This window comes from Cydia amplana, chromosome 25 (genome assembly GCF_948474715.1).
Source record: "Cydia amplana chromosome 25, ilCydAmpl1.1, whole genome shotgun sequence".
Lineage (NCBI taxonomy): Eukaryota > Metazoa > Arthropoda > Insecta > Lepidoptera > Tortricidae > Cydia > Cydia amplana.
Genome location: NC_086093.1, coordinates 2,013,087 through 2,157,265, shown reverse-complemented (window position 1 = coordinate 2,157,265; position 144,179 = coordinate 2,013,087). Strand labels below are relative to the sequence as shown.

Here is a 144,179-nt window from a genome sequence, read left to right as displayed (position 1 = left end):
CACGATGTTTTCCTTCACCGAAAAGCGACTGGTAAATATCAAATGATATTTCGTACATTAAGTTCCGAAAAACTCATTGGTACGAGCCGGGGTTCGATCGAACCCGCGACCTCCGGATTGCAAGTCGCACGCTCTTACCGCTAGGCCACCAGCGCTTCAGCGTTCAATATCTACTACAAAAAAAATAATGAAGTCTTTAGTCTTAATATTTTTCATACAAATTAAATATTATATGTGTAATGTACTGTCATTATTGTGATTGACGTTGCTGTCACGCTTTAAACATATCAAAATTAGTAATAAATACATTGGTTACTTTTGTAATTAAAGTTTTATTTTATTCTATTTGTACCTAATTGTAATTTTTGTCATTTTAATGTGTACATATGTTTTTTTTTTGTAATTTGCGTCTTAAAATAAACATAAAGGTGCATTAAAAATCAAAACACTAGTTATTTTAAAAAGTCGTTGAACAAATGTTGGTCAGTTTAAAAATTAACTATCATAGGAACCATCTTTCAACGAGAGAGGTAAAGTTATGAAAATATCACACATTCACGTTAGACATTCAGACGTACTCCTATGAGTACCGTAAAACGGGGTGAGTAGGTTTCGCGGGGAGAGGTGGGTTATGAATGGGGAGAGAAGGTTTGAGAGGGGGGGTGAGAAGGAATTTTAAGGCAACTGCTACAAAAATAATGTATTCCAATTTAATATGGAGCTATAGTAATACGCATAATAAAAAAAAATCGATCCAACAATCTTTCAAAATCACCTTTGTATGAAAACCCCTCTCACCTCAAATACGAGGCACTACGGGGTGAGGTGGGTTTTCCTCTTTATCGTCAAAGTTATGAAATGGAACTACCCAAAATTAAATAAAAACTAAAATACAAACCTCCGGAACACTTATATACACCATTCAGTTTTCATATGTAAAAATAAAATGTTATCGAGGTTTGAATTTCAGTTTTGACCCTACTCACCCCATTTTACGGTAACCACTGTGGAATTGAAACTCGTACACAATATTTCTCAGATTGGAAAATATCCTATTTTTCGCCTTTAAACTAAGTGAGGCAGCTGTCTCATCGGCTGTGTAACTTTGTTATAACAAGAAACGTGACTGCATTACCCATGGCCATATTAGAGAGGACAGCAAAACATCATGATGTTGTTGTACATGTACAGTCGTCATCAGATATATCGGAGCGGCCAAGGTGCTCACAAATATCTGAACACGCCTCTATTGTCAGGGCGTTAGAGTGCGTGTTCAGATATTGTGAACACCTTGGCCGCTCCGATATATCTGATGACGACTGTACCTACAGTGTTTTACCAAAGTGTAGATTTTTCGACCAATATAGTTCTACCTATCAACCTGTGTTGTTGTTTAGAAATACTATAGGGGAGACTAAGGAGGGTTGTGACAATTGGGTACTTTCCTCTACTTGAAATAAATTATTTCAAACTGTGCACGAAATAAAACACCAGATAATTATTAGAAAAACATAGATAGCAGTTATTTTTAAACAAAATCTCTATTTCAAAAATTGGATTGAAATATAAAAAGTAGGTGAGTTGACTGTGTGACGTCACTACATATGTTTTCATATAAATTCCATATTAGCAAATCGTTTTGACAGTTCTAAAAAAGAAGCTGATTTGACTAGTAGGAAAGTAGCCAATTTTTATTTTAACCGACATATCTCAGCAACAAAGCGTACGAGTACCATCGCTTGCAGGGCTCCAGACCGGACCGGGGCCGGGCCCGAGCTCCCACCGCTCCGTTTTCGATGGAAAGCACCACGTGATCACAGATCAGCCGTCATAGAAAATGACATGGACGCCTCGGCCCGGGCCCGGTCCGGTCTAGCGTGCGTCATCCTTAAGCTAGCAAAACCTCCCGGGGAAAAGTTATATTTTTTACCAATCTTTAGAAACGAGTTTGCGAAAGCATTTTTGCTTGATACAGCCTTTTTATTGGGTGTAATAAAGAAAACGAAGAGAAATGGATGAGATAACCTGACGTGTTATATTGTTGGATATACAGGGTGGAATAGTAGTTTGTGTTACAAGGGATCAAAATGATATATTTCCGTCAAGTGCGTGCGTACATTGAATCCTAAATGAAGCGACGGATTCTACAAGTAGAATCCTGAGCGTAATGAGGGATTCAAGTGTTAACGCCCTAGACGAAATAATTTTGATACCGTGTGACACATACTGCTTTTCACATCAACTATGAGGAAAATAAAAAAATCTTAGTGTTGACACAATCTGATGCTTAAAAGATTATTTAAGCTAAAAAAATAATGTGCAAAAAAATGTAAAAATAGTGTGCTAGAACAGAAAAGTGTTACTTTGATCCCTCCTAGCAGGGAAGAAAAAGCTCTTTTCCGAATAGGAGGTGTGAAAAACTTATAGACCGCTCCGGAGATATTGATATATAACTCGAGTGAAAGGATCAGGTTTTCAATAATAATAATTTTAGTTCTGTCTGTCTGTCTTTCTGTTATATTTTCACGCGTAAGTCGTGAACCGTTATGTATAAAATTACGTATGAAAATACTTTGTTATTAACAAAACTTCCGTTAGACTAGGGTTTGTAATCCGGATCCGGAATGTATGAAATTACCCGGATCCGGATCCGGATCCGGATCCGCGGATCTTCCCATACATTTCGGATCCGTCGTGCAAACCCTACGTTAGACACAATTTTGAGAGAGGAAAATGGGCACTACGATTGTAAGGAAAAGCGGTCCTCCGCTACCCTCTTCGATACCATCTGGCAATAAGCTAAATATTGTGGGATCGTTTCTTGTTATTTTCTTCCATAATTAAAGGTAAATTTGGTTTTACTTAGAATTTTTTCATAACACCCTAATCAGATAGCTCACCTGTATATTTTTATTTATGGCGGTGAAAAACGTTTTTAAAATGTGTAGCAAAGAAAATCCCAAGCCATTCTTACTTATAATTTATTTCAGTTTCACTGACGTTAGTATGATTTAAGTGGTACATTTACTTTTATTTATCATATACATCAACACCTACCTACCTTAAAACGATTTTAAAATTTAAAGAAACTTTCGAATTTTGGAGCAAGATAACCACATTTTATGGTAAATGAGACTTGGAGGATATAACCATACGGAGTAGCCATTCCCCTCTGTCGAAGCTCTATGACCAAATGGTCATACACATTTTATGGACTGACGTTTATCTGACATGACTACTTTTACGTTAGGTATACATTTGACGTGCCCCTCCCCCGCAAAAAAACGGCAAACTGTTTTGTACAGAACATTACAGACAAGGCGTCTCCATTTGGTTATAACCAAGTAATGAGATCCCATTTTCTGACAAAATACATTTCTTAACGCATTCACTGCCAGCAACCCGCCAGGCGGGTGCACTATCCGTAGTCGCTTTTCGCTACATACGGTTTTTCCCGTGTTATCGGCTACGCTCGTAGCGCGGTACAAGCGCTGGCACTGAATGTGTTAATCTATAACGCCACGTGTTCACAACATGGTTACTAAAACTAATCTAATGTCACACCGGTTGAATATGACATGATCCAATCCGAGTTCCGCGGACTTAGGCCCAAGGGACGTGGTGTGACTCCTCCACACATTAGTGTTGGTACGAACTTGAGTCTTTTAAGTCTTTTGAAGACTCAGCTCGTCTTTACGAGACTCGGCGCTTAAAAAACTTCTGAGTCTTTTAAGTCCTGGAGTATCGACTCGACTCAGTTTTTCAAACTCATTTCTTTTTAACTTCTTAGAAATCCGAGTCCTTAGTCGAGTCTTTTTTCAGAGCAACTCAAAAAGACTCGTGCCTCTAAAGACTCCATCGTCTCCATCAACAATTTTAAAGGTTTTTCTTAAACAGTAAATAAATTAGGCATTATTGTATGATTTGTGTAGCTAATCCACGAATTTTACATAAACACAATGCATTTCGAAATTGTAAAAAAAAAAAAGAGTTTTCTCAAAAGAATTCAAGTTTCTACAAAAGACTCTGATCTCTAACAAGTTAAAAACAACTCGAGTTTAAACTTAATTATAAGAGTCTGAAAAACTGGGTCGAGTCTTTAAGCAGAGGACTCAAAAGACTCGAATCTTAAGTCTTAACCAACACAACTTAGTTGGTTATTCTAGATATATGTGGGCTTTTCTAGAACAAAATCTAAGTATAGTTAGTTCGTTTTTTTAGCATTTGAAAAAGGATAAACAATCTTGACGTGTCTTCTTATTGAAAAAATAGTAATATTAATATTACTCAAAAACCAAAATAATGTAAATTGATTAATGCTACATCATTGTTACATACTTGCTGTCACTTATTTTTCTAAAGTGTTTTCTAATAAAGACACATCATAATCGTGTAGTCTTTACAATACCACAGAATAAATAATAGTACTAAGTACAGAAGACTCACTCTCTAACAAAACGCGTCTGTTACGATCAGCTCAGATATGGCCGCAAGGTGGCGACAGCGCCACGCGCGGCTTATGGCTTTCCCCAAAATTGGGGCGGAACGGATGTACTTTTAGCTACCTGTAGCAAAGCGACGAAATCGCGGAGTGAGCCACGCCTGACAATACTAAAAAAATCGGACAAGTGCGAGTCGGCGAGCTATCACGGTTCATGCATGGTGACAGATAGACGGATAGACAGACGGACTGACAGACGGACAGACGGTGTTCATGAGATACAGCCTGGTGACAGACAGACAGACGGAAGAGGAGTCTTGTAATGGGGTCTAGTAATAGGGTCCCGTTTTTACCCTTTGGGTACGAAACTCTAAAAAGTACGTGTGCAAATAAATAAATAATTATTATAGGACATTCTTACACAGATTGACTAAGTCCCACAGTAAGCTCAAGAAGGCTTGTGTTGTGGGTACTCAAGACAACGATATATATAATATACAAATACATAGAAAACACCCTTCAAGACTCAGGAACAAATATCTGTTTTAATCACACAAATAAATGCCCTTACTTACCGTGCCCTTACCGGGATTCGAACCCAGGACCGAGGCTTAACAGGCAGGGTCACTACCCACTAGGCCAGACCAGTCGTCAACGTGCAAGTCAAAGTGCAAGAATGTTACGAGTTGATATAAAAATAGTACAAACTCGCAAACAATATCAAAGGACTAACGTCCACTTGCATAATGCTCACGGGGCACAAAGTGCCATAACTACTTCGAGAACTTATAAACTTAGCTAATCAATCAATATACGCGTTACCTTAGGTACGTCAACAGTAAGTACCTAAGGGTAACCATTGAGGTATATATTATCTCTATGAGGGTAACATTCCATTTCTGACCGCAGCTGCACTACGTACTGAACGCGTCGCTGTTACTGTCAATTTCCATAGTAAAATGAACAGTAGTGCAGCTGTCGTTTGAAATGGACTGTCACCTTAAGATAACCACTTTATATCGGTAAACTAGCGACCCGCCCCGGCTTCGCACTGGTTAACAAATTATACATAAACCTTGCCCTTGAATCACTCTATCTATTAAAAAAAGCGGCCAAGTGCGAGTCGGACTCGCCCATGAAGGGTTCCGTATTTAGGCGATTTATGACGTATTAAAAAAAAACTACTTGCTAGATCTCGTTCAAACCAATTTTCGGTGGAAGTTTACATGGTAATGTACATCATATATTTTTTTTAGTTTTATCATTCTCTTATTTTAGAAGTTAGGGGGGGGGGACACACATTTTACCACTTTGGAAGTGTCTCTCGCGCAAACTATTCAGTTTAGAAAAAAATGATATTAGAAACCTCAATATCATTTTTGAAGACCTATCCATAGATACCCCACACGTATGGGTTTGATGAAAAAAAATTTTTTGAGTTTCAGTTCGAAGTATGGGGAACCCCAAAAATTTATTGTTTTTTTTCTATTTTTGTGTGAAAATCTTAATGCGGTTCACAGAATACATCTACTTACCAAGTTTCAACAGTATAGTTCTTATAGTTTCGGAGAAAAGTGGCTGTGACATACGGACGGACAGACAGACGGACAGACAGACGGACAGACAGACGGACAGACAGACATGACGAATCTATAAGGGTTCCGTTTTTTGCCATTTGGCTACGGAACCCTAAAAACCGCATCAAAATCCGTTGCGTACCTAGTTTTAAAGATCTAAGCATAGCAAAGTCCGATTGAATAATGCTCTCGGGGCACAAAGTGTCGTAACTACTTCGAGAACTTATAAAATTTAATTAGCTAATCAATCAATATATTGACCACTCGTGTCGGTTCCTTTTAGCCATTGAGGTATATACAAGAGACGACATCTCGAACAAAATGTTTCCGCACCTCAGAGAAGTGCAGGCACTTCTTTGCTTTTAGTACGTCACCGACCACTGACGAGATGCCACACATGTACAGAAAATTAAAAAAAATAACAATTATAAAATGCCTTCGTGCGTGTTAAAAAGTTGCAACAATAGCACAAGAAAATATAATAAAAGGGATGGAATAACATTTCACCGGTAAGCAATGGAATGACTGTTGATTTACTATTATTTAGTTTTCAAAGTAAATGTTTGGTCGTAGAAAAAGTATTGTATGCAACGTTGTTTAACTGAGTCAAAAATTAAAAAAAAAACAAAAAAAAAACAAAATAAAATAACTTAATATAATATCTTTTTTAAAAAAAGGGAACCGCCTTCAAAAAACCAACCCACTGAAAAGTACAAAATAATTTTTATATTACACCCCTTTACGTGTCCAGTCCCTATCCCGTCGTAAAGCAAATTTTTGCCAAAAAGTAATTAATACCTAATAATAAGAAAATTAATAATCATCCGGGCAATTACTTAGTTTTTGAAGTCGGTGCCAAACCAAAATTATTGAGAACCGATATGTTAGACAACGAAGAACGCTGCACTTACTTGCATTATAAAGACATACTTAGTTTACTCATTAATTTAGTTCTTGTAGGTTAGTACGTAGTCGTACTCGTATTTTTTTTCTGATTGGTAGTAAAGACTGTTTTTGTTGGTTTGGCACCGCCTTCAAAAACTAAGTAATTACCCGGATGATTATTAATTTTCTTATTATTAGGTATTAATTACTTTTTGGCAAAAATTTGCTTTACGACGGGATAGGGACTGGACACGTAAAGGGGTGTAATATAAAAATTATTTTGTACTTTTCAGTGGGTTGGTTTTTTGAAGGCGGTTCCCTTTTTTTAAAAAAGATATTATATTAAATTATTTTATTTTGTTTTTTTTTTTGTTTTTTTTTTAATTTTTTATTTATTTTATTTTATTTTTTACTTTTTAGTGATAGGTAGGTACTTCATTTATTTTAGGTTTTGGGCTAAAATACTGGTTTGTTAGGCTCTCCATTTAGTTTTGGGCTAATAACTACCTACTAATGGTGGTGATGGCCTAACTCGATGATAATCGCGACACAACATAATATGACGTTTTGGTGCTAAACGATTTGTATGTATATTGCTCCCACTTCCACTCCCATTCCCAGTCCCAGTCCGAGCCCGACTCCCACTCCCACTATTTTATCTAAATCGGTTTCAGCAACATAAATTTGTTGGTAGGTATACCGATAGCATGGCCACCTACCGGGTCCAATTGGTTTTTCAAACCATCCATGTACTGTACACTAAAACCTTCTCCAGAATGTAACAAACACTTTTCTGAAAACCGCATCAAAATCGGTTCAGCCAAACGCGAGATAATCACGAACAAACATACACACATACATACGTACATATATACAAGGTCAAACTGAGAAGTATTTTTTTTAAAGGCAGTTAGAAAAAAGTTCATCGACCCACCTAGTGGAACTCTGCAACATAGGCACACGACGACAAGTCGGTTAACCAAAACAAAGTGTGCCTATGTTGCACCAAACCTGAATTCCACTGGGTACAGCAAGGGTTCAGCATCAGCTCTATCTTGGGTACTGCTCTCCCAAATGCTCATCAAGATGTGACGGATGACCAAAATAGCGTGGGCCTATGTTGCACGAAACCTGAGTTCCACTAGGTACAGCCAGGGTTCAGCATCAGCTCTATCTTGGGTACTGCTCTCCCAAGTGCTCATCGAGATGTGACGGATGACCAAAATAGCGTGGGCCTATGTTGCACCAAACCTGAGTTCCACTAAGTACAGCCAGGGTTCAGCATCAGCTCTATCTTGGGTACTGCTCTCCCAACTGCTCATCAAGATGTGACGGATGACCAAAATAGCGTGGCCCTATGTTGCACCAAACCTGAGTTCCACTAGGTACAGCCAGGGTTCAGCATCAGCTCTATCTTGGGTACTGCTCTCCCAAGTGCTCATCAAGATGTGACGGATAACCAAAATAGCGTAGGCCTATGTTGCACCAAACCTGAGTTCCACTAGGTACAGCCAGGGTCCAGCATCAGCTATATCTTGGGTACTGCTCTCCCAAGTGCTCATCAAGATGTGACGGATGACCAAAATAACGTGGGCCTATGTTGCACCAAACCTGAGTTCCACTAGGTACATCCCGAGTTCCACTAGGTACATCCAGGGTTCAGCATCAGCTCTATCTTGGGTACTGCTCTCCCAATTGCTCATCAAGGCATGTCGGATGACCAAAACAGCGTGAGCCTATGTTGCACCAAACCTGAGTTCCACTAGGTACAGCCAGGGTTCAGCATCAGCTCTATCTTGGGTACTGCTCTCCCAATTGCTCATCATGGCATGTCGGATGACCAAAACAGCGTGAGCCTATGTTGCACCAAACCTGAGTTCCACTAGGTACAGCCAGGGTTCAGCATCAGCTCAGATCTATGTATACTAAAACCTTCTCCAGAATGTAAGAAACACTTTTCTGAAAACCGCATCAAAATCGGTTCAGCCAAACGCGAGATAATCGCGAACAAATATACATACATACATACATACATACATACATACATACATACATACATACATACATACATACATACATACATACATACATACGGGTCAAACTGAGAACCTCCTTTTTTTTTTTGAAGGCGGTTAAAAAATACTCGTGGCGTCTTTATTAACAATTTTCGGCTTCGCATGCATGCATGCACTTCTCTGAGGTGCGGAAACATTTTGTTCGAAATGTCGTCTCTTGTATATAGGTACCTCAATGGTTTTAGCGGCTTAAATTATTCAGGTATTATATTGTAAGATTAATAAAACTTATTGTGTTATAAAGCGTTTATGTAAACAATATTAGTAAGATAAACCTACTAGTGTTCGACATGCTAATGCCCAATAGATGACACCCTGCTGTCACCTCTATTGACAATGACTTAAGTTTCAAGATGACATGTACTGGTACCGCGTCGAGCACCAGGGGCTTTATTCGACAAGCGACGTTTGACGTATCGTGTTCAACTCCCGTTGAATCTGAACAATCCTGTGTCAAAATTTGACATTAGCAATCCACAGTTAGGTGACAACCAAACCAAACCATTATAAACTTTAAAGTAGTAATAAAACAAAGTTGATATTTGTTGAATTATTGGTTCTACCAAATGATGATTATCCGCACTTGATGAACATGCGATTAATTCAACTGTTGAATTGAAGTGGACGCGAAATCTGACAGTTGTACATGTCGAATAGGGGCCCTACGTTTACCTTATACTTTTCCCTCATAAATGCTATGATATAATTTATTTCGACGTAAACAATTGTATATGGAGGAGACAGTAAGAGTTACATTAAAATATATATATTTTGAGGGATCTTCAGTACAATTTTACACAGTACACACAGTAAACATGTGTCACGTTATATAAAATATATTTTATTTTTATTTTTTTCTTTTATTAATGATAAACTAACATACATTTTATAAATTACATAAAACTCGCCAAACTGTGTAGTTTGAGTTCAAATGTTACTCGCTTAAGAGTCCGCAGCAAACTCGATTCTCCATATAAACGTAGTAAGTCTCATTATAGATAAGATAAGATAAGATAAAAGATAGTTTATTCAAGTAGGCATATTACAATGCGCTTATGAACGTCAAATACCTAAAGCTACACCGGCTCCAACCCTACACCTCTGCCCCGATAAGAACGACTAGCTTTTAAAACGACTGGCTAGATTGCTCTGAAATTTTGTACTTACAATACGATAAGGTATATCTATGCCTGTAATTAGTTTATGTACCTTCTGATACCATAAAGAAAATACAGCGAATTTAAGATTTTTTATAGAAAACTCGTTTTAGCTCTATTTTGTGTGTTCTATAATCTGGAGCTATGTCAATTAATAACTAGCCTAGATATACCTTATGTCATTGTATGTGCAAAGTTTCATTACAATCCAACACGTAGTTTTAAAATGAGAACGAATTTCTTGTTTGTATGGGGAGGATTCAGTTCCCTGCCAGCGACCCGCTAGGCGGGTTCTCTGTTCGTAGGCGCTTTTCTCTAGATACGGGTTTTCCCGTGTCACCGGCTACGCTACGCGTAACTCGCGCTGGTAACATTGTAACTGTAAACAACGGTAAAAAATTGAATTTTCAATTCCCTTTTATGCGCGGCAATCGTATTTTTAATGATGGATAAACTTTTTCTTGTCATTTTCTATAATTGTCACTCCAATTACAGCACTTATGTTTTTTATACTAAGTTATGCCTTAATGCCCATTCCATTTACGCCTCAACTTTTCTACAACTAACAGTTTTCTTGATTAACCCTAAAATGTTGATCATAAAAGTCCTACCTTTATATCCAGTAATAATAATGCCTTCAACACAAAACACACACTTTACAAATTTACAGGGACGACCATCACGGTCCGCGGCCGCCGATCGACTGACTGAATACACTGAGACGCGCTCATATATACGCCCGTATACATACGCCCTTAGGGCGGGTGTTATAATAGAAATATTTTTTTAACTGTGTCAATTTTACGTCCCGATGATTTTTTTTGGACCGGTGACTTTTAAACGGTTGAAAGGGTATTTAATAGTAGTTTATGCAACAGTGATATAATAAGGGTTCTTAAAATTCAAGGGTCGAAGTTACAAAACGAGACGTAGTCGAGTTTTGTAAAAAAAGACCCGAGAATTTTAAGAACCAATTATGAGCTGTTGCATACATTACTTTTTCTATGACAGCTGCAGCAAAAAAAAAAAGTTATTATTAAAAAAAAAGAGTTATTATTAAAAAAAAAGAGTTATTACTTAAAAAAAATTGAGTTATTATTTAAAAAAAAAAGAGTTATTATTGTAAATGAAAACATACCTCTTTCAATCAAGATGATCGGAACTTGTATCTTTAAAAAAAATAAAGCAGTTGTATTATACTCATAAGATGACTGCTAGCAGTCATCTTATGAGCCTATAGACAAAGCATTCAAATGACATTGCTTTAGATATCACTGTCAGTCATTTAATTGACACATTTAAGTGCTGGAGTAGAAAAAAGTGTATTGTACATATGTTTATGCATAACCTAGATAAATTATTTTGTCTAACAGCGGTTATGAGATCATATTTACGGAATAACACTGCAAAAAGAAAATCAGACATGTTTTTCTATTTTCAATAATTTTCATTTTAATAAAAACTCATGTAATGGATTCATTTTGACTTCACCGAATGCGTTCTCGTCAGTTCTCGTACTGCGGCCGATTTAATTTTTTTTGTCCTTTTTTTTGTCAGATTTCGATTTAATATTGATACTGATTCAACATTATTCGCATTGTATAATATAAAATCAAAATAATATTTTTAGTTCAAATGTATGTACATGCATTCGAAGTCAAAGATATGTCTACACTTTTGCACCTTACTCCTTTGTAATAAGGCGAAAAATGCAACCACATTTTTGACGTCGACTGTACCGTGTTTATGTATTGATCTAAATACAGATGATAATAATATTTACCCCAAGAAAGATACTTAAGGCCGTATTGAGCAAAAATCAATATTAATAAAATATCAAATGATCTAAATTTAATACTTACATCATTAGTACTAATGATGAGTTTAGAAATATTATTTTATATTTACCAGTTGCTTTTTGATAAAGGAAAACATCGTGAATCTTGCATTCATCTTCCAAGGTATTGAATTAATTTTAACTTACATTTTGACATCAAAGTATGTCATTTTATCATTGGAAAAAAAATGTTTACATAATTAAATACACAGAGGTACAAAAATAGTAAACAAAATTAATGAGTAGCTTAAATCTAAAATAGGCCCTGGAGGCATTGTACCAAGGATGCTGTGCGAGATACGTACGTTGTGCGAGGTAGCCGCCAGCTCTTCGGTCACCAGTTACGTCAACCAGACGCTTCGCGATTTCTGCAAAAAAACTTGTACGTGCTGGGACCCCATGTACCTAGAGTTTCGACTCCAAATGGTACAAAATCGTACTTAGACATTTATCAACTCATGTTCAAAAATAAGATACCGTAAAATCAGGTATATATATGTATTTATTTTGGTGCTTAGGTATACTTGCTCTTTTCATATTATATACTCAACATAATTTGATAAATACTTATACATATTTTACTGGAACTTGAATTTTGACAGTAGTTGTAAGTTGTGGACTAAAATTAGGTACAGTCAGCAGCAGAAGTTGCTAAGCGGGCCAGGTCAGGCGTGTCTCACTCCGCGATTTCGTCGCTTTGCTACAGGTATCTAAAAGTACATCCGTTCCGCTCCAATTTTGGGGAAAGCCATAAACCGCGCGTGGCGCTGTCGCCACCTAGCGGCCATATCTGTGCTGATCGTAACAGACGCGTTTTCTTAGAGAGTGAGTCTTCTGTACTTAGTACTATTATTTATTCTGTGGCGGGCGATGTATTCAAAATGATCTTGACGCGACTTCATTGTTAAGATAATAAAAGCGTGTCAAGGAAATTTTGAACACCTCGCCCGCTTAGCAACTTCTGCTGCTAACTGTACCTGTTTTTACGGTACAACCTATGCTTGTTTGCTACCAGCGTTGCTACACGCGCTACGCCATGCCCCGTAGAAGCGTAGGTAAATAGAAGTTACAAAGTTACGTATTTTGTTACAGATAAAAAATAAGTAGCTAATTTTTATTACATAAATATTTAAATAAATATTATAGGACATTATTACACAAGTCCGGTGTTGTGGGGGCTTAGACAACAATTACTAAGGTCTCTAATGGCTCGGCCGCGACATTGAGCGACTTGCGACGTCGGCAGCGATAACCATGGATTGGAGCAGGACACAACGATCGGACCTTTCGTTCCCACCTATGGTTGTCGCTGCCGCCATCGCCAGTCGCGTAATGTCATGGCCGAGCCGTAAGGTCCGCTAGGTCACGCGGTTGCGCGGAGCAGGTGAGTGGGTTCACGAAAAATAGTATGAGTGTAAGGCCTGAGTGGACGCTCGAGTCGGGCGTGCAGCGGGGCGGGGCGTGCGGCGTGCATGTTAAACAAATGCAAGCGTATAGGAGCGGCCTTAGTGCACGCTGCTCACATCACGCGTGAGCCCGACGCCGCGCTGCACGCCCCGCCGAACGCTCTCCTTCGAGCGTCCACTCAGGCTTTACACTAACTGGCGCAGTCGGGTAGGACGGATTTTACCTACAATAGGCTAGATGACAAACTTTCATTTATGGTATCAATCAATCAGGTTTGTTTTTAGGATCAAATGTCCATATGGGACCCATTGCATTAAAGCAATACAAAAGTCAGAAATGATAGTCAAAGTCCGACAGTCGTACTTTACTCGCGAAACGCCCCTACACATCGCTATGTGAACGTGACGTCAAGGTCACTGAGAGCACATCTTGAAGTATAAACAAAACAAGAAAAATGCATTTTTGTCGGTGAAATATTGCGTTTATGTAGGTATATAGTTGATATACAATATTTTTTTGGATAATATGTAAGGATTGGAATGGTATCCTTACTTATTCCGTTTTTGAAAGTAAAAAAATAAACTAAAATTTTGAAACTTTGTGTTGTATTTTTGTATTATTTCCATATATTCTTTTTTAAATCCACAATATTTTATATTAAAGGAAAAAATCGAAAAAGTTACGCTTCCGGCAGGAACCCTCAGGAACCCTCATCCTCCACAATCCGTGTCCACAATATTGTGATAAATTGCTCATTTGTTATTTATTTTACTAGATTTTGTTATTAACATGTGTCATCATCCCTATGGCACCTGCGTGCGTGCCCCCACGCGACGCAGGCGCTAGGGTTTCCAGATGGTCGGGATTTGGCGGGATTCTCCCGATTTTTAGCATGTGTTCCCGATTCCCGACAAAGTGGAAAAGTCCCGAAAAACAGCTTCACGTTCTAAAACAATAATTTCAAGTTCCGAACTGTCGTCGAACGAGCGAGCGACCCGCGTCGAGCACGTCAGCGATTTGAATGATTGTTTTTTTTTCGAGTTAAGTCCCAAAATCCCGAAAAGTTCATACTTTTTCCCGATAATAGCGCCTTTCGATCTGGCAACCCTAGCGGGCGCCCTAACTAGCGGTAATAGGGTCGTTAATATCTCCACAGCAATTAATACCGTTTTTACACCTTTTTCCGTCCGTTAACGAAGGAAGCCGGCATTAACTTCCTATTACGACGCTTTTAGTCAGTAGGGAGCAAAGGGAATGATAATTAACTTCCGATAAGTGTACCTACTGTTGGTGGGCTCAGTAATAGGGGATATTACTGCAATATTCTGCCGCCAGAGTGCAGCACTTGCACCCATCGTAAACCATAGAGTAGCTTAATATATACTGTGCCTTAAACTGTTTTTTGTCAATTTTTCACAGACAATAAAATATGACATTGACACATTATTAAGGCGGTTTGTTTACAAAGGGCCTACCGGGAATCGCGAAAATCGTAACTCGGCTGTATTTCTCAAAGTATAATCGTAATTTTTCGAAGTATAATCTTAACTTTGCTCATGTTTTGATCTTATGTAAGAAATATCAAGCCTTCCCACCCCCTTGTAGGAAAAAATAAGACATGGTTGACTCCCCGTCCCCCTAAATCGTCTTTAATAAACGAATGGCGCCTAAGTAGTCTAAACACAGACAATCCAACCTCTAGACTAGGGCTTGCAATTCGAATATTCGAATATTCGAATTTGTCGAATATTCGACCTGTTTTGATATTCGAATATTCGGCCGCTCAGGTTTCGAATATTCGAATATTTTTTATTACTATTTAAAAATCTATGTCATCCGCTGTAGTTACAGTTTCTGTGTGTTTTACGGGTATTTACAGTGAATGAGGAACGGTAGGTACCCAAATACGAAGGAAATAATATTTTTACTGTATTCCTCTCGATAGACTTCGTGAATACAGTGAAACCTAACTCAATTTAAAAGAAAACGAAATAAAAAAGTATGTTATTTTTACGGTGCGTAAGTTTTAAGTTAAAGGGTCATTCTGTTTATTCAGTACAAGCGTACGTTAAGCGAATTTTTGAAGTCTAAACCTTGCCACTTATCGCAATTCTCAAATTTAATCATACCAAACCTGCCCAACTTGGTAATCTAACCATGCACCTTTAGCTGACGAATAATCCACCCAGTACTCAACTAACTTTTTCCCTTAAATATTCCAATATTATATAATTAGCCGACCATTAGGAATAATAACTTGCCAAAACAAATAAAGTCAATAAAGATTCAAAATACAATGAAATTAAAGGCCTTTTTACAGGCCTCTGAGTGATTACAAGTTAATTTAAATCGGAAAATAATTACCTACTAAAAAAAATATCTTACATACCTAGGTGTTTGGATGGTTAAAGTTATATTATTACACGCAACGACGCATTTATAATAAGTTTTATCTAGAAATATTAAATACGTCTAATTTTGGCGTTTTACTTGTTTTTATAAATGTGGGCATCTTATAAATAGTAGGATGATAAAATCTAGTCAATTAAGTGGATTTCTGCCAAATATCCTTAGTTTTAGTAATATGTGAAAAAAGCTTTTAAATAAAACGATAATAAACCGATTTCTCGTTCCTTTTCTTATTTTTTATAATATTCGAATATTCGAATACGTCGTCAGAAAAAGTCGAATATTCGAATATCTGAAAGTTTCGAATATTTGCAAGCCCTACTCTAGACATAGCATAGTCGCGCTACCCCCTCTGCCACACATACGGTAGCGTTACTCCATCTTCGAGTCAATCCCGTGCCGTGATTAGTCCGTGTCTTGGAACGGACCAATCACGGCACGGGATTCGCTTACCTCGTCCCCCCGCACCCCCGTATTTTTGGCAGCATCGGTTTCATGAAAGAATTGGCCTAAGCTCAGTCTAGAGGTTGGATAGTCAGCGAGTCTAAAATTGCAAGCGCGACATATTTCCAACAATTCTTCCTAGCTCCTAAACTTACACTGTTCTGAAGTTGAAACGTCGATTTCTGGAAATATAGTTTGTCAAAGGACAGTCTCATTTCAAACATAGACTGAGAGCTTGGAGGATATAATCAAACGGAGACGCCATGTCTGTAATTTTCTGTACAAAACAGTCTGCCGATTTTTGCGGGGGAGGGGAAAGTCAAATGTATGCATAACGTAAAAATAGCCATGTCAGATAAACGTCAGTCCATACATTGTGTATGACCGTTGGCCGCCTATTTTCGACAGAGGGGAAAGCATGTTAATGGCTACTCCGTTTAGTTGTATCCTCCAAGACTGAGAGAATCATACTATATTTGTCTTACACTAGTACTAGCACAAGAAAAGGATGAGTATAGTTTTTTTGTTCTTATTTACTGACAAATTTGGTTTAAGCTTAGAATAAATTTAAAAGTGGAAATTACTGTCTTGGGTGAGACTTGAACTCACGGCCTCTGGATCGATACTCCAGACCTTCTAGGTCTTGGTGGCTCAGATGGCAGAGCGCTGGAGTATCGATCCAGAGGCCGTGAGTTCAAGTCTCACCCAAGACAGTAATTTTTTCCACTTTTAAATTTATTCTAAGCTTAAACCAAATTTGTCAGTGGTGTCAGAGGCCGTGAGTTCAAGTCTCACCCAAGACAGTAATTTTTTAAATTTATTCTTTATAAGCTTAATAGCATCGATTCGATCGCAGACGTTTGTGCTTATTAAAAATTAAAAAGTTGGTTTAGTAAGGAATTACGGAAAATCTCAAAAGTTTCTGAATTGCCTTCACGTTGGTCTCAAACTGTCGTTTCTTGTCTTTTATGTATGACTAGCCCCTGCCCGTGACTGCATTTGCGTTGTTAAACCCAATATCGCTCTGTAATCTTATACCTTTAAAAGAGGAATTCTTGTATAATTATATATTTCGAAGATCTCGGAAACGGCTCTAACGATTTCGATGAAATTGGCTATATGGGGGTTTTCGGGGACGGTAAATCGATCTAGCTAGGTCTTATCTCTGCAAAAATCACGCATTTTGAGTTTTTATATGAATGAATGAATGAATGATGCTTTTATTCGAAACACCCATACTTACACAACAACATTAAAATAGGCTTAAATCTAGGTAAATTAGAAGTAAATTTAATAGTGCTGCGAGTAGTTCCAGAAAAGGATATCAGCACATGAGTAGTATTACGACGCTGATTTTCGGTACCCATTGACACTTAAAACAAACACAAAACAACACAGTCCATAATAACAAAACCGAAGCAGAATATTTGGTTTCCCAAAAATATATATTATTTAAAAATTGATTTTGCGTTTTAATATCACGAATTTTATGGAGATGACATCTGTCACCTTACCCAAGCTGTTGTAAAAATACTTTAATGAGCACAGCGATCAATATTAAACATAAAATTAACATATTGAATGTGGGTACATTTAACGATATTTTAGACTTTGTCTAATAGTAGTTTATGCAACAGTGATATAATAAGGGTTCTTAAAATTCAAGGGTCGAAGTTACAAAACGAGACGTAGTCGAGTTTTGTAAAAAAAGACCCGAGAATTTTAAGAACCAATTATGAGCTGTTGCATACATTACTTTTTCTATGACAGCTGCAGCAAAAAAAAAAAAAAAGAGTTATTATTAAAAAAAAAGAGTTATTATTTAAAAAAAATTGAGTTATTATTTAAAAAAAAAAGAGTTATTATTGTAAATGAAAACATACCTCTTTCAATCAAGATGATCGGAACTTGTATCTTTAAAAAAAATAAAGCAGTTGTATTATACTCATAAGATGACTGCTAGCAGTCATCTTATGAGCCTATAGACAAAGCATTCAAATGACATTGCTTTAGATATCACTGTCAGTCATTTAATTGACACATTTAAGTGCTGGAGTAGAAAAAATAGTTAAAGATTTATATAAATTAGTTAATTTAGGAATTAAGCGACGGTACATTTTTGTTTTTGGTTTGTAACAATGGGGGTGACAATACATCAAATATGAAAAAACCCTTTTATTAAATAAATATTTAATAAAAACGATCAGTATCAAAACCGTATCGCATTTTAAAATCAGAATGTTGCTGCTGTTGCTTGCTAACCCGTGCGTCATAATCCCATCAAGCAGGATCAAAAGGACGTGCCCACTTTCCACGTGTTTACCCTACGCCGTCTATCGGCACGTTTACCCCACGCTCTGCTTTACCCTATGTGAGCTCGGGTATATGCGCCTACACAATGAGTTTAGATTTGCTTTGAGATGTAATTTAATGAAAGGGTTAATTTTCACTACACTTTATTAAACAACTAGCGACACGCCCCAGCTTTGCACGGGTTAACAAATTATACATAAACCTTCCTCTTGAATCACTATATCCAATTAAAAAATCGCATCAAAATCCGTTGCGTAGTTTTAAAGAGCTAAGCATACATAGGGACAGACAGACAGCGGGAAGCGACTTTGTTTTATACTATGTAGGGAAGTCCCCCGCTGCGTCTGTGTATGTGTATGTTTGTTCGCGATAAACTCAAAAACTACTGAACGGATCTTAATGCGGTTTTCACTTATCAATAGAGTGATTCTTGAGGAAGGTTTAGGTTTATAATTTGTTAAGGTTTTGTGTAACCCGTGCGAAGCCGGGGTGCGTCGCTAGTTTTATAATAATTCTCTCATTAATGCTCACCATAAATTTAGCTAATCTTAATAGGGACATGTTAATGGCATTTAAGTTTATATGCCAATTTATATCATTTTGAATATTTTTAACAAGCTTTTATGAGGTCGACCTGTATTTAACTATGTAATGGAATCTTGCAAGTTAAATTTGATCCACTTCCCGGTTTCCGATTGAGCTGAAATTTTTCATACACATGTAAGTCGGGTGACAATGCAATATTATGGTACCATCGAGCTGACCTGATAGACAGGTGGAAATCGGCCTGTTTAGAGAAAAGTCGTCGACATCTCTTCTAAATACCTAAAACTGGTATGGATGTGTTCCTCGTGATCTCTAGAATACGAAATGACCGGTTTTAGTTTATGGAGTGGGGGACGGGTCGAAAAAAAGGGGGGCAAAGATGGCGGCCGACCATTATTGATATTTGTTCACATCTTGAGTCCTATGGGACCGATCGGTTCGTGTGAGGTGTCGTTTGAAAGAGTATTAAACGTGCTATTATTGTTTCATAATAACCGTAGTCATAACTGTAGTCGTTTACAAAATATTTTAAAATATTTGATTTTATACCGTGCATGGATGGCATAAGTACTGATTAAATATGCGCCTAACTCAATAAATTACAACAATACCGCAATTATTTTATTACAAAATATACGAGACATTTCATTAGCTTACCAAAAACATAAGTTTTATTGGCGTATGATATTATATAACCAATTAATAACGAATTTTGTTCAGCATGGGTCACTACGCACCGTCACGTAAATGGCGGGCGACCGACGTAAACTTTTCATTATTTCTCGGGTTCTATTTTATTGATCAATTGCTGATAGGTACCATTTGAAAGGTTATTAAACGTACAATAAATGGTTTCTAATAGCCGTAGTCATAACTTTAGTAATTTACAAAATATTTTAAAATATTTGATTTTTTTACCGTGCATGGATGGCATAAGTACTGATAAAATATGCGTCTAACTCAATAAATTATAACTTTACTCCAATAATATTCTTACAAAATGTACGTGAAATTTCATTAGCTTTCCAAAAATATAAGTTTTATTGGTGTATGATATTATATAACCAAGTAATTACGAATTTTGTTCAACATGGGTCACTAAGCGCCGTCACGTAAATGGCAGGAGATCGGTGTCAACTTTTCATTATTTCTCGGGTTTTATTTTATTGATCAGTTCGTGATAGATACCATTTGAAAGAATATTAAACGTACTATAATTGGTTTTCAATAACTGTAGTCATAACTTTAGTCATTTTCAAAATAATTGAAAACATGATTTTTTACCGTGCATGCACATAAGTACTGCTAAAACATGGTTCTAACTTAATAAATTATAACTTTATCGCAATTAATGTATTTACAAAATATACGAGACATTTCATTATCTTTCCAAAAACATAAGATTTATTGGTGTAAGATATTATATAACCAAGTAATAATGAATTTTGTTCAGCATGGGTCACTGCGCACCGTCATATAAATCCCAACAAACAATTAGGCGACACTTAGCACCTATTTTCTTACCTAAAGACAGCCTGGCTCTAGAATAGCTACATCTATAGTCTTAGTTTACAGTTTACAGGCTCTGGTGAGATAAAAGTGTTTAAAAGGTTCATCTAAAGATTTAAGATCTACAGTAGCTGTTTTGGGCGCTATGCATGTTAAGCTGCTAGTATTATAGCTTATAGCTCAAAGTGAATTGAACAACCTTAACATCTATATGAGTAATAATCTGCAATTTGCACTTAAGGTTCTAAACGCGTGATAAAGCCTTCTACTTATAGCTTTTTATATCGCAATCGCTACTTAACTCTCTTGTATGATTTACAGTCGAACAGAGAAGTTATGAGTCGCTATTATAGATCTAAGATCATGTAGTTACAGACGAGCGTTATTTAAATACCGTAGTACATCTTATAACTGTCAATAGAGTCATACTTACAAGCTAAAACTACAATGCCAAACGCCAATGAATCAATAGGTAAGCAAAAACTATAAATTAGACCGTAAAATAAAATAGTAAATAAATATAATATAGATAGTTTACTCAATATTGACCTTATCTTACTATTAATATACTTAAAACCGGACTTCACGGATAGTTATTATGTGGACATACTCTGCTACTCAAATAGTAGTCACTTATTTTGCATCCTGGAGCGTGCGGCGACAAATATCTCTTTAACGCCACAAGCCTCAGATCTCACTAAAAAGGTGATTTTAAATTATTAACTACGGAGTGGGTTTGAAAACGTTTTACGTGTAGACGCGTGAGTCAAATAACAACACAGTATTAAGTACTTCATATGCAGTGGTTTTGCAATCATGAAAGCTACGAACTTAACGATGTTATGAACCTAGAACTGGGCTTTTGTCAAAAGAGTCAAACTATACTTAAGTTTCCTGTGATAAAAAAACAAAACAAACAAACCATCATTTATATCGATATTTTATCATTTTGGATACCTACATTATAAAATTTACTGTCAAACAATAATAGAATGCTGCTGGTCTACCAGGCGCTCGCCGCGCCGTGTGTTTGCTTGCTTGGCGAAATTGGTCCTGGCATACCTACATATATGTTTATAGTTGTACGGTAACTAAACAATATTTTTGGAAAGTTAATAAATAGTTTGCTCATTTTACTCTAAAAATTTCACGCTATATTTACTACATTATCTCTTTCTCAAATTATTTCAGTCACTAAGCAAACCTCTAAGGTAAAAATTAAACATTTTCTTTAATATTTTTAAAATGGTTATTTTGGGCCTCAGATTTCAAACAATCGAGTATTCACAGAAAATTTAATATGCTTGCAAATGGTATCCACCATGTATCAGAAAAATAGAACCTGAAATATAATGAAAACTCAACGATGGCCGGGCTCCATTTACGTGACGGTGCACAGTACCCATGCTGAACAAAATTCATGATTACTTAGTTATACAACATTATAAAGCAATAAAACTTATATTTTTGGATAGCTCATAAAATTTCCCGTATATTTTGAAAATATTTATTGCGGTAATGTTATAATCTATTGAGTTAGAAGCATGTTTAACCAGTACTTATGTCCATGCACGGTAAAAATCATATATTTTCAATTATTTTGTAAATGACTACAGTTATGACTACGGTTATTAGAAACCAATTATTGTACATTTAACATTCTTTCTAATGGTATCCATCACCAATTGATCAGTAAAATAGAACCCGAGAAACAATGAACAGTTGTGGTCGGTCGCCCGCCATTTACGTGACGGTGCGTAGTGACCCATGCTGAACAAAATTCATCATTACATGGTTATATAATACCATACACCAATAAACCTTATGTTTTTAGAAAGCTAATGAAATTTCTCGTATATTTTGTAATAACATTAATTGCGGTAAAGTTATAATTTATTGAGTTAGATGCATGTTTTGTCAGTACTTATGCCATCCATGCACGGTAAAAAATCATATATTTTAAAATATTTTCTAAACGACTACAGTTATGACTACAGTTATTATGAAGCAATAATAGCACGTTTAATACTCTTTCAAACGACACCTGAAACGAACCGATCGGTCCCATAGGACTCAAGATGTGAACAAATATCAATGCTGGTCGGCCGCCCACATTCCCCCCCTTTTTATCGACACGTCCCCCTCTCCATAAACTAAAACCGGTCAATTCGTATTCTAGAGACCACGAGGAACACATCCATACCAGTTTTAGGTATTTAGAAGAGATGTCTACGAAAATCGTGAAGGAGACGACTTGTGTTTAATTTAACGCCAGACGATGGAGACAGGAGGTGGCCATAGGAACACTGCGATGAAACAACGCAACCTAATTGTGTTAGGGTTTTTTAGAATTGTCTCGATGAGTATTAGTTGTCTGTCGTAAGAAAAGTACAGTCAGTGATAAAAACTTGTACCAAAAATGAAATTTTTGCCAAAAACTTATTCATAAAATAATACGACAGAAAACTTATATTATATGTAACAAAAAAAGAGACGGCAAATAAAATCCATCTAATTACCTATACGGAGCCTGCTAACAAATTATTACGACATCACATCTGGACATACAGTCAGCAGCAATAGTTGCTAAGCGGGTGAGGTGTTCAAAATGATCTTGACGCGACTTTATTGTTAAGAGAATAAGAGCCCGTTAAGGTAATTTTGAACAGTTTCAGTTTATTTATTTATAAAATAATCATTTTACACGTTACAATAAAAATAGCAACTTCTGCTGCTGACTGTACGAAAGCATTTTTGACCAACTGCCGTATTCGAACTTCAAGATATTCACAAGAGACGACACGTACTAGATCCATTCTAGATACGTTATAGTTTAGATTTCAACTAGTTCTCTTTTGCAGCGCAATTCGGGCAACCAATGTCACTTTTACGTTAGATAGAGCCTGGCCCTGGTCTCCTATTTTATGCTGTACGCGGCGTCTGGTGTCAGCGTCAACGTTTTTGAACAAAAAAGACGCTGACGTCGACGTCTAAAACAGACCACAACAGTACATCTCTATAGTACCTAAGCATCGTGACGCAGACGCTGTAAGCGGCCGATGGCGTTTATAGGAGACCAGGGCCTTAGATATCTATTAGATGTGAATTGGATCTCTAAGCCATATCTTGTGGAAATCGTTTAAGAGTATCTCCAGAATCGCGCAAATGTCAAATTTGACAGGTTAGGTTTTAAACATATCGTTATCGTATCTTGGCGATGTCTAAAAGATATCTAACAGATGTCTATTTCAAAATCCGAATCGGGCCCCAAGCCACCAAGCCGAAACGGAGACCTGCGCTAACGCTCGGTCAATTAAAGGATGACTCACGCTAGACCGGGCCGGGCCCGTGCCGAAGCTCCGACATCGACATGTCATTTTCTATTACGGCTGATCGGTGATCACGTGGTGCTTTCCATAGAAAACGAAGCGCCGGAAGTCCGGCCCGGCCCCGGACCGGTCTAGCGTGAGTCATCCTTAACACATTCATTGCCACCCAGCCAAACAAGACATCCGCGCCAGGCCACAAAAAAATCGTCATATAAAGCTGTAGTACCACGATCCCGAGATCCCGACTATCGGGTCGTCCGGCCTGGGAACGAAATCATAAAATACCCGATAGTCGAGTTTTCGGCACTGAATGTGTATGTATTTAGTTCTTATTTTAATGTGTACGCTAAGGGCAGTGTATACAACAGAGGTTCTTTAAGCGTTCTTGTTACTGAGACAGTTGTAATGACACTCGTCTTTGACCTAAAAAGGGAGAGTGCGTTTGTATGGGCGAGTCGACTTGCTGGCTTATAGGATAAATCGTCTATTACTGGCCACCTTCAAATAACTGGACACCTTATACTAAAATAGCTAGAATAAGAATTATATTTATTAATGCACACGATTCAAAATTTTAGACCCAGTATTTTTGGAGATAAAGGGAATGGTCGGACAGAAAACAGACAGACGCACGCGTGTTCCTATAAGGGTTTCGTTTTTTACCTTTTGAGGTACAGAACTCTAAAAAAATAGTAAAACCCAACCCAAGGTCACCCCGACCTTGATCGGTGTATCGGAATCTACCAAGGTGACATTAGTCGGAAGGAGGTTTAGGTTTGTAACGCATGTAGTTTTATAGGAACCAAATGCGGAACCAGATGTTTTAAATTTAGTTTATCGGAACCGGAAACGGATCGGAACCGGAACTGAATCGGAGGCTGAGTGAGATGTGGATAAGATGTTACGGGTAGGTCTATTAAAATAAAAATTTGGGGCGAGGAGAGAATGAGAGGTATAAACTTGTTTGTTTTTGATGCCGCGCTAAGCTTTGACATCCGATTCAAAAATAACGGAATCGGAATCGAAGCGGATGTGGAATAACAATCGGAAGTTCCGACTTAACGGAACCGGAGCTCAACATCCCTGGTCGGAAGCCACGTTGCCGACCGCGTTGTAGACGCCAACTGCGCGTGGCAAAAGTGCGTAACTTAATAAATTATATTTTCACGTCGAAGGGAGGCTGGGGTGGCGTGGAGCGTATGCTGATCGAGGGTTTAATCAACGAGGTTATCTGACAAAGTGACTGTTCTCAAATATCAGGAAATATAAGGCAGAAAATCCCAAAGATAAATAAGTAAGGTACCTATATATATAATACCTATGTACTTACCTAGAAAAATATTTTGAGGCAAATCTTACACATAGTAATTTTTGTTTACTTTTATAAATGTTTTTAGCAGTAAATAAATTTTATTGAGATATTTGCGAATACATAGGTTAGAAGTAAATGTACATTTAAAAATGTATAATGTTCAGAAGTGATACTAAATTTTAAGAGTAATTTAATAATCACTTCTGAACCTGAATAATCGGGCAGATCGAAAAATTTACTCTGGAATGGTGTATAACGGATACACAAATAATACCTCAATAATACATCATAATTATTGAGCAATTATAGAAAAAAGTGTAGGTACCTACATTTACTCTTTTCGAAAAACTATCAACTTTTGTGTTATTTCCACTCAGAATCATGAGGACTATCGATTTGAAAAGGATTTTTTTTTTACCTAAAACTCCCTTATAGCCTACCTAACCTAACCTAACCTCTAGTCGCCCAATCCTTGCCAATTGTGACTTGTCAAAAAAAATACTCAAAATGCAATGGAACGAAAGTCCTTTTTATAGGCTTCTGGAGGTTAAAACACTAAATTTTCCACACCTTTAACATCCAGAACAATCGATAGCAAGATTTTTTAGACCGTTAAATCATCATCAAAGCGGCCATCTCCTGAGGTCCAGCGCATGACCGCACGGCCGGCTCCTTTGATCGCTGGTTCAGACGGGTGCCTTTTTGACACAAAGGGGTATTTTTAACTTGTAGGTTAACGGCGCATTGTTCAGGCTTTGAGGCGGAATGGCTAGTGAGGGTGTTAGATGGTCTAGTTAGCCGTGTTGGGGCCGTGTCTGCTGAGCTGCAGAAATGCGCATAGGAGTTTACATTTATTTTCAAAACATAATAACACTTAAAATAAAAACAGCTCCTTAGGTTAGGTCCCCATGGCCCCAGGGTTTCCACCCCAAACGCCGCAAATATGTAGCTACTACCTAGTGTCGCATATTTGCGACGTTTGAGGCTTTCGGCTGAAGATGCGGCCAATTCGACATGTCATTTTCTATGACAGCTGATCGATGATCTCGTAGTCCATAGAAAAGGAAGCGCCGGAAGCTCCGGCCCGGCCCCAGCCCGGTCTAGCGTGAGTCATCCTTTATTTGGCACAGGTACCTTACCTAATACAATATTTTCTTTTAAAATGCACGCACTTTGCCGGTATTTTATTATGCAATGTATGCTTAACCCAGATAATACTTGCATTGTAATATTTTTATTAGGACACGCTCCTCATAAAATGTAGGGTAATGTAAAAAAGTAATATTACCTAAGGAGAGCTAGCTACAAAAGAAGGTACCTATACGGTTTCCTCTAATTAACACCTTGATCCGGGTGTCTGGCAGCTGTTTTTAAGGGTCTGGTTTGGCTTCCACCAATAAACAGCTCCCTGGGAGATTTAGTAATAAGGACAGTACTTATACATATTAAACTAACTAGAGGCAGGCGTGGCTTACTCCGCGATTTCGTCGCTTTGCTACAGGTAGCTTAAAGTACATCCGTTCGGCCCCAATTTTGGGGTAAGCCATAAGCCGCGCGTGGCGCTGTCGCCATCTAGCGGCCATATCTGTGCTGATCGTAACAGACGCGTTTTGTTAGAGAGTGAGTCTTCTGTACTTAGTACTTACTGTACTATTATTTATTCTGTGCTAGAGGTCTCAGTGCACTCAAAATTTAATAAGGTATGTATATGTTATTTGGATAATTAGGAATACTTCACCTTTTTGGATAATTCCACTCTCTCAGAATAAATACCGTACAGAAAAGACACTTCCTACAAAACCGAAGTTTGAAAGCGATTCAGGGACGAATCATGCTGGCCATTTCTAATGTATAGCACTATCCTTTTCGGCCATTTAGGGTTGTCAAAATTCAAGTCATTATCTTATCTAAGGGCGTGCACGCAAGGGGACGTCAAGTTGTGTCAACCCTAAACTCGGCCCTACTCATTGCTAACCCTAATCAGCTGAGTCGAACGGAACCGAGAATGCCCGAAAGAAGGAGTGTCACCCCACTGGTAATATGGTAACAGTAGTAGTATTTCAACTCAATCGAAAATAATGTGAAATTGGTTAAATTTAGCTTCCAAGATTTAACTTTAACTAACAGGGTAAGTTAAATAAAAACTCGTAATAATAAAAAGATAGACCGTGTTTTAATACTTTTATTAATATTATATACAATATACCTACTTAATTAGTGCAAATTATTATGATTTACCGCGAGTGACATAGGAAAATCAGATTAATTGAAAAAAAATCGAATATCGCTACGAGCACTAAAGTCTCGCGATATTTGTTGCGTAATTTATGTGAGTGTATTATTGCGCGACTATGTATGTGTTTAAACCTGTGTTAACGTGTATTGTATTGCCACCACCAGTGCGACACTCAGTGCGAGAATCACAGTCTCTCTTTACTTATAGTGTATTTTTATGTTTATGTGTTGTGCCTCGCTGGAGATACAGCTAGCGGAGAACGCGAGCTTTAGCACCAGAACTACGGTCTCATCTCACTGTACTTGTTGTTTAATTTATGTGTTTTGTGTTAACACTCAGTAAAGGCTCAGCTAGTAAACAACGCGAGACTCGGCATGAGAACTGAGGTCTCGTGTAGTGTAACTTATATATAGGACGATATTAACACTTCGTATAGTAGCGCTGTCATCCGCACACCCCACAACTGGGAGAAAGCGCGAGACTGCACGAGAACTACAGTCTCGATAATTTAGTAGTATATTTTATGTGGTTAAGCGTTGTTTTAACACTCGGTGTAATACCGCTGCCCACCACACACTCCGCAGCTGGTGGAGAGTGCGAGACTCGGCACGAGAACTACGGTCTCGCTGTACTTGTAGTGAAGCTGGACTCCGCTGAGGCGGGAGAATATCTTCACTGTGTCGCCGAGACGCGTTACCCTAAAATCAATAACATGAAAAATGATTAAATAAAATTATTACGTATTATTAATTATTACGTAATAAAGACATTAAGCTCAATAAGACAAGAGAAAAGTATAAGTACTGTATATGTATAAGGTAAACGTACTGGTGCTCGACACGGTCCCAGTACATGTCATCTTGAAACTTAAGTCATTGTCAATAGAGGTAACAGCAGGGTGTCATCTATTGGGCAATAGCATGTCGAGCACTAGTACGTTTACCTTAACGTTGAATGTGTAATAAATACTGGTCAAGCGTGAACTATTTTTTATTTATTTATTTAAACTTTATTGCACAAAATATATACAACAATGTACAAATGGCGGACTTAATGCCAAATGGCATTCTCTACCAGTCAACCATAGGGCCAAACAGAGATACAAGCAGATACGTCTGGGAGCGATACTAGAACTTTTTACATTAAAAGAAAAATTTAAATATTTACCGCTTAAATTATAAAAAAACTTATAGCCTCACTTGAAGTCATAAAAAGGTTCCTGTGGAGGGTACCGGCAGTCGGCCGCGCACGCCGTGTCATCGTTGATGGTGACATTAATGTCACCGCCGCTGCTCGTGACGGTGACATAGTTCCCGCCCGTGTACAGACGGTAGCTGTCTATGGTGTTACGGCGTTGGTGGAAGATGGCGTATCTGAAAATAATATTGTTTTTATACCACATAGGTGGCAAACAAGCATACGGGCCGCCTGATGGTAAGCAGTCACCGTAGCCTATGGACGCCTGCAACTCCAGAGGTGTTACATGCGTGTTGCCGACCTTTTTAAAAACCTGTACACTCCTTTTTTGAAGAACCCCATACTGTAGACCCTCGGGAAAACCTCGGAAGGGAGCTCATTCCACAGCCGGAGCGTCCGCGGGAGGAAATTCCTCTTAAACCGCACAGTACGCGACCATTTAGGTTCTAGGGTGTGTGGATGAACACCCTGCCGATGGCGAGCGGTGCGGTGATAGAAAGCGGCCGTTGGCATCATGTCAAACAATTCTTCAGAGCACAGCCCATTGTACAAGCGGTAGAACACACATAAGGAGGCAAGGTCTCTCCTCAGACTTAAAGGTTCAATACCGCTTGTGAGTTTGGGATCATCGACGATTCGTACAGCGCGTTTGGATTGAATATTGATAGCATGATAGAGATCTAAATTAACTTAGGGAGTAATCAAAATTAAACTTTCGTGAGACATGATTTAAACTGTTTAGACTATAACGGCTTCACGGAGTGCACGTGCACGTATTGCAGCTGCCGCGAGCACGAGCGCCTGAGGAAGGACCCCCGAAGGGGAAACAAGTCGCCAATAGCGACTAGAAATTCAAGTGAGTGTCAACTTAGGGAGTGTTTTAAACGTTATATTTTCATAGGGATTTGACATTAATGAAGGTGCAGAATTAGCTTGGTTAGTAACAATAACTTAACCTTTTAACCGCCAGCAATTTTTGATCGAACGTGCTCGTGTCGCCACCGACAGTAATTGTACCACGCAGAGTAAGGTTGGCATAGTTACGGGAGTTATAAATGTGCTGTAAAAACCAAATCAGTTCTTTGTCTTATTAATCTGCAGACTGTGGCGAAATCTTAGTCTTATATATCAGACTCTGGCGGTTAAAGGGTTAATAAACAAAAGTCGATTCGACTTTCGTCCTATTTCTAGGGTACCTGGGGGCGCTAGTGCAGTCAGCGAGTACCAGGATCTCATAGCAGGCTGCTGACGGCAACGGGTCTTTTTCACCCGTCAATGTGCCGACGATTGACTCTTCCAGCTGACATTCACCTAAGAAATAACTATTTCCACTATACCTGGGAGCGCTGGTGCAATCAGCGAGTACCAGGATCTCATAGCAGGCTGCTGACATTCACCTAATTAATAACTATTTCCACTATACCTGGGAGCGCTAGTGCAGTCAGCTAGTACCAGGATCTCATAGCAGGCTGCTGATGGCAACGGGTCTTTTTCACCCGTCAATGTTCCTACGATGGACTCTTCCAGTCGACATTCACCTGAAAATTAAATAAGTAGGTATCTTAATACCACACCGTTGACCAGGGGCCCGTTTCATAAAAGCTTGTAACTTGTAATACAAGCGGATGGCACTTTTTAACAGCTGTTGTTAGAAAGGGACTTCCACTTGTATTACAAGTTACAAGCTTTTGAGAAACGGGCCCCAGATCAGATGTTCGATGTAAAGGATAAAATACATTATCGCTTTTGAGGTGCAACCGAAACTTTTTGTCCCGACAAGATCAGTCACAATTTCTTTAGTAAACAACCTTTTAGTTGATCAAGAATCCTTTTTTTGTTTTCCTTTTCTTCCTTTTTACTATGTAGTGATATGTGACGTTATCTACGAAAAGGGTCCTTATTGTCGATGACGCCTACGCCATTATTAACGATGCTCCTATATAAATACAATGCCGCGCGACGCTGTGCGGCGTAAGCGCCATCAACAATAGGTCCCTTTTCATAGATAATGCCCTATATGGACTTACGGTATATTCCCAGATTCTTCATAATCTGCATATTGGTCCAGCTGTCTAGGAGCCAGGCGAAGTTATGTGAGGGGAACTGCATCTCACCCCCATTGTTCAATGTCACAAATGCAAGGCCGTTTTTCTCCTGCAAAAGCACACATAAGATAAGTGGGGTTGAAAAAGGTATGGTGTAACTTTTGCAGAAAAAGGGCATTTACTTTTTTGACGTGATAACGTCTTATATATCGATGAACACCGCTAGCATGCACGAAAAAGTGTCACGTTGTGGACAGATCTCCATGGTAACGTTGTGGACAGATCTCCATGGTAACCTATACAATTATGCCATTTTTCATCAATGTTTTCTTATCACTGATTTAAACTTTCACGATTTTTACACATTATTAAATTATACAACGGGACTTAATCGCGTATCTAAGTTTTAAGATTTACCTCCGACGTTTCGAGGACGGCGTTGTCCCCGTGGTCTCGGAGAAGACTGGCTTAAGTTGACATCAGCATCGTCTAACCGCGCGAGTTTTTCGAACTACCCGCACTTGGTCTTGTTTATCCGCTTGAACGTTTTGCGCACTAGGGATGTCACTCTGTCGACACACAACACTAACGATATTCGATTTATCGACTGTCGATATTCGTTTACGCTTACATTTACTAATGACCAAAATTGATTGCGTTTACAAAATTGATTGCAGTTGTGGTAGTTCCTATATCGGAGAAACAAAGCGCACAATAGCAGAAAGAGTTAAGGAACATATTGCAGCTGTCAAAAATCGTCAGGTGAACAAGTCTGCCGTGGCTGAGCATTTACTGGAGTCAGGACCAAACCACTGGATTGAGCTGCATAACCCTAAAATCCTGTCCACGGATCGTCATTTCTACAGCAGGAAAGTACGGGAAGCCATTGAAATCAAAAAACATAGAAATTTCAATCGGGATGAGGGTTTCAAGATCTCATCCACATGGAATCCAGTCATTAGTAAATGTAAGCGTAAACGAATATCGACAGTCGATAAATCGAATATCGTTAGTGTTGTGTGTCGACAGAGTGACATCCCTAGTGCGCAAAACGTTCAAGCGGATAAACAAGACCAAGTGCGGGTAGTTCGAAAAACTCGCGCGGTTAGACGATGCTGATGTCAACTTAAGCCAGTCTTCTCCGAGACCACGGGGACAACGCCGTCCTCGAAACGTCGGAGGTAAATCTTAAAACTTAGATACGCGATTAAGTCCCGTTGTATAATTTAATAATGTTCTCTTATAATATGACGTTATCACGCAAAATTATCGTCCGTAAACCGACTTTACAGACAACCAAATTTTTTTTCAAAAATTATCTACTTTTGGGTTAAGTTACACTAAGAATCACTATAATGAAAGGCGCTTGTGGCGTAGCGGTAAGAGCGTGCGACTTTCTATCCGGAGGTCGCGGGTTCAAACCCCGGCTCGTACCAATGAGATCTTCGGAACTTGTGTACGAAATATCATTTGATCACCAGTCGCTTTTGGTGAAGGGAAGGAAAACATCGTGAGGAAACCGGACGAATCCCAATAAGGCCTAGTTTAACCTTTGGGCTGAAAGGTCAGATAGCAGTCTCTTTCGTAAAAACTAGTGTGTACGCCAATTATCGGGATTAGTTTTCAAGAGGACCCCAGGCTCTCATGAGACGTGAGACGTGGCAAAAAAAAACCGGGACAACGCGAGGAAGACGGATGGAGTCACTTTTGTGACGGTTCATAGAAAATGTATGTGAAGCGAAATCATGAAATATTCGACCACCGAATTAAATCGGCCCTATAATAAATAAAATAAGGGCTATATCCCGGTAAGGGTATTTATATGTGTGATGAGCACAGATATTTGTTCCTGAGTCTTGGGTGTATTCTATTTATTTATGTATTTGTACCTATATTATATATGTATATCGTTTTCTGAGTACCCACAACACAAGCCTTCTTGAGCTTACTGTGAGACTTAGTCAATCTGTGTAAGTATGTCCTACCATATTTATTTATTTTATTTATTTAAATAAAACATACCGTAATGACAGCTGTCAGGTTCAATGGCTGCTGATGGAGACTGCCCAGTAGCTGCCCCGTTTCTGTGCTCAGATCTGGCGCACTGAGTTTAGGCAACTGTAGGTAATAATAATACATTATGATAAAATTGCATACCGTTCTATAAGGCAGGATTAGCCTATAGCCCAGAATTTAGTTAATCGCTTTCAACCAATAGCCCTTTTGAAGTGAAAACTTCTTTAGCGGCGCTGTGAACTTTTTGAGGTGGGGAAAAAATGTTAAACTCGCGACAGATCACGTGACCCGATCGAAAAACTTACAATGTCATTGAGTTATTCTTTATTGATTTAAATGCCATCTAGTGAGTTTCCATCTAACTGGTATTAATATAACTCGAGTACTAACAGTGATGTGCTTAGGGGTTTCAAGTAGTGCGACTAAATAACGCTAGATGGCGTTAACCTCAATTATACATAGTGCTGCAGACATTTTGCAATAGTGATTGAGTTTTCACTTCTGCCAGCACTCCCGGAGTGCAATCCGTTGTTTTTTTACCAATGCACACGTGTCTCATGCGACGTTTTTTATCACACTTGCGTTGCGAGTAAAAAACAAAAACTACATATTTATAAAATTTTAATTATTAAAACTGCATTTTAACAACTGGCGCTCTTTTAACTAAAAAACAACGGGTTGCACTCCGGGAGTGCTGGCAGAAGTGAAAACTCAATCACTATTGCAAAATGTCTGCAGCACTATGTATAATTGAGGTTAACGCCATCTAGCGTTATTTAGTCGCACTACTTGAAACCCCTAAGCACATCACTGTTAGTACTCGAGTTATATTAATACCAGTTAGATGGAAACTCACTAGATGGCATTTAAATCAATATAGAAAAACTCAATGACATTGTAAGTTTTTCGATCAGGTCACGTGTCCGTCTTACGGTCACGTGACCTGTCGCGAGTTTAACATGTTTTCCCCACCTCAAAAACTGCACAGCGCCGCTAAAGAAGTTTTCACTTCAAAAGTGAAATTATTTACAGTAAATGGAATAATTTTGAAATCTCACTTATCATCAAACAACCTACCTTATCTCCAGTCAACATGACCTTCAAGTATCTCTCCAGCGCCCCACCATCAACCGGCTTCCCAACATAGTCCATCCTCAGATGCCCACCAGCACTGGCCGGGCAGGTCAAGGCCATGTCGTGGTTGAAGGTCACCAGCATGTGACCTTCGTAGGCTGCTGGGGTTGATGACAGGTCCTGGTCTGGAGTGACGTGGGAGATATCGTGGAGGTGGACGCAGACCTGGAAGGAAAGTTATTTCTAACCTCATTTTGCTACTGAAAGTTTGGCTTGGGAATTCATAATTTTTTTTTAAGTTACGGGCAGTAGCTAGCTGTGAAATAAACCCTTTAGGAAATTAGGTTTTTGAGAATCGGTCCAGCTACCTTCGAAGAAGCACATAAAAACCACAAAAAGAACCACGTTAATTGGTAACCTCCTTTTCAAATTCGGCAGAAGTGGTTCACTCCGCGATTTCGACGCGTCGCTACAAGTAGGTACAGTCACCACACGGGATTGTTACGCCATTTAGGATCCTAGCTAAATTGGTTGTTCCATACTTACGCTATGGAATGTCCAATTTAGGTAGAACCCTAAATGTAAGGCCTGAGTGGACGCTCGAGTTGGGCGTGCAGCGGGGCGGGGCGTGCGGCGTGCATGTTAAACAAATGCAAGCGTATAGGAGCGGCCTTAGTGCACGCTGCTCAAATCCCTTGGGAGCCCGACGCCACGCTGCACGCCCCGGCGAACGCTCCGCTTCGAGCGTCCACTCAGGCCTTAAGATCGGTTTTCCTAGGATAGCGGTGCCGTCATATAGCGGCCGTCTCCATACTAAATAATACGGCTAAATATGGATGTCGTAGTATTTGTATGGAGACGACCGCTATATGACGGCACCGCTTTCGGAGGAAACCAAAGCTTTCCACTAAATAGCGTAACAATCGCGGAGCGTGATGGTACATGCGGCCAACGGCAATTTTGGTGTCTAATAGCCATAGCGCACCACTACGGAACGGACGCCTGTTTCCGCTTGCGCCACCTAGCGGTCATATCCGTCGTAATAGACGTGATTCGTTAGAGAGTGAACCTTCTGTACCTAATACTTTTATTTATTCTGTGAAGTCTTAGAAACTTTGAATTTCTTTGCGTTCTGACTGAGCTCACCTTCCAGTTTTTCTCACTGTCAGTCGTATGTAGTCGGCGTGCAGCTACCAAGAAATCCACGGTCAGGTTGCTACCAACGCTCTCCAGCTGAGTGTAGCCTGCTACTTCCAGATACACCTCACCATCGGGCTTGTCTTCTCTATAAACAATATCATCATTCATTTGGTGCATTGTAATAATAGGGTATTTGACATTTTTTTATGAATGCTATCAGTCGAACAGGTTTGTATTGAGGATCAAATATCTGTATGGGACCCATAGTCTTAAAGGACTTAAAGCAATACAAAAGTCACAAATGATGGTCAATCAAAGTCTGGCACTCGCACTTTACTGACGAAACGCTGCATAGAAAATGGCAAGACATCGTGACGTCACCATGTAACGTTAGAAGCCGCTTTAATGTAGGTATGGAAAACAAGGAAATTGCGATTTTGTCGGTGAAATATTACGTTTATTATTTATTTGTACATATATGGTTGCCATACAATATTTTTTTAAATAAAATATAAGGAATCGAATGGTATCATTATTTTTTTCCTATTTCGAAGTTAAAAATTTTTTTTTAAACTATAAGGCCTTGTATTTTTTTATTATTCCCGTATATTTTTTCAATTTTTAATGTTTTGTGATAAATTTCTCATTTTCTATCTATTTAACTAGGTTTAGTTATAAAATTCAACATATTGTGTCAAATATCCTATTTTTATGGAATGCATCCTTAGGATTAGGTTATCAAACGGATTTTTTTTAACTAGTGCTAGCTTACTTGAACTCCAAAGCGTGCTGCACTTTGACCTTGACGCGGTCATTGAAGTCTACTTCCAGCTGTTGCAGCTCCAGCCCCAGCTCCAGCACCGAGCCTCCAGGTCTTAGGGGCCGAGGGGGGAGGAGCGCGCCGCAGGAGCCGGAGGGGGGGGTGGTGATGAGGACCAGGCCGTTTAGGAGGATTAGGGAGGGCTGGATTGTAGCTAGGAAACTGAAACAATACACAGTTGTATAATAGTTATTTGTACAACAAGAGATCAAAGTTTGATATTTCTTCGAGTGCTTATTTTGAGTCCCGTGCAAGCGAAAGATTCTATAATAGATTCACGAGCGTAGCGAGTGAATCTAATTTAGAATCTTGAGCGTAGTAAAAAGCGTATTTTTCAACTCTTAATTAGCATTAGCACTGTTTCCTGATGTGAATTAATACCTACTGTACCCATGTAAATTTCATTCGATAGCGTAACGTGTCGTGACGTACGCGTTTGCGTTGTCGCATTTTGTATGGGATTTTGAGTTGACAAAACGTCCTGTTGAAAATCCCAAACAAAATGAGACACGCTATCGAATAAAATTTACATTAGAGGCTCAGAACCATAATGTCAATGTGTTCTATGGAACAGCAGTATGTTTTACGATATCGGGGTTGGACGGTTACCCATTGTATTTAAAAGTTGACCAGTATGACCTTTCACCCTTCAGAGTATGATTACATCGAATTAAAGTAAAACCATTTAGGTACTAATAGTTCAAAACGAATTGGGATATCTTCATTTAGACAACTAATATCTGGGTGACCGAGCTTCGCTCGGGGCTCGGAAAACATATAAAAACTCGAATATGCGCGTTTTCCCAGAGATAAGACCTAGCTAGATCGATTTTTCGCCCCCGAAAACCCCCATATACCAAATTTCATCGAAATCGTTAGAACCGTTTCCGAGATCGCCGAAATATATATATATATATATATATATATATAAATAAACAAGAATTGCTCGTTTAAAGGTATTAGATTATTTAAATCACGCAGTTCTATGCCAAAATCAAAACTCCATACTTAAATAATTATATAAATCCGAAAGTGTGTCTGTCTTTCTGTCTGAAACCGATTTTAGAACTTTGGCATAGAGATAGTTTAAGTCCTGGGGAAGGACATAGGATAGTTTATCATTTCGGAAATTATCCCTAGTTGCGTAAAATAAATATAACTTACTCAAAACTGTTCGCTTTAGTTGCAAATAACTTTTCCATAACCTCCGCTCCCGTCGTCGGTCGCTCGCAATCGAAGAACACACCCGTTTCGTCCACCTTCGTCAAAAATAATAGAATAGAATAGAATAGAATAGAGTAGAGTAGGGTAGGGTAGGGTAGGGTACGGTAGGGTAGCGTAGAGTAGAATATAAATTTATTCAAATTAAATTAAACATTAAGTAGGTATTACATGAGACATACAGAACCGACTTATTATTAAACGTCACTGAAGATGTCTCCACTCAGTTTAATGTCAAGAACCATATTAAATTCAATTCAATACCTTCTTATTTGTTTTACAAGGGGGCAAAGTTGTTGTTTAACCTCTCGTGATAATATTGACACCAAGCAAGTGAAAAATTTTTAAAAATAGAATCTTGAGCGTTGCGAGGGTTTCAAGGCACAAGGGTTTAACAAATTTCGCCACCGAGTAAAACAAAATTTTTCACCACACCAAGACAAGGAAAATACTAACTGTAAAATAGGTACTTATAAAAAATCAAAGCAAAGTCGATTCAAAATTAATGTTAATAAATATTTATCATTAAAAATCAATTCTAATTCGCACGTGTATCGTACAACGTTTTACAGTAGGTATAGACATATGGCCCTTTAAAATTTCGACATAGACACGGAAAGTGCTAATTTACGAACTAGTGCGGGAAAGTAGCACCATATGTCCTGTAAAATTATTTCTTCAAGGAGGCCTAGCACTTTCTAATAGTCGTACAAGGGTCATTCTCAAAAAAAATGTCTGCGGCCTAGGACATTCTTACACAGATTGACTAAGTCCCACAGTAAGCTCAAGAAGGCTTGTGTTGTGGGTACTCAGACAACGATATATATAATATTCAAATACATAAATATATAGAAAACACCCAAGACTCAGGAACAGATATCTAAATATAGAAATATATTATCTTGTTAACCTTTTGTTCATTATTCCGTTCCGTGACAGTATACGCGTCTCTTCCATTCTTGGACGTCATGATGACTTGCAGTCTTGAGTGCATCGCCACGCCGCCATACTGCCCGCCGGGGTTTGGCCATTTTAATCTAAATGAATAAATATTGTAAAGAAATCTTATAAAAATTGGCTTAGGTTAGGACCAAACTAACTCTGCATGGCATTTGCATGTGACAAAGTATGGATATGTCATGATTAATGTCAAATTTCTTTTACAATGACACGTTAGCTTAGACGTACGCAAGTGAGATAATGACAGAGAGAGACAGACTTACTGGAATGACTTGTTGATGGGTTAGTTTGTGACGTCACAGCAGATATAGATAAGAGGTTTGAAGATAGAGCGAGACCCACACAGAGACAAACTTACTGGAATGACTTGTTGACGGGCGAGATGGTGACGTCACAGCGTATAGGGAGATGGGCCACTAGGGATCTCTGCAATAACGCTTCATGCTCTGAAGTCAGAGCTAGAGGAACGTACAGAGACAGACTTACTGGAATGACTTGTCGACGGACGAGATGGTGACGTCACAGCGTATAGGGAAATGGGCCACTAAGGATCTCTGCAGTAACGCTTCGTGCTCTAATGATAGAGCGAGAGGGACACACAGAGAGACAGACTTACTGGAATGACTTGTTGACGGGCGAGATGGTGACGTCACAGCGTATAGGGAGATGGGCCACTAGGGATCTCTGCAGTAACGCTTCATGCTCTGATGATAGAAGTGGCCCGTGTGTTCTAATGGCGCTTACTGCTGTTGCTTGGTATCTAGAAAAATAATAGTTTTAAGGGTAATTCTCTGAGAATATGTCTGCCGTTGCGTCTAATTGCCACGACTTTTTTCATACATTTTGTATGGGTCGCGGCAATTAGAACGACGGCATATTTTTTGAGAATCACCCTTAATACAAGCCAATATAAATAATGCAAACACGGAATGAAATTTTAATTACCAGCCATACTCTACGTAGTGACTTTATAGGTCATATACTGGTCAACTTTTATTAGGTACAGTCAGCAGCAGAAGTTGCTAAGCGAGCGAGGTGTTCAAATTGATCTTGATGCGACTTTATTGTTAAGAGAATAAGAGCGCGTCAAGGTAATTTTGAACACCTCGCCCGCTTAGCAACTTCTGCTGCTGACTGTATATACACGTAATATATAATAGAAATACTATATGACATTCTTACACAGATTATATAAGTCCCACAGTAAGCTCAAGAAGGCTTGTGTTGTGGGTACTCAGACAACGATATATATAATATGCAAATACATAACTACATAGAAAATACCCAAGACTCAGGAACAAATATCTGTGCTCATCACACAAATAAATGGCCCTTACCGGGATTCGAACCCAGGACCGCGGCTTCACAGGCACGGTCACTACCCACTAGGCCAGACCAGTCGTTACATATGGTTACATAGATATAGATAGATAGAATACTCTTTACCACACCTCAGTAAAAAGATGAAAAAGAAAAGAACAATTGATTAAATGTAGAGGCAGACAACAGGCGGTCTTATCGCTAAAGAGCTATCTCTTCTAGACAACCTTTGGGTAGACATAGTTTCGTACCTTATGTGTAAATCGTTCCTCCACGTCAGATCTTGAGAAGAAGGAGCAGTTAAGTTGCCTCTAATTGAAGTGAACGATATTATTGTTGATTGCAGACGAATGGGAGTACCTGAAAAATACATTAGTGTAAGGCCTGAGTAGACGCTCGAAGCGGAGCGTTCGGCGGGGCGTGCAGCGTGGCGTCGGGCTCACGAGTAATGTGAGCAGCGTGCACTAAGGCCGCTGCTATGCGTTTGCATTTGTTTAACATGCACGCCGCACGCCCCGCCCCGCTGCACGCCCAACTCGAGCGTCCACTCAGGCCTTACACTTAGGGAATATTATGCGAATCTATGTAGGGGGCGCCACTCCCACAATCAGTCACAATTCTAAGGGTCCACCGCAAACGAGAGTCGAAATTTTGTTATCTAACCTCTCTAACACTCTTGCATATTCGAGCGATAAAGAGTCAGATAGCTGAGTTTCGCTTTCGCGTTTCCCGGTATAGGCCCTTTGTAAACAAACCGCCTTGATGTATCAATGTCATATTTGATTGTCTATGAAAACTTGTCAAAAAACAGTTTAAGGCACAGTATGTATAAGTTACTCTGGCTTATGAAAGGCGCTAGTGCTGCACCCTGGCGGCAAAACATTGCAGTAATACTCACTATTGTGTATTGGGAGACTTCCGAGGATAAGGATACGTGGAAGAATAAGAGGGAGGCCTTTGCCCAGCAGTGAGACAATATGAGCTCATAATAATAATAATGTGTTAGTCTGTGCGGAAAGAGAAGAGGCGCGGAATGTATGGGGCCCAATAAGAATAAGAATAAGAATAAGAATAAGAAACCATTTATTGCAACACAAAAAGCATACAGGTTACAAAACATAAAGGGATTGAAAAAATAAGAATAATTGTGCGGCAAAATGAACGGGCTCAGCATACGCTGCGTCAGTCATTTCATTACAAATTGCCTGCGCAGCGCTGATTTTCAGTCCGTCCCCTTCACTGAACCACATTGACATTTATGCGGGTTAAAAATTTTCTAAACAAAAAACAACTACAAAAATAACATCTCTAGTTAAAGTAGGTAATAATAGTTTAAGTCTTGTTATTGGATAAGTCTTATCTCAATTTTACAGTTTGCAATTAATCAGAAATACTTTTTTAACAGTTAGAAAAACAAAACAAACAAATTCATCACAATACATTCCACGACTCTTCTCTTTCCGCACAGACTCTACTTGGGAATATTTAAAAATAATTTTTGGGCAAAAAAATATTATTTTTACAAGCTTTTATTACTGACTGTACTTTTCTTTCCACAGGCAACTAATACACATCTATAAAATTCTAAAAACCCCAAAAACAGTTAAGGTTGCGTTGTTTTATCACCTCCTGTCTCCATCATCAGATCAGCTCGATGGTACCATAATATTGCATTGTCACCAGACTTACATAATATGTACGAATGTCACATTTACATAATATTGTATTAATACTGTCACCTAATGACGAAATGAATAAAATTGAAAATAAAATCTTAACCAATCTCATACTTAATTAGATAAACCATTAGGTATGCAGAATTTCATCGGATGATTAATGAAACACAATATTTTACCGTAATGAAGCCCGTTAAATTTTGTATCTCAAATTTTAATTGTACAGTCGTCAGCAGAAGATGCTAAGCGGGTGATGTGTTCTGAATTATCTTGACACGCTCTTATTCTCTTAATAATAAAGTCGCGTCAAGATCATTTTGAACACCTCGCCCGCTTAGCAACTTCTGCTGCTGACTGTATTACGTACATGATGAGATTCAGAATAACCAGCTATAAGGTTTTGCTATGTACTTATTTCGTATTTGAAATTCTTAATTCAATAAAATATTAATAATGTTCTATATATATACTGTACGTTTTCATAACTCAGGTATTTTTTTTTACCATTGACGTCCATTTGAAAGGGATAGTAAACTATCTGCTGGTTTAAATGGCTTTTGAGACGGAGATACTTAGTACGTACCTACCATACTTAGATTGATTGATTTATTGATCATTTATTTGTCAATAGTGGGTTCACAAAGAGGTCTTAAAACTATTTACAATATAAGTACATAGGATCTCCACATTGTGCCTACAAACTGGCATACAAATTTAATTAAACTAAAAAGAAGATACGTAGATACTTTTATTAATTAATTAATGATATTGATGATGGAGCTAATGATGATGTAGACGATGTTGTTGATGATTATAATTTTAATGATACTAGTGATTATGATAATGATGACAACGAACCTAATTCTGTAGGTATACTGACGTCCATTTGAAAGGGGTAGTAGACAATCTGCTGGTTTATATGGCTCTTGTATCGAATAAACTTATTATTATATATCTTACTAACTTAGTAAACGAAGATACTTTGATTTTAATTAATTAATTATATTTATAATGACGCTAATGATGAGGCAGATAGTGGAGATAATGACGATATTGTTGCTGATTATAATGTTAATGATGATAGTGATTATGATAATGATGACAACGAACCTAGTTCTGTAGGTATACTGACGTCCATTTGGAAGGGATAGTAGACTATCTGCTGGTTTATGTGGCTGCCGAAGCGAAGAAAGTCTTCTATTGATTTTGTTACTGAAACAAAACGTTAAAAATCGTTAATCACGATGGTTTTGTTTTTATTGTGTTTCCCCTGGTTGCCCTGAAAACCAGCGCCATGGCTAAGTATCTTAGTGTAAGGCCTGAGTGGACGCTCGAGTTGGGCGTGCAGCGGGGCGGGGCGTGCGGCGTGCATGTTAAACAAATGCAAGCGTATAGGAGCGGCCTTAGTGCACGCTGCTCAAATTACTTGTGAGCCCGACGCCACGCTGCACGCCCCGCCGAACGCTCCGCTCCGAGCGTCCACTCAGGCCTTACACTTAGACATCGGCATATGCTATATGGCATCCATGTTGATGTTAGATTATATTAGAATAAGATGTATTAAAGGTTAAGTTTTATGTATTACACCAAATAAAGTATTTCTATTTCTATTTTTTCAACATTAGAAAAAAGGTAAACAATCTTGACGTGTCTCTTTGTTGAAAAATACTTTTGAAAAATAAGTCACGGCAGATATGTAACAATTATAAATGCTATAAGATTATTTACATTTTTTTGCTGATTTTTAAAAAGCTCTTTTCAATTAAAAGACACGTCAAAATCGCGTAGCCTTTTTATAATGCTAAAAAAATGAACTATGTAAGTATAGCAATATGAAGATAAAAACCGTTTTGATACAACAAGTTTTTTAAAAGCACGTATGATGTTTTGTTCATGATATACGAAATACATAGAAAGTATTTTGCAAACTGGTGGTAGCCACACTTCTCTTACTTAGTTAGAGTGTGACAGACTTACTTTCCTCTCCGTTCCAGGAATCGAACCGTGATTGGTTGACATGCGACGCGTAGACCGTCTTGTCGTGAATCTTGATTACTATATCAATGTGGACCTGGTAAATAAATAAGTTTTTGGCAAAAATTTCATTTTGGTACAAGCTTTTATAGCTGACTGTACTTTTCTTTCCACAGACAACAAATACTCATCGAGACAATTATAAAAACCCCAAACACAAATAGGTTGCGTTAGATAGAGTTGCATAAAAAGACTGTAGTTTTAATATTAAACTTATTTTGTACTAGTTACTTAAGTACTTAATTAAATAATTAGAAAAAACATTGTCGACGTATATTTGGGCCAGCCTGTTGTATATCTCCTGGCATGGCGCAGTCGGTAGGATCCTGTCCACCTCCTGGGGCCCGTTTCTCAAAAGTATGTAACTTGTAATACAGGCGGATGTCACTTTTTAACAGCTTTTGTTAGAAATGGACTTCCACTTGTATTACAACTTTACAAGTTACAATACAAGCTTTTGAGAAACGGGCCCCTGCTCTGATAGTCTGTAGGTACCTACCTCCTCTGGTAGCGTTGAGAGCACTTTAAATGACCTCAGAACCTCCACCAGCTTTTCAATCTTCAGTTCCTTTTCGTTGATTGTGTGGATTTTTTTGAACATGTTCGTTGTTACGCCTTCTGCTATTACGTATACCTGTCCAGAATGCAGAAGATTTTTATTATATGCGAGCGACCCGCCCCGGCTTTGCACGGGTTAACAAATTATACATAAACCTTCCTCTTGAATCACTCTATCTATTAAAAAACCGCATCAAAATCCGTTGCGTAGTTTTAAAGACCTAAGCATACGTAGGGACAGACAGACCGCGGGAAGCGACTTTGTTGTATACTATGTAGTGACAATGCTTTTATCATTGATTGTACTTTTTTTTCAACAGGGAACTAATACTCATCGAGACAATTCTAACAAACCCAAACATAACTTGGTTGCTTTGTTTTATCACAGAGTTCCTATGGCCACCTCCTGTATCCATCATCAGATCAGCTGGATGGTACCATAATATTATATTGTCACCCAACTTACACGGAAATATTTTTGCTACCACGTGACACACTGCTTTTCAAATCACCTATGAGGAAAATATTGTTTCAATATATTATTTAACCCAAGAAAAAAATATAGTAAAAAATTGCGTCCTTGAACAGAAAAGTGTAACTTTGATCTCTCCCAGCAGGGAAGAAAAGTGACACTTTGATCCTAGCGGGAAAGAAAATAGTTATTTGTACAACAAGAGATCAAAGTTTGATATTTCTTCGAGTGCTTATTTTGAGTCCCGTGCAAGCGAAAGATTCTATAATCTAATTTAGAATCTTGAGCGTAGTAAGGGACTCAAAAGCGCACGAGATGAAAATAAATTTGATCTCGTGTAGTACACATAATTTTTCACCCGAGCAGTGAGAACATACCTATTAGACAACTTGAAAAATGCAATCCTTCTTTCTTCATCACTTAATACCTGCACTCATGTTTTCTTAAGATATACAAACAATTAAGTTTAATTACCGCAATCGAACACAAAAACAAAACGTAATAATAAATTTCAGTAAAATAATATGGATATAACGAACATCAACTGACACCTCAATCGACAACTTTTTTTTGTAAAAAAAAGCTTTGTAAGATACAGTCCGAATTGCGGATACGTACTACATATTTGTCAACTATGGTAGAAATTCTTAAAAGTAAAATAATTAATTTTGCGTGATGATCTGTGTATTTTTTGAGTTCATTATTTTAATTGTACAATAAAATACATAAAATATAGTATTTTATCAGTTTTTATCAAATCTTAAACTTTATACTTATTAATTAATTATTAAGAATTCATACTCGTACGTGGTTTGGAACGATGCGGTCTGAAGTTTTTCGGGGGTCTATTATAAACCGTGAATATACCGTTGAATGTCGTTTTAACTTTTTTTTGTCTGTTCCTTTTTGCTAACAGCGTGAAAGGGACAGATATAATAGGACCCAAGTATTTCGAACTTGTATTAGACCCCGCATGTTGAAATGACATTTGACTATAAAGGTCACTTGAATGTCATTTTGTCTCACTCAGTGAGCAAAATCGCATTTTGCTCACTGTTTTTAAGAATCAAAGTGCCCTTGTTCGAGCTGCTGAGGTGAAAACGCCCTTTTCCGAATAAGTGTGTGATGTGAAAAAGATTGTAATATATTTACTACCGTATTTATGTGTGTATGACATGACACATTGCCAATACTAGGTAATACTTACCGCTATATGATGCGGGCGCCGTCCGCCGGTTGACAGTTTGACAGCCGCGAATGCTGGCAGCGCGCTGGTTGGCTCACCGACGCTCATGAACTGTACAAAATAACACATTCAATTAGAAATATCTGGGTGACCGAGCTTCGCTCGGAAAACATAAAAAAAACTCGAAAATGCGCGTTTTCCCAGAGATACGACCTAGCTAGATCGATTTATTGCCCCCAAAAACCCCCATATACCAAATTTCATCGAAATCGTTAGAGCCGTTTCCGAGATCCCCGAAATATATATATATATATATATATATATATATATATATATTTAAAAATAAACAAGAATTGCTCGTTTAAAGGTATTAGATAAATAAAAATAAATGGTATTTTTCTACCCCAGCACTTTTATTTGTCAATGCTGCCAGTAATATCTAAGAATATTCATTTCCAAATCTCAAAGAAGGAGGTTATCAATTCGGTTGTATGTTTTTTTTATTTTATTTTTTTATGTTTGTTACTCCATATCTCCGTCATTACTGGACCGATTTTGAATATTCTTTTTTTGATTGTATGTATATGCATACAGATTGGTCCCGTTTTTGTCAAAACCCAGTTCTGATGATGGGATCCATGAGGAATCGAGGGAACTCCTCAAATCTTAAAGGCATACATATAGTGATTTTTGTGTTTTTATCAACAAATCAAGCATATACATTCAGAAATGTGACATTTGATGAAGTGGAACTGCTGATGATGATCAGAACAGAACTCTTCAACGACGCATAGTTCACGTTTGGCGATTTGTCCTCTTCGTTATGTTTGTTAAGCAAGTTAAGTTTTTAAGTCACATTTTTGTCAAGCTCGAGTTCTGATGATGGGATCCATGAGGAATCGAGGGAACTCCTCAAATCTTAAAGGTGTGCGTATAGAGATTTTTGTATTTTCATCAGAAAATCAAGCATTTTTATTAAAAACTGTCGCATTTGATGAAGTAGAACTGCTGATGATATCAGAACAGAACTCTTCAACGACCCATAGTTCACGTTTGGCGATTTGTCCTCTTCGTTATGTTTGTTAAGCAAGTTTAGTTTATAAGCCACATTTCTGTCAAGCTCGAGTTCTGATGATGAGATCCATAAGGAATCGAGGGAACTCCTCAAATCTTAAAGGCATACATATAGTGATTGTTGTGTTTTAATCAACAAATCAAGCATATACATTTAAAAAGTAACATTTGAGCAAGTGTAACTGCTGATGATGACCAGAACGAAACTCTTTAACGACGCATAGCTCGCGTTTGGCGATTTTTTCTTTTCGTTATGTTTGTTAAGCAAGTTAGGTTTTTAAGCCATATTTATGTCAAGCTCAAGTTCTGAATATGGGATCCATGAGAAATCGAGGGAACTCCTCAAATCTTAAAGGCACACGTATAGAATTTTCTGTATTTTCATCATAAAATAAAGCATTAACATTAAAAACTGTCGCATTTGATGAACTGGAACTGCTGATGATGATCAGAACAGAACTCTTCAACGACGCATAGTACATGTTTGGTGATTTCGAATTTCGACTTTGACTTGGACTGGGACCCGGACTCGGATCCAGATCCGGACTCGTACCCGGATCCGGTTCGGACCCTGTCCCGGACCTGGACTCGGACTCGGACCTGGACTAGACCCGGACTCGGACCCGGACTCGGACACAGACCCGGACCTTGACCCGGAAAACCACTATGATACCTAAACTAAATAAACCACTATGATTACCTACCATAAAATGTAGGTATAAAGTATGATGAGGCCAAACCCCTCCCGCTCAAACCCCCGTACACCGCACCGCATGCGCCGTTAAGTGGGTTAGGTTAGGTTTGAACTGCTATCCCCCCGCAGGTTGCTCACCTTGTCGTGGTGGAGGGGCTTAGTAAGGGCCCGGCCACATGTGCGCGTTGCGGCGCCGCCGCCGCCGCGCGGCGCGGCACCGCAGAAATCTGCGGCGCCGCAAACCGCTCTGCGGCGACGCCCGCCGCAACGCAAAATTTTGCGGTGCCGCGCCGCGGCGCCGCAAAGCGGTGCGCGTCGCCGCGCGCGGTGCCGCGCGCGGTGCCGCAGAGCGGTGCGCGGCGCCGCGCGCGGTGCCGCAAAGCGGTGCGCGTCGCCGCGCGCGGTGCCGCCGAGCGGCGTGCGATGCCGCACTGCATAGTAAAGAATAAAATTCGACTACCAGTGTTTGATCAGACATGGATCCCTTCACACATGTTCTGCTCTTGCTGTTGTTAAGAAGGCGCAGAAATAGAAAACAATCGAAAAGAAAATTTTGGGTGAACCCATATCTTCGTATAATGAATGAAGATGGAAAAACGCGAAATAAAATGCCATTCCCTTCCCTTCATAGTCCTAAAACTCCATAACTCGAAATATTTAACCTCACCAGACGAAGTAAAACGGCGAACGACGATTCCCTTCACGACTATAACTCGAAAAAGATAATAAAGCTGTACTTTCTCAGTTTCTACAATTACCTCTCTCTAACACTAATATTTCGTGCGTGTTTTATTACCTCTGTAACTCGAAACCTCTTTAAGACGAATAAAACCCCACAAGAACTTTCCTAAGTCGGTGCCCTCTATAAGACAAATCCTCCTCGTTAACACGAATTTTTTGGCATTTCCCATGAGATTCGTGCTCTGGAGGTTCCACTACATACATAACTGTAATCGTTACTGAAAATCACCACTTATAATTCTAAAATTAATGCCACCACCATTTTACAAAATGATAAAGTTTTCTTAGCGCGTAAGTAGCGCTATATTTTAATAATTTTACAAATGTGTAATCATAATTTCAACAATCGCTTATATAAATATAGCTATACTGATTTCATGCTAATTCACCAACTTTCATATATGCTTAATAGGTATATAATCTCAGAAAAAAAACAAGTTTTCATATCGGTACAGTCGAGTTCACAAACATCTTTACAAGTCAACATTCCAAAAATAATAATATATATAGGGATATATCTACAAAAATCAACAATCGCTTATATAAATATGGCTATAATGATTAGGTACTTGCTAAATCACCGACTTTCATACAGGCTTAATATATCTTAGAAAAATCAACAGTTTCCATATAGTTACAGTCGAGCTCAAAAACATATTTACAAATCAACATTCCATAAATAATTTACACACCTCTAATGGCTCTAATACAATGACAATCAGGTCACGTTGATTTGTAAAGCTGTTTGTGAACGCAACTGTACATACGAGTACATATAAATAAAAGTCTCAATAAAAATAATATACCTAATCTATGTATTATACTACAGAAAATTACCTTTTTTGTATAAACAACAAAGTCTTAATAAAATCAAATTTTAGTAAAAGTACGTACTTACTCTAATTTACCTATATGTGCTTCCTATTTTTTTTTTAAGAAAAATCAAATTCATATTCATTGTTTGATTGACTGTCGCTTTCGTTGGAGACTGGTTCTACAGGTGTTTGTAAATAATTAGCACCTGATGAAGGGACTGTTGGTGGATGATTATTAAATGTTTGTTGGGGTCTTTGGTAACCGGATTCGTATGCTGACGAGTTGGGTCTTGGGTTACCATCTTGGTAAGATGAGCGGACTTGGTAAGACCTTTGGTAACTATTTTGAAATGAGCTATGGTAACTATTTGGTGACGGTTGGTGGAGATCAGTGAGTACTTGTAAGACGCGACTTTGAAATATTAAAGTTTGATGATTGTCTAATTTGTTTAGCGACGGTAAAATAGCTTTGAAAAACGACAGATGTCTATTTTCTGCCTCTTTTAAGGCCTGAAGTATGTCTGACTCAAATTGGTCGGTTGCTTTTCTTTTCCGAGAACAAGGCTGGTACCGAGATCTTGCAGTTTCATCTTTCTGGCCATCTTCGTCACTTTCTTGGTCCTCAACTATGCTCGAGTCCGTTACGTTTGCAGCATTTTTTTTTAAAAACATGAGTTTCTTGTAGAAATGGTACTCTTTGACTTTTGTTGCACCAGCGCCCGATTTATTTAAACTTTCAAGCCTTTTTGCGTATTTTGTGAAATTGTCTTTCATATTCTTCCATTTTTTTAACACCTCTTTTCCTGAAAAATAAAAACCATTTAAAACATTTTAAATTGTCAATAAACAAAACATCTCTAATTCAGATTATTAGTGACTGTTTGCAAATTTTCGACCTTTGCATTAAATTACACATGTACTATAATAATAGGAAACTTTATTAGTAAATATCACAGTCTAACTGGAAATTGTTGCATACGATATTCATTATCTTAGTTTCTTTTTACATATTTATTTATTTATTTGTTTCCTAGTTATGACATTTAAACTTTTTTTACACATTAGGTATCTAATAAAACATAATCAATAACAAATTTACAACAAAATGTATATAATTTGTACTGGACGGTTGTTGTCACTTTGTATGGCTGCGTAACTATATTGGGTCAACCAAATCTTGTCAGTAGAAAAAGGCGAAAATGTAGGTGCGAAGGGATATCGTCCCATAGAAATTTTTAATTTCGCGCCTTTTTTTACTGACAAGATTTGGTTGACCATCTATATTAACTTGCATATACGAGCCCCGGTGCATATGTTTTCGTCTAGTCAGACCATTTTTTGAGGTTCTCGCGTTTGTACAAAAATAATGTTTTAGTTTCAAAATCACTAATATTTAATTATTATACTAATGTAGTTTAATTTTATATGGTAATATTCTACAATAACTAAATCCAAATACAAGAAATACCGTTTCTACTCTAATGAAAAAAATAACGAATTTTATTTATTTGACGGGTACCTAGTAATATAACAGATGTGATAAGGGCTATTACTAGGGAAAGCAACACGGCTCTGCCAATGTACTGACAATTTTGTTTCGAGCCCATGCATGCAGCAGTGCTGTAGGAGAGGACAATATGATTTGGACAACGTTTTTGAAAATTAAATTTTTTCAGCAATAAAAGTCTCCTGCAATTTTATTATACGATCAAAATAAACTAGATTAAACATTACTATTATGGTTCCCATTGCTGGGTCATTTTATTTTCATGTGTAAAATGTATTAGAATAAACCAAATTGTTGTGTGGAACTAGACGAACTAATTTGCATCGGGGGTCGTATAACTACATAATACAATATATAACTAATACAACACATAAGCGCTGGTGGCCTAGCGGTAAGAGCGTGCGACTTGCAATCCGGAGGTCGCGGGTTCGAACCCCGGCTCGTACCAATGAGTTTTTCGGAACTTATGTACGAAATATCATTTGATATTTACCAGTCGCTTTTCGGTGAAGGAAAACATCGTGAGGAAACCGGACTAATCCCAATACGGGCCTAGTTTATCCTCTGGGTTGGAAGGTCAGATGGCAGTAGCTTTCGTAAAAACTAGTGCCCACGTCAATTACTGGAATTAGTTGCAAAGCGGACCCCAGGCTCCCATGAGCCGTGGCAAAATGCCGGGACAACGCGAGGAAGATGATGACAACATATAACTAATACATGCATATATGTAACCTATGAAACATTTATTTTCAGGTTTTTGGCGACTGGGAGCACATTCAGAGATATGGAATTTACAGATTATCGTGGAAGAAGTACAATCGGAAAAATAGTTAGAGAAGTCTGTCAAGCTATATGGGAAACCCTTCTAGGTGAAAGTATACCTAGAATAACAAAGAATCTACTAGAACAAATCGCGGATGAGTTTTTTAAAAATACTAACTTCCCCAATTGCATTGGGGCCCTGGATGGTAAACACATTCGAATTTGTAGTCCCGATCACAGTGGCTCTCTTTTTTTCAACTATAAAGGTTACAACTCTATAGTGTTGCTGGCACTTGTTGATTCCAATTATAGATTTGTATATGTGGACATAGGAGCTTACGGCAAGGAATGTGATTCCACAGTTTTTCACAATACGAAACTGAATGAATTATTACAACAAGGCCAGCTTCCCGTACCAGCAGCAAAGCCGTTACCCGGTTCTCAGACGTCAATTCCCCATGTATTTGTAGCAGACGAAGGCTTACCTTTAACGAATAACATAATGCGTCCATATCCAGGAAAACACTTGACTATACAACAAAGAGTTTTTAATTATCGCTTGAGTCGCGCAAGAAGATACGTTGAATGTACTTTCGGTATTCTAGCAAATAAGTGGCGCATTTTTCATCGACCACTGAATGTCCAATATAACTTTGCAACAGATATTATAAAGGCATGTTGTGTTATTCACAATTTTGTTATTAGTAGAGATGGAATTAAACAACCTGAAGAACTACTGATTGACGACGGTTTTTCAGATTTACATCATTCAACAAATTATATGTCCTCGACAAACCCAGTTAACATAAGAAATGAATTCTGTAAATACTTTTCTAGTGATGTGGGAGCCCTTAGTTGGCAATTAAGTAAAATATAATTTAATATTAGTATATTTAGGTTTTATTTCCATTCGCCTGTACAAAACTATGTATTAGCTTAGTATACTTGTATTGTATTATCCACTTAACACTTAAACATATTTGGAAGATGAGTTTCCATGCTACATATATGACTAATATGACAACAACTATATAAGAAACAGGTAGTAATAATGTTTTAAATAGTTTATTAATATTTCTTATCCATATGCCTATAAATAAATGAGATGAAAAGATTCAGGCAAAAAATGCCACGTTGTACCACTGTCAGTTTTCAAAGACTATTTCACATTACATCTTGATGGCAGGGCTATAACCGCGAACATTGAAGTTCGTAAATTTCAAATACCTATCTCATCTCTGTCACTCTAATAACGCCTCAATTGGCGTAAAAAATAAAGATTCCCTAAATTAGCGAACTTCGGTGTTTGCGGTAGGCCCTCTGTAGTATTAACAACCGGCAATAAGTTATTTTTTGCTTGAAAACGGGACATTGGTAAATTAATTAGGTAAGTAGGTATAATATTAATCAGTAACAAACTTCTCACATTTTACTAATTTTATGTATCTATAGGTAAAAACAAGACAATCGATGTAGGTAATCTATGTAGTTAGTTGGCTAACTCTGGAACGCGCAAGTGGCCCTTAACGAAATGAATAAATAGTATGCGAAATAAATAAACATCCTTACCGATTTTTGTTTTTTCTTTATTAGTTTGCTCGTCAAACGTCGGAAAAATGCTTCGGCAGACCTCCTTCCATGCACTATTTTTCTTATCTTTGTCTTTATACTCTTCTATGGTTTTATCCCAGAGAACTGGACGTTCCTCTACGAGAGATATCAACAAATCATTATCAATATTATCAGCCATCTTCCCCAAAAGCAGCGTAGGCACTGACAAAAAAACATCGCATTGGCAACCGATGTTAGCAAAAGTTTGCGCGACGTTGCCTGCCAGTGCATTCACGGGACGCGGCACCGTACCGTGCGTCGGCCGCCCGGCACAACGCCGTGTTCCTGCACGACGTGGCAACCAGCATCTCCACGGCGCACATGGGACATAACATAAGATCTAAAGGGAGTAGGTATATTATATTTGCTGTATTTATTTACGCCTTATAGGTAGGTACTATTTTTAGATTAAGTATATACTTTATATGCCACTTTTAGCTTGCTCAACGGCCTTGAAATTTTGAAAACTTCATACGAACCTAAATTTACAAATGTGTTTTGCAGTTTTGCCTAATCTGATGTTTTTATATGATCAAACTATGCAATTAATAAAATATTATTTTAAGATTAAATTAAATAAATCCAAGATTTATTTGAACCCGATATTTAATTTTATACCTGTGCCACACCATGAAACTCTTCGAGCACGTGTTCGACTCAAGGCTCCGGCAAGAGTGCACGGTCTCGGAATGTCAGTAAGGGTTTCGTCCTGGATGTGGCACTATATAGATATGGGATCTAATCTTTGCCCTAAGAATGCTAGTCGAGGCCTACAGAGAAAAGAAAAAGACCTTGCATATGGCTTTTCTGGATCTGCAGAAGGCTTTCGACTGCGTACCGCGCCAGGTAATCTGGTGAGCTTTGAAGGAGAAGAATGTGCCATAAACCTATATTGACTTTATCAGAGACATGTGCTTACCACAACTCGGAATCCATAGTAAGGACCGCCGTTCTTCTTTTGTGAAGAATAAGAACCATTTTCTCAAATCACAGATGAGCATTATTCAAATAAATAATAATTCACGATTTATTCGCGAATAATTTATCCGCGTATAAATCATTAGAGCGCTTCTCAAATTATTAATGATTTATTCGTTATTTCATTTGAATAAATCAACGAAATACATTTAAGTTGTTTGGCTTATTCTATGCTAATAACAAAACTAATGTTTATGTTTAATATGACTTGTATTTACTGTGTATTTTTTCTAACACGTTAAATATTGTTAAGAGTTAAAGGATAAGCAGGTATTATAATAAACAAAATTAGCGGGAACAACGAATTACTTACGCACACCGTTAGGAGGAACGAAGTTAGCTAGAACGTTACTACATTCTAGCCTGGCCTAGAAAGAGATAGCTATATATAAAAGAGTAAGAAAAGAAAGCAGAAAGCAAACGGGGACTGGAACCTCAGGTGTATGAGCTTTCTCTGCCAAAAATGTGGGAGGTCGTGCCGCTCACACATTGGCCTCCACAGTCTGGTGACCTTAGAAAGAGATCTTAGAAAAGCGCTGTAGTAGTGCTGTAGTAGCGTTGATCAAGTAAGTTAATAAGTGACTATTAACCATTTGATTACTACTGTAGGTCCATATCCCAACAAAAACATAAATGTGAAATGAGAGCCAAGTTCAATATTAAGAATATGTGTCGTTGTTATTGATCTAGATAGAATGCCAAGATCTGTGCTGTGTAGAAAATCCTGAAATTATAACGGATTTGACTTGGCTAGTTTTTACCAACAAACCAAATTTTAGAAAAGTAACATAGATAAATATAATAGCCTATACGTAAAATCTAGCCAAGACAAATCCTTTATAATTTCAGGATATTCTACACAGCACAGAACTTGGCACCTATCTAGATCTCAATTCTTTTGTCGGCGAGTCAACAACGACACATTTATTTTTAATATTGAACTTGGCTGTTATTTCATTTTTATGTTATTGTTGGGATATCATTACTTCTTGTTCAGAAATTACTATAATATTCATCATGAAACCAGTTTGCCTAAGCTGAAAAGGAGACCCCGGCTAATGCGCGGTCAATTACCAAAAGTTTCAGTTTCCAGATTTTTTTTTTGAACATACATATACCCATCTTCCACTCCCTGTTCTTTTAGCGTAGTCCAGATACTTGCATGTGATACGGAATCGAAGGCTTTTTTATAGTCTATGTATGCGACATATAGAGCTCTCCTTCTCTCTTGATATTTTTCAATCATAATCTTTATATACACCTAATAGTCTACCTTGATGCCAAATATCAAGTTTCTAAGTGATCTAGAAGTGGGTTAGGTTTTTGGTCTATAAGTCTTAATTAATCTAATAATAGGCTAGATGACTAAATTTTTTATGGTATCAATCGATCGGGTTTGTTTTTAGGATCAAATGTCTATATGGGACCCATTGCATTAAAGTAACACAAAAGTCAGAAATTATAGTCAAAGGCCGACAGTCGCATTTCACTCGCGTAACGCCCTATACAAAACGGCCAAGGGCCGTGACGTCATCGCCCATCTTGTAGTATGGACAAAACAAGAAAATTTCGTTTTTGTCGGTGAAATATTGCGTTTATGTATATATGTAGTTGCTATACAATATTTTTTTGGATGAAATGTAAGGAATCGAGTGGTACCCTTACTTTTATCGTTTTTGGAACTAAAAAAAAACTTAAATTTTGAAACTTTCAGGTCCTGTATTTTTGTAATTTTTCAATATTTTATTTCAATATCCACATTATTGTGATAAATTGCTTGTTTGCTATATATTTTACTAGATTTTGTTATAAAATTCAACATGTGTCATCATCCCTATTATCAATATATTGTAGCCAATAAGCCTGATTGTGATAATAGATCGATCGCAACGTCGGGCCGTGCTCGTTGACATCACCATCCCCCATGATGAGAATCTCGTGAAGGCCGAGAATTACAAGTGCAGTAAGTACCTAGACTTGGCTCACGAGATAACCGCCATGTGGGATGTTGATTCGACGATCATTGTCCCGATAGTCGTTTCAGTGAACGGTCTAATAGCGAAGAGTCTCGACCAACATCTTAAGATACTCTCGCTAGGTGGTTGGATCAAGGGTCAAATGCAGAAGGCGGTGATCTTGGACACGGCGCGAATAGGCCGCCGGTTCCTCTCTCTGCAGCCCTGACCACTAATTTTAGAAAAACCAAGCAATATCCGTGAACCGTGAAGTTCGGTTTTAAGTGTAGTAGTAGTAAGATTAAGTAAATATTGACAAAAACTATGCGTTTTAACTAAGTATGTACGTTCAGTTCTAATTTAAGTACAGTGTTTGATTTGCTTGTTAATTCATCGGTCACCATAACATGGCACACATTTTGTTAAAATATATCTTATTATTTCCGAGTAAAATGGATGTGACATAAGGACAGACGGACGGACGTAGGTACCTAACGAAACTAAAAGGGTGTCGTGTTTGCCACTATGGCTACGAAACTCTAAAAATAGTACCTACCTATAAGGCGTAAATAAATACAGCAAATATAATATACCTACGCCCTTTAGATCTTATGTTATGTCCCATGTGCGCCGTGGAGATGCTGGTTGCCACGTCGTGCAGGAACACGGCGTTGTGCCGGGCGGCCGACGCACGGTACGGTGCCGCGTCCCGTGAATGCACTGGCAGGCAACGTCGCGCAAACTTTTGCTAACACCGGTTGCCAATACGATGTTTTTTTGTCAGTGCCTACGCTGCTTTTGGGGAAGATGGCTGATAATATTGATAATGATTTGTTGATATCTCTCGTAGAGGAACGTCCAGTTCTCTGGGATAAAACCATAGAAGAGTATAAAGACAAAGATAAGAAAAATAGTGCATGGAAGGAGGTCTGCCGAAGCATTTTTCCGACGTTTGACGAGCAAACTAATAAAGAAAAAACAAAAATCGGTAAGGATGTTTATTTATTTCGCATACTATTTATTCATTTCGTTAAGGGCCACTTGCGCGTTCCAGAGTTAGCCAACTAACTACATAGATTACCTACATCGATTGTCTTGTTTTTACCTATAGATACATAAAATTAGTAAAATGTGAGAAGTTTGTTACTGATTAATATTATACCTACTTACCTAATTAATTTACCAATGTCCCGTTTTCAAGCAAAAAATAACTTATTGCCGGTTGTTAATACTACAGAGGGCCTACCGCAAACACCGAAGTTCGCTAATTTAGGGAATCTTTATTTTTTACGCCAATTGAGGCGTTATTAGAGTGACAGAGATGAGATAGGTATTTGAAATTTACGAACTTCAATGTTCGCGGTTATAGCCCTGCCATCAAGATGTAATGTGAAATAGTCTTTGAAAACTGACAGTGGTACAACGTGGCATTTTTTGCCTGAATCTTTTCATCTCATTTATTTATAGGCATATGGATAAGAAATATTAATAAACTATTTAAAACATTATTACTACCTGTTTCTTATATAGTTGTTGTCATATTAGTCATATATGTAGCATGGAAACTCATCTTCCAAATATGTTTAAGTGTTAAGTGGATAATACAATACAAGTATACTAAGCTAATACATAGTTTTGTACAGGCGAATGGAAATAAAACCTAAATATACTAATATTAAATTATATTTTACTTAATTGCCAACTAAGGGCTCCCACATCACTAGAAAAGTATTTACAGAATTCATTTCTTATGTTAACTGGGTTTGTCGAGGACATATAATTTGTTGAATGATGTAAATCTGAAAAACCGTCGTCAATCAGTAGTTCTTCAGGTTGTTTAATTCCATCTCTACTAATAACAAAATTGTGAATAACACAACATGCCTTTATAATATCTGTTGCAAAGTTATATTGGACATTCAGTGGTCGATGAAAAATGCGCCACTTATTTGCTAGAATACCGAAAGTACATTCAACGTATCTTCTTGCGCGACTCAAGCGATAATTAAAAACTCTTTGTTGTATAGTCAAGTGTTTTCCTGGATATGGACGCATTATGTTATTCGTTAAAGGTAAGCCTTCGTCTGCTACAAATACATGGGGAATTGACGTCTGAGAACCGGGTAACGGCTTTGCTGCTGGTACGGGAAGCTGGCCTTGTTGTAATAATTCATTCAGTTTCGTATTGTGAAAAACTGTGGAATCACATTCCTTGCCGTAAGCTCCTATGTCCACATATACAAATCTATAATTGGAATCAACAAGTGCCAGCAACACTATAGAGTTGTAACCTTTATAGTTGAAAAAAAGAGAGCCACTGTGATCGGGACTACAAATTCGAATGTGTTTACCATCCAGGGCCCCAATGCAATTGGGGAAGTTAGTATTTTTAAAAAACTCATCCGCGATTTGTTCTAGTAGATTCTTTGTTATTCTAGGTATACTTTCACCTAGAAGGGTTTCCCATATAGCTTGACAGACTTCTCTAACTATTTTTCCGATTGTACTTCTTCCACGATAATCTGTAAATTCCATATCTCTGAATGTGCTCCCAGTCGCCAAAAACCTGAAAATAAATGTTTCATAGGTTACATATATGCATGTATTAGTTATATGTTGTCATCATCTTCCTCGCGTTGTCCCGGCATTTTGCCACGGCTCATGGGAGCCTGGGGTCCGCTTTGCAACTAATTCCAGTAATTGACGTGGGCACTAGTTTTTACGAAAGCTACTGCCATCTGACCTTCCAACCCAGAGGATAAACTAGGCCCGTATTGGGATTAGTCCGGTTTCCTCACGATGTTTTCCTTCACCGAAAAGCGACTGGTAAATATCAAATGATATTTCGTACATAAGTTCCGAAAAACTCATTGGTACGAGCCGGGGTTCGAACCCGCGACCTCCGGATTGCAAGTCGCACGCTCTTACCGCTAGGCCACCAGCGCTTATGTGTTGTATTAGTTATATATTGTATTATGTAGTTATACGACCCCCGATGCAAATTAGTTCGTCTAGTTCCACACAACAATTTGGTTTATTCTAATACATTTTACACATGAAAATAAAATGACCCAGCAATGGGAACCATTATAGTAATGTTTAATCTAGTTTATTTTGATCGTATAATAAAATTGCAGGAGACTTTTATTGCTGAAAAAATTTAATTTTCAAAAACGTTGTCCAAATCATATTGTCCTCTCCTACAGCACTGCTGCATGCATGGGCTCGAAACAAAATTGTCAGTACATTGGCAGAGCCGTGTTGCTTTCCCTAGTAATAGCCCTTATCACATCTGTTATATTACTAGGTACCCGTCAAATAAATAAAATTCGTTATTTTTTTCATTAGAGTAGAAACGGTATTTCTTGTATTTGGATTTAGTTATTGTAGAATATTACCATATAAAATTAAACTATATTAGTATAATAATTAAATATTAGTGATTTTGAAACTAAAACATTATTTTTGTACAAACGCGAGAACCTCAAAAAATGGTCTGACTAGACGAAAACATATGCACCGGGGCTCGTATATGCAAGTTAATATAGATGGTCAACCAAATCTTGTCAGTAAAAAAAGGCGCGAAATTAAAAATTTCTATGGGACGATATCCCTTCGCACCTACATTTTCGCCTTTTTCTACTGACAAGATTTGGTTGACCCAATATAGTTACGCAGCCATACAAAGTGACAACAACCGTCCAGTACAAATTATATACATTTTGTTGTAAATTTGTTATTGATTATGTTTTATTAGATACCTAATGTGTAAAAAAAGTTTAAATGTCATAACTAGGAAACAAATAAATAAATAAATATGTAAAAAGAAACTAAGATAATGAATATCGTATGCAACAATTTTCCAGTTAGACTGTGATATTTACTAATAAAGTTTCCTATTATTATAGTACATGTGTAATTTAATGCAAAGGTCGAAAATTTGCAAACAGTCACTAATAATCTGAATTAGAGATGTTTTGTTTATTGACAATTTAAAATGTTTGAAAATGGTTTTTATTTTTCAGGAAACGAGGTGTTAAAAAAATGGAAGAATATGAAAGACAATTTCACAAAATACGCAAAAAGGCTTGAAAGTTTAAATAAATCGGGCGCTGGTGCAACAAAAGTCAAAGAGTACCATTTCTACAAGAAACTCATGTTTTAAAAAAAAAATGCTGCAAACGTAACGGACTCGAGCATAGTTGAGGACCAAGAAAGTGACGAAGATGGCCAGAAAGATGAAACTGCAAGATCTCGGTACCAGCCTTGTTCTCGGAAAAGAAAAGCAACCGACCAATTTGAGTCAGACATACTTCAGGCCTTAAAAGAGGCAGAAAATAGACATCTGTCGTTTTTCAAAGCTATTTTACCGTCGCTAAACAAATTAGACGATCATCAAACTTTAATATTTCAAAGTCGCGTCTTACAAGTACTCACTGATCTCCACCAACCGTCACCAAATAGTTACCATAGCTCATTTCAAAATAGTTACCAAATGTCTTACCAAGTCCGCTCATCTTACCAAGATGGTAACCCAAGACCCAACTCGTCAGCATACGAATCCGGTTACCAAAGACCCCAACAAACATTTAATAATCATCCACCAACAGTCCCTTCATCAGGTGCTAATTATTTACAAACACCTGTAGAACCAGTCTCCAACGAAAGCGACAGTCAATCAAACAATGAATATGAATTTGATTTTTCTTAAAAAAAAAATAGGAAGCCCATATAGGTAAATTAGAGTAAGTACGTACTTTTACTAAAATTTGATTTTATTAAGACTTTGTTGTTTATACAAAAAAGGTAATTTTCTGTAGTATAATACATAGATTAGGTATATTATTTTTATTGAGACTTTTATTTATATGTACTCGTATGTACAGTTGCGTTCACAAACAGCTTTACAAATCAACGTGACCTGATTGTCATTGTATTAGAGCCATTAGAGGTGTGTAAATTATTTATGGAATGTTGATTTGTAAATATGTTTTTGAGCTCGACTGTAACTATATGGAAACTGTTGATTTTTCTAAGATATATTAAGCCTGTATGAAAGTCGGTGATTTAGCAAGTACCTAATCATTATAGCCATATTTATATAAGCGATTGTTGATTTTTGTAGATATATCCCTATATATATTATTATTTTTGGAATGTTGACTTGTAAAGATGTTTGTGAACTCGACTGTACCGATATGAAAACTTGTTTTTTTCTGAGATTATATACCTATTAAGCATATATGAAAGTTGGTGAATTAGCAAGAAATCAGTATAGCTATATTTATATAAGCGATTGTTGAAATTGTGATTACACATTTGTATAATTATTAAAATATAGCGCTACTTACGCGCTAAGAAAACTTTATCATTTTGTAAAATGGTGGTGGCATTAATTTTAGAATTATAAGTGGTGATTTTCAGTAACGATTACAGTTATGTATGTAGTGGAACCTCCAGAGCACGAATCTCATGGGAAATGCCAAAAAATTCGTGTTAACGAGGAGGATTTGTCTTATAGAGGGCACCGACTTAGGAAAGTTCTTGTGGGGTTTTATTCGTCTTAAAGAGGTTTCGAGTTACAGAGGTAATAAAACACGCACGAAATATTAGTGTTAGAGAGAGGTAATTGTAGAAACTGAGAAAGTACAGTTTTATTATCTTTTTCGAGTTATAGTCGTGAAGGGAATCGTCGTTCGCCGTTTTACTTCGTCTGGTGAGGTTAAATATTTCGAGTTATGGAGTTTTAGGACTATGAAGGGAAGGGAATGGCATTTTATTTCGCGTTAACGAGGAATTCGCCTTATCGAGGTTCCACTGTATTTTCATGGAAGTTTTTGATTTTCATAAAACATTTATGTAAAAAATAGTATTTTGAATAAGAAATTATAGTCATGTTAGTATATAAAAAATGACGATTTAAAAATAAAAGTTGTTGATTTTTGATTTAGTTAGCTACAATTATAAACATATTTTATATAGGTACCTCCTAATAACGGCAATCTTATAATAAGGTATAATATAAGTTATTAACATCAATGTTAACCATAGTAGTAGTATATATAATGTTGATTTTGTAAAAGACTTATATAGTTATATACCTACATGTTTTTTTTTATTTACCTATTGAAAATTTCCTAATAATTATGGTCTAAAGAATTAAAATAATTTATATACAAAAATAGTTATCATTTCTTACCTTATTGTTAATCCCAACATCTCCAGAGGCCCAACGGGTCTTCTAAATATGTGTTTCTTCTTTATTCGAGGTGATATTTTGCATAAAAGTTCTTCAACACACGGCACAGACATTCGAAAATAGTTAATAAATTTATTTTCAGTCATCTTCAACGCCTCGTATTTTCTTTTGAAATGATTTCCATCTTCATTCATTATACGAAGATATGGGTTCACCCAAAATTTTCTTTTCGATTGTTTTCTATTTCTGCGCCTTCTTAACAACAGCAAGAGCAGAACATGTGTGAAGGGATCCATGTCTGATCAAACACTGGTAGTCGAATTTTATTCTTTACTATGCAGTGCGGCATCGCACGCCGCTCGGCGGCACCGCGCGCGGCGACGCGCACCGCTTTGCGGCACCGCGCGCGGCGCCGCGCACCGCTCTGCGGCACCGCGCGCGGCACCGCGCGCGGCGACGCGCACCGCTTTGCGGCGCCGCGGCGCGGCACCGCAAAATTTTGCGTTGCGGCGGGCGTCGCCGCAGAGCGGTTTGCGGCGCCGCAGATTTCTGCGGTGCCGCGCCGCGCGGCGGCGGCGACGCCGCAACGCGCACATGTGGCCGGGCCCTTACCGTGGCTTGGTCACCCACGGTGAAGCGAAGAAGCAACCAGGGCCGGCCTGTTTGAGGTGCGGGTTGGCCCGAGGAGGACGCTCCAAGTGGGCTTGTTAAGCCCGCTTGTGACGCGTTGGAGGTGGATCGTCGAAGAAGAGGAGTGTCGGTATTGCGGTGAGCCGTTCTCCCTATCTTCGGCGGCCGAGGTGGGATCGCAGGGGAAGAGGTGATGGTATAACGATACGCCACTCTCCCTATCCCCTGCGAACTTGGCGGGGCCGTTCCGCTGTAGCGGCGTTGGTGGGGCTGCAGAGGAAGAGGAGTGTCGGTGTTACGATGTGCCGTTCTCCCTATCCTCTGCAGCCGAGTTGTGGTTTTGCGGCAGAACCATAGACCTGATCTGTCGCCGGGCGCCGGGGAATTTTCTGGCGTCCGTGGCTTCCTTGTGGCGGGCTCGGGGGGGTCCGCTACAGTGCAGAACGGAGGCCGAGGAGGAAGGCGCGTCGAACCATCTGGCGCGCCTAACGTGAAGGGCCTTCGGGCATTCGCGAAGGAGCCGCTCGTAGGCGGCTGCCGCCGGTGGGGTCGCGGATGCGTACGCAAGCGTTCCCGTAACCCCAGCAATAGGGCGGCGAGGTGGCATATGGGGGGTTTTTAGTGGGTATACCGTGGGCCTCATTAGCCTAGACGGGAGTCCCACATAACCACTCGGGTTACCCCTCGCACCCGTGTGGTATGCGGAATGCATTTTCCCCCCTAAAAGAAAAAAAAAAAAAAAAAAAGGTTTGAACTGCTATCCTCACAGAACCGAACAAAAGTGGGTTAGGTTAGGTTAGAACTGCGAGCCTTACAGAAACGAAATGCTTCCTTTTCTACATAGCGCACCATCTACAATAATCTTTCACCGGGCCGCATAGAAGTCGGTTTTTTTTTCTTAAAAATTATTTTAAATGCTAACCTCTATAGGTACTATGTACTCTATAATAAAATAAACCAAATTGATTTAAATAATCTAGTAGCAGGTATTTCGCTACCCCTACGAGATCGCTGTTTAGCGATAAGACCGCCTGTTGTTTGCCTCTTCTTAATTTTCTGTATTAAGTACCTATATTTGTATTGTTTTGTGTATTGAGATGTGCGATAACATCTTGAGGCCTTTAACATATGCATTTGGTGTGCGATAAAGAGTAATTGTATTGTATTGTAATGTAATGTAATGTAATGTAATGTAATGTAATGTATTGTATTGTATTGTGCTGTGTAATGTATTGTGTTGTGTTGTGTTGTGTTGTGTTGTGTTGTATTGTATTGTGTTGTATTGTCATTTTAGGTAGGTACCTGTAAAGCGGCAGCCACCTCATCGTTAGTGCTGACTATGTAGTTGTTGGTCGCCCAGTACGTGGAGTCCGGGTTCGAAACCTTACTAGCCACGAACGGCACATAGTATGACCTTGAAAAAAAAATTAATTTTTACTTTCCCATAAATGGTAAGTTCTATGATATACGGCCCAATTCAAAAAATGCTTATAAGATGTCACAGCGATATGACAGTGTCAGTGTGTATGTACTGTCAGTGTCAAAAGTGTAGTTTTTGGTTGAAGAAATTACTCTTTTGAAGTTTTGACACTCTTGAAGCTAGTAAATGCCCCTCTACCTTATATCCAAATCTGGCGTATTCAGATTATGATATGAAATTTATTATTTTGATCTGATATCGGAATTTTTAGGGTCCCGTAGCCGAAATGGCAAAAACAGATGGCTTAGGGTGGCTTAGGTATCGTCATGTACGTCTATCCGTATGTCTCAGCCATTTTATATATAAATTTGGCATATATGAATGCAATTTTAATTATATATTTGTATAAAAAAATGGTGTCACTGAATTTTTTTGTCCTAAATAAAATATATTAATTAAATACTTACGCCGCCTTATATTCGTTGTACAGCTTACATTTCTCCAGACTCTTCACTGTCGTATACCAGAAACGCTTCAACTGGTTGTTATTAGAATTCTTAATGTAGTTGTGTATGTATAAGAAATCGCTTGCGCGTATGTCGGAGCGGAGCAGCGCGTGTAACGCCGCGATTCGCAGTTGTATGTGTTCTGTGTCGTCCATTATTATTGGTAGAGACGATTGTAGTACCTGAAATATTATTACAATTGGTAAGTAGCATCATAGAGAAAATAATACATAGAGTGCTCACTCCATACATCAGTTTTGGTACCAAAAAGATTATTATTTTAGTTACATTGCGGACCATTAAGGTAACATCAATTCAGCCGACCGATCAAATAACGCAATGTAATGAAACTCGCATGCGAGTTCTCGCACCGTCTAGATGAACGCTACATCAATCATCAATATTTAACCTCGTGCCGCCCACCATACAAAATTATAGCCAAGGAAGTTAGAATCTTGTTGTATTTTCAATTAGGTTGAATTTCATTTGTTCGAAAAGTTTACGAGACAAGTGAAATGCTAATACCTACTTTGTTTTTAATTAAGGTTGACATTCCATCGAAACTGAGTGTACATCCTAATGTACATTGGGCGGCACGATGTTAAGAAATTATGCTGTTGTCGGTGGAGTAATCGCCACTCTTCTCTGCGTCAGCCTTTTAACTCCCTCGCACGACAAGACAGAAACTATCTTTTATTTGGCAGAGATATGTGATCCTGGGCCTTCCTCTGCGTCTTTTACCCTTAACCTTTTGGACGCCAATGACCGATATATCCGCACCGTAGGTTCAACGCCAAAGAACACACAATCGGTCACAGACCACAGAGCAACATCGACCTACGTGCATATACATAAAGTTCAACTTCAGTTTTGACACTTCAATGATGTGGCGTCTGAGTGACAGCTTTTGTGTTTGACACGGCGTGAAAATTGCCCTCCAGGATGTTTAAAAATAATCTGTCCCTTACTTACCGAGAATACTTACCGAATAATCATTCACATTGCGACCATATCCATACGCCGGTGGCGGTCGTGAGCTGCCGTCAGCTAACGCCGCCCATAACCGTTCGTGTCTATTGCTCTTCTTGGCCATATACACAGTTCTAGTGTACGAATCGGCCGAATAGCCGAGGTTGCAGAGGCCTTGCAGCCACACCATGCGGTCGATGTATTGTGGGCAGTCTGAGGATAATATAAGATATTTATTTATTTTTATTTTATTTATTTCTCTTCTTAGGTTAGGGTTTTTTACAATACGCATTTAAAATTAAAATATAAAAACACTTACAAAACAATATAGAAATATATAAACACATTATAAAAACCTAACCTAGGGTGCCGCCGGCAGCGGGGCAAGGCCAGCTGCCGGTAGTCAGGGCCGCAGAGAGAGGAACCGGCGGACTATCCGCGCCGTGTCCAAGATCATTTATTGTTATTTATATTATTATTGCGCTAGTGGCCTAGCCGATAAGAGCGTCCGACTCTCAATCCGAAGTTGCGGGTTCAAACCCCGGCTCGTACCAATGAGTTTTTCGGAACTTATGTACGAAATATCATTTGATATACCCTTGATATACCAGTCGTTTTCCGATGAAGGAAAACGTCTTGAGGAAACCGGACTGATCACAATAAGGCCAATGGAATTAGAAAAGGTTTCAAATAATTTTCCAAACTGGTAGAGAGAAAGAGAGAGAAAAACAGAAAGATATGAAAGAGAGAGAGAGAAAGCGCTTCATGCACAAAAGTGCAGCGAGTTTTATTAAAACATAGAGAGAAAGAGAAAGATAAAGAGAGAGAGAGAAAGAGAGATAACTCACCGCTATACATCCTGAAGTACTTCACCACAATATTGTCAAACAGATCTTGTTTCTGTTCTTCGAGCGCTCTCCTAGTTTTGTGCGCAAGCGTGGCGAAACTCAAGATGGCGGCGTGTCGGATCTCCCTGGAGAAGTCCAGGCCGAGCTTAGTGAACACCTCCAGGTCCTCGAGGAGACTGGTGGAGTAGTTGGCCACGTTGAAGGGGAGCTTTCGGATGAGGGAGAGGATTGTGGCGTCTTCGATTTTCTCCTGCAAATAAAAGATAAACATATAGACATAGACCTATGGTCTATACAAAGACACAGATGCAGACGCAGACGCAGACGCAGACGCAGACGCAGACGCAGACGCAGACGCAGACGCAGACGCAGACGCAGACGCAGACGCAGACGCAGGCGCAGGCGCAGGCGCAGGCGCAGGCGCAGGCGCAGGCACAGGCACAGGCACAGACACAGACACAGACACAGGCACAGACAAAGGCACAGACAAAGGCACAGACACAGACACCCAGACACAGACACAGGCACAGGCACAGACACAGACACAGACACAGACACCGACACAGACACAGACAAAAACAAATACAAATACAAGTATGGTGTTGAGCCTCGTATTAGACCCACCATACAAAGTTTTCCAATTTTAAATTTCAACCTTGTTGTTGTGTTGATTACGGTGACTTTCGCTTATTTTCGAAAATAACGAAACAAAGGAAATGCTACTTTATTTAGTTTCCGAAAGGTTCGAATTAGATTGAAACAGAGTGTACATTGTAATGCACATTGGGCCTTACGAGGTTAAAAATATAAAAATAATACCTTCTGCTCCGTGACGAGATATTTGACAAGCAGCGCACACGCATGCGTCCGCACTTGCGGCAGAACTTCCAGGAAGATGTTCCTCGACGTTTCGACGTCGTAGCTGGTCCCTAGCACCATGTCGTCGAAGAGCTTGCTCAGCGACGCGTATTCCAGTTGCGTCATGGTACTGGAAATAAGATTTATGTCAAAATATTTCATTTTTAGGGTTCCGTACCTCAAAAGGAACCCTTATAGCAAAAACATAATATGTAACTCCGTATAAGATGAATTTCAACCTCTTTTTAACCCTGTTACGGGATGAATTTTACAAAACGCTGAAATTACTTTTCCTGTCTTTTAATAATATCCCCAAATACAAAGATTCAAGTCCCGCGCTCGAAAAAATGTTTGATATCCATACAAACTTTAAATCCTTTTTTCACCACCTTAGGGGATGAATTTTCAAAAACGCTAAAATTAGTTTTCTTGTATTTAAATTTAATATCTATTTGCAAAGTTTCAAGTTCCTAGCTTAAAATGAAATTTGCACCCCAAGACGAACTTTCATCCCCTTTTTAACCCCCATTAGGGGTTGAATTTCCAAAAACGTCGCAATTACTTTATTTTGTAATCGGCTATTATGCCTTTCTAAGAAGTTTCAAAGCATTTGTAATGGATTCAATCTTTCAACCCCTTTTTAACCCTGTTAGGGGATGAATTTTCAAAAACGCTGAAATTACTTTTCTTGTCTTATAATAATATCCCCATATACAAAGTTTCAAGTCCCACACTCACAAAAATATTTGATCTCCATACAAACTTTCAACCCCTTTTTCACCACGTTGGGGGATGAATTTTCAAAAACGCTGAAATTAGTTTTCTTGTTTTTTAATATAATACATTTTTACAAAGTTTCAAATTCCTAGCTTAAAATAAAACTTGTACCCTATACAACCTTTCATCCCCTTTTTAACCCCCTTAGGGGTTGAATTTTTCAAAATCGCTTCTTATCTCTTGTACACTTTATAAATGCAACCTAGTGTGCAAATTTCAACTTTCTATCTTTTGTAGTTTCGGCTCTGCGTTGATGAATCAGTCAGTCAGTCAGTCAGTCAGTCAGTCAGTCAGGACACTTGCATTTATATATAATTATATTTATATATATATTTATACATTTTTTTGATAGTTTTATAAATTTTCATTTTGAGTTTTAATCGTGTGTCGATAGATGGCAGTAAATTTACTGTGACTACAAAATTTACTATGACAGGACCCCTCTATACTATCTATTCTCTTTGCTTATAGGATCACTTTGTTGTCCATCCGTCCGTCCGTCCGTCTGTCTGTCAAGACCCTTAATCTCGGGAACGCGTGGAGGTATCGAGTTGAAATGAATACTTGGGTATTAATACAGTCCCTTGAAACTGTGAAAAAATCAAAGTTCTAAGTTAACGTAAAAAAAAGATACGGCTGTTTATGCCGCAAAAAATAGTAGATTGTACAACAAGGGCATAAAGTGACCCATTTCTACGCGAGGCAATTTTTTGGTCTGAGCGAAGCGAAGACCAAAATAGTAGACGAGGGTAAAAATTGACATTTATGCCCTTGTTGTACACTCTGCTTTTCACTTCGATTGCGAGGAAAGTGTACATACAAAAATATCCAATATTTTAGGTTATTTTCCCGTATTTATTCAAGACTAAAGAAAATTTTATTCGGGCCGGTCGGGGGCGCGAGGCACGCCGGGCGGGAGCGCGCCGGTGGGGCGCGGGCGCGCCGGCAAGGCTGGCAGTTTGTATGGCAGATTTTGGACTTTATTGCTAGGGTCAATAAGGGTCGCAATAGATGATTTTACTTTATGCTCTAGAACATAATAAGCAACTTTATGTCGTCTACGCACGACATAAAGGTGCACTTTTTGAGCATGAGAAGTGAAAATAATATATTTTGTCACTCTTAGGGGAATCAAAATTCATAGGGTACTTTCCGTTGACATAAAACTATGAGTAATATCGTCTTACACACGTTTTACACTACAAGTAGGTACAGGGAAACTATGAATTGGTAAAAATAAGTATTAAAAAAAACTTTACTTTTTTAAAAATAAATAAATAAATTATACAGTAATGTGCCATATCGGTACCACACAAAGCAATATGATATTCACTGTATTTTACTACAACGTATTAGGTCTGTAACACGTTGTAAGAAAAACCTGAGTACATTTTTAGGGTTCCGTACCCACAGGGTAAAAAACGGGACCCTATTATTTATAAGGAGTCTTAGGACTCCTCTGTCCGTCTATCAGTCTGCCTGTCACCAGGCTGTATCTCATGAACCGTGATAGCTAGACCAGCGGTCGGCAACAGGCGGCCCGCGGGCCGCATGCGGCCCGCGAGCCTCCCTGGCTATTTTGTATGTAATATTGACAAACGACAATGTCTGCTAAAGTCACAAATATTACCGAAGTGCGGCCCGCGTCAAATTCGTTAACTACTATGTGGCCCTTGGCTGCTAAAAGGTTGCCGACCGCTGAGCTAGACGGTTGAAATTTTCACAGATGATGTAGTTACTTATTTCTGTTGACGCTATAACAACAATTACAAAAAAGTACGGAACCCTCGGTGGGCGAGTCCGACTCACACTTGACCTATAAAAATAGGTCCACTTCCTCAAGTGTTAAGGAAGCTATACAGTTTTCTATACCGTTACACGAAACCTATTCTTCGGGTTAATCAATAAACTAAAGGTATTTCCAATTTAGGGCGAGACGTTCCAAGAATTCTTTCACGAAAATCAGTGTTTGCTCGAGTAACAACTATTTATAACATACCGTAAAATGGGGTGAGTAGGGTTCGCGGGGAGAGTTGGGTTATGAATGGGGAGAGAAGGGATGAAAGGGGGTGAGAGTCGGTCTTTGGCGTTGAACCTACGGTGCGGATATATCGGTCATTGGCGTCCAAAAGGTTAAGTATTATTACTTTGGTACTTACTTTAGCAAATCTATAAAGTCGAGGCTGTGTATCCGAGTGGCATTCCTCACTATGTTGTTTGCGTCTATGCCTTTCCTCGCAATCTTCAAGAGTATCTGCAAATAAAACAAAAAGCATGATATTTGCATGAACTATGGACATTACGTTCGATTTGCATCGACCGGACCGGGCCGGGACCTATACGGTGGTCTGCCAAATTCTACAACCCTACGATGGTCGCGTTTGGCCGTCATTTTCTAACAGGAATGAGAGCATGAAGCATGACATCATAAAAATATAGACTATAAAAGTGCAACCATTATGTTCTTACTTTAATTGATTGTCCTCTATAAAAAAAAAACTTATTATTTAGGCGATGGTAGTCCATCTAGGCTAAGTTAATCTGCACAGTTTTGGCAAGCACGGTATGCTAGTGTCACTGGAAACGTTAAATCCTTGTTCCTCTCAGGAGATAATTTGTATAGTTTGCAAATTGTCGTGAAGCCTCGTGAACGTCAGCTGCCGCTCCGTTGATGGGCGTGAGAAACTTAGGGTTCAGGCGGAGTAGGTATGTCACTTTCTTAGGATTAGGAGGTCACTTTCGAGTTAAGTCACGTTCTGAGGACGTCACATTCTGAGTTTGTCACTTTCTGAGGTCGTCACATTCCGAGTGCGTCGCTTTCTGAGAACGCCACATTCTGAGGACGTCTCTTTCGGAGTTCGTCACTTTCGTGACGTCCTCAGAATGTGACCTGACTCGCAAGTGACATACTTACTCCGCCTAAACCAAACTTAGTCATAAATGTAATTTCTTCCGAATTGAAAGGACCAAAGATGATTACCTGATAAGCTTTGTGCCTTAAATCATGCTGAGTCAAGTTATTGATACCGGCAGAAGGGTCACTGAACCCTTGCGACACGTACTGGATGGTCGTGCGCGTCACGTTCAGTTTGTCTATCTGTTGCCTCTTCTGTTTTGACACGAAGTTCAGAGACAATCTGTAAGAAACATAGACTTTAACAAAAAAAAACAAATGGATAGCTTGAGTAGTTCTCGAGATATTTAGCGATGTGACAGACGGACAGAGCCGCACCATAAGGGTCCTTTTGTACCTTTTTGGTACCTACGGAACCCTAGAAACGAGTTCACAAAGCAGATCGAAATGTTTTTTTTTAGTAAGTATGTTGAAACGCCGGTCCAATATAATCGCTCTTAACTAACTGAGCTACCAAAGCTTACCAGAAGCCTGCGAATTTTTCCATTCCTTACTTTTGCTTACACGCCCTAGACAGGCGGATAGCGACATCTATCGCATGAGTGTTATTTATTTATTTGAACTTTATTTTACAAACATACACAACTATGTCCAATGGCGGACTTAGTGCCAAAAGGCATTCTCTACCAGTCAACCATAGGGCCAAACAGAAACACTTAAAGATGGCGCCGGGAAAAACTAACAATCCAGTTTAGAAAATTGACTGAAACAAATGAAAACTGAAAATGAAAGTGTTCTATTCGCTTACCTCTCATTATAAGTTCGTCTAAAATAAGCGGTTTTGACTTATTAATAATGTTAGTAGTTGTAATTGCTATAACTGTTCCAAATTTTAGCTATCTACGTCAAACGGTCTCTGTGAAAAACACATTTAACTGATTTTCAAAACCGGAGTGATCCCGTAAGTGTTCCGTGACCAAAGTTTTGTGCGGAACGCAAAAAATTGAAAAGATTGAATTTTCTTAAGCTAAACGTACTAGTGCTAGACATGCTAATGCCCAATAGATGACACCCTGCTGTCACCTCTATTGACAATGACTTATGTTTCAAGATGACATGTACTGGTACCGCGTCGAGCACCAGTACGTTTACCTTACTTACTCAGTAGCGACTGACAGAATGTGTTCCTGCACTTTATACTCGGAAGTGCCTTTCATTTCCAAGCTCTCTAGACCAGCTTCGGTGAACTGGTACACTCTTTCTGCCGTAGCGATGGCGTCTGGCTGAAATTACAAAGTGTATGTACATGAGCGGTATTCTGATACAGTACACCACATCACAATGCAATATACCTCACAAACCTTACACACTTTACACAGTTTACAATCCATGTACAGAAACATATATGTACTTACAAAGACTCTCAAGGAGTTTCTTATGATATAATTTTGTATTTTGAAGTGAAAACTTCTTTAGCGGCGCTGTGCAGTTTTTGCGATGGGGTTCGCGGCGGTTCACCTGGAAGATCGGCTACGTCAGCCATCTTCGGGCGCACGAGCGCCGAGCAAACTAGGGGAGTCAAAGTGGTCGCCATGGCCAAATCGGCCGGAAGGATCATCATCATACTTGATAAGTACGTACCACGCCGACTAGGTCATCATATTCAGGGTTGCCAACAACGTTGACGGAACTCCATGAGCGCTCAGCTGAGGCGCCGAGCAGCTGCGAGTTGGTGTATTTGCGGATGGTGCGTCCCTGATTGATGTATACCGCTATGCAGGTTTCGTAGAGGCAGGGCTGAAAAAAAAAACAAGTGTTCAAATTCTTTTTCACCTTATCAGCTCGTGAAGATCTTATTCTTCAAGAACTGATGCGTAATTAACCTGCAAAGCTTTTTTAACAGTTGTGCCTTGAAACCCTCGCAACGCCCAAGACTCCATTTTTCAAACCACTTGCTACTACTACAAATAACTTAGTACTACCTATCTGATATTTTCTAAAATACAATTTAAAAATGTGTTAATTTTGGTTTTCTTATAAAGACCATCACTTATGTGCATGTCAAATAGAAGCCTGCCCTTCAACACGAGTAATATTCCAAACTTTTGTCCGTCGACCCTATTCTTACGGAACCCTTTATCGCGTTTTAATTAATGGGAGAGAAACCCTAATCAATTTTCAAAGAACACAACCAAAGCTTTCATTTACTTACAGTTGCCAAACGACTTAAGTCAAGCAATGTTTATAAATTTATATACTTACTTTATAAATTTTATAATAGTATATTGTGCAACGTGGGGGGTAAGTGAAATATTGCACGAGCGTCTATATATTCATGACAGCCGCAGGTTGGACTGAATTAAAGACTCGAGTAACAAATATTCTTACCCCCGGAATTACACACAATGTTTTTCATCACAACTTTATTTACGACGAAACATTTTCATAGTCACTTAGTTCATGTAGAGGATGACTAACGCTAGACCAGGGGGCCGATTTTTGAATTTCGACCACTCGATTTCGTGTATTTCGTTAATTAATATCTCCACTACTAGGCATTTAAATTCTACTAATAGAATTGAAATCGAGTGGTCAATACCAATAGATTCCAAATTTCGATCGCTCGTATTTCAAAAATTAGCATTTCGTCGTTTTCCACCGATTTTCGAGTGACGAAATCGAGCGATCGAAATTCAAAAATCGGCCCCCAGGTCGGGGCCGGGCCAGAGCTTCCGGCGCTTCGTTTTCTATGGAAAGCACCACGTGGTCTGATCAGCCGTCATAGAAAATGACATGTCGGACGCCCTGGCCCGGTCTAGCGTGATTCATCCTTAATTTGACCTGTCCGTCCTATCCCCTATTGTGTAGATTTCAAATATATTTCTCAACTGAACCTATTGTACTACATAATACATAAAATACGTTGTTATTTCTTCTTAAACTTTTTGCAGTTGACCGAATTCATATAGTTCAATGGAGCATACACAGACTTGGAAGATTCATTAATCTAGATCACTTTTGCTTGACTTAATCCTATATAAAATAGTTATGTAACAAAGAAAAAACTGATTTATTTTCATCAAATCCTAGTGCTATTGTCTAAAACCGGGCTCAGCACGAGTTCAACGAGGCAGTACCTATCTCACGCGCGAGATAAACTACAAGTCCCTTCCTAATAAATCTGTCAAATTTTGCAATTATGGTATTAAGAAAAGTTAATATAAATATAAATAAACAGATATTCATTTACCGACACAAAAAAACAACGAATTGCAATTAGGTACAATAAAAAAAATCAGGTAGAATTTACAAATATTTGTGCAGTAAAATGAATGAGACTCAGCGTCGCTGATTTTGAGTCCGCAACCAAAAAGAAACATAAAGCTAATTCTTAACTAAGTTATTAAATGTAACCTAACTAACTTACTAACTAACCAGACGAATAGTTCGCTGCCAACGCGGTAGATATTTCCTAGAATTAGACCAAGAGCGTCGAATGGATTTAAAAGTATTTAAAAAAAATACTGACACGGATATCATTGGTGTAGTGGACAGTAGGTACCATAGACTAGGAATCCTCTAGACTGAGTATAAAGCAATTATTTCATGAAACCGATGCTGCCAAAAATACGGGGGTGCGGGGGGACGAGGTGAGTGAATCCCGTGCCGTGATTGGTCCGTTCAAAGACACGGACCAATCACGGCACGGGATTGACTCGAAGATGGACTAAATCTACCGTATGAGTGGCAGAGGGGGTAGCGTTACTATGCTCAGTCTAGAGGATGTCTTGTCTGTGGTAGGTACTCACCTCTTTATATGAGTCGTTGGTGAGTTGAAAATTGAGTGCGAGCGCCCTTTTCATATTATGAGACCAAACAGGCTCCGAACTGACGTAAATGCCGCTGATGATTCCATTGTTCTGAAAAGATACGGATCAAGTTTTAGGTAAACAATTAGATTTAGCAAATAATATTTTAATTACATTGTTTCCGATGGAAAAAAAAGGCATTTTAACCACACCAACTGGTAAAGGCTCACTTGATTGTTCAAAAACTGATAGCAAAGTTGAATTTTATTCACATGTGAGGCAAAGCAATCAAATGCAAATTTTGAGTTGTTTTCTTATGTTAGAATTTACTGGTAGAATTTACTTTTAAATTTAGATTTTGAATGATAAATATTTAATAACATTCATTAGGATTTAATTTGGTTTGATTTTGTTTGATATCTTACAGTTAATTTTTTCTTCGGGTTGGTGCGGTGAAAAATTTTGTGTTTCACTCGGGGGCAAATTTTGTTTAACCCTCGTGCTTTAAAAGCCTCGCAAGGCTCAAGATTCCCTTTTTTAATTTTGGAATCTTTCGCTTGCTCAGATATCAATATAGCACGAGCGGTTAAACATCAACTTTGGCCCCTTGTAAAACAAATAAATATTTCTGACGGGTTACCGACTTACGAGTATGTAGATGCGAAAAGAAGTCTACACAAGGCTTTTAAATGGAATAGGAAAGAAATAGGTTTAATAAGTTTATGAGTGTTAAAAACGTACATAGTCTTATTTTTACCCGTGTCTTATATTTACCCCACCTGCCTCCGTAGACAACATGCCAATCGCTAACGCTCCGTAGCGAACGAAACGCAACTGTCACTGTCACACTAATATTTTTTGCCAATATGGAATGTTAGAGAGACACAAAGCGATGGCGAAGCGATAGCGATTGTCACCTTGGCTAGGCCCGACGTGTTTTTGTAACTTACCAGGTAATCGACTTCCCAGGGTTGTCCAAGCTGCCTCGCGGCCTCTGCCGACTGGTATGAGGAGTAACCCTGATTCTTACTATACACCGATGTCTGAAAAGAAAAATAATAAAATGCACACTTCCTTTCAAACTGGGTTTTAATCCCTGCTCGCACCAATTCTTTTATTTTATTAAAGAAATAAATTTATATTCACAAGTCGTTCTTTTCTTAAAAAAAAAACGTACTTAAACTCGGGTTACTTTGACCCAATGTAGGGTAACTTTGGCCCACATGAAAACCTCATTTAAAAGGGTCTAATAAAAACATAAAAACAACCTCATGAGTCATGGCATATTTCCATAATTATAATGCAATAATATAACCGGGACCGAGTCAATCTTAATGGCCAAAGTTACCCTCTAGGACTAAAGTTGCCCAACTTTACGGTATAGTAAGAAAACTGGACTTGCCTCGAGAAAGCCTATTAGATTCCCAGTTGCCTTCGTGAAAACCGATTAACTTGCCATAACCTAACCTTGGGATCCCTTAGAATGCATCCTTGAAAGCACTAAAGTGTGAAAACTTTGAATTTGAATAAATAAATATTATAGGACATTCTTACACAGATTGACTAAGTCCCACAATAAGCTCAAGAAAGCTTGTGTTGTGGGTACTCCGACAACGATATATATAATATACAATACTTATATATATTATAGTATTTTTTTTACTGTAAGCTAAGAATATAGTAGAGTTACCCCTTACTTCATGTCATAAATAAAAAGTATTTGTTTAAAAATGAACTTTAATAGTTGCCATATAGGGCTGCGCATGCGGTAAAGGGTAAGTAGATACCTAAGTTTAAGTTACCTGTCAACTACCTAGCTTGCATAAACATAAAGGAGCCTCGTCTGCCAACAAACACTGTGTGGTTTGGCAGAAGAATATATGTATATAGTTGTGAGCAAGATTTCTGAATAAATGTTTTATTTATTATTTATTATTATTTAAATGCATAGAAAACACACAAGACTCAAGAACAAATATCTGTGCTCATCACACAAATAAATGCCTTTACCGGGATTCGAACCCAGGACAGCGGCTTCGCAGGCAGGGCACCCACTAGGCCAGACCAGTCGTCAAAATGACAAAATGATTTGAAATAATTACCTTCAGCCCTTCCAGCTTATATCTGACCCTGGTGTAATTATCATACACGGTGACCAGTAGCCGCGCCTCCAGGGTCCAGGAGGAGCACTCCTGAGGACTGAGGGGTCCGGAAGACACGTTGGTCTTCAGCTCGTATTGGTACTCGTGGTCTTCTGCGGGAAAAAGCTGGTGGAGAGACGCCGTGGCTGAAGATATAGCTGGGAAATTTAAAAATAAATAAATACTAGCGACCCACCCGGCTTCGCACGGATTACCCTTACAAATTATACACCTAAACCACTCTATTGATAGGCGAAAACGCATAAAAGTTTGTTCAATTGTTTTTGAGTTTATCGTGAACATACAAACACATACGCGGCGGGGGACATTTATAAATAAATAAAAAAATACCAGTTAGAGGAAACTCACTAGATGGCATTTAAATCAATAACGAAAAACTCAATGACATTGAAGTAACAGTTTTTCGATCAGGGGGGCCGATTTTTGAAATTCGACCGCTAATCCAGTGAAATTGTAGAATTTTGTAACGTGGCTCTTCTGCGTCAAATCCGGTAGTTCTGATTTTTTGCAGAATTATTTATGATGTTGGCCCAATTAATAATCCAGGTTTGTGACCTCGAGCGCCGAACGCAACTTTGTCAAAAAACGAAAAAACCGCGAAAATTTTGACGCAAACGCAAAATGTATAAAATTACTGGATTACGCTGGATTTCGTGTATTTCGTTCAGTAATATCTCCACTACTAGGCATGTAAATTCTACTAATATAATTGAAAACGAGTGGTCGATAATACCACTAAATTCCCAATTTCTATCGCTCGTATTTCAAAAATCAGGATTTCGCCGTTTTCCACCCATTTTCGAGTGACGAAATCGAGCGATCGAAATTCAAAAATCGGCCCCCAGGTCTCGTGTCCGTCTTACGTCTTACATGGTCTTACGGTCACGTGACACCTGTTACGAGTTAAACATTTTTTCCCATCACAAAAAATCACATTGTACATTACTACTTAATAGAAAATAGGTTTCACTAAGAATTTTGAACACATCATTATTATCTACATTGTTTATCTTAAATTGCAGTGTAAATTTTTAGCGTTAATAAATATTATTCAAGCACTTTGTATAACTTACCCAAAAATAATACTAAACTCCTTAAAATTAGATTCAGCATTTTCATCGGCCTGAAAATAAAAACACCTATTAAATATGTAGGTACCTATAAAAAAATATTAGAGGACATCTTACACAGATCAACATAGCACCAAACTAAGCAAAGCCTGTACTAATATAAGTGCTAGAGGCGACGGTATACATACTTAAAATATAGATAAATACATACTTATATACATAGAAAACACCCATGACTCAGGAACAAATATTTGTGCTCATCATACAAATAAATGCCTTTACTGGGATTCGAACCCAGGACCATCGGCTTCATAAGCAGGGTACCCACTAGACTAGACCGGGCGTCTAAAAAACAAAAATAAATAAATATGTAAAAACGTTCACTTGGATTTGATTTGCAAGATTTAATGTACAAACATAATTACATACAATATAGGTAGGTACATTGCAAGTTAATGAAAAGCTTGTAAAAAGACCAAAACCGGTTAAAGCATGACTCACGTTAGACCGGGCCGTGTCCGGGCCGGAGCTTCCGGAGCTTCATTTTCTATGGAAAATATCACGTGATCACCTGTCATCTGTCATAGAAAAGTAAGCGCCGGAAGCTCCGGCCCCGACACAGCCCGGTCTAACGTGAAACGTGAGTCATCCTTAATCCGCAAAAACGTAAGGTGAGTTCGACTAAGATCGGACACTGGGTAAGATCGTATGATTCAAATTTCTGCCTGTTGCGGGGCTTTTTTTTAATGCTGGCAAGGTGATGCAATGCCCGGGACAAAACAGCGCATTGCATCACCTTGCCAGCATTAAAAAAAAGCCCCGCAACAGGCAGAAATTTGAATCATACGATCTTACCCGGTGTCCGATCTTAGTCGAACTCACCTTATGATATAAGTATCACAACAGTACGGTTACCATCAGTTTGTCACTGACATAAACGCCGTCGAGAACGTAATTTACTTTCTATACATCCCGTTTGCACTAATATGCGAGTGCGAGCGAGATGTATAGAAAGTAAATTACGTTCTCGACGGCGTTTATGTCAGTGACAAAGTGATGGTAACCGTACAGGACAAAACATGAACAACATATGCACAATTCATCGCACACACCATTTCAAATCAACTCAAATCACTTTTTTCAACCTATTAAAGTATATTACGAGTACGTACTCACTTTCACTTTCTATGAGCGGTTATTAAACAATAATAATATTATTAACCATTAATACTTTGAGACACAACGCACAGGCGACTGCGATGATGCTCGGGCTCGGCTGCGGACAAGTGATGTAACTCCAACTTTTTATTTTTTGAAAAATACATATATAGGTACTAGTCACATATCACATAATACAAATGGATTAAAATTTTAATTAGATGGAAATTTTATAGAAATGTGACCAAAAAACAACAAAATAAAATTCAGACAATATTTTATATATTTCTGTAGGTACCAGTATTACAATCATAGTTTTATAACAATTAAGTTTCTGTTTGGTATAACATAGATATGGATTATTATCGGTATTACTTCAAAGTGCAAAGGCGTCTCAAGTTTTTTTTTGTTGCTCATTAATGTTGTTTTTAAACTTAGGGGAATTAGATTTTTGTAGAATGACCCGAATCCTAAAAACTATCGTAAGCATTCATTCGTTTTTACCCAAACCAACCCAAAAGAGAAACTAGGCCTTTATTTTAAATCTGTGTATTTTATATCCCAAATTTAATTCTGATTTAAAGTGTAATTCTGTGGAACTTGCTACCTATGTAACAAAAGTCACTAGTAAATTGATATTCAGAGACGATTTTAATATAGCGGTTTGTTTACATAGTTAGCAAGTTCCATAGAATGACACTTAAACTGTGTTGAATCATGAGTTAAACCGTAAACTTAGCTTAATTTATGATTTTTTAGGGTTCCGTACCCAAAGAGTAAAAACGGGACCCTATTACTAAGACTCCGCTGTCCGTTCGTCCGTCGTCCGTCCGTCTGTCACCAGGCTGTATCTCACGAACCGTGATAGCTAGACAGTTGAAATTTTCACAGATGATGTAGGTATTTCTGTTCCCGCTATAACAACAAATACTAAAAACAGAATAAAATAAAGATTTAAGTGGGGCTCCCATACAACAAACATGATTTTTGACCGAAGTTAAGCAACGTCGGGCGGCGTCAGTACTTCGATGGGTGACCGTTTTTTTGCTTGTTTTGCTCTATTTTTTCAATTTTTTGTTGATGGTGCGGAACCCTCCGTGCGCGAGTCCGACTCGCACTTGGCCGGTTTTTTATTAAAAAAATCAGAACCCCTAGTGTATTTCACGTACGCATTTGCGTTAAGTCTCATTGGTCTCATTCATTTTGCGTGGGATTTTGAGTTTCCAAAACGTCCCGCTTGGCGCGCTGTTCAAAAACGCCCGTCACGCTATCGAATGAAAATGACTAGGTTTATGATTTTTTAAATAAAAAAATCACATAAACGTAAATATGCTAGTTACAACACTTCGCCCGTTCCGTTATCGGAGCGCGTCGATAACATTTGACCTACGAACCGAACAATTAGACTGATTAAGCCAACAGACCCTAAGGTATCTTCGTGAGCGTTGCAACTACACTGACATCTGAGGGCCTACCGCGAACTACATTCGACGTGTTACCTCCCTGTCACACTTACGTACGAATTTACAAGTGCGACAGAGAGGCAACACGTCGAACGTGGTTCGCGGTAGGCCCTCAGAATGATATCTGAAATGACGTCATTTAGCTGTGCGTCTCGCTCGCGCCAATGCATGTACGAACAAGTGCGAGCGAAATGCACGATAACAGAATCATTTAGATATCAATCTGATGATGTAAGTTTGAATTGGCCTGTGTTAAGAAATGGAAATCGCAGGTTTTCTTACCTACTACTTTTTTTAGAGTTATAGGTAATTTTTGTTTGGGTTTAATGTTTGTTTGGGTCTTGTCATCAAAAGTAACGGAGCAGATTATGCGTCAAAAATATGACCATTCTCTAATAGCTTAACATAAAGATATAGTACCCCCCAGTAGTGTAGTAGTAGTAGGTAGTACCTACTTAGGGCATACTGAAAATTCCTGGACTGGCCACTTAGAAAAAATAAGTCGTCTCATATATCAGAATCCAGAAACTTTCAGTATGGCCCACGATATACATACTTAAAATATAGATAGTAGTGTGTCACCCGTTGACCACGAACGCTGTAAAGGGTTCGAAACGTCGGGATGTAGTATAAATTCCATATACGCGATATAATCTGTTTTAATCGTTTTATTTCATGAGTACCTATCGCGGTAACCGAAGACAATATTATAAGGATATAGTACCTACAAAAAAAATAAACGCTTCCGGGCCCGGGCACGCAGTTCCATACCTTAGTGAGAGTGAGAGAAGAACATGCATACTTACTAGACCTTAGGGGACTTGCTGTTTAGTAGTTTTCGAGTTTATCGCGAACATACATACACACAAACAGACAAACGCGGCGGGGGACTTTGTTTTATAAGGTGTAATGATTTATTTGTTTATATTTAGTGATAAGGCCGCTACTTCATAGAGGCATCTATAGTACTTAACTAATGTACGTTACACAGATAACAGCATCATTAGTGGGCAAGTAAATTTATAGAAAACATGACAATATACCCGCATACAAAGTAACTGATTGCAAAACTTAAGCTGTGTGTTATAAAAGAATGAAAATGTAGAATTTTGCTGTCAGTTTACATACCCAAAATGTGCTATCGAGAGTTGCTTGGTGTTTTATATATTTTGGTTTTTATACAAAATGGTGAGTAAAATAAGTAAGGATATGGTTGACTGGTAGAGAATGCCTAATGGCACTAAAGGTGGCCATAAAGATTAAATAAATAAATAAGTATGTTTTATTTTTCTAAGCGCCCTTGAAGTTGTGAACATACTGGGTAATTTTATCTTTCTTGGCATTAATTTTTTTTTTAATTCCATTCAAAGATCTAACGATAGTAAATGTTACCATACTGAATTGGCCTATCTATCAGCGTAGCACACAAAAAAAATCAAGCATCTACCGCAATAATTCACGTCACCATAAATAAAAATCTCATCGTACTCGGCGATAGGTGAAAAATTAAAAAAAATCATAACTCCGAAAATACGAAAAATCGCGGAACATACATGGGGGTGATTCAGATAGCCCTCTAGGTCCTCTACCTCCCAGCTTCAGTATATCACAACTTCTTGCGACACCCTGTATATCGTTGTCTGAGTACCCACAACACAAGCCTTCTTGAGCTTACTGTGGGACTTAGTCAATCTGTGTAAGAATGTCCTATAATATTTATTTATTTATTTATTTATAACACTAACAAACCACAGATTTCTTGCACTAGTTCAGCAACCTATCTTATAGTTGACATACATATCCCGAAAATCATCAACAACTGTTCTAGTTTAATACCTGGACCCAAAAAGTCCGTAAGGTCATGTCTAAAGCCAACACCCGAAGGGCCAAAACGCGGTATTCGGAAAACAAGATCCGTTCTAGAGAAGAGAACGATACGATATGTACTAGATACCTGGAAATTTAGATTTCAACTAGATATCTTTTGCAGCTCAATTCGGGCAACCAATGTCACTATTACGTTAAATTATTGTATTTAGATCGATTCAAAATCGTTTTGAGATCTAAAAATACATAACGAGACGTTTTAGACATTGTGGAAATGGTTCAAGAGTATCTCCAGAATCGCGGTAATGTCAAATTTTCAGGCTAAATCGTATCTTGGTGATGTCTAATTTATTTATTTATTTATTTAGTTTTGTTAAGGAGAACCAACAGCTACAAACTTTCAATAGATAATAAGATTAAAAACAGGAAGCCAATTACAGGAACTAGGTAGTTACAAAGTATTAAATTTTAAACGAATGCTAGCACCTAATAGATATCTAACTGCCCTGCTTATCGCGGGTGAAGGAATTGCATGAAAACCCTCATACAAAGTACTGCGTTTGCGATAAGCAGGGCACAGAATAGATGTCTAGTTCAAAATCCTAATCGGGCCCAAAGTCACCCCCCTCCCCATATTGTCACCCGCACTTCCTTTGATTGAAACCCCCAATTTCCGGTGTCCTTGTCATCTCGAGTAGGTACTTAAGTTTCGGGACGACCGAACGTGTCACGATTAAATGATTGAGATTATTATTATATTGAAAGATTAGGGGGTTTCTCGAACGGTATTATTAGTCTTATTATCAATATTATCATGGCAAAGAGTATTTGAAATAGAGGCGGAGTGTCAAAGTAAATTATGTAGCCACAGTAAATTTACTGCCATCTAATTCCCTTTAGCCTAGTTGGGGCTTACCGGACACATCTTGTGCCTGTACCTGTACAGGGCGGACACGCCATACATCAAAAATGATTTGCGTTTATATGTGTGCACGGCACGTCTGTAGACGCGTCATTGTGTATCTGACGGACTTCTGGCATGCTCTCAGTAGAGCGACTTACGCACACATTCATGTCGCGGCCTGTCGCGGGCGAGGTAATCCGAGTCGGGGCGGGGCGGTGCGGTGCGTGTCCGTTCTGTATGATAATACTATTACTTATTCTCAGCCTGTACTGTACTCTTAATTCCTTCTTTTATTAATTTGTATGTAAAAGTATGTAATCTGCAGTCATTAATTACCTGTTTTCAGTCGCGCCTGACGCAGGAGTCTCGAGACAAAAAAGGTAAGCAGCGTATTTATCATCGTGACAATACGGTATTTCTTGACGAAAAAATATTAAACTTTTACTTTAGGCCTACTGGAGGCGCCAGATACCAGATATCAAGCTTCCTGTGTCACTTCACTTTATCACTTACCTATCGCTAATTTAATAGTCAACTTTTGAACGACCATAGAGAAAAAATACATAGAGTGCTCACTCCATACATCAGTTTTAGTACCAAAAAGACTATTAGCATCTAGCATCGAGTAGCGGAACTATCAGTACTGCTACTTAACAATAGATGTAGCACCGACCGGAAAGTCTTATGCTGTTGAGACAAGACTTTCCGGTCGGTGCTACATCTATTGTCAAGTAGCAGTACTGATAGTTCCGCTACTCGATGCTAGATGTAGACACTGAAATTAATACTCTGAACTAATGTATGAAGTGAGCACTCTTGTCTTACTATATTTCTCTATGGAACGACGTAAGTGACCACTCATTCATAGAGATAGTCATTTGTTTCTTAGTTTTTAGGGTTCCGTAGCCAAATGGCAAAAAACGGAACCCTTATAGATTCGTCATGTCTGTCTGTCTGTCCGTCTGTCTGTCCGTCCGTATGTCACAGCCACTTTTCTCCGAAACTATAAGAACTATACTGTTGAAACTTGGTAAGTAGATGTATTCTGTGAACCGCATTAAGATTTTCACACAAAAATAGAAAAAAAACAATAAATTTTTGGGGTTCCCCATACTTCGAACTGAAACTCAAAAATTTTTTTTTTATCAAACCCATACGTGTGGGGTATCTATGGATAGGTCTTCAAAAATGATATTGAGGTTTCTAATATCATTTTTTTCTAAACTGAATAGTTTGCGCGAGAGACACTTCCAAAGTGGTAAAATGTGTGTCCCCCCCCCCCCCCCCTAACTTCTAAAATAAGAGAATGATAAAACTAAAAAAAATATATGATGTACATTACCATGTAAACTTCCACCGAAAATTGGTTTGAACGAGATCTAGCAAGTAGTTTTTTTTTAATACGTCATAAATCGCCTAAATACGGAACCCTTCATGGGCGAGTCCGACTCGCACTTGGCCGCTTTTTTCATAGATCTATGAAAAAGCGACTATTCACCTTTATCGGGTGGAGCCTATAACGAGAGCTATACTGTAAGCTGTACAGTCACCTGCAATAATATGTTACACAACGAAGGCTGCAAAATTATCTGACACGATCGTATTTGTAGAGCCAGAAGAGCGTGTCACATATTTTTGCGGCCTTCGAAGAGTAACATATTATTGCAGGTGACTGTACTCCTAGAACTGGCCAACATTTGTTCAGTGACATTTAAAAATAAAATGTTGTTTGATTTTTAGCACACTTATTATGACTTTTATTATTAAAATGTGAAAGAGACTAGAATATACCGCGCTAAGAGATCGTATTCAGTTGTCAAAAAAAGAAATAAAATTCACAATATTTTACTCCAGATGTATAGTGATCCAGAAACAATCAGGAACTCACGGTGACAGCGCAGAGGGAGACGGAGACAGTGACTACCGCCAACCGCAGCCGAAGGCACCCATGCCTGACCGGTTGAGGAAACAGGACAAAACATATGATGCTGAAGTAAGTACATTGTGTATTGAGATTGAGAAACAGGAACGCATGGAGACAGCAAAGTTAGACAGAGACACAGAAGGCACCCGTATGACTGACCGGTTGAGGAAACAGGACAAAACATATGATGCTGAAGTAAGTACATTGTATATTGAGGAACAGGAACGAATGGAGACAGAGCAAAGTTAGACAGAGACACAGAAGGCACCCATGACTGACCGGTTGAGGAAACAGGACAAAACATATGATGCTGAAGTAAGTACATTGTATATTGAGGAACAGGAACGAATGGAGACAGAGCAAAGTTAGACAGAGACACAGAAGGCACCCATGACTGACCGGTTGAGGAAACAGGACAAAACATATGATGCTGAAGTAAGTATATTGTGTATTGAGAAACAGGAACGCATGGAGACAGCAAAGTTAGACAGAGACACAGAAGGCACCCGTATGACTGACCGGTTGAGGAAACAGGACAAAACATATGATGCTGAAGTAAGTACATTGTATATTGAGGAACAGGAACGCATGGAGACAGAGCAAAGTTAGACAGAGACACAGAAGGCACCCATGACTGACCGGTTGTGGAAACAGGACAAAACATATGATGCTGAAGTAAGTACTTACATTGTGTATTGAGAAACAGAAACGCATGGATACAGAGCAAAGTTAGACAGAGACACAGAAGGCACCCGTATGACTGACCGGTTGAGGAAACAGGACAAAACATATGATTCTGAAGTAAGTACATTGTGTATTGAGAAACAGGAACGAATGGAGACAGAGCAAAGTTAGACAGAGACACAGAAGGCACCCGTATGACTGACCGGTTGAGGAAACAGGACAAAACATATGATGCTGAAGTAAGTACATTGTATATTGAGAAACAGGAACGCATGGAGACAGAGCAAAGTTAGACAGAGACACAGAAGGCACCCGTATGACTGACCGGTTGAGGAAACAGGACAAAACATATGATGCTGAAGTAAGTACATTGTGTATTGAGAAACAGGAACGCATGGAGACGAGCAAAGTTAGACAGAGACACAGAAGGTACCCATGACTGACCGGTTGAGGAAACAGGACAAAAAATATAAGGCTGAAGTAAGCACATTGTGTATTGAGAAACAGGAACGAATGGAGACAGAGCAAAGTTAGACAGAGACGGCGACTACCGCCTAGAATACATTTTAAAATAGAAAAATTACTGTCTTGGGCATAGATAAATATAGTAAGACAAGAGTGCTCACTCCATACATCAGTTTTGGTACCAAAAAGACTATTAATTTCAGTGTCTACATCTAGCGTCGAGTAGCGGAACTATCAGTACTGCTACATCTGTTTTTTCTCTATGGTCTTGGGTGAGACTTGAACTCACGGTCTCTGGATGGCAGAGCGCTGGAGTATCTATCCGGAGGCCGTGAGTTCAAGTCTCACCCAAGAAGACAGTAATTTTTCCACTTTTAAACTAATAAATATAATTAATTTACCCGTTTTCTGCTCAATTGAAAACTTAACGTTCCGGAAATTCCCACATTAAAATATCATGTTTTAGAGACAAAGGGGGGGGGGGGGGGGTCGGACAGACAGACAGACAGACGCACGCACTACGTGTGTATGGAGAAGCGCCCATTATCCTCTGAAAGGGTGCTTAATGAGTTGACCTACTTAAGGGACAGTAGGGTGGGAAGTTTTTAGGGTCCTAATGTTGCGTAAAGGTCTCGTTATTGCCACGCGTAACAATTAAAAATAAGAGGATATACTTACATATTATAGGGTGTTTTGTAAAGCTTACTGTGCTAAACTACCGCGCTATTCGGAAAACAAGATCCGTTCTAGAGAAGAGAACGACACGATATGTACTAGATACGGTAGTTTAGATTTCAACTAGATATCTTTTGCAGCTCAATTCGGGCAACCAATGTCACTTTTACGTTAAATGTTTTGAGATCTCAAAATACATAACGAGACGTTTTAGACATTGTGGAAATCGTTCAAGAGTAGGTATCTCCGGAATCGCGGAATTGACAAATTTGACAGGCTAGCGGCCCGATTCCGATTTTGAACTAGAACTATTAGACATCACCAAGATATGTCAGTGTCAAACAAGTGTCAAAAGTGACGTGTTTGTTTGAAGAAACGTCACTATTGACACTTGTTTGACACTGACATATCCAATCCATATCGTTTCAATATCTAGTATTTGACGTACTATCTTAAAGTTCGAATATGGCTGTAGATCTTAAAAATATTGTTTTCGTATCTTTGTGATGTCTAATAGATATCTAATAGATGTCTAGTTCAAAATCCGAATCGGACCCCTAGTAGTTGAAGCTAAAAAACGTTTTGCACACACCCTGTATAATTATTATATTATATTTTTTGCTGTGACTTATTTATCAAAAGTGCTTACCTTTTTTCTAATGCAAAAAAATTAAGTACCTACCTATAGTATCGGATCTTCGACCATTGGCAATTATTTCTCTTAAATAATAAATGAGAAAATAATACAAAATCAATACTAATTTGTATTATTATAATCGTCAAATATGATAAATATATTTTTTTTACTTGCAGGAGATATCGCCAGAGTTCCAGAGGTTAAGAAAACGCTTTGACAGACTTAAATTGAAAAAACCAAACAAGTTTTTTAAAATCATGTAAAATCCAACGCGGTAACGCAGCGAGCGTGATGGGCACCTTTGCGCCGAGGGCAGCCTGGGACGGGTTTCGGGTAGGTAGTTGTTTTATGCATATTTAGTTTATATTTATATTTAAGTTTAGATAATATATAGAGCTATAGAAAATATGTTCATCTTACCCCCCGACTTTACCTATTACAAAATATAACTACCTAAATATGGGTCATATATATTTCAAAGATATTAGAGAATTATGTAGATACGCCGGCGTTTCAGGATCTGCCTAGGAATATCACCCATTGAGGTTTGCACGATTTGACTGGTGGTCGCGCTAGGCAGATCATGAAATGCCGGCGTTTCATGATATGCCTTAGGCATATCACACCCTCCTTTTTTGATATGCCTAAACGTCGCCAGGCAAATCGTCAAACGTGGATGTTTGAACGATATGGCTGGTAGTCGGTAGTCAGATCATGAAATGGCGGCGTTTTATGATATGCCTAGAAATATCTCGATTTGCCCGAGTTTACGATTTGCCGCCGACATAGATACTTTTAACGCGTAGTCTGAGGTCCTACAGCGAACACCGAAGTCCGCAAATCGCGGGCATCTTTCTCTGTCACTTTAATTACGCTTCAATTGGAGTAAAAGAGAAAAATGCCCGCAATTTGCGAACTTCAGTGTTCGCGGTACGGCTTCTAATCTTTTACTTTTGATGCTATTTGTAGGTAAATAATGTAAAATAAAACTGTAACCTAAGTAAATAAAATACATGAGCATATTAACACGTCGTTTTATTATAAAATCTCACAATTATACACTTACACTAAACAAACAACGAATAATAAATAAATTGGTATAAAATTTACACTCAATTTTGAACAGAACATTTTTTTTTAAGATTATAATAAAAACGTATACGTCCATTTGACACTATTTAACGTTAAGTTTGGCATAGTTTTTGGCAAAATTTTAACTTTACGACTTATTAAACAAAAACAATCAGTCGGAAAAGTATTCATCATAAGAATAATATATTTAATATTTTAACATTTTTTGACACAAACGTAAATGAGCAGATTGAGTACCTAATATTGATAAAAAATATTATCATAAGTTTACGTACATGAATTATCTAGCTCCTCTTTTAAAGAGTAAGTAAAAACATGAAAAGTAAAAACACTAATAAGTATGTATTTAAAGAATTTTTATAATATTTTTGCACGTACGAAATAAATTTCAAACTTCGGTTTGAAATTTATTTCGTAGGCTTCGGCTTGTTTTTCATAAATACAGATGTAGTGCATAATTGTTACCATCGTATTTTCACGGAAACGTAACTGGGCGTTTTCTAAAATAAATATTGAAAACCTGATTCTCACAAATCCTGGTGTTTTTGGGTTCTTTCAACTCAGAATCACTAGCATATTCAATTCTGATGATAAAATACAAGACAATTTTTTTTTTCATACTAAAACGTGACGTAATGGAATGGACATTTTGGGACATCTTTTTTTAATGGCGGGATGGAGAATGCTGTCGATTCTGAGTAGAATGAGCCCAAGAACGTCCAGATTTGAAAGAATCAGGTTTTCAATATTTATTTTAGAAAACGCCCAAGTACGAACGTGTGTTGCTATTTCAGTTAGTCTCGGTACTAAAAGTATTGAGATTGACTGAAGTACCATGAGAAATACGAACGCTTCCGAGGAATTACGATGGAAAACAATTATGCACCACATCTGTATTGCATTTAAAGTGCGAAATATTTAACAAACTTCAACGCTCCTCAAAAATATAACACAATCACACTTTTACCATAGAGAAATATAAGTAAGACAAGAGTGCTCACTTCATACATCAGTTAAACTATTAATTTCAGTGTCTACATCTAGCATCGAATAGCGGAACTATCAGTACTGCTACTTGACAATTGATGTAGCACCGACCGGAAAGTCTTATCTCAACTCAACAGCATAAGACTTTCCGGTCGGTGCTGCATCTATTGTCAAGTAGCAGTACTGATAAATCCGCTACTCGATGCTAGATGCTAATAGTCTTTTTGGTACTAAAACTGATGTATGGAGTGAGCAATCTATATGTATTTTTTTCTCTATGCTTTTACGAAATTACAATAATACATTATATTAGTCCCGTTGTATCTTGGCACCCGATTCATATTTCATTCATGTTCTCATCGCAAAAATTAATTATTCTCTTTTTAACTATTAATTATCAAAGTCTTCTTCTTCTTCCTCGCGTTGTCCCGGCATTTTGGCCACGGCTCATGGGAGCCTGGGGTCCGCTTGGCAACTAATCCCAGGAATTGGCGTGGCACTAGTTTTTACGAAAGCGACTGCCATCTGACCTTCCAACCCAAAGGAGAAACTAGGCCTTATTGGGATTAGTCCGGTTTCCTCACGATGTTTTCCTTCACCGAAAAGCGACTGGTAAATATCCAATGATATTTCGTACATAAGTTCCGAAAAACTCATTGGTACGAGCCGGGGTTTGAACCCGCGACCTCGGGATTGCAAGTCGCACGCTCTTACCGCTAGGCCACCAGCGCTTTTTTAATTTTCAAAGTAATTACATAAATATGCGAAGAATTTCCATGAGTTTACATTTAATTCGTTATATAAAACATGATAAATACCTACATATTAAAATCTAGCGTTTTTAACACATAAAAAAATACACGGTAAGTTCTGCTTATAATGAATATTTTGAAAGGTGGCGTCTCATTTTCTCGGTTGTCGTTAAAGTCGATTTTTAGTTTAATCTTTTTGATATTATGGTCTTATTGACTGGCAATATGTATATACTCTGTTTGTTGTAAATTTTCTTGAAAACGACTAGGTATAATACCTATACCGTAATGTTTATGTTTCTTTTATTGCTTATCTAAGTAACTATACCGAGATATCTAGGTCTAAATTGTTTCTTGATAGGCACCGTGCGCGTTGGAGGGTCTGCCATCTTGTGGCTTGAATCGAAAACATAAACATTACATTGCCAAATCAAGTGCTGCCACTGCTGCCATCTACCATTCTCGTACGCTTTCTTGTGCTTAGTAGATTCTGCCATCTAGTGGGCTACATTGGAAGCATTAAACTTCACATTTACGCCTCGCGGCAAAAATCTTACGCCTCCTGTGCTTCCCCCTATAGATCAAGTACGCTCATTATTATTCAATGTAGTTGTAGAGTTAGAAACGTCTGCAGAGATCTTGATAGCCCACGCAGTGCAAGGGTTATTTTAAACGTCAAACTTCTGTAAAATTATTTATTTATTTTATTTTATTTAAACTTTATTGCACAAAATATATACAACAATGTACAAATGGCGGACTTAATGCCAAATGGCATTATCTACCAGTCAACCATAGGGCCAAACAGAGATACCTTCAATTGGTGCAGAGAGAGAAAATATATATTGAGTGAGTTAAAAAAAGTAAACTATACTTATAAATTACATAAATAAATTAAAAATATATATAAACTACCACATATTTATAAAATACATACTATAAATAGAATAATGATGGATATTATTCGAACTCTTGCTTTAGCAAATGCTTATACGTAACATCCGCTTGAAAGAAAACTTACTAGTAGCTTGTCTAATATTTAGAGAGAGTGAATTCCAAAGACGGCTAGCCTGGACGGCGAAAGAATGAGTCATGAAACCAGTACAATATCAAATTATGACGTATAAATAACACGTGCACTGCGTGGGCTATCAAAATCGCTGCAGACTTTTCTTGGTCTAACTCTACTTAGCCCAAATTATTTCTTGATATCAGTCACTGTAAGTAGTTGTAGTTTCCCTCCATCTTATAATTTGAGATCTGTCCCAGGTATCCATTATAAGCAAACTGGTCACACCACTTATATACTCTAAACACCATATACTTACAGTATACATCAAACACGTACATACAATACATAGATATTTACATAAGAACACATTTTGTTTGTATATTTCTTTTACTTAACAAATAAGTAAATCAAAACTCGACTACAGATGTAGCGTATAATTGTTGTCCATCGTATTTTCTCGGAAACGTTAGTATTTGTCATGCTGCTTCAGTCAACCTCAGTACTTTTTGTACCGAGACTGACTGAAATAGCAAGACACGTTCGTACGTTTCCGTGAAAATACGATGGAAAACAATTATGCACTACATCTGTAGTCACTAAAGAGTGTCTTCTAGGTACCATTTTGTACCTGATTTTTGTCTATTTTCGATTTTATTATTATATGCAGAGATCGGATATTTAACCAAAATGTCAAACTTAAATAGGAATGTTAATATATTATTAGGTAGGTATGATAAATCTATATATATCTATAAGTCAAAGAATTTAATTTCAGTAGGTACCATTTCGTACTCCCGGTCCGATTAGAACTTTAAGATACGTCAGTTAATAGATCTAAAAACGATATGGATTAGATATGTCAGATTCAAATGTGACGTTTCTTCAAACAAAAACGTTGCTATTGACACTGACACATCTAATCCATATCGTCTCTAGATCTACTAATTGACGTATCTTAAAGTTCGAATCGGGCAGCTTGTGTGTACTTACAGTTACAATAATGAAAGTCACTGTGACAAGGTACGAAATGAACTTTAACAAATAAATAATATATATTTTTTGCATTTCAAAAAGTCTAATCATAAGAACATACAACTAAATTATTTTGACACATTATTTTTTTTTGTTTTGCTCCAATCCCATTAGAAAGAGTGTACCTATACACATTTTATTATTAATGTAAATCACACGAATTTACTATACGTTAGAATTATTAAAAATATAGGCAGTACGAGTTTTTATAGCTTCGCGTGTATTGCAAAGTATACCTTAAGTCTCTCGTTTTACGATGCATAATAGATTACCATGTAAAATGAGTAATGAGAATAGAATGAAGTGGAACGGAACGGAACGGAATGGAACGGAACGGAATAGAATAAGAGTTGAAGTAACTAATCATAACTGCTTCGGGAGTTATAACAATCCATAACTCCCGCGGAATCAATATAGGCCTCTGTCCTTCAGTACACCCACCAGAAATAAGATCTTTTACGAGAAAAAGTATGATGAAATAGTTTTTGACCCACAAGTTTCTTAATAAAATTATATAATTATGAGTATACATACTATATTAGGTATAGTAAGTAACTACGCGATAATTTGGACGTGTTTCTTCTGTCCCTCTCTAGGCTCCTTCAAAACATACGATGTCGTTCTTCTGAGGGATCCCACTGCGTCTGAAAAGAATGGATCATTTTAATAACAAAACTTCCATGAGAGTTGGACGAATAAAATAAGTGACAGGCCAATTCGAACGTGCACCAGATATCAAACCGATATTAAGGCTCTGTCACAATGACGGAAGCGTACCGGAGCGGTTGCGGAGCGGCGCGGTAGCAAAGCCGTGGTGTCACATTGAGCGCGGTCGGCGGATTGAAAGCGTTTTGATCGCGGACCCGCGTTGCAACCGCGTTGTAAGGCTACGTGTAAGGCCTCAGTGGACGCTCGAAGCGGAGCGTTTGGCGGGGCGTGCAGCGTGGCGTCGAGCTCCCAAGGGATTTAAGCAGCGTGCACTAAGGCCGCTACTGTACGTTTGCATTTGTTTGACATGCACGCCGCACGCCCCGCCCCGCTGCACGCCCAACATGAGCGTCCACTCAGGCTTTACACGACTGGTAGGCGGGCGCAGACAGCACAACCGCTCCGCCTTCGATCCGCGCCAATGTGACCGGTGAGTGAGAAGGTGGAAGCACGCCGCGACCGCTCCGTGTCGGTTCCGCATTCGGTCGGCGTATACCGGGTACCGCGCCAGGCGTGTCTCACTCCGCGATTTCGTCGCTTTGCTACAGGTAGCTAAAAGTACATCCGTTCGGCCCCAATTTTGGGGAAAGCCATAAGCCGCGCGTGGCGCTGTCGCCACCTAGCGGCCATATCTGTGCTGATCGTAACAGACGCGTTTTGTTAGAAAGAGAGTGAGTCTTCTGTACTTAGTACTATTATTTATTCTGTGACCGCGCTTCGGCAATGTGACGTAGCTCGTAACGTGCTGTGCATTCCCAGTTGCGCGCTACCGCGTGCATTCCGCGTCGGTTCCGCTACCGCGTCAATGTGACGGAGCCTATAGGGGACGCGGGTATGGAGGCGGGTCCGCCGGAGTGTCGCTACCAGCGAAGCTGCCACTGTGAGAGAGGGACGGCTAGTGTTAGAGGGGGACTCACTGTGTGTGCGCGGGCGGCGCGCGGGGGACGCGGGCGCGGAGGCGGGCCCGCGGGCATGTCGCTACGACCAGCGGAGCTCCTTCAGTTCCACCACGCTGTTGGATAAGTCTTGGGCCTGAACAGAAATACGGTCTAAGGTCATAAAACGAAATAAATGTCAAATGACTCCATGAGTCCCATGACACTGGCGGCGTTACCTCTCTGTATCGCAAGGGAAATACGTTGAGAGAGGTACGCGCCAGCCCTGGGGTCCCCTGTGGTGTCAACTGTCAAATGTCATATAAGGTAAGGTGGGGTAAGACTATCACGGGGACAAGAGAAACACTTGCATGGAATCCTCATATTGTTTGTCTTGTCCCGAGCAAAATAAACTATGTTCGTCTGACCCCACCTTACCTTTCGATGGAAAAAGTGACCAAAGCATCCAGTGCCTAGGGCTGAAATCGAACCAGCATCCTCTGTAATCGTGCAGTTGTCTAAGCCCCTTGGCCACCCGGGTCACGGTGGCATATATGGGTCGAATTTCCCAATATAGGTACTATATGAAATTTCTCGGGAGCTTCGGCACCATACCTTCTTTTACCATGGACTTTTACCACAGTAACATATGACATTTATTTCGGGTTATAATTTATATAGGTAGTAGTGTTTCTACTTAAAATAACACAAATAAAAATATTTTCATGAAAAATAATTCACATGAGTCGCGGCGAACATCGCGGAGGGTACTGCAATATAGGCAAGTGGGTCGTGGCGTGGGGCAACATCGCACAATTCTGTCTACAAACTGCCTCAGGTTTAGAGTCTCTATCCGCAGTTACCTCATATCTAGAGTGCTGGAGGCATATGGGTCGCGGGGGAACTTCGCGGAGGGTAGTATAGGCAGGTGGGTCTCTGAGTAACACCAAACTGTTCCGTACTTATACAGAATGCCTAGGGTTTTGAGTTTCTATCCGCAGTTACCTCGTATCTAGAGGGTGCTGGAGGCACGTGGATCGCGGGGGAACATCGCGGAGTGTATTATAGGCAGATGGGTCGTGGCGTGGGCCAACATCGCACAATTCTGTCTACAAACTGCCTCAGGCTTAGAATCTCCATCTGCAGTTACTTCGTATCTAGAAGGTGCTGGGGGCACGTGGGTCGCGGGAGAACACCGTGGAGGGTGTTAGAGGCAGGCAGGTCTAGGGTTACACCGAACTGCGTACTTATACAGAATGCCTAGGGTTTAGAGTCTCCATCCGCAGTTACCTCGTATCTAGAGGGTGCTGGGGGCACATGGGTCGCGGGGGACATCGTGGAGGGTGCTAGAGACAGGTGGGTCGCGGGGCAACATTGTACGGTCTGTATAGAGACTGCTCAGGGTTTAGAGCCTCCATCCGCAGTTACCTCGTATCTAGAGGGTGCTGGAGGCACGTGGATCGCGGGGGAACATCGCGGAGTGTATTATAGGCAGATGGGTCGTGGCGTGGGCCAACATCGCACAATTCTGTCTACAAACTGCCTCAGGTTTAGAGTCTCTATCCGCAGTTACCTCATATCTAGAGAGTGCTGGAGGCAACATCGCGGAGGGTAGTATAGGCAGGTGGGTCTCTGAGTAACACCAAACTGTTCCGTACTTATACAGAATGCCTAGGGTTTTGAGTCTCTCATCATCTTCCTCGCGTTGTCCCGGCATTTTGCCACGGCTCATAGGAGCCTGGGGTCCGCTTGGCAACTAATCCCAGTAATTGGCGTGGGCACTAGTTTTTACGAAAGCGACTGCCATCTGACCTTCCAACCCAGAGGGTAAACTAGGCCCGTATTGGATTAGTCCGGTTTCCTCACGATGTTTTCCTTCACCGAAAAGCGACTGGTAAATATCAAATGATATTTCGTACATAAGTTCCGAAAAACTCATTGGTACGAGCCGGGGTTCGAACCCGCGACCTCCGGATTGCAAGTCGCACGCTCTTACCGCTAGGCCACCAGCGCTTCTTAGGGTTTTGAGTCTCTATCCGCAGTTACCTCATATCTAGAGGGTGCTGGGGGCACATGTGTCGCGGGGGAACATCGCGAGCAGCCCGGTCGTAGAACTGTTCTACTTGAAGAGCCACCGCGCATCGCTGTCCTCAACTCCTGAAATTATAAAACAAAGATTTCTTTTCTCCGAAAGATCTCCCCGAGACATGTTTGTTAAGAGCCAATAGAATCATTTCATTTACCTCGCTCAGCGCAGCTCTAGTGGACAATTTTCTATTAGTTCTTAAGAAACATATCCGTAACTACCCATCTCGCACATCTTTAGTGGAAACGCAGCCTGAAGTTATGAAATCGCGAAGATAGTAGGGGACATTACGCTAAACTCTGTGTTAGCACTATCACATCACATAAACCATAGAGTAACTTATAAATACAAACTATGCCTTAAACAGTTATTTTGAGAAGCTTTCACTATGACATTGAAGCATCAAGGCAGTTTGTTTACAGAGGCCTACCGCGAAACACGAAAATAGAAATTTCGTCATCTGCCTCTGTATCACTCTTGCGCGCGATAGAGCAGATGACGAAATTTCGATATTCGCGTTTCGCGATAGGCCTCTGTAAACAAACTGCCTTGATGCTTCAATGTCATAGTGAAAGCTTCTCAAAATAACTGTTTAAGGCATAGTTTGTATTTATAAGTTACTCTATGGTTTATGTGATGTGATAGTGCTACTCTCTGGCGGCAGATCATTGCAGTTATACTCCCTATTAGAGCAAAAAAAAGGTCCCTATGAATTGAGAGTTTTCTCCTTTCGAAATATATTAAAAATAGAAAGCAGTAGGTACTGTTGTCACGTGACATATGTCGTACCTGTCCCATTTCGCTGCACAGCGACTGTCTCCCCTGTGACGCGTTTTTCTTGGTGTGCCAACAGAATTCCAAGATGGCCACCACTATGGCTAGAGCCAGTCCACACAGCAGCGTCACGAACACACCACCTAAAGAGAAAGTCAAAAAAATGAATAGAGAGACATTTATTCGTGACAGTCACAAACATGTACAGACATGTACAGACAATAAAGGCAGAGAACCAGGACATTAAGTGCGCATCAAGAAAGGGAACTCAGCATATTGCTAGCTATGAAGCTAGCACTAGTCTTCCGTAGTACCTATGAAGATCACGAAATGGTAAGTCTGGGTTTACCAACTCTACAAGAAAAAGAAAACATACAGCTGAGAATAATGCAGCTCAAAGAGTCCACAACTTACCAATATTCTGCACTCCTAGTGGATTCGCCTTGCTGTCTTTTCCATCTCTGTTGCATACGTCACCAGTGTTCTTCCACCACTTGTCGTACAGTATCTGTATGACCCCCTTTTCTTGAAGTTCTAAAATGGCCAGCGAGATGCGATCCCGCCACGGGCTGCCTTTCCACGTTGCGATTCCGTAGCCCTGAAATTGTTACGATAAGATAGGGAATGCAATCAGATGGCCTACCACGAACCACGTTCGACGTGTTGCCTCTCTGTCGCACTTGTAAATTCGTACGTAAGTATGACAGAGAGGCAACACGTCGAATGTGGTTCACGAATCAAGATCTCGCGCGAAAAATCTGAGATTGGGTGTTTCAAGATCTCGACTTCTCGACCGTCAGACTTTTGAGATCGAGATTTGACAAAGTAATTAATAACGAGTTATTTTGATCAAAAGTTTTAGTAGAATTTACTCTATTGAAACGTTTAAAAATTACAAACCGAAATAAATGTCATATACGAAGGAAATAAGTTTTTGGCAAAAATTTAATTTTTGGTACAAGCTTTTATCGCTGACTGTACTTTTCTTACGACAGACAACTAATACTCATCGAGACAATTCTAAAAACCCCTAACACAATTAGGTTGCGTTGTTTCATCACAAAGTTCCTATGGCCACCTCCTGTCTCCATCATCAGATCAGTTCGACAGTACCATATTATTGTATTATCATCAGAACTACATACAGCTGCCAATTTTCATGACGCTACGATCCTTGGAAGATGGTTAAATTAGTTACCTTAGATTCCATTACATAGTTACATACAGCCACAGGTCGACCTCATAAAAGCTTGTTAAAAATGGCCTCCAGTGTCCAAAGCTGAAATAGTTTAAAAGTTACATATATAAAAACTGCAATTTTTAAATGATACTTACTTTAGAATCCAATAGCCCTCCAATCTGCGTAAGATTACAGTCTCTCTGCACTCTGTGGTCCAGCATCGTGGACTCCATGAGGAACGCGTAGTTCCCCTGAAGGACCCTCCTCACACCCTCCTCGTATGAGGAGACGAGCGCAGGAGGGGATGTGGTGGACATGTGTTGCCACATCTTTTGGTAGATGTCGATGTTGGAATCCTGAAAATACACACACACACATCACACCACACACATGGCGTTTGCGCTCCAGCGAGATCAGTGGAGCGGCTCAACCTGAGCTCGGTGTAGTGAGGAAATCGAACTAATGGGAGGCATCATACCTTTCTTGCTACACTGGAATACTTATCCTACAAAGTCCAGCGAGATCAGCAGGCCTATTATGGATGAATTTATCCACGTGACAAAACATCCATCACTTTTTAACAGAGCGCGAATGAAAGTGACAGATACCGTATAATCACGCGGTCATGTAGACAAGAACATGATATCCGTACTGGGTGTGGTGAGCTTTGTCGCTGGTTTGCTACACCTAGCCAAGTAGACTCCAGCAAGAAATTTAGCTAGGCCTGACTGTCAGAGTGAAAACTTACCCTGAAGAACGTCATAGTGGAACCTCCATTGAGCGTGCCATACTGCACACTGTTCTGAGCCGCCAGATCAGCGGCACTCTGTATCGGCAGAACTGTCCTCTCCACCGTTAGGAAGGCTGCCAGATTAGCGGTATACGAAGACAGGATGATCAGAGTGAAGAACCACCAGATACCGCCAACTATTCGGGTGGAGGTAGCCTGTAAGCACAGAATAACAATTTTAGAAATGAGAAAAAATGAAAAATAAAATGTGATATTTTAACAGACCATGGGACACCAGGGTCCTGTTTCTCAAAAGCTTGTAACTTGTAATACAAGTGGAAGTCCCTTTCTAACAAGAGCTGTCAAGAAGTGACATCCGCTTGTATTACAAGTTACAAGTTTTTGAGAAACACCACAGGGGGTTAAAACTATTCTATGTCCTTCCCCGGGACTTGAACTATCTCTATACCAAATATGAAGTTTCATTTATGATAATTTTAAAACGTATGATACTAAAGGTAAACTTAATGCCAAGCATTCTTTCTGTCAACCTTAACGCAAAGAAAAGAAAAGAAACGACGAGAAAGCAGAGTAACGAAAAGAAAAGAAGGTACCTTTGGGTTCAAGCCAGAGCCTTGTCTCAGGAACGTTCCCGTGATGAACCACAGAGAATTGCAGACGCTGAACTGGTTCGTGAGCAGTTTCGTCTCGTGTCCGCAGACATGCGTGCTTGACGACCTGTAATACCGTGCCAATACCATAATAAGTGGTTTACTTGTGTTGTTGTGTGTGTCTTCATTGTCCAAACTGTAAGTCAAAATTATCGGTAGAAACAGCAACAACTATTTTTATTTTTTACCCAAACAGTAACCCAACCACCCAAGACAGTAATTTTTCCACTTTTAAATTTATTCCAAGCTTAATTTAATAGCAACTACTATTTTTTATTATGAGCCCATATTGGCTCACTGGTGGCAAAGACTCTCCTATTCTTCCACGCTAACTCCTGAAGTCTCCATCATCAGTCTCTGTCATTGTATCAAGCCCGTCCTGCCATCTCTAACGAGTCTGCAATGACACCGTACAGTTTGTGGGACCCAACGGGTCGCTGTTTTGGTCCACAGGGCATTCGGAAAAAAAGGGAAAGTTGTTTCCCATAAAGTTTTAAGTCATAATGTATTTTGTCATATTATCATTAGTCCTAAAACTGAAACCGTTATCTTTTAAGGATTTTCGTAATGTTATCCTATAGACAGGTTAGGTTAGGTTAGGTTTGTTTTATGGCAATCCTGAAAAGTGACGCGTTTCTGTACCAAATAATTATGACTAACGAGAATGCGGCAAACAATACATTATGACCTGAAACTTTTTGGGAAACAATAGAGACCCGGCAAAAAAGCGATCTCTTCCAGACAACCTTCAGGTATCGGAAATTAATACATAACACACCCTCGACCCTCTGGTTCTTTCCTTGTCCAACATATATCACTGGCCATTCAGCGGGGTAATGCCGCCAGTATTTTTGGCACATTTGATCCGGGAGACAATCAAAGTGGGGGGTAATATTAAAGTTGTCATTATTAGGTTTTTTTTTAAGAGTATATGCATTATTTTAGTTTATAATTTGTATGTTCAATCAATTCCTTTATACATAACACATGTCATCTTACTACAAATACGTACCATTCGTACGGCGAGAAACGCGCCATCACGAACAGTGTGAAAGACACCAGGATGTAGGCAGCCAGGACGTACAGCCAGATCTCGATGGCCAACGGGTTAAGGAAGCTGAAGAGGCGCGTCGGCTGAGATGTCGGGACCTGCGAACATACATCACGGCCGATCGTAGAATCCGGCAGATCATGAAATTCCTAGGCACATAAAAATGAAAATCGTTGTCTCGCTCCCTGAGTCGACGGAGCCCCGCTAAAGCGGGGCTTCTTTTTCTGGAAAGGTTGCCCTTCGGGTATATGAAGCTACCTCACGAATCTATGCTACCTACCTATTGGTTTAATGTGACTACCGTCAAAACATTACACAGGAATTTTACGATCGGCCGTTGACATACAGATATCGTTGGCGCAAGTACAGTCGTCGTCAGATAAATCGGAGCAACAAAGGTGTTCATAAATATCGGAACAAAGATTTTATTGTTTTAGATATTTTGGAAATGTCTATAATGGTTTTGAAAACTATTTTATCCCCTTAAGGTTAAAAGATCAGCTCACCTTGAAAAGTATACCAATGCCAAGGTTCATGAATGGTTTGGTGAAGTCTATCACCGCCTCTCTCGCATAGTTTATCGTCATGGATGCCACCGCGATGTCAGCTTTCTGGAAACGAAATCATACCTAATCAGCTTTCTGGAAACGCAATCATACCTAATCCGCTTTCTGGAAACGAAATCATACCTATAATTTGAGGACCGGTCTGGCCTAGTGGGTAGTGACCCTGCTTATGAAGCCGATGTTCCTGGGTTCGAATCCCGGTAAGGACATATATTTGTGTGATGACATGGTTGTTTTCTATGTATTTAAGTATTTATAATATTATATATATTATATCGTTGTCTAAGTATATACCCACAATACAAGCGTTCTTGAGCTTACCGTGGGGCTTAGTCAATTTGTGTGAAAATGTCCTATAATATTTATTTATAATACAAAGTTACGCCCCACTCGGTGTCGTTTTGTTAGAATTACTCAAATCGCCTTTTCAGTATCATCATCATCATACCCGGTCCACGAGCTCCCGGACTATCCCGTTCCACTGTCCCGTGTCCGGGTCCCTGGCCCCGTACATATTGTCTGGAACAAGCCGCAGCCGGTACGCGAAGCCCGCCTTCGCCGCTACCCTGGCTAACAGGTCGATACAGAAGCCCTCGAAACGGGCGTTGCCTTGCAGGTTCCAGCCTTCTTTTACCATTACGTAGGGCTTTTCCTGAAAAATTATATTTCTGGTTATCGAATTTAAACTGTTGTGAGACATAGGTACTAACATTGAATAATTTTACGGTTTAGACTCACTTGTTTTACCCCAACCGGTTTTCTCGGCGCGCGCGCAGCGTGCGACGCGGCGTGACGCAGTACGCGATACACGGCCGTCGTGAACGCTGCTCGCACTGTTAATGCTTGAGAAAGGAGACCTAGGCTCTCCGAAACATGTCGCGCGAGTGACTTAAAACAAGTGAGTCTAAACCGTAAAATTATTCAATGTTTCTGGTTAGTTCATTTATTTATTAAAAAAATATACAGGCAACAAGGTCCATATTATATATCACTACACCTTATAAAACAAAGTCCCGCGCCGCGTCTGTCTGCTTGTGTGTTTGTTCGCGATAAACTCAAAAACTACTGAACGGATTTTCATGCGGTTTTCACCGATCGACAGAGTGATTCTTGAGGAAGGTTTGTGTATAATTTGTTAACCCGTGCAAAACCGGGGCGAGTCGCTAGTACCTTATAGACGAACATACATATATTCTTATAAACTTAAATACTAAACACTATTTTGGCGACAGATAGTTAAGATATAGATCTGTTTTTGAGGATATTTTAGTACACTTTAATCCGCGAAATAATACAGAGTGGTCCAAACCTTGACGTCCAAAAATTTTTTTAGATTCCTCACGTCGTGGGCTATCAGAATATACCACCCTGTATGGGAACTCCGGAATTTGATAACAAAAGTTAAAAGTTTAAAAAATCATAACTCGAAAACTACGAAAAATCGGCTAACATACATGGGATATACATTCTATCTTACATCCGCATCCGCATCCGCATCCGCGGATGTGAGCCTTTAAAAATCCGCATCCGCATCTGCATCCGCGGATGTCACAAAATCGGCATCCGCAACATCCCTGGTCTCGTGTGGACTCTCAGTGATAAGGAAATTTAAGAAGTAAAAAGTTGATACAAACCTCCACAGTAACAATAGTCAGCGTCACATTAGGCGGTGGATCTCTCTTATACGCCGCTGGATCTGTGATGGTCAGACCGTCACCCGGATTCCAATGACCAGACACCACAGTTCCCCCCTTTTCACCCCCCACTAACCGCATCAGCTGAAGGCTGAAGTTCGTGCGGACGCCATTTTGAAACTGGATGGGGCCTGTTAGGCCGTGCGCGTGGATCTGAAAGGATTTGGGACACTGTATAAAGTATTCAAATGGTTTATGTATGTACCTGCATGCCAAATGAACCCTCTAGTTTTGTAGGTTCAAGCCCTTTCTCGAATAGTTACCAGTCGCCTTTCGTAGAAGCAAAGAGAATACGAGTAGATAGTACTTATAGAGGGTTCCTGTCATAGTAAATTTTGTAGTCGCAGTAAATTTACTGAAACGATTAACACTCAGAATGAAAATGTATATATATAATATGTGTACCGGTCGATGAGAGATGTGGGAGAATTAAAAATGCAGCGTTCATGCAGATAGGTAGTGCAAGACTCTTTATTCAAGTAAACAACTATGCTTGATGATTTTTAGGACCCGTAACGCCATCTATTAGAAGTAATGAGTATTATTACATAAGATTGATACGTTCAATGGTTCACATGCAAAATTAGGACTTTAAAATTATTGTGATTACATAGTAGATGGCGTAAACATCAAATCGTATATGAATTAACTTGAACATACTCCCCCGGAAAGGACGGAGTCCTTTACACAAGGTAAAACACATAATTTAGTTACAGATCTTTGCAAAACACCAGAAATTGTACGTATTTCGTAAGTCCGAGTTAAGCCATCAGGGCCGGGATGTTTCCCTATAATACGGCCCATAGGCCAGCTTCCAGGCAGGAGTCGTTGGTCTTTGACCAGTACCAAATCGCCTATGTCCAGATCTTTGGTTACGCGGTTCTACTTAGGACGTTGCTGAAGACGGGTTAAAAACTCCTTCTGCCACTGTCTCCAGAAATCTTGCAACATCTTTTGCGTTAGCTGCCATCTAGATAGCTGGTGAATCTTAGAGTCTGTATAGTCATCATCAGGGATACTAACAATCTGTTCAGTGGTCAAAAAATGACCTGGGGTTAACGGCTGTAAGGAATCCGGATCATCATTGAGAGGGTATAAGGGCCGAGAATTAAGGCACCCTTCAATCTGGGTGAGGAGCGTCGTTAATTCTTCAAAGGTGAGGGTTGAATTTCCTATGACCCTTTTCATATGATATTTGATAGACTTAACGCCGGCCTCCCATATACCACCAAAATTTGGAGCTGCAGGAGGAATATACTTCCATTTAATCCTCATATTGTCCAACAGGGCTGCAAACTCGTCTGGGATTCTTGCTTGACCTTGGCGCCACATGGCTATCAAGTCTTTCTTGGCTCCTATGAAATTTGTGCCATGGTCGCTCCACATCTCTGCGCATCGTCCTCGTCTAGCTACGAATCGTCTTAAAGCTGCTATAAATGCCTCTGTACTTAAACTGCTCACGAGTTCGATGTGAAAAGCTCTGGTCACCATGCAGACAAATAGAGATATGTACGCCTTGGTGGATTTTGCCCCACGACCTTTGCTCATACGCACGTTTATAGGTCCTGCAAAATCTACTCCGCTGATCAAAAAAGGCTTTGCGGGCTTTACTCTTATAGCAGGCAGATCCCCCATGAGCTGACTGCCGGTTTCTCCTCTCTGCCTGATACAAACGATGCAATTGCGTACATATTTCTTTATTTTATTAGTCATGTTGATTAGCCAGTATTTGGATCGAAGATACATCACCATCAATTGCGGACCGCCATGAAGAGTGCTGCTGTGTGCTTCTGCTAGAAGAAGAGGTAACAGAGCATTGTCTTTCGTGATTATAATGGGGTGCTTCTGTTGGGCTTCTAAATCAGCATGGCGTAGTCGGCCGCCTACTCTCAACACACCCTTTGGATCTAAAAAGGGGGCGAGTGACAACAATCGACTTTTCCTTTTCAGCTGTCTCTTACTCTTTAAATCTTCAATTTCTTCTTGAAATTCGATTTCCTGGGATCGTCTTAAGCAAATGGTAAGTGCTTCATCTCTCTCTTCAGTCGTCAGGTAAGTTGGTAAGTGATATTTATTTTCTCTCTTTCTTTTCAGGTGCAGCATCCATCTACGACAGTATGCGATTATTCTAACCAGTTTCCCGAGCGACGAGTATTTAGCTATCAAGGTGCGTATTAAATCCTCTTCATTTTCTTTAGTTGTATAGTCCGTCAACCAAATCTTGTCAGTAGCAATGTAAAGCAAACTAAAGTAGGGCAACACTCAAAGAGCAGTATTGCGCTAAGAAAAGCAGCAATGTACATCGAACCAAAATATTTTTTTTTCCGCTGAGCGCGCCCTGCGTACGTCAATTCAAATTGTCACTCGCGGTTTATTGAAAAAATTTGAAACATGGACGGACAATTTAAAAGCGATGTTAAAACAATGTTAATCAAAATGATGAACAAATTTGAAGATATCAAAAAACAACTCCCTAACGTAGTGCTTATATTCTCTTTGTTCCCTATCTATGTCTTCTAAAGTTTACTAAAATAAAATCATATCAAAATGCAGATAATTAGATAGTGCATATATTTGTTATTTACAATATAATATGCCACTTGTTAATGAAAATTAGTGTACTCTTCTGGATGAATATGACATACCTGTGTAATTTTTTTGATTGGTATATATTGTACAATAGGATTACATATTAAAAATAAAACAACTGATATGTGGGTGTTTATTTAATTTAAAGGTAAATAAGATAAGGGTCACTTTAGCTTACACTATAATTCAGGTCATTAATTGAAAAAATATAATGAAGTTACCAATGTTACCGGGTCACTACAACCAAGCATAATACTCTGTATATAAATAGTCACAACTGATTGCTGAAAATATTAGACATGTGGGCCTATGGACGGTTTCCAGGACACAATTTATGGTCTTGTTTGGATAGATTTAGGCATACGTTTTAATTTTATTTATGTCTTTTAACCCTAAAACAAAAAAACTGAACATAATCTTAAAAGTTCGAAAGAGTTCTTCCAGTATGTACTTGTCATAACCTCAATTTTTAGTAATGTTTACCATCAACGAGCATGATTGTACATTGTAGGCCCCTTAGCTTTGCTTATTCTTATTTAATGTATTGGTATTTAATGGTGACAGCAGAAATATCTCTTAAAACAGAAACGATTCAGAATGAAAACCAAATGAAAACAAATAAGGTGACGGCTGTCATTCACAATCCACATTCCACAGATAAAACACAGATGACACGCATTTTGGAATTATTCGAACACAGTGTTGCTAACCCGCGATTTTTCAAATTTGCCGCCTTTTACTACTGACAAGATTTGGTTGACGGACTTTAGTAACTAATGTTTTTATAACCTTTCTGCATTCTAAGTCTGTTTCAGGTACTTCGGTTCCCGGCAGTTTTATGGCTGGCTCCTTGAGAAACGCCGGTCCATTCCACCAGAGTGTATTTGTCAACAGCTTTCTAGGCATCACTCCTCGTGAAGCTGGGTCCGCTGGATTGTGTTTAGTATTGACATAATACCACCCGTTTATCTCATTCATCTTCTTTATTTCAGTAACTCGGTTTTTAACAAAAGGAGTCCATCGACCTGGGTCGCCTTTTATCCGTGACAGTACCACTTGTGAATCTGACCAGGCAAATACTTGATGTTTTTGAACTTTTAATATGCTTACAACATGTTTCAGAAGTCTGCACAGCAGAACAGCAGCGCACATCTCCAATCTGGGCATGGATATTTGCTTTAAAGGCGCTGTTTTCGTTTTAGCCGTGAGTAGAGATACTTGTACTTGCCCGTCTGTTTCGATGACTCGGACGTATATTACGGCTGCGTACGCACTCATCGAGGCGTCAGAGAATCCATGAACCTCAATCGAGCTTCTGTCTGCGTTGGTATGTATCCAACGATTTATCTTTACTTCTGTCAATGCAGGAATCTCTTTTCTAAACTTCAGCCACTCTTCCTTCACGTCATCTGCGAGTTCTTCGTCCCAACCAACACCTAATTGCCATAATTTCTGCATGAATGTTTTAGCGATTACTACCGCAGGCGCCAGCCAACCCATTGGATCAAATAATGAAGCTATATCGGCTAAAACATTCCTCTTCGTGACAGGTTGTTCAGGTGAGTCTTTCAAATTATTAGTTATTTGTAATTTGTCTTCTTTAGTGTTCCAAATGATACCCAAAGTCTTAATACTGTCTCTTCCATCTACTTCTCTTTGGGCCTTTGGTGATCGTTTTACAGGTTCAATCTCTTGCATAAATGCTTCACTATTTGAACTCCACTTTTGAAGCTCAAACCCACCCTTTTTGAGAATTGCTGTGATTTCTTTCTGATTTATTTTAGCTCGATCTTCGGTCTCATGCCCCGACAGGACGTCGTCCATGTAGAAATCCTCTAGTATTATACGCTGTGCTTCAGGATACTCTTGACCCTCATCTATCGCAACTTGACGTAAGGTTTTGATGGCCAAGTAGGGAGCGCAAGAGGTCCCGAAGGTGACGGTAAGTAGTTTGTAACCTTCTATCGGTTTTTGAGCATCAGTTCTCCAAACAATTCTTTGATAATTTGTATCTTCTTCATTAACTTCAATCTGCCGATACATTTTAATGATATCCGCGACATATGCGATTTTGTGTGTTCTCCATCTCAGCAGTATGTCGCGTAAATCTTCTTGCAGAGTAGGGCCTACGAGTAATGCATCGTTTAAGGTAACCCCGTTAGTTCCAGCACATGAAGCATGAAATACAACTCTAACTCTTGTAGTTTGTTTGTCGTCTCTTACAACAGCATGATGTGGTAGGTATACGCAATTCTCGGTTAGTTCTTTATCATCTACTTTCTTCATGTGTTGCAGATCTAGGTACTCTTGTAAGACGTCGTTGTAATCTTGTTTCAATTTTGGATTCTTATCTAATCTTCTTTCTAGCGACATCCATCTCTTCACTGCTATCTCTCGTGAGTCACGTGGTAGCACAGGTGGTTCTTCTCTAAATGGCAACCTGACCACGTAACGACCATCTTCTTTTCTTTTGTGTGTCTTCTCATAAATGTCTTCTGCCTTCTTTTCGTCTGAGGTTAGTGTATTGCTTTCTTCTTCTATGGTTTCTAACTCCCAGAACTTCTTCAGCATGTTGTTAAGATCAACATTAAGATGCATGCTGACGATGTTTTTTATGGCAGTGTGCTCTGTCCTCACATTTCCGCAAATAATCCACCCCAGGTGACTGTCTTGTGCTATAGGTGTTCCTGAGGGGCCATTGATCACTCCAGGTTTAATAACTTCGCTCCAAACTTCGACTCCTAAAAGCAAGTCGATGTGACCTGGAGTGTGACATGTTGGATCTGCGAGGCACAACTTCTCGACATGTTTCCAGTTTTCTATCTTCACTTCATTCTCCGGCATAATGTCGGTGACGTGTCGTACAACATAAGTAGTTGCCTTCATCTTCATCTTAAGCTCGATTCTTGATGATAACTCTATTTCCGTTACATACTTGAGTGTAGTCTTCATTTTCTCAACTCCCGTGACATGCCCACTGACTGAGGTCCGTCGTAAGCGAAGCCTTTGTGCTGCGGCCTCAGTTATAAAAGACTCTTGTGAACATGGGTCCAACAGCGCTCTCATCAAGTGTTTTTCTCCGTTTTCAGCATATACTTGCACTAATGCAGTTGGCATCAGCCGCGCGTGACTCCCCGTTGTGAGGTGAGATATAATACTCTTTTTATTTTTATCTTCTTTTTCTTCCTTGGTATCTTCTTTATCCTCTAAAAGCTGCGCTGATGCCTCCGGAACCGGCGCAGAGGTCTGAGACTGCGGGCTCCACGTGCTGTGCAACAGAGAGTGGTGTTTTCTCCCACATCGGCGGCAAGAAGATCGATGTTTGCAGAACTTGACTGAATGCCCCGGTACCAGGCAATTAAAACAAAGCCGCCAGCCTTGCACATATTCCACTCTCTTATCTACTTCAAGTTTCGTAAACTCCTTACAAGTGTATAATAGGTGGTCTTGGTTACAAAAAATGCATTTCTGTTCGCTTTTATTTACATGAAAACTTCTTTTATTTACAGGTGCACTCGACGGCGGAGCTTGTATCATTTCCAAAACACGAAATCTTTTTTCCAGGAACTTGTCTAACATGTTTAGTGTTGGTAATTCACTAATCTCTAGGGACCCGAGCTCGAGTTCCCATTCTTTGTGTGATTCGGAGTCTAACTTATTGACAATTAAATGAATTACCAGTGTATCCCATGTATCTACTTTTATGTCTTGATTTTTCAATTTATTCATACATTCACTTGTGGTGTCTAACAAATCTCGTAACCCTTTCGATGTTCCCGTAGTTAATTTTCGTTGATTCACTAATCGTGCCAAAATTGTGTTTACAATAATTCGTTTGTTGTTGTATCTTTTTAATAAAATATTCCATGCCATGTCGTAATTACTCTCGCTGATAGGTATATGCTTAAGTAATTGTTCCGCCTCACCTGATAAACAACTTTTCAAATAATGCATTTTTTGCACTTTATTGAGTGTGGTTTTATTGTGTATTAGCGATGTGTACATATCGTGAAACGAAGTCCATTCGTGATAACTGCCCGAGTACTGTGGAATATTAATTTTAGGCAGACGGACTTCATCACTAACACTAGTGGCAGTTGGAGGGTTACGTGAACTCGATGTACTTTCTCCGCTCTGTGAACTTAACTTTAATAACAAGTCCATCATATCTGACCGTAACTCGATGTATTGTTCTTCGACTTCCATAAAATAATCTTTTGTGAAATATTCATACTTTCCTCGTTCATGTTTAGGTACCAATTTCAACATTTCCATGTGATTGCTGTGAAACTGATTCCAATATTCGGTCAATATTTCCATTCGTAACTGTACATAACCACTAGTCAGTCTTTGTTTCGGCGATTTCTTGTAATTTGAAATAGTTTTCGTCAACAACGCGTACACGTTTTCTTGTTCCTTAATATAGTCTTCCATAATGAAGATATACGCACACCAACGTTTGTATACACTTATCAAGTCTATTTATCACTTATTATACAGTTTTTTCACTTTAATTTCTTCTTAAATCCATTTAAATTCGTTAAAACGTAAACAACATTTGAGGTTAATTTCGATGTCACACTAATATAGTTCTTATATCCGTTCGGTAAGGACCACTTTTGTACCGGTCGATGAGAGATGTGGGAGAATTAAAAATGCAGCGTTCATGCAGATAGGTAGTGCAAGACTCTTTATTCAAGTAAACAACTATGCTTGATGATTTTTAGGACCCGTAACGCCATCTATTAGAAGTAATGAGTATTATTACATAAGATTGATACGTTCAATGGTTCACATGCAAAATTAGGACTTTAAAATTATTGTGATTACATAGTAGATGGCGTAAACATCAAATCGTATATGAATTAACTTGAACAATATGGATAAATGATTTTATTATTTTTATATAATTTTGACCCATGTTCTTACACTGATACCTGTGTTAAAATTTTTAAATATCAAACCGAGCCATCTAGCCGAGCATAGGCCAAAGGTGTGTGCGCCATCTATCCGAGAATGACTTTTCTTGATTTCCGAGGCACGTTTTTTTCCTTAAACTTTATTCATCTTATACGGAGTTACATATGTCTTTGGTAGAAGGTAACATCGTGAGGAAACTGGATTAACCCCTAAGTGTTTTTGGATCTATATCTGAATCCCTAAAGTCTTTTCTCCTATTTTTGCATTCCCTAATATTGTTTGTCATAATGATCAGTTGTTCTAACACTAAAAACCCTAATTTTGGTTTCCCTAATTATTGATTCCTTATCCTAATGTTATTAAGCATATTTTCTTTTTTGCGAGGGTCGCAGTTCTAACCGTAACCTAACCCACTTGTGTGGCAGCAAGTTCTAAAACCTAACCATTTTTCAGAACCTTACATTATGGAAAATAATCGTTATGACAATTGATCGTTAGGGCATGTGCCCATTAGGACAAACGTTGTTAGGGATTCAGAATGATACCCGTGTTTTTCCTTTAAAACCTGAAAATCCGGTCTTGATATTATGTAACTTTAGTGGAGTCAATAAGTACCTTGTTGATATTTTCCATGACATCCTTCCCATTGCTCCAAGTGGTCTCGTCGTCACACGAGGCGTTGGTGGGGCCCACCTCCTTGCTTGCTGCCAAAGCCATCGCCAGGACTTGTATAGCGTCGTAGAGGAGAGCTGGTTCCGTCTAAAAAAGAGGGTAAGTAGATATATAATTAGACAAGTATTGTTACTACTAAGAGATTATTGGTAAAGTTTATCGTGGAAATGTACGCTATTCAAATTTAAAATTGATTTCCATGGCCTGTTCTAAATCCGGCCGTTCGTTTACTATGTTGACCTTGACGCAAGATCTCATTTTGACCTTGACTACCATTTATTGTTGACCTACACTCATCTGTATATGACCTCCGGTTAGTATACATTTCCTTAATGTTCTCTTTGACATTTGACCTTGACGACCATTTATTGTTGACCTTCACTGACCTTTATATGACCTCCGGTAAGTATACTAGCGCCAATAGGGTGGAACTTCTTCATAACTAACATGATGTCCTTAATCATTTCTTTGACATTTGACATTTACTCATTTTGACTTTGACTATAATTTATGGTTGACCTTTACTGACCTTTATATGACCTCCAGTAAGTATACTAGCGCCAATAGGGTGGAACTTCTCCATAACTAACATGATGTCCTTAATAATTTCTTTGACATTTGACATTTACTCATTTTGACCTTGACTACAATTTATGGTTGACCTTTACTGACCTTTATATGACCTCCGGTAAGTATACTAGCGCCAATAGGGTGGAACTTCTCCATGACTAGCAGAGTGTCCTTGACCTTGTCAGAGTCGCGGTCAACTAGCCGCCAACCGCTCATGTTGACCCGGTTGTAGTAGAAATCTTCAAGGTCGAAGAGTTCCATGTCCTGAAAATTTTGTTTTTTTTGTGAAATTTCAGTTGTTTCTCAAGATTAATAGATTAGGGTGGGCGCTAATTTTATAGTAATATAGGCAAAGGAATTACAGACATAACCATAACGTTAGGTAAGTTAAACCCCGGTTCAAGAGCGCATGCAATATTCGATACATTTTGCTAACAGCTAACTACAGAGTAACTAAATAAATAAATAAATATTAGAGGGCATCTTAGACAAATCAATTCAGTCCCAAACTAAGCTAAGCTTGTACTATGGGTGCTAGGCGACGATATAAATACTTGTATAGATAAATACATACCTACTTATATACATATAGAAAACACCCATGAAACAGGGACAAATACTCAGAAACTATAAGTAATAGAATGAATCAGTCATGTAATCGCATGCAAGTTTTTGGACCGTCTCAATGGGGCTTTTGTTTAAAAAAAAATGTTTGTATACAAAATACTTACAAATGATGTAAAAATATAATGGTAGTTTTCGTTGTTCATTTGTAGCTGAAGAATCTGTACAACAAAAAAAACCAATTAAAGTTCTATCTTTAATCAATTGTGTGTGTTTTTTTGAGGTATGCTATAAAGAGTAGGTACTTATTGTGTACACAGTCGCCATCAGTTATATCGAAGCGGCCAAGGTGTTCAAAAATAACTGAACACTCACTGTAACGCCCTGACACTAGAGCGATACCTATATATTTATGTATATAGTTATTTCGTGAGGTAACCGAACTAATCCCAATAAGGCCTAGTTTACCCTCTGGGTTGGAAGACTTGGAAGGTCAGATGACAGTCGCTTTCGTAATTACTAGTGTCTACGCCAATTCTTGGGATTAGTTGTCAAGCGGGCCCCACGCTCTCACGAGCCGTGGCAAAAATGCCGAGACAACGCTAGGAAGAAATTATTTTGTGCAATACTTTAACACATTCATTGCCACTAAGTGTAAGGCCTGAGTGGACGCTCGAAGCGGAGCGTTCGGCGGGGCGTGCAGCGTGGCGTCGGGCTCACAAGTTAATTTGAGCAACGTGCACTAAGGCCGCTCCTATACGCTTGCATTTGTTTGATATGCACGCCGCACGCCCCGCCCCGCTGCAAGCCCAACATTAGCGTCCACTCAGGCCTTACACTTAGCCGTATGGAGCGCGTAGTCGCTACGAACAGTGTACCTGACAGTCGGGTTCTTGGCCTGAATGTGTTAAAAAAAGTAGGTACTTACAGCTCTGGCTAATTGCCGTAGCCTCTTCGGATCAGTGTCCACGATGATGTGCGTCACGCCCTGGGCCTTGAGAAGTGTGAGTGCGCGTCGGTACTCGTGGGATGCGCGCACGCAGTACATGTCGCGTCCGTCTTTTGCTATGTTCGCTATATTCAATTCACCTGTAGATAAAGATATCGTATATTTTTAAGTAAAAGAATTATACCAAATGACTAGGTTTTGGACTTGTAAAGTTGTACAGAAAAAATATGTTAGAATTCGGAAATTTTTATATTATTTCTACTCAGAAACACGAGCTTTTTCACGTGTACTAAAAAAATGATTTCTATATTAGGAAACTATAGGTCTATAAAGAAATCAATTTGTTAGCTAATAAGCTAATTTGCTCATATATTTATTATAAGACTGTTTCTCAATAGAAAAAAAAAGTTTCCCAAAATTTTCGGTCCCTTTGGTTACGGTTTTCAATACAACCTTCTATGACCGTAACAAAACGGACAAAAGAAAGAAATTTTGGGGGACAATTTTTTCCTCGTATTAGGATCGAAAGAGCTCGTGATTCTGGGTGGAAATAATACGAAAAATCCAAAATCTAAAATACAAATTTAAATAGAAATGCCCCTTTATAAAGACGATTTAAAAAATATTTTCGTAAAATTTACTGCCTAGTGCCATGTGCTGTGGCGAAAGGCCGAGACAAACGCGAGGAAGATGATGGTTTGGAGTTCCACTTTAAAGGTCTTACCATAGCCATAGTCTTCATAAACGACCCCCATCCTCGTCCAGTTGAGGTAGGCCGTGAGGTCCGCGAACGCCCTGTCCATGAGCTGTCTCGACGGATACAGGTTCACGGTGAAAGAGTCTGGGTCGTTGTGTTCTGTAACGCAAGACATGCCTATTCATTTAGGTTCAAGGAAGGAACATGAGTGAATCGGAATAAAATGGCTGAGTACAGAGGCTTAATCAACCTAATTCCAAATTTACTGGTGTTTCCTTGAGATGCAAAAACATAATAATACCTACACCAAGTTATTGTATAGCATTAAGTTAAATTTTAATTCTCATTTGAAGTGAATAATGTACCTATATTCTTATGAGAATAAATGTCTTTAACCATAATTCCAACATGAGAGAGGCTATTTGGTTCCCTGCTAATACAGCAGAAACATTCAGTAATCGAATAAATTCAAATGGACGAGCAATGGTTATTATAACAACACTTAAGGATGCCACAGTGTATAGCGATATTTGGGCGACTGAGCCACTGTTTCCGTTGAGCCACTGTACTTTGCCAATACCTTGTATAGATTCCCTGAGATATTGTATCTTGAACTTTACTGTAAAGGGTTTTGTTACTTAGTCAGTACGTGTGATGGACCCTTCCAGCTGATTTCGGCAATGGCGACCACTTCGACTCCTAGTTTGCTCGGCGCTCGTGCGCCCGAAGATGGCTGACGTAGCCGATCTTCGAGGTGAACCCCCGCGCACATTGAGAGCACGTGAGGACACCGGCCACGTAGTGGTATTGAATGGGAACAGGCTGGCGCGTTTTAAGTGTAAGGCCTGAATGGATGCTCGAGTTGGGCGTGCAGCGGGGCAGGGCGTGCGGCGTGCATGTTAAACAAATGCAAACGTATAGGAGCGGCCTTAGTGCACGCTATATAATATTTAAACGCTGCTCAAATCACTTGTGAGCTCGACGCCACGCTGCACTCCTCGCCGAACGCTCCGCTTCGAGCGTCCACTCAGGCCTTACACTTAACTTAGGCTCGTCGCGCTTAGCGTCGGTCGAGGTCATAAAAGTACATACGAGTATGTGGAGTATAAAAGAAGTACCGACAGTTTTGGCACCCAAATGCCATTCTCCGGCACTTCATTAGAAGAAAAGTTGCTGCTACAGCCTTGTAATAAGATTTTAACGTGCGAGTTGTTGGACAAAAGCCAAGAATGTAATAGTTGTCAATGGCTAAACCTTTTATCCAACTAGGGAACCAAATCAATTTTTTTTTAACCGACTTCCAAATCTAAAAGGAGGAGGTTATCAATTCTGTTGTATGTTTTTTTTAATTTTTTTTCAAATTGTAACACTACTATATATAATTTATAAACTGAAATAGATATCATACACTAAAGAAAAGGTGACCAAGTCCACCGGTGCCCGAGGCGGGAAACGAACCTGCGTCATCAGCTTACGCGGCTAACGTCCTGACCACTAGACCCGGCCACGGCTGTACCCGTCCCAAATTTCTCTAGTAAGTTTGTGCGGAAAGAGAAGAGTCGTGGAATGTATGGGATCCAATACATTCCACGACTCTTCTCTTTCCGGACAGACTCTAGAAGTGAGTGACTGACAGAGAGCGCTCAGCGATCGACTCAACGTCGGGCCGCTACTGAAGATACATCTATTACCTTGACTAGCCGTGTCTGCTGAAGAAGACAGATGTATGACGTTGAGTGACCGGCAGAGGCCGCTCAAAGATCGACTCAACGTCGGGCCGCTACTGAAGATACATCTATGACCTTGACTAGCTGTGTCTGCTGAAGAGGACAGATGTATGACGTTGAGTGACCGACAGAGGGCGCTCAGGGACCGACTCAACGCCGGGCTGCCGCTACTGAAGATTCATATATTACCTTGACTAGCCGTGTCTGCTGAAGAGGACAGATGTATGACGTTGAGTGACCGGCAGAGGACGCTCAGGGACCGACTCAACGTCGGGCCGACACTGAAGATACATCTATTACCTTGATTAGCCGTGTCTGCTGAAGAGGACAGATGTATGACGTTGAGTGACCGACAGAGGGCGCTCAGCGATCGACTCGACGACGTCGGGCCGCTATTAAAGATACGATTATGGTCTCGAATGTCCAATCCTCTAGCATCTATTACCTTGACTAGCCGTGTCTGCTGAAGAGGACAGATGTATGACGTTGAGTGACCGACAGAGAGCGCTCAGCGATCGACTCAACGACGTCGGGCCGCTAATAAAGATACGATTATGGTCTCGAATGTCCAATCCTCTAGCATCTATTACCTTGACTAGCCGTGTCTGCTGAAGATGACAGATGTATGACGTTGAGTGACCGGCAGAGGGCGCTGAGCGATCTACTCAACGTCGGACCGCCGCTACTGAAGAGCGCTACTACACCTGACTTTATCTCGTGACACGCTGCAGCAAAATAAACAAATTACTAATTAATTAGCGATAAGTCCGCCTGTTGTCTGTCTCTACATTTAATCAATTGTTCTTTTCTTTTGTATCTTTTTACTGAGGTGTGCCAATAAAGAGTATTCTATCTATATCTTCATTAGGTAGGTACAGTCAGCAGTATAAGTTGCTAAGCGGGCCAAGTGTTCAAAATGATCTTGACATGACTTTATTGTTAAGAGAATAAGAGCGTGTCAAGGTAATTTTGAACACCTCGCCCGGTTAGCAACTTCTGCTGCTGACTGGACATTGCACCACATTTTAAGTGGTCGCAGTTACATAACGGCTCTCTTCCGTCACTTAACTTTTCCCAATCCCTGACTCGACAGAATACAACAACCCTTAGTTTAAACGCAACGTGTCAAGCACCCTCAAATTTACAGTTTCCGTCGGCCATATTGCTTCGCCACTCCGCTTCCGGTCTGTTTTTACGCTACATTTTTAGTTTTTGCGCTGGTGAAATGTGAGCCTGGTTTTTGCTAGTAAAAGGGGCTTTTGGGGGGTGTGAATAAACTGAAATAAATTGTGAAACGTGCGAAATGTACATAAAACTTTGTGTGCATTTACCCGTAGCCGTACCACGAGTCACTGACATATGTCAACATTGTCATAATACGCTAACGTCTACGTACCTAATTTACTTTTTGTACATCGCGCTCACACTAATACAGCAAAGAGAATAGATAGTATAGAGGGTTACTGTCATGGTAAATTTAGTAAGGGTACACAAGTGTAACAAAACAGAAATTCGAAAAAGTTACATATCGCCCTTTCTAATCTTTCTATACATAATTTTGAACTGGCAATTATCGTACTTAACCAGAATTTTAGTTTTTTACTTTTTTAAAGTTCTATTATAATTTTTACTATTTTGTTTGTTAATTGTCAATAAACATTAATCGCATGCAAAATAATAAATATTTTATTGTCATATAAGCTTCTTTCCATACTTTTGTCTTGGGATGTATAAATATGTTTGCTTAAAGGATGACTTACGTTAGATCGGGCCGTGTTCGGGCCGGAGCTTCGTTTTCTACGGAAAGCATCACGTGATCACCGGTCATCTGTCACAGAAAAGTAAGCGCCGAAAGCTCCGGCCCGGACACGGCCCGGTCGGCCCTTGAATGATCCTTATATCATAACTTACCTTTCTTATAGCTTCTAAAGGAGTCCCCAGCCGGTATATATTGTATGGGAGCGTAGACCAGCGTAGAATCTGGTAGCACACTCCTTTCCTTATTTATCCTGTACACCGCGTATTTAAACGCCAGCTCGGTGCTGCCACCTCGCGCCTCGTCCGTTAAAATTGCACCTAAGAAAAAAATTATACATTACTACATTTGCTTGTATGTATTGCACACGAATAATATCATAATGACCCATACAATTACCAGTTTCGGAATTATAGAATGATGAGGAGTATTCCTACTTAAAATTATTAGTACTTTTCATAAATAAAACCACCATTTTGGCGTGCGAAGGCGTGCACTAGCCAACGACACCAAATCCACCAGTGACTGCAAAACGACTTGTGACGTGTACATCATAACACGTAAGTAAGGGTCTTAAGTTAAGATCACGGTTACAGCTCGCTTAGCAATCATAGTTTTCAATAAATCTCCATTTTCACAACTCCCCTCTGTCACAACCCTCCTTGGTCTCCCCTACCTTATCTTAATGACGGGCGACACGGCGGCGACGGCGTGCACAGCAACTAGCCAGCCACACCACGGCCACATAGCGACATACCAGGGACTGCCGAGCGATTTGTGACGTCGTCAAAAGATGTACCTATGTTAATGACGGGCGACACGGCGGCGACGGCGTGCACAGCAACTAGCCAGCCACACCACGGCCACATAGCGACATACCAGGGACTGCCGAGCGATTTGTGACGTCGTCAAAACATGTACCTATGTTAATGACGGGCGACACGGCGGCGACGGCGTGCATAGCAACTAGGCAGCCACACCACGGCCACATAGCTACACACCAGGAGGGACTGCCGAGCGACTTGTGACGTCATCATAACACGTACCTATCTAATGACGGGCGACACGGCGGCGACGGCGTGCACAGCAACTAGCCAGCCACACCACGGCCACATAGCGACACACCAGGGACTGCCGAGCGACTTGTGACGTCATCATAACACGTACCTATCTTAATGACGGGCGACACGGCGGCGCCGGCGTGCACAGCAACTAGCCAGCCACACCACGGCCACATAGCGACACACCAGGGACTGCCGAGCGACTTGTGACGTCATCATAACACGTACCTATCTTAATGACGGGCGACACGGCGGCGACGGCGTGCACAGCAACTAGCCAGCCACACCACGGCCACATAGCGACACATCACCAGGGACTGCCGAACGACTTGTCTGTAACAAAAAAAAAGCTTAGGCATGAGGTGGCATGAGAAACGGACCTTTATTAACAGTGTGTATTTGTGGCTTTCCATCAGAAAAGGGTCCTAAAGCTCCGGAACCGGAGGGCGGCGCGAGCGGAGGTTCAGAAATCATGACTTTATTTATTGTACCTATTTTACTCCCTGTTTATTTGGGTTGGTCTCGGACTGTGTAGAACACAAAATGACTAGTGTAATATTTTGCCTATATCCCTTTTAGTCTACATCGCAAACGGTCTAGAACACAAAATGACTACAATTATTTAGACCTTTATTTACCTACGTTAGCGATGTCGACGGAGCCCCGCTGCCGCGGGGCTCCTATTTCTGTGCGGTTTGGCCTTCGGCCATTTGAAGATACCTAACGAACCTAACCTACCTATATGTGGTCATTTTGTGTTCTAGACCGTTTGCGATGTAGACTAAAAGAGATATAGGCAAAATATTACATTAGTCATTTTGTGTTCTAGACAGTCCGAGATCAAAGCGTTTATTTTATTGTACCTATATAGCTATAAATATATGCCCATTCATTTTTATTTTTTTATTACCTATTATAAAGGGGCCCACTGCATGATTACCAGTCCACCGGGCTTGGCCGGGCGGTATCGACCTGTCAGTTGTTCGGAACTGTCAACTTTTGCGTTTAACTGACAGGCCGATATCGTCCGGCGGACTGTTAATCAGTGGGCCTCTTAAGAATCAAGAGCGACCAATATATAGCGAAACCAATATCCTACAAATTTTTAAAATCCCTTTAACACTTATTATAATTTAAAAAATTTAAAAAATGCAAACGACCCATAGCTGTGGTTAAAACACATCAAATTGCGAAAATATAAAAATATTGTATATCATGTCAATATCCGAAGAGGAAAATAGGGCCACGTTTGTATGGCGAAGCAGTCGCCCCCTTTCCTCTTAAGCATACCTACAGTAAAATGTGTACCTATGCTATGTATGATTCGTAAATAAACCAAGCAATACGTGCCCATACGTAGATCCTATTAATCCTGAAATCAGATGCAACAGGCTACAATGGTATTGCATTCAGAGTATTCTAATCACGTCCTGTCGCCACACGCACGTTTCATACAATACATTAAGCCATGAGTCACTGACAGTGTACATCTTGCTCGCACTAATATGCGAGTAAGAGCGAGATGCATATAAAGTAAATTACGTTCTCGATGGCGTTTATGTCAGTGCCAAACTGATGGTAGCCATAGCCATGCACAATTGCACACAGATTAGAACCCCTAATGTAAATTTTATTCAGATAGCGTGACGAGCGTTCGGGTTTTGTCTATTTTTGTATGGGATTTTGAACAGCGCGCCAAGCGGTACGTTTTGGAAACTCGAAATCCCATACAAAATTACACTTAACACTTAATTACGTCACGTCACGCTATCGAATGAAATTTACACTAGGGGTACAGTAGTATCCGACCGATATCAATTTTTTTACCGAAACCGAAGGCTCAATATTACTCTAGTTTCTGTTATAACAGAACCTTCGAAAACATTATTTTTATGCCGAAACCTAACGACACCGAAACTTCGGTCTGACACAACCGAAATAGTTATTTACGATACAAGTGCGAAAAAAAGGGGAAATTCGAAACGAGTGGCGATAAATTAAAACAAGGGAGTGTTTTAAATCGACACGGGTTGCGAATTACCTATTCGCATGTGTATCGTATTTATGGCCCTTTAAACTTTTGACATCGCACGAAAAATGCTATTTTACGCACTAGTGCGGGAAAATAGGTCTATATGTACTTACTGTAAATATTGTTTCGGTATTTTTTGTTTTAAACTATAGCCATTAATCTCTTTTGTTTGATATTCAATCCAATTTTCAGTGTTCATTCCCAAAAAAAGAAAATACAGATTTTTTTACATTACTTTTATAACCCGAGGATATCAAGCTTTTAGGTTGAAAGGCTCCCATTATTACTATTATTCAATTTATAAAAGCAGGCTCTCTGAAATCAAATTTCACTTTAAGAGCCCATCAACGTGCACACTAGCGCCACTGCTAAATGATCGTGATTATTTCAACTTAACGAAATATATTTAAAAAGAAGGGGGCCGCTACGTACTGTATCTTGTATTAAAGTAGCTTTTGAATACATCAAACTAGTTTATATGTTGCTGGATTCGTCAATCTATAAACTCAAAACAAAAACGGCCGTTTTAACTTTGGACGCATAGATTGACGAATCCAGCAACATAGAAACTAGTTTGATGTATTCAAAGGGTACTTTAATATAAGATACAGTACGTAGCAGCCCCCTTTTTTAAATACAGGTACATATTTCGTTAAATTTAAATAATCACGATTATTTAGCAGTGGCGCTAGTGTGCACGTTGATGGGCTCTTAAACAAGCTTAAAAATAATGCTTTGAATTTAATGTTTAATTTCAAGGAATATTGTGATGGCACCAATCATGAATCATGACTAATCATGAGACACTTATAAGAGAAAATTGTGGCGCATACCTACTTATTAGGTGTCAGGTGAACGGTGTGTTGTGTTCCAAGTTGAATGTAAGAACTTCGCTTCGCCCGCTCGTTCGATTACATTTTCGTCAAACCCGACTGTAAATGACATTATTTTATTCAAATAACGTCAAAAAAATTGCAGCTGGCAGCTTCCTCGCACAAAGAATAAGTATTACGATACAGCGAGGAAATGCTGCCAGCATTTACGGCACCTTGCCGCAGGGGAATATGTAGTTTTTACTTACTTATTTTTAGATTCAGTTATTAAGTTTTATAAGTTAATGTTGTTGTATGTTTACTGAAAATAAAGTTTTGAAAATTGAATATACCTAACGTCATAAATTCCACATTTTATCCCCAAATCTAAAATCCGCATAATTTTGACATCTTGCATTTGTAGCAAGAGTAGTAAATGCTCAAACTTCGCCCATCAAAATGTAAATCTACTTCACAACAATGAAAACTTGTCGAGTTCGGTAAGATTGTTTATGACAGTCTTACGTTGTACATCAGTCGCCAGATATATCGGAGCGGCTAAGGCGCTCAGAAATATCTTAACACGCCTCTATTGTCAGGGCGTTAGAGCGCGTGTTCAGGTATTGTGAACACCTTGGCCACTCCGATATATATGATGGCGACTGTACGAATAGTCCAAGATCCCACTGTATTATTTAGGTAGGTATTAAAGTGACAGTCAGAAACATAAAACAATGCAATGCGTCAAAAATGTATAAAAGCGATTATAAAATCAAATGTTACATATCGGCTACGGTTTTTGAGAATACGAACTTTCAGTATGACCTAAGTTTAGGCCAAGGAACAAGAAGGTATAGAGGGGAATGCTTGGAATATAATTTTGGACTCTGTAACTTTATTTGGACTAGTTATTACACAGAATAAATAATAGTACTAGGTACAGAGCCCGTACCATGAGTCACTGACAGTATCAAAACTGACATTTACGCAATCGAGAACGTAATTTACTTTCTATACATCTCGTTTGCACTAATATGCGAGTAGGAGCGAGATGTATAGAAAGTAAATTACGTTCTCGACGGCGTTTATGTCAGTGACAAACTGATGGTAGCCGTACAGAAGATTCACTCCTTAACAAAACGCGCCTATTACGACAGATGTGAGCGCAATGGTGGCGCAAGACACTGACATAAACGCCATCGAGAACGTAATTTACTTTCTATTAGTTTCTATGCATCTCGCTCGTACTCGCATATTAGGGCAGGCGAGATGTATAGAAAGTAAATTACGTTCTCGAAAGCGTTTATGTCAGTTTTGACACTGTCAATGACTCATGGTACGGGTTCTAACTAGTGATGTACCGACTATGGTTTTGGCCGACTAGCCGACTAATCGGCGCTCGGATGGCCGATTAGTCGGCCGACAAGTCGGCTAGTCGGCCAAGTTCATAATCGTTACTTCCCAATAAAGATTAAATTCGTATGGCAACTGTAATAGCTTTATACAAGTTCGGATGCATTAGAAAAACATTTTTTTTGCTCCTTGCGTCGTCGCGCTTTCAATATCAACTGAAAGATGTTCCGTGCTACTGCGACGATACACCCACATAATTACATGAATACATGAATTTTATATAAACACAAGCTCATTTTATACCCTAAATACGTATTTGTGTAAAATGGCCATAACATTTTATTAATATTGGCGTTTTATTATATAAAATATTTATGCCCTGCTTTCTGTAATAAATAATAGGCCGACTAATCGGCCTTTTTTGCCAACTAGTCGCCGACTAATCGCCGACTACAAATGTGGCCGGATAGTCGGCTTTCCCGACTAGTCGGCGACTAGTCGGTACATCCCTAATTCTAACCTATCTATAGGATAACCTAACGAAAATCCTGAAATGTTACGGTTTCAGTTTTATGACTAATGATAATATGACAAACAATACATTATGACTTAAAACTTTATGGGAAACAACGGGACCCCCCTTGAGCCGAGGGGGTGGCGGAGAGGTTTGAAGGTTCTCTGCCTCTTTATCGCTCGAACATGCAAGAGTGATAGAGAGGTTAGATATCAAAATTTCGAATCTCTCGTTTGCGGTAGACCCTCAGATTGTGAGTAATTGTGGTAGTGGCGCCCCCTACGCAGAGTTTCGAGTAATACTCCCTATTCATTGTTTTCGCAGCTTTTTTAAAACACTGAATACGAGTATCCCCTCATGTGAATAAAAATAAAATTGCTTCTGCTTCAAATAACGAAAAGCAACCCTATTTTGCAATAAAAATAGGGATGAATATGGTTCGCTTTTTTTAATAGGAACTTTTACAGGGTTTATATTGTTGCACAGTTCCGATTTTACGAATTTTGTTTTCAAAAACTGGGAATTCATTTTAAAATAGTTTTCTGATAGGTACAATATTGACTTTTAAAATAGTACAGTCGGCTTCAATATAGTAGCGGATGAAACAAAAGCCAAAAGCATTCAAAGCGATCATAATATAAATTCATGTATATAGATCAGTCACAGAATAAGTAATAGTATTATCATACAGAACGGCCACGCACCGCCCCGCCCCGACTCGCATTACCTCGCCCCGCGACATGAATCTGGCGGACTTCTGGCGTGCTCTCAGTAAAGCGACCACCCACACATACACAATGACGCGTGTACAGACGTGCCGTGCACACATATAAACGCAAATGATTTTTGATGTATGGCGTGTCCGCCCTGTGGATTAGTCTAGCATAGTTTAAAATGTAATTTCATATTATGAGAATAAATAACTAAATCTAAATCATTTGCCATTCTAGAATACCTTTCCAAATAGAAATAGAGTAAGACCACGATAAGTCTGCAACGATTTTGATAGCACACGCAGCGCAAGTGTTATTTTAAACGTCAAACTTCTATGAAATTATGACTTACAAATAACACTTGCGCTGCGTGTGCTATCAAAATCGTGGCAGACTTATCTTGTTCTTACTTTACTTTACTGAAAACAATTTCAATAAATAATATTTTTATTATTGTGTATATGTTCATACCTACCTATCACCATCTAATTATTTTTCATATAGACGTACGAGTATCGGCCATATTCGAACTTTAAGATACGTCAATACTTCGTTTTTTTTAGCATTAGAAATAAGGTAAACAATCTTGATGTGTATTTTAATTGAAAAACACATTTTAAAAATAAGTTACGGCAAATATGTAACAATTATGAATCATAAGTATACGATTATTTATATTCTTCTGCTTTCATAAGTAATAGTTACTGATTTTTAAAAAGCGTTTTTCAATTAAAAGACATGTCAAGATCGCTTACCTTCTTTTAAGTTCTTTCTAATGCTAAAAAAACGAACTAAAAGTCTAGATACGATATGGATTAGTTATGTCAGTGTCAAAAGTGACGTTTTTCTTTGACGCGTAGTCTAATACGCAACTTTTGATGATAACTGTACATAGAGGACCAAGTTAACTATGCATTCCAGTTGCAATGACAAAGTGTTCTTTAAGAAACTGAATTTATGCTCTGGAATGCCACCTTGAAATTGACGGACTTTAAAAAACCGGTTAAGTGCGAGTCGGACTCGCGCACGAAGGGTTCCGTACCATTACGCAAAAAACGGCAAAAAAGTCACGTTTGTTGTATGGGAGGCCCCACCATAGAGAAATATAGTAAGACATGAGTGCTCACTCCATACATCAGTTAGACTATTAATTTCAGTGTCTACATCTAGCATCGAGTAGCGGAACTATCAGTACTGCTACTTGACAATAGATGTAGCACTGACCGGAAAGTCTTATCTCAACAGCATAAGACTTTCCGGTCGGTGCTACATCTATTGTCAAGTAGCAGTACTGATAGTTCCGCTACTCGATGCTAGATGCTAAATAGTCTTTTCACCTCAGCAGCTCGAACAAGGGTACTTTGCTACTTAAAAACAGTGAGCAAAATCGCGTTTTGCTCACTGAGTGAGACAAAATGAGCAAAATGCGATTTTGCTCACTGTTTTTAAGTAGCAAAGTACCCTTGTTCGAGCTGCTGAAGTGAAAACTTAATTGTTGGTATATCTTAAGAAAACATGAGTGAATAGAGGTAAGTGATGAAGAAGGAATACATTTTTCGGGTTCTCTTATATGTTCTCACTGCTGAGGTGAAAAGTTTTGTGAACTACACGAGATCAAAGTTATTTACATCTCGTGCGCTTTTGAGTCCCTTACTACGCTCAAGATTCTAAATTAGATTCACTCGCTACGCTCGTGAATCTAGTATAGATTCTTTCGCTTGTACGGGGCTCAAAATAAGCACTCGAAGAAATATCAAACTTTGATCTCTTGTTGTACAAATAACTATTTTGGTACTAAAACTGATGTATGGAGTGAGCAATCTATGTATTTTTTTTCTATGGCCCCACTTAAATATTTATTATATGCTATTTTTATTACTTGTTGTAATAGCGGCAACATAAATACATCATCTATGAAAATTTCAACTGCATATAGCTATCACCATTCATGAGATACAGCCTGACAGACAGACGGACAGCGGAGTCTTAGTAATAGGCCAAAGGTATGGTGCGCCATCTTTCGAAAAGATCGCACCATACCTTTGGGCTATTCTCGCCTAGGTGGCGTTAATTTCAATATAATTACTAAATTAACACATTAAGTGAAAGAATAAGGATCAAAGTCAAATGGCGTTCGAACCGTTTTAATCTTCTGTTAAAAGATGGCGGTGAATTTACTGTGCTCCAAAATTTGCCATGACAGTAACTCTCTATAAAATCTATACTCTTTGGTAATAGGGTCCCATTTTTACCCCTTGGTTACGGAACCCTAAAAAACACCGTCTAGGTATATTGCAAACATTTACCGTCTTATTTCTCACTTTTCTATGAGTACAAAAATGTGTAAGTAAGTACCTAACAAAAGCCTTACCTACATATACTTTGCACCCTCTATAACCGGCTTAAAACTCACTTTTCTATGGCGTACGTGTAGCTTATAGGTACCTTGGTATAAGCCACACGTCTTATAACGTACATTCGTATAAATATACACGTAACTCCATTAACTCGTACTAAATATGAGGCCGCGCCCGGTAATATGCTGAAATATTTGCCGTGACATACGAACGGCAAGGATAGCTATCCTTACATATTTATATAATATAATAAGGATGTACATAATCACTACATAGTATAAAACAAAGTCGCTTCCCACTGTCTGTCTGTCCCTATGTATGCTTAGATCTTTAAAACTACGCAACGGATTTTGATGCGATTTCTTTTAAATAGATAAAATGATACAAGAGGAACGTTTATGTATAATTTGTTAACCCGAGCGAAGCCGTATCGGCGGGTCGTATAATTATATAACAAGAAATCGCTCCTTGAGAACCATAGTGCCCTTATGTAATACCTAGTAGTTTATGTGACTGCTACATAATGAAAGGCATTAAAATACGAGTGTGGGTTTAAGAAACGAACGTTAGTGAGTTTCTTAATAGGATCACACGAGTGTTTTAATGCCTAATTATGTACAATTACATACAGTACTTTATCTAAACACATACTTTAAACGAATTAAAAGATAAACTGTACTTCAAATGGCGGTGAATGAAAACTTTATTCACTCATGTCACGCATCCGTAGTTTGTTTTAATTCCTAGACAAAAGAATGAAGTTTCTATTCTCATGTCACTCGAAATCAAATATCGTGCGGTTTATATTAACAAAACATACTAAATTGACGTTTCGAATCGATAACTGTTTTAATATCTATGGATACTAGAATAGAGACCCACTTGAGTTTTGACTGCTGTTCCAAATTTAAACTCATAACGTTACAAAAATCTGTAATGTAATAACATTAAAGTACAAATTTACCTTTTACCACAGATAAGAAAGTTTTCATAGTAAAATTGGTTGTAATAAAGCTGGTTTCTGAACGCATTATAGAGAACTTAGATTTTTTTTCTATGTATCTGTTTTGTTTTTATTTTAATATTATTATTATAGTTTTTTTATGTAATTCGACATTAAGAGACCTTATACATCTCTAAGTAATTGTATTACGTTAGTTTGATTTGGTAGTTGTAGTTGTATTTAATAATTGTTGATGTATAATTATTATTATTTTGCTTGTATGTAAATTCAATGTTGACGTGTAAAAGTGCCCTTGTGGCCTATTTGCTGAATAAATGTTGAAGTTGAAGTTGAACTAATGACATGTGTGTAGATAAATAACTATTACATTCGAACGTATCTCTAGTAAGTACTTTGTTTTAAATATTTTACTACCCTACTTACATAGCTGAAAGCTTCTAAAAATGTAGTTCATTAGTTATTGTTTTCCATCGTATTTTCTCGGAACATTCGTATTTGTCATACTACTTCAGTCAACCACAGTACTTTTTGTACCGAGACTGACTGAAATAAGTACCTTAAATAAGTATCTTAATACCATTCCAATTAGCTGACCAAGGGCGGGTTTAAATTCAGCAAGCTGTACCCGCACCTTTTTCGTTACTTACACAATTTGTTGAACACTGTGTAGATAAATACTTACCTACTTACTCCATATACCTAAGATGGACTAATTACCTACCTAACCCTTATATTATACCTAAGAACTGATGTAAAAAGTAATGAAATAAATGCATTTGTATTTGTATTTTGGATGGATGGAAAATAATTATGAACACTCAGCAAGCTTGGTGGCCTAAACACGGTATTCGACTGAAAAGCTCTCGATTACGAGTATATCACGATTGTATAAAATACTGTTATTGCTCACTATATTATAAGACTGTGTGTCCCTCGCAGTTATTTCCAGCGTTATTACAGCCACAAAATACGCCGTTATCGCGAAATTGCCGCTAAATCTCTTTAATTATATTACGATAAAAGGCATAAATACATTTAATAATACATAGGTAAAAATCGGTAGATAAGTAGATAATGTATAATTATATAATTAAATTACGGCTTCCGTTTGACCTATGAAGCAGGAAATCTTGGGTGCAAACCCCTGTAAGGGTATTTATTTGTTCTAATGCACACACATATATAGGGTCATCGCGCTAGTTTCCGTCCATGCTTTAGTTTTCGTTCACTGGACGGATTAGCAAATAATATATTTCATTTTTAATTAGCTACTTGCGAAATTTTTATTGTAATTTGTATTGCAATGTAGGTTTATATTCAACTAGCGACCCGCCCCGGCTTCGCACGGGTAAACAAATTATACACAATCCTCAAGAGTCACTCTATCCTCAAGAGTCACTCTATCGATAGGTGAATGAAAATCCGTCCAGTAGTTTTTGAGTTTATCGCGAACATACAAACATTACAAACACACAAACAGACAGACGCGGCGGTATTGTTTCCTAAATTGTTTTTATGAATGGTTCCTTCAATACTCAACTGAATCGAAAAGTAAAATTGAATTGTAATTGACAAAAATATTAATCTCGACAAACAAGCTTTCAAATTGATAAACTTTTTAAAAGTCATTCGAAAAAACCAGCGTTGGGATTCACTTTCCCGCCCTTTTGGGTACAGAAACCACGACATTGAGCGACTTGCGACGGCAGCGATAACCATAGGTTGGAGCGAGACACAGCGATCGCACCTTTCGTTGTCGCTGCCCATATCATTTATTTATTTCTTCAATGTGGTACAATAAAGATGTAATAAAACAATTTTCAAATTCTGAACAGCACATCCTCCCTGAATACGAAATAACTATACAATACATACCAAAACGCGTGGTATGAAAACGGATGTATGGAGTTTACCACTCTTATATTTCTCTAGGTCGCTGCCGCCGTTACAGGGCGGACACGCCATACATCAAAAATCATTTGCGTTTATATGTGTGCACGGCACGTCTGTACACGCGTCATTGTGTATGTGTGGGTAAGTCGCTTTACTGAGAGCACGCCAGAAGTCCGTCAGATTCATGTCGCGGGGCGAGGTAATGCGAGTCGGGACGGGGCGGTGCGTGGCCGATCTGTATGATAATACTATTACTTATTCTGTGCCGCCGTCGCCAGTCGCGTACAGTCGTGGCCGAGCCGTAAAGTACATCAGCATCACCAATATTCGCTAGTTCTGTTTTGTATCAGGAACTTATTCATTTATGCGTGACGATGAGCGATGACAAAGGGAATGGTGAGCGTTATTTACAATGTTCGATAAAACCAGTATACATTGGTCTTTTATACACGTAGTTACTACGAAGCTGGAGCTCAATATATGTTGGATATTGTATAAACAGGTACTGGGCTTCGAGTATCGTGGGTTAGCGGGTTTTTCAAATGTAGATTTGAATGTGTTGTCACTAGAAACGTCGTTTTCTAGGGTTCCTTAACTCAAAAGGAAAAAACGGAACCCTTATAGGATCACTTGGTCCGTCCGTCCGTCCGTCTGTCAAGACCAAATAGAATTTAGTATAGAGGCGGATTGTCAAAGTAAATTTTGTAAATTGTAAACACAGGAAATTTACTGCCATCTTTCGACACATGATTAAAACTTTTAGAACGCCATTTGACTTTGATCCTTATTCTTTCACTGATATGTGTTAAATTTGTTAAATGCTCGAGCATGCCATGAAAAGGTCTCTTAACCACCTAAGTCCCTGTGTACAAATTTTTGTACATATTCAAAAAATATTTTGAACTTTCATTGAGTAATAACTAAGGGTTCCTAATTCAAAAACAAAACATATATTATGCTTCTGGGTCTCAGGAGGTTAAATTCGGCAAATGGAATGATTCAGCCATTTTTCGACTTATATTATTTATATTCCACGTAATTTAGGTCCAATTTCGCTTAGCATGTTTCGAGTTTTCTAGTCGATAAGACCTGATAAGAGGGTAAATTGCCTAATTACTGGCAGAATAACGGTTAAGTAGCCAACTAATGGCACAATTATTTTGGGACATTTGGCAGTGACTTAGTAAATGTACAGCACAATAAATCTAACGTAACTAACTGCCGCTTAAGGCTCAGTAGGTTCGTGTTCTTCTCTCTCGCTGTCACTGAGCGTAAGCGTAAAATTTAAGTGTAGGCTGTGCTTTAAAAATTATGAAGTCTTTAACTTCCTATTTTTTCATACATAATAAATATTTATCGTCCATGTACGCCATTATCATTGTAATTGATTTTTTTTATATTAAAGGAAAAATGGAAAAAGTTACGCTTCCGGCAGGACTTGAACCCGCATCCTCCACAATCCGTGTGTTGCTCTTAACCAATTGAGCTACGGATGCCTACCAGGACATCGCAGATCTTTAGTTAGTTAAAAAAATACTTTATTAAATAAATAAATTAACAGGTGATTGTAAATTAATAAAGAAATAAACTAACTTAACTAAATAATACTAAATTAAAACTAAAAACTAATACTAAATAAAATTAAAATAAATCTAAAAAATTGGACCCCTTTGGCATGGTGCCGAAGACGCTGGCAGCATTTCCCCGCTGTATAGCGAGGCTAATACGCTGCGCGAGAAAGCTGCCAGCTCTTCGGTCACCAGTGAGGTCGATCAGTCTTTTTGCCAGGTCTTTAAAAAGTTGTAGTTAAAAAATTGATTGTAATTGATGTTAAACAACAAAATTCGCAATACATTGCGTCTTAGAATAAACTTTAAAGAGTATTAAAAATCAAAACACAAGTTATTTTAAAAAGTCGCTGAATTCGCGAGTTATTTTAAAAAGTCGCTGAATTCGCGAAGCGTCTGGTTGACGTAACTGGTGACCGAAGAGCTGGCGGCTACCTCGCACAACGTATCAGCATTGCGATATAGCGAGGAAATGTCGCCAGCATCCTTGGTACAATGCCTCAAGGGCCTGTTTTAGATTTAAGCTAGTTTTTAATTTCTTTTAGTAATACACTGTATATATCTTGTTTGTAAATAAATTATTTAAAAAAACAAAATGACTAGTTCTTTGGATCCTTAGGTCTCGTTACACTGGTAAGTAATCAGCACTATAATTCGCTTTCCTCGCGTAACCAATAGAAACGCGTCAGGTATTCAAATAGTCAAATACCTCAAATGGGTTCCATTCGGTATCGGGCTGATTCTATTAACTGATAAAATTGGGTTGAATAACTTAAGGTTAAAGGCCCATTGAATAAGACCTTTGAAAAATACTATTTGTATTTTATTTGAAATCGTTTTTGGGACCTATTTTCAAAATACAAAATAATACATTTAATGAATACTTTGACATAAACGGGATCAACTAGGGACTACCTATACATTCAAACAAAAAAAGAATTTTCCATAACGGTTTAGAAAAGACGGAGTTCTGAGAACTCCTTTTTTGAAGTCGGTTAAAAATATATATGTTTTGCTAAAATACGCACTTTTAAAATATATGTAGGTACCTACCTAATAATATGTGCAGTGAATTAATTAATTACCTATTTGCGCCTGTATTTACCAACATTGAAATATATTATTCAGTCGTATTTCAACGTAATGACTATAATTAGGATGTTATTATATTATCCATTACTCTGGTAAATACGGGTGATTAATCATTTCCATTCGAATGTAATATACTTATAGCCGTCTGTATGGATATAATGACTGTGGTATTACCGTAATGTTTAGTAACATTTTACTTTGTACATTCCAATTTATACCGTTATTTAACAAGATAATTTAAATAACAAAGGAACAGATGGAAAGAAAACAAAGTGATCTTATAAGGGTTCTGTTTTTGCCTTTGAGGTACGGAAGCCTAAAAATTATACAGCCTTAGCCATTGGACAAACCCTGAAATCCCACGTAGGGTTACTTCTCAGGAATGCTCTAACGCGACGAATTCCCAATAGTCGACAACAAAAAGAAACAGGTACTGTATTTATTATTGGCAGTGCTTTTATGTTGAAAATGTTCGCATGTTCGAATCGCGGCGAGCAAATATTCGGCGCTTCGGCCGAGAGAGGGGCCGAATATTCGGTATTCGGCCAAAACCACTATTCGGGACATCTCTACTAAATACCATAATGCATATGTCTATTTAGGCTTTGTCCAATGGCTAGGGACACCCTGTGTTCGCTGCAAGAAACAGGTCTAAACACAGACAAGACATCCTCTAGACTGAGCATAGTAGCGCTACCCCCTCTGCCACAAATATACGGTAGTTTTACTCCATTTTCGAGTCAAAGTGTGTTTGTGTGACGTCCGTGTCTTTGAACGGACCAATCACGGCACGGGGCTCGCTCACCTCGTCCCCCGCACCCCAGTATTTTTGGCAGCATCGGTTTAATGAAATAATTGCTCTAAATACCGTCTAGAGGATTCGTAGTCTATGGGTCTAAATTAATTGTATAATTGAAACCCCAAAGATAATATGCTGACTCATCATCACCATCTCCCCGTGTATACAATGGAAAGTACTGAAAAGGCGCTTCTTAAGTAAGACAAATATACGTAAATGAAACAGATTCTACAGTAGGCCAGATTCAAGAAGATTTATTTGTTCAACATAGGTAAGTAACTATAGACTTATATCGACCGGGATATGAACCGTGACTCACCTTTTGTATTGTTTGTTACGTTGAAAGCGAACGCAGCCGACGCGCACGATGGAGGGTAGACCGAGCGCGGTCTACACAACTTTGACACCCACCCGCTATCTTCAGTTACCCGTGAACAAGATGCATGTAACTGCGTCGAAATATCGGGAGCTCGAAAACAATACAAAAGGTAATCACGGTTCAAATCTCGTTCGATATAAGTCTAACTAACCGTGAATCATTCAAAACTGTCAACATAGGTAAGTTACAGATATAAATGAAATCGTTTCTGTAGTTTACCATTAAAGGCCTAGCCTAGCTAGCTACCTAGCCCTTTACACAAAATCTCAGAAACATACATGTATATCCGTGATAATGATATTAATTAAATACTTAAACTTAATAAGAAATTTAAAAAATATTAAGCTCAGTTGTGGGTACAGTCTCACAAATATCTGAACACGCCTCAATTGTCATGGTGCTAGGTGCGTGTTCAGATATTTTTGAGCACCTCGGCCGCCCCGATATATCTGATGGCGACTGTACTAGACGACGATAAGAATATAAAATCTTGTACCAAAGATGATATGTTTGCCAAAGCTTATTTAATGTATGTATGTACCTATACTGCCCACACTGACATGTTCGTAAACCTTATTACAAGCGGCATAAGGTCCACCGATGGACAGAGGGTCTACCGCGAACCACGTTCGATCTGTTGCCTCCCTGTCACACTTACGTACGAATTTACAGGTGCGACAGAGAGGCATCACGTTGAACTTGGTTCGCGGTAGGCCATCAGAAGTGTTGCTGTTTGCACCTACTGTTTCTTTCACAAGTTGTTCGATGGCGACTCCATTGTTCCAAACAAATCAGGCGAATCCTTCAGACATCTTTGTTCTCAATTATTCACAAATTCATAATTATAAGTACTAGGTACTTACCCTCATTCTGAACGAGACCCCACTTCTGTTGTTATTATGAAAGAGATCTTGTACAGAGTTTTACTTTTAAAGGTCATTAGTATCGAAGCTATTTCTATCCAGCAAAAATATAAGTACCTAACTCCGTATAAGATAAGTAAAGTCTAGAGAAAAAGCGTGCCACGGAAAATCAATAAAAATGCTCGAATAGATGGCGCCATAAGTACCTTTGGCCTATACTCATGTAGATGGCGTCACCGTTTGATATTTAACAATTTTAACACATCACTATCAGTGAAAGGACATGGGTCAAAGTCATAAGGCGTTCTAAAAATAATAACTAAAAATAAAAATAAAAACATTTATCCATATACATACCTACTTACTTATATATTTTTATTGATATTTTTATTTTTGTCGATAGATGTCAGTAAATTTACTGTGACTACAAAATTTACTATGACAATAACCCTCTATACACTCTATTATCTTTGGATGGAGTAAGGAAACGAAGAAGAAAACGTATTGTATACGTGTCATCTATAATATATAAGGGTCAATTCATAAAACTGTCAATATTAACTTCTTGGCTGCGTTAGACTACTCGTATAAGCCGGTCGTCAAGTAAAAGTTATGAAAAGGGGCCAAAAGTCCAAGAACTCAAACAGTCTAATTCCGAATTGAAAGCGTTGGAATAAGCCGACGGTCGGCATAAGTTAACAACACGGATTACTTACCCTAGATGGAGCATAGGTATCGGCTTTGTACGCGACAGTGGCGGAGAAACAATTAAAATATATAATATGTCTCAGCCATCTGGCTAAGTTAATTAATCGCCTATAGATGCCGATAGACAATCACTTAGCCGGTAACAGCTTGGCGTATTGAATTGTCAGCTCTTTGAAAAAGACTGGTTCACTCAGCCAAGAAGCTTATAATATGTATGAAAGTACTTTATAATTACATTAAATCATATATCGTTGAAATCAGCGTTAAATAGTAGGCTATATGATTATAACAATTATATGATTGTAATTTTGTAATGTGTACCTATACATTTGGCCAGACCTTATCAAACTCCGGAAGAATGACAGTTTTCCAGTTTCCTTGTTAAAAATGGCTACCACAATAAAACAAATTGATGATCCGAGGTACCTACTTAAATCCTATTTAATTATCAAAGTGAGACTTTTATTTTTAAGATTAATTATTTAAAAAGAACCTAACAATAACATACATACATTAAAAAGAACCTAACATTTATAATATTTTGATTTCGATCCGACCACTCACGGGTTGACCACTACTTGAAGGGATCAAGTATCTTCGCCGTGTGTGCGCCCTCCAGAGGCCCACTGATGATCAGTCCGCCGGACGGTATAGGCAGTTCCGGATTAACCCATAAGCAAAACAAGCACGTGCCTAGGGCACCACGTCTAGGGGGGCACCAAAAACGTAGGCAAAAAAACGCACAGGCTGCATTAGCATTTGCAGTCGTAGTGGAGTATGTATGTACCTACAATATGAAACTTTTTGTACGTGTAGAAGTACCCATCTAATAACGAAGGGTCGTAGGAGTAAGAGAGTGAGAGCACGTAATATTTTTAATAGGAACGTCTCCAACGTAGGCTTTTGATTTGACCATACACGGAGGCCCTCAAGCTCATGGCCAAAAAATCTTGCCATCGGGCTTGCGGAAGTTTGAGAACTTTGAGAAAGGTGACATTCGGATGGCGACTGGAGCAATATTTCCGTTGCAAAGTTACTGCTGCAGCACTGTCAATTTCCGTGATAAAATGATATGACGGATTGAAAATGAACGCCACTCAATTTACCAAAAAAATTCAATGTAATCTTGATGACCCTAGGGAGAGGGGGCACCATGGTCTAGAAATGTTTAGGGCACCAAACTATCTTAATCCGGCACTGGATATCGGCCTGTCAGTTGTTCGGAGCTGTCACCTTTTGCGTTTAACTGACAGGCTGATATCGTCCAGTGGACTGATCATAGTGGGCCCTTTAAAAGCGCAGTCTATTGGTGGTTGTCTGTGGTTATCAACTTCTTTATTGAATTAGTCCCGAAGTTTGGTCTCAATCCCGAACGGGATTAGATCCTTTTGAATTTTTAAAATATCGCGTGGGACTTGGCTCATGGAATTAGGGTTCCATGTTAAAAAACGGAACCCTTATAGGATCACTCGCATGTTCGTCTGTCTGTCGACACTCACAGTTAATTTTCTCTGAAACTACTGGACCGATTGAATTGAAATTTAGTATACATCAGTGCGGCTACCACCAGTTCGACACTAAAATAAACGATAGCGTGGACTTAATACTTAATGTACTTTCTATGCATCTCGCTCGTACTGACATATCAGTGCGAGCGAGATGTATAGAAAGTAAATTACGTACCCGAGCGTTTTCCAAAAAAAGTGTAGGTACATGTCATTTATGTCTTCAAAATATTGACTTCTTGGGCTCATTTTACTCAGAATCATTTGTACATTCACGCCTTATACATGAAAAAATGTGTCCCAAAATTTTGTATGAAAAAAAATTTTTCCAGTGCGTCACGTTCATACAAATAAAAAAAAATTCATACAAGAATGTGACGATCAGGAAAGGAAATTTTTGGACACATTTTTTTATGTATGAGGCGTGAATGTACAAATGATTCTGAGTAAAATGAGCCCAAGAAGTCAATATTTTGAAGACATGAATGAAATGTACACTTTTTTTGGAAAACGCTCACCCATGGTTTTATTTATTTTTTAAGTTTTATAGGTTACTTATTTAATAAATTAATTTCAACAACATATAAGACTAATGAATACACGTTTGGTACATTTGGTTTTTAACACTTTTTTTTTCACAATAATGCAGAGAAAATATAAAAAGTTGCATTAGGTACATACTTACCGTTAATGTTCCCTACGCTACACCAGATGCGACGAATAGAGCATTACAGAAGCAATAATAGAAAATTTCAACGATATATCGTCTAATATTCTTCCACGTTCACATTATAGTTTCGTCACAGATCATATAATACTAGTAAATGCGAATGCAACTTTGCGTAGGTACATGTATGTTCTTTACCTAATAAGGGGCCCACTGATTACCAGTCCGCCGGACGATATCGGCCTGTCAGTTGTTCGGAGCTGTCAACTTTTTGTTCTAACTGACAGGCCGATATCGTCCGGCGAACTGTTAATCAGTGGGCCCCTTTAGTAAAGATATAAAGTCGAAGGAAAATACGTGCGTCGGAAATCTAGGAACAGTCATTCTCGGATAGATGGCGCACACACCTTTGGCCTATGCTCGGCTAGATGGCGTTGACGACACCGTTTCATATTTAATAATTTTAAAACATAGGTGTCAGTGAAAGAACATGGCTCGAAATGATATAAGAATAATCAAATCATTTAACCGCGCAGGCAGCTTTCTCGCGCAAAGATTGGCCATAGCAATCCAGTGCGGGAACGCTCCTTGCGTGATAGGCAGGGCACCCTACCAAGGGCGCAAAATTTTGATAGATTTTTTTAATTTTTTAGCTTTATTTATCTTAATTGTAGTTAATTTTAGTTCTATATTCATTTTATAACACTTATTATACAATAAATGAGTTATAACATATTTAACCATATAAATACATTTTTTGATAGTTTTATAAATTTTATTTTGAGTTTTAATCGTGTGTCGATAGATGGTAGTAAATTTAATGTGACTATAAAATAAGTAAATTTTATAGACACATTAAATTTACTTTAACAGGACCCGTCTATACTATTTATTCTCTTTGCTATTAGGTATCCTTTCAGACGGAGGCAGGGAAATAACAATGGCAAAGCCTGTTGGAGCAAGTTTTTGTCTCCCGCGACGCTTTTCAGAGGGAAAAGTCTTTTCGCCACTAGGGCTTTATCTTTACAATAGTAGTGTGTGTTACAAGGGATCAAAATGATATTATATTTCCGTCAAGGGCGTACATTGAATCCTGAATGAAGCGAAGGATTCTAAAGTAGAATCCTGAGCGCAATGAGGGATTCAAGTGTTAACGCCCAAGACGAAATAATTTTGATACCGTGTGACACATACTGCTTTTTACATCAACTATGAGGAAAATAAAAAAATCTTAATGTTGACACAATCTGATGCTTAAACAGATTACCTATTTAAGCAAAAAAAATAATGTGTAAAAAAATGTAAAAATAGTGTGCTAGAACAGAAAAGTGTTAAGTACTTTGATCCCTCCTAGCAGGGAAGAAAAAGCTCTTTTCTGAATAGGAGCTGTGAAAAGGTAATTTCAGCGCTGCGTTGGTAGTCTACCCAGAAAAGAAGTTAGTGTGAAAATTTTTGAAACTAATAAAAATATATTAGAGTTAGGTACACCAAGATAAGTCTGCAACGATTTTGATAGCACACGAAATGCAAGTGTTATTTTAAACGTGAAACTTCTATGAACACAATTACGTTGCGATGTTTTATCACAGAGCTTATCGTCAACTTCTGAGTCCATCATCAGATCAGCTCGATGGTACCATAATATTGCAATTTCACCCAACTTACATTATGTATGTAGGGATGTGAAGTTTTAGCTAAATCAAATAATGGGGAGTGGGTCAAATTTAAGCAAGTTTGACCCCGAACATACCAACATAGCAAGTTAAATAAAATCTTGTTAAAATAGTCGTTTTAATTCCGTACCTAATTCCAGTTCTAGTTCGTTGTTTTAAGGGTCAGTATTATTACTTATTAATTTTTCAACTTTATTGCATACTAGCGACCCGCCCCGGCTTCGCACGGGTTAACAAATTATACATAAACCTTCCTCTTGAATCATTATCTAATGAAAAAAACCGCATCAAAATCCGTTGCGTTGTTTTAAAGATCTAGCTAAGCATACATAGGGACAGACAGACAGCGGGAAGCGACTTTGTTTTATACTGTGTAGTGATAGTGATAGTGATAAAAAAGAGTACACAATATCGGATTTCAATCACAATATCGGATTTCAATACCGGTATTGAGAATCGTTCGATATTGAATGCCCCGCAAATACCCCGTTTCCAATAGAGTTTATAATCTTGCAATAAACAAACGCTTCAAACGCAGCCATAAGTAAAATTGGCAAAAATTTGGTGTGCACGAAAACATCGTAACTGTTGATTACTTGTAAACAAGAAAACGTTACAAGGAGGAGAACAACAATTTTCCGCCCTAGAGCAAAATGGGGTCCCCGTTGTTTCCCATAAAGTTTTAAGTCATAATGTATTGTTTGTCATATTATCATTAGTCATAAGCGTTAAGATTTCAGGATTTTCGTTAGATTATCCTATAGATAGGTTAGGTTAAGTTTGTTTTATGGCAATCCTGAAAAGGGACGCGTTTCTGAACCAAATGAATTACTTATGACTAACGAAAGTGCGGGCAAACAATACATTATGGCTTAAAACGATTTGGGAAACAATAGTGACCCGAGCAAAATACTTAGTACTTATAATAGGGTAAACGAGTGAGTTGAGTCGTTTTGTAGAAACGTGTAAAAATTCGCGAGAAGGTTGCTTTGGATATACATATTTTGCACTTTTTAAGGAAGGATTCCACCAGTGTGCGTGCTGCACAACGACAAGCATTTTTGTAGGTACTGAATATGCTTGTGCCGCACAGTGCCGCTCACTGGTGGAATCCCATCTTTAGAGTTCTGGAAGGCACGGTTAAAAAACGCTTTTATATCATTTATCTATGCGGAATTTACAAGTTTTTATTTAACTTGCAATGTGTGTAATATGTTTGTTCGGGTAAAATCTTGCAAGCTAAATACTTTAAGAAGTGTAAAGCTCTTATGGTAGATGTCGCCCGGGTCCCCTTGACCTATATGGTGGAAAGATTTGCTGGCTATGGATGAGGTCTTGGTGGCTCAGATGGCAGAGCGCTAGAGTATCGACCTGAGGCCGTGAGTTCAAGTCGCACACAAGACCGTAATTTTTCCACTTTTAATTTTATTCTAAGCTTAATAGCATCGTTCGCAGTCGTTTCTGGTAGTAAAAAAAAACTAAATACTTTATTTAGCAAATTTCGTTAACTGTATTAATACAGTCCTCACTTACATATTTTTTATATTATGCAATAGTTTATAGATCTTCTGACATGTAAAATAATATAACTTGTAACACGCTCTGATTCTGTTTTCTAACGTAATGAAATAACAATGTACGGAATCCATTATGTTAATTAATTTTGAGAAGTTTGAGGAATAATTAGTGTCATTGCCTTACGTTGGAGAATGTTTACGGAAGTTTAAGACGTCTTAAAAATTAAGGTTTTAATTCGTTGTAGAAGAGGTAAGGTAAATTAAGGTTTTAATTCGTTGTAGAAGAGGTAAGGTAAATAAGGTAATTAGAGGAAGTTTTGTCAGGTAAAGACAAAGACAGTTTACTAATTACGTAGTCTCCATTGTCACCCATATCCAGCAAGAAAAATTGGGTCTACGTTTGTATAGAAAATCAGTCACGTTACCTCGTCCCTTTTCGAGTTAAGTCACACATTTCTTTTAAACCACCAAACTAAATCCATAAACGTTATAAATAGCCTTTTTCTACTTAAAGTTAAGAAGACCGCCCTCAATTTAAGTTAATCTCCAACATTTTGGCCGCCGCTAACATTTTAGAAGCCTCACTAGTGCTTGTTCTAGTTCTTCCCGCATCACGGCCAAAGCGAACCACCTAACTCTAAGCTCCATATACGCGTGGTATTCGACGCATCTAGAGATCAGGTTATTAAAGGCACTGACTGCAATAGGGAAATGTTTTTTGAATAACAAGCTGTATAGAATTACATGACAGCTCACACAGTTTAACTAACCAACATAAGTTGCAACTCCAATCACGAATGGTTTTTAAGAGCCTTGAGGTCTAATTATAGGTTTTGTGGAGAAATGTGTAGTGAATTACTTTGTATTGAATTACAAGATGGGACGACGCGCCATGCTTTATTACATAATATATTTTGTCTAAGTAACTTGGGTTAATAAAATTATAAGTAAAGTAATAGTCTAAAAGATTTAATTACGATAAATAAATAATTACTATTTGACATATTTGCAATTATTTAATGCGTATCCATCTACGTCAACGCACAAAGATGTAGCTGATCTCTACTAAATATTATAAATGCGATAGTAGCTGTGTGTCCGGTCTGTCTGTCTGAAATTCGTGTGTCTGTTTTAGATTAAATTCGGCATGGAGATAGTTTGAGGCCCAGGGAAGATAAGATGGGCTTAATCGATCATCCTCATCTTTCCACGCAGAGGAAGTCGCGGGCAGAAGCTAACAGAACATAAATAATTTTAGAATATAAATGTTTTTCCCGTGACATTTAGTTTCGTGACTTTCGTGAGTTTTGCAGATTGATTAGTGACAGTGGATTGCTGAGCAGTAGATATATTATATAAAGCTTTTCACTTAGTACTGCAAGGGGTAAGTTATGTATTAATTTCAGCATATTATTATCGGTAAAAGCAAAAGTCAATCAAATTCTGAAATCGGAAATCTGCCGCTGCACACGGTAAACTATTTTACGAGTTTTTGAATGTCAGTTACGTTTGTTATAACTGGTAGGGCAGAAAGGCAATAGCGGTAACTGCTTCTGACACGGCACGCTCACATATACTTGATTTAATTACCTAACTAATTCCTCTCTTCCATCGTTATCATCACCAGTCTTTTTACGTCAATTCTGGAAACTGGATTCTTCTCATTGTACAACATATATATGGAATATATCCTGTACTAAGGGTTGCACGGCTATCAACCGGTATTTAAAAACATGTTAATATAATATAGTTCCAAAACCGTTATATTATTTCGTTCATTCAAAAACCAGTTAATTGATGGAACGCGAATTAAAAGAAACGTTCTCTCTGCTTTCCGGCAAGAAGAGGGAACGAAATTGTATTGTCCGTGGAGAACGTTACGATATACTAATACCGATTATACTCAAACTCTAGCTGAGGATATATTTTTCCATGGTCATTTATTTACTTTCTCGTACAGTAAAACGAACAGTGGCGGATTTCCCATAAGGCACAGTAGGCTCGAGCCTAGGGCGGCGAGATATTAGGGGCGGCAAATTGTGGCAAAAAATCGCTGATGATAACAAGAAATAACACAAAATTATTCATATATAGGCAACGAATTCTCAAAAAAAGGTATAGAGAGAAATGCTTGGAACACAATTTTTGACTTCGTAACTTTGTTTGAACTACTTAGGAGGTGAACATATCAAAAGTCCCTGGCCGTAGCTAATGAGCCGGGGAAAGAGGGAGATTTGAAGGTCCCATTTTTCGGTTTTTCGCTTATACTTATCTCGGAAACTATGCGTTCTAACGACTGATCATTGTACAAAATGAAAGCTGATTAAATTTGCTACAAGTTTTATTTAGTACAGTTTTCCGATATCATAACCATCAGCAATCATTGCCGTAGATAAATTACAGTTAAGTCGATCAGCTGATGCTTTTCAGCCATCTTGGCGCGAACTAAACTGCGAAATCACCGAGAACTTTGCGAGTGTGGAGTCATACGTCAACGTCGCGATATATTCGCTCCGCGAAGTCGAGCCGCGATTCACGCGCAATAGTCTGAAGGGGGGCTTGTATAGGGCCCTCCACACTCGTGCACGAAGCCGCGAACGCGAGTGTGGAGTCAATTTCGCAGATCTGCTACACTGTTAAAATCTTTCGGGTTCCTTTCCTCGTGACCACTGTGAATATTATTGATGGAAATTTAATGCAAAATTATAGACATTCAAGAGCGGCTTCCTCAAAAACTAAACAAGATACCTATCGAAAAACTCGACTGTATAAAACTTGTAGCAAATTTAATCAGCTTTCATTTTGTATAATGATCATGTCACAATGACGCATAGTTTCTAAGATATTATAAGCGAAAAACCGAAAAATGGGACCTTTAAATCAAACCCCCCACCCTCGATCAAGGGCTACGGCCGGCGACTTTTGATATTTTCACCTCCTAACGAGTCCAAACAAAGTTACTTAGTAAAAAATGTGTCTAAGCATTTCCCTCTATACCTTTTCGTTGCCTGACCTAAATGCAGTCAGTATGATGGGTGCTGATACTGAGAAAGGGGCGGCTACAGGGTCTGAGCCTAGGGCGGCAAAGACTGCAAATCCGCCACTGAAAACGAACGTACATTTATGATATCTATCATCAAACCATATCACGTTCTGTCTGCGTAAGCACCCGCCTGTCAAATAGAAAGATTAATGGTCTACATGATATTTACACGGGTGCTTACATACGTTACTTATTTACATTTTTATGTAAATTGAGCGAGACGAAGGTGGACGACCGGCGCGAAAAAGATTTGTCATTTTCCTCTCTGAATATTAACATTATAGAAAATATTTTGACAATTTAAAGTAGGCTGTAATATTCGCGGCCTAAGGTAGAAAAAAAAAACTATGCTACTTTTTTCCCGCCTCTTTGGCAGTTTGAATATTGCCGCCATTACTAAGTGTGTGTTTTAATATATTCGTTTTTTTTATAAATGCCAAAAAAGGGCTCTTCCCCTCAAATTTTCAATCCATGTGACAAAAAATAGTTTTTAAAATAAATAAAATGAAGCTCAAAGAATTGTTTCAACGTAATTTTTATATTTATACCGCGTTATTATGGGCGAAACACTACCCTTACAAAAAAATTACTTAAGTGCTTTAAAATACACTTTTATTACTTATAAACTATATTGTGTTTTTTTTACTTGCAAAAAAAAACACAACAAAAACATAATATGATATTTTACTCGTAAAAAAACATAATATGATAGAAACGCCCTTTATATTTGGTCTGACACGCTTTTGATGCTGTTTATAAAGTACAATCAAATAATATGTTAATATTAGAAATACAAAAAAAGGAAGAAGAAAGAAAGAAGAAGCCTACATGAATTTAATTCCATCTTGGCCATTACTTAATAAATCATTATTTTATTAAACAAACATCAAACATCAACATTTATTCAGCAATTAGGCCACAAGGGCACTTTTAAATAAGTTATTATCATCAATTAACTAAAGGAAATATAAATGTATCCGGTTTCCCCACACTAAACCATCTAAACATTGTCAAGTACTTACCATCAAAACCTCATCGTGACAAAATCACAGCAGTTCACTAAAACTCACTAAATATCAATTGATCACATCACTAGTGCATATCACAACACATTATAACGATTTTTTAGTTAGAAATCAAACGATTTTAGGTCAAAATGTAGGTTCTTTCACATGCGGCGTTCGACGAAGGATTGCTACTGATTATTTCATGCGATGCTATGTATATATAGTTATACAAAATAATACTGGGAGACCTTAACCATTCCATTCTCAACCTTACTTCACTAACCACAAAGTACAATTTTATTTGATATTGTTGATCGTTCCGCTCTAGGATTTCAACGCTACGCTACTATACAAATCTAAATCTTATTGCTTGTAAATTGAGATGAGATTCACTTGCAGGCGTTTCAGGGTAGCTTTTCTTCACCCCATCCCCTATTGCTTGGTTGGTGTTGGGAAAGCGCCACGGTTTTGTTAACGTTGCGTTATTTTTTAATTTAGTTATTAACGTCTATATTTATTATTGCCCGAAGCGTTAACGAAGGTCTCTGTTTGACTCGGGCGTTTTGCTTTCGTATGTTCGGATGTTCTCTTCTACAGGTCGCAATTCTTAACTGATTCTAGTGAAATTTTGTGACCAGATTCTATGATTAAATAGATAAATCTTTGTAAATCTTGGAAATTTTGCAAAAAATAGTTTTTGGAAATTTTTCAAAAAGCGGAAAGTTGGCATAAAGGAATCGCCAATAGCATCTTTGGCACTTAAGACTAATGGTGAGTTCGATGTGATAACGATTCAATAACCTATTTTTCAGTTTTACATTTTCTAAGCTTAA

The 144,179-nt window shown here is 38.8% G+C and overlaps 2 protein-coding genes and 2 long non-coding RNA genes across 4 annotated transcripts; 2 read left to right on the top strand and 2 right to left on the bottom strand.

Moving 5' to 3' along the window:
* Window positions 1-27,949: 27,949 nt before the first annotated feature.
* On the bottom strand, window positions 27,950-77,482 carry LOC134659504 (uncharacterized). Its single transcript, XM_063515148.1, has 29 exons — window positions 77,439-77,482; window positions 76,306-76,502; window positions 75,154-75,246; window positions 74,204-74,314; window positions 72,036-72,191; window positions 71,556-71,677; window positions 70,521-70,677; window positions 69,700-69,794; window positions 66,725-66,893; window positions 65,906-66,155; window positions 65,074-65,270; window positions 64,050-64,270; window positions 63,465-63,576; window positions 45,218-45,307; window positions 43,480-43,614; window positions 42,924-43,017; window positions 42,057-42,158; window positions 39,522-39,630; window positions 38,567-38,710; window positions 37,901-38,027; window positions 36,934-37,028; window positions 35,722-35,931; window positions 34,956-35,094; window positions 33,813-34,034; window positions 32,742-32,837; window positions 30,702-30,828; window positions 29,871-29,985; window positions 28,677-28,850; window positions 27,950-28,175 (listed from the first exon to the last, which is right to left on the bottom strand). Exons 1-29 carry the CDS (start codon window positions 77,476-77,478, stop codon window positions 28,019-28,021), a joined length of 4,056 nt encoding a protein of 1,351 aa, XP_063371218.1. The 5' UTR covers window positions 77,479-77,482; the 3' UTR covers window positions 27,950-28,018.
* Window positions 77,483-82,700: 5,218 nt separating this feature from the next.
* LOC134659570 (uncharacterized) lies at window positions 82,701-129,345 on the top strand. The gene is made up of 2 exons (XR_010097814.1): window positions 82,701-82,753; window positions 129,247-129,345. It is a non-coding gene; the product is annotated as an uncharacterized LOC134659570 (long non-coding RNA).
* Window positions 83,081-87,421, top strand: LOC134659772 (uncharacterized). Its single transcript, XR_010097832.1, has 3 exons — window positions 83,081-83,167; window positions 84,642-84,780; window positions 87,349-87,421. It is a non-coding gene; the product is annotated as an uncharacterized LOC134659772 (long non-coding RNA).
* On the bottom strand, window positions 93,668-143,707 carry LOC134659507 (glutamate receptor ionotropic, kainate 2). The gene is made up of 20 exons (XM_063515163.1): window positions 143,362-143,707; window positions 118,116-118,220; window positions 116,982-117,146; window positions 115,661-115,795; window positions 113,371-113,502; window positions 112,626-112,786; window positions 111,865-111,918; window positions 111,236-111,397; window positions 110,507-110,650; window positions 102,323-102,535; window positions 101,137-101,340; window positions 100,629-100,733; window positions 100,084-100,220; window positions 99,015-99,138; window positions 98,419-98,616; window positions 97,826-98,026; window positions 96,905-97,088; window positions 96,506-96,633; window positions 95,677-95,787; window positions 93,668-93,787 (listed from the first exon to the last, which is right to left on the bottom strand). The coding sequence occupies exons 2-20, from the start codon at window positions 118,183-118,185 to the stop codon at window positions 93,734-93,736; spliced, it is 2,682 nt and encodes an 893-aa protein (XP_063371233.1). The 5' UTR covers window positions 118,186-118,220; window positions 143,362-143,707; the 3' UTR covers window positions 93,668-93,733.
* Between the last annotated feature and the right edge of the window lie 472 nt (window positions 143,708-144,179).

What these genes read in the sequence shown, in the direction of transcription:
- LOC134659504 (XM_063515148.1), bottom strand. Translation starts at nt 77,478, where the DNA reads ATGCTGAATCTAATTTTAAGGAGTTTAGTATTATTTTTGG. An exon ending in AGGTGGCTGCCGCTTTACAG is followed by an intron (nt 45,308 to 63,464) that starts GTACCTACCTAA and finishes TATTTTGTACAG; the next exon opens with TTCATGAGCGTCGGTGAGCC. An exon ending in TCATGTTGACTGGAGATAAG is followed by an intron (nt 32,838 to 33,812) that starts GTAGGTTGTTTG and finishes TATTACCTACAG; the next exon opens with TTGCCTAAACTCAGTGCGCC.
- LOC134659507 (XM_063515163.1), bottom strand. Translation starts at nt 118,185, where the DNA reads ATGTGGCCGTGGTGTGGCTGGCTAGTTGCTGTGCACGCCGTCGCCGCC. An exon ending in CTTTAGAAGCTATAAGAAAG is followed by an intron (nt 115,796 to 116,981) that starts GTAAGTTATGAT and finishes ATTTTGCTGCAG; the next exon opens with CGTGTCACGAGATAAAGTCA. An exon ending in TTATGAAGACTATGGCTATG is followed by an intron (nt 112,787 to 113,370) that starts GTAAGACCTTTA and finishes CTTTATCTACAG; the next exon opens with GTGAATTGAATATAGCGAAC.